The 127064-nt window shown below is 53.2% G+C and overlaps 3 protein-coding genes, 1 long non-coding RNA gene and 1 other non-coding gene across 13 annotated transcripts; 2 read left to right on the plus strand and 3 right to left on the minus strand.

Annotated features, from left to right (window-relative positions):
• Positions 1 to 18699: 18699 nt before the first annotated feature.
• MRPL14 (mitochondrial ribosomal protein L14) lies at positions 18700 to 56971 on the minus strand. 5 transcript variants are annotated; one of them, XR_008956199.1, is made up of 7 exons: positions 56864 to 56971; positions 46055 to 46133; positions 40840 to 43890; positions 25666 to 25785; positions 23645 to 23724; positions 19837 to 19955; positions 18700 to 19026 (listed from the first exon to the last, which is right to left on the minus strand). XR_008956199.1 is itself a non-coding variant. In XM_026507354.4 (4 exons), exons 3-4 carry the CDS (start codon positions 46123 to 46125, stop codon positions 43524 to 43526), a joined length of 438 nt encoding a protein of 145 aa, XP_026363139.1. In that variant the 5' UTR covers positions 46126 to 46133; positions 48113 to 48196; positions 56864 to 56944; the 3' UTR covers positions 42089 to 43523. The 5 variants fall into 5 exon arrangements, 1 of the variants encoding a protein (XP_026363139.1); XR_008956198.1 differs by lacking the exon at positions 25666 to 25785; XR_008956197.1 differs by lacking the exon at positions 25666 to 25785 and having other exon boundaries at positions 19837 to 20047.
• A 36-nt stretch (positions 56972 to 57007) lies between these two features.
• Positions 57008 to 80061, plus strand: TMEM63B (transmembrane protein 63B). Of its 4 annotated transcripts, XM_026507350.4 has the most exons (25): positions 57083 to 57207; positions 62227 to 62299; positions 62795 to 62977; positions 63262 to 63341; positions 63611 to 63652; positions 64622 to 64712; positions 66147 to 66184; positions 67100 to 67242; positions 67348 to 67399; positions 67846 to 67954; positions 68540 to 68610; positions 71522 to 71602; positions 72088 to 72211; positions 72824 to 72957; positions 73073 to 73210; positions 73329 to 73482; positions 74461 to 74567; positions 74814 to 74900; positions 75108 to 75173; positions 76380 to 76542; positions 77100 to 77205; positions 78190 to 78357; positions 78623 to 78738; positions 78920 to 79000; positions 79270 to 80061. In XM_026507350.4, the coding sequence occupies exons 3-25, from the start codon at positions 62819 to 62821 to the stop codon at positions 79459 to 79461; spliced, it is 2502 nt and encodes an 833-aa protein (XP_026363135.1). In that variant the 5' UTR covers positions 57083 to 57207; positions 62227 to 62299; positions 62795 to 62818; the 3' UTR covers positions 79462 to 80061. The 4 variants fall into 4 exon arrangements, with proteins under 4 accessions (XP_044243125.1, XP_026363137.1, XP_026363135.1 ...); XM_026507352.4 differs by lacking the exon at positions 62227 to 62299 and having other exon boundaries at positions 57069 to 57207; XM_048219661.2 differs by lacking the exon at positions 63611 to 63652.
• Positions 80062 to 91397: 11336 nt separating this feature from the next.
• On the plus strand, positions 91398 to 103228 carry CAPN11 (calpain 11). Its single transcript, XM_026507349.3, has 21 exons — positions 91398 to 91625; positions 91965 to 92034; positions 93876 to 93994; positions 94780 to 94913; positions 95099 to 95267; positions 97615 to 97698; positions 97796 to 97881; positions 98171 to 98245; positions 98412 to 98572; positions 98705 to 98877; positions 100160 to 100171; positions 100491 to 100702; positions 100998 to 101037; positions 101136 to 101204; positions 101293 to 101344; positions 101488 to 101552; positions 101813 to 101881; positions 102297 to 102375; positions 102475 to 102591; positions 103042 to 103100; positions 103202 to 103228. The coding sequence occupies exons 1-21, from the start codon at positions 91398 to 91400 to the stop codon at positions 103226 to 103228; spliced, it is 2100 nt and encodes a 699-aa protein (XP_026363134.2).
• Positions 103229 to 105156: 1928 nt separating this feature from the next.
• Positions 105157 to 120026, minus strand: LOC123001473 (uncharacterized). 2 transcript variants are annotated; one of them, XR_008956227.1, is made up of 6 exons: positions 119558 to 120026; positions 113015 to 113114; positions 109889 to 109993; positions 107337 to 107454; positions 106957 to 107077; positions 105157 to 105829 (listed from the first exon to the last, which is right to left on the minus strand). It is a non-coding gene; the product is annotated as an uncharacterized LOC123001473 (long non-coding RNA). The 2 variants fall into 2 exon arrangements; XR_007190160.2 differs by lacking the exon at positions 119558 to 120026 and having other exon boundaries at positions 113015 to 113566.
• A 3801-nt stretch (positions 120027 to 123827) lies between these two features.
• Positions 123828 to 123931, minus strand: LOC113261380 (U6 spliceosomal RNA). The gene has a single exon (XR_003318364.1). It is a non-coding gene; the product is annotated as a U6 spliceosomal RNA (small nuclear RNA).
• Positions 123932 to 127064: the final 3133 nt, after the last annotated feature.

Here is a 127064-nt window from a genome sequence, read left to right on the forward strand (position 1 = left end):
ACTCCAGCCTCACATGTCTGCCGAGTGCAGAGGACATGGGCTGCAAGCTCCACATGCTCTCCTGCACACATGCGCGGTCCCAGCACCCACAGGAGAGGAAAGAAGGGGCCTGGAGTCAGCAGGTGCCCCTTCTTTTCCTACCCCTGGCTCTCGTGCCACCTCTCAATCAAGCACTGCTGTCATGGGGATGGGGGTTCAGTTCACCCTTGAGTCACCATGACTCAGTCTCCCGCCTGGAGCCTTCACACTCAGGTTTCGTGGGCTTTACACAGGGATGGTGAGCAGGCTTGGAGTCAACAGGAAGGAGGGGGCAGAGCCAGACAGGCGCTTCTGACACCCCCCACCCAATCTTTCCTAGGGAAGGAAATCTCCAGGAGAATAGAGGATGGGGCTAGGGAGGGAAAATAACACACCAAGGAGGGAAGAAGTAAGGAGAACATGGCATTTTCCCATCAAGCGGGGGTTCCCTGAGGACAGGGCTGTGTCTCCCCTCAGACTGGGGCTCCCTGAGGGCAGGGCTGTGTCTCCCCTCAGACTGGGGCTCCCTGAGGACAGGGCTGTGTCTCCCCTCAGACTGGGGCTCCCTGAGGGCAGGGCTGTGTCTCCCCTCAGACTGGGGCTCCCTGAGGGCAGGGCTGTGTCTCCCCTCAGACTGGGGCTCCCTGAGGGCAGGGCTGTGTCTCCCCTCAGACTGGGGCTCCCTCAGGCAGGGCTGTGTTTCCCCCTCAGACTGGGGCTCCCTGAGGGCGGGGCTGTGTCTCCCCTCAGACTGGGGTTCCCTGAGGACAGGGCTGTGTCTCCCCTCAGACTGGGGCTCCCTGAGGACAGGGCTGTGTCTCCCCTCAGACTGGGGCTCCCTGAGGGCGGGGCTGTGTCTCCCCTCGGACCGGGGCTCCCTGAGGGCGGGGCTGTGTCTCCCCTCAGACTGGGCTGTGTCTCCCCTCAGACTGGGGCTCCCTGAGGACAGGGCTGTGTCTCCCCTCAGACTGGGGCTCCCTGAGGACAGGGCTGTGTCTCCCCTCAGACTGGGGCTCCCTGAGGACAGGGCTGTGTCTCCCCTCAGACTGGGGCTCCCTGAGGACAGGGCTGTGTCTCCCCTCAGACTGGGCTGTGTCTCCCCTCAGACTGGGGTCCCTGAGGGCAGGGCTGTGTTGCCCCCTCAGCTGTGGTTTCCCTGAAGACAGAGGCTTATCTTTCCCATCCAACTGGATCTGAAGCGGATGCCCTTAGCTTTAGAGCGGGTGATTCATCCTCCATCTCTATCATTTGGGCTTTCCAGACTGGTTGGGGTAGAGGGGATCAGCTTCTCAGCAAACCCCCAATCTGAAGGAGGACAATTATACTCACTGATGGGGACTCCCTCAGTGAGCAACCTGCTCCCAGTTTACCCACTCACCCCTCTGAGCGGTCCCTCCTGCCGTCTAGCCCTAGTATCTCATGCTGAATGATCTGCTGGGTAGGGTGACCCCACCGGATGTGAGTGCAGGGCCCAGCTGAAAGAGCGGGCAGTCCCAGCATCATCATCTCACATCTCGCTGTCCTCAGCCGCAGGGGCGCATGTCCAGTTCCCCCTAGATCCAAAGCTAAGCATGGGGAGGCGCAGAGAAGCCTGGGCGTCTGTGGCCCGGAAAGGCCAGGCTAGGCAGGCTTCTACTTCCGTGAGTCCAAATCAGCACAGGAAGTGGGTCCCAACCCTATTAGTCAGCCCTTTTCCAACATGCTGGCCCCTGGATTAGAGAAGAGGAGAGGCCTCCTACCCCAGTGGGTCACTGCGAGAGGGCAGCCCCATCCTAGAGGGGATACATTCGGTAGTAAAGGAAGAAGGAAACAGGGTGGACGGGCCCAAAATCCATCCCCGTACCCTTAGGCACCTTTCCATACCAGTAGCAAGGCTCTCCCCAGTCTTTGACCCCGCTGCTCTCTGCCTCCTTCTGACCTCCTGAACCTCTTTCAGGGAAATGAACCACAAGGCTATACAGTGCTGGAGTTGGCATGGCCCAGAGGAAGCAATGGCTTCTGGCCTTCCTTGTTCCACTGACAACCCCACCTCCAGGCTGGTGGGATCAGAGAGTCTGTGTCTCCCCACCCAGCATTGAGAATTGGACATCACCATGGCTGAGAGTGCCCTGAGATACCAACCGCACTGTATGGACGCGCTGGGACTGTCGAAGACCCAGGCAGATCCAGCCCTGGGGTGAGCAGGCCAGGCTTGCGGTCAGCACCCGCTGTGCCTGAGTTAGGGCGGCCCCTCTTCCAGGCGGGCTGTGAGCTCCTTGAGGTCAGGGACTACTCTCCAGCTTCCTGAAAGGAGCTTGCTGAATGCGGGCTGGCCGGGGGTAGGGGTGGGGGACTCAGGCAGGAAGCCTCCAACCTCAGTGTCACGGCCCCTCATTGGTTTCTCCTGCCCTCGGGCTAGAGAACACACAGAAGCTCGTCAGATTCTCCAGATTCTCTCCCCTTTCCCTTCATTTTACACTGCCCTCTCAACCTGACCAGGCCGGCTGCAAGGCCTTCTTATCTCTAGGCCCCTCTTTGGCCACAAGCTCCCCTTCTCGGTTCCTGGCAGCCCCAGATTCCCGGTGCCTGGAGAGGGAGGGTCCAGAGTATACAGGCAGACCTGCCAGAATGGGCCATCTCTGAAGTTCCAGAGCCTGATGCAGGAGTCCTCTCCCCCAAGCCGGCAGGAGGGCCAGAAGAAGCCCACATGCCATCCTCCGCCTCTGGGCCCCAGCCAGTTGGCTGTGCTAGGTCCAGCTTCGCCAGGGCCCCCTCCTCTCTCACCCACTCCCCTAGGATCATCCCTCTTTCAAGGCCAGGTCTCGCTCCACCCAGATGTCTGAGCACAGTCTTGTCCCCAAGAAACCCATGCCCTGCCCTGCCAGTTTCTGCTCATCCTGCCCTCTTTCCCTCCTCTCCCCCTACGAGCCATCCCCCTCCGGGCCACTGGGCTCACCACACTCTCTGCAGAGCCCTGACCCACGTGGGGAGCCAGCCATGCCCCACCCTGCAGCCAACGGAAGGGCCTCAGCCGAGACAGGAGGAAAGGGGCAACGGCCCAGCAGGCCTCTGCGTCTTCCACCCAACCCACTCTCCTATCTGTACCTATCGTGGGCCTATGCCTTCTCTCAAGGCAGCAAGTTCATTAGCTCTACTTCCCATCGTGTGGGCGAGGCTATGGTCTCTCTCTTATCGAATGCCAAGACTCGCTACAACCCAGACTCTACAGCAGAAAGGGTTGTCACCAAGCCCAGCCCTCAAACTCACACTGTAATCTGTAGGGAGGCTCTCACAGAACCTTCTGGCTTTAATCGCTATCCCTACTTTACACACCTTTTTTGGTCGGGTAGCTTTCTTTCCTTTCCTTTTTTTTTTTTTTTTTAACATTTTTTCAATTGCGGTAAAACACACAGAATATAAAACCCACCACCTTAAGCATGTTTAAGTGCACAGTTCAGCGGCATGAAGTGATTCACACTGTTGTGCAATCATTACCGCCATCCTTCTCCAGAAGTCTTTTTATCTTCCCCAACCGAAACTCTACCCACTAAACTTCTCATTCTTCCTGCCCCCCCTGCCCCCAAGAGCCCCTGCAACCACCATTCTACTTTCTGTTTCTGTGATTTTAGTACCTCATTAAAGTGGAGTCATACAGTATTTGTCCTTTTGCGGCTGGCTGATTTCACTTAGCATTACGTCCTCAAGGTTTGCTCACATGGCAGCAGGGGTCAGAACTGCCTTCCTTTTTAAGGCCGAGTAATATTCCATTGTGTGTTACAGACGACATTTCGTGTCTCCATTTGGGTAGCTTGTTTATTACCTACTTTTTTTTTAGAAAATCAAGGCAATATACTCTCAGGAGAAAATGTCTGAAGAGTTCAGAAGCAGAAAAAAATGAAAAGTCAAAGTTCACCTCAATCGGCTCCGAGTGAATCCCTGAAATTTTTGAAACAGAGGGCAGATAGACTTATATCCCTTGTTTACACAAATAGTGACATTCTCCTCTCCAGTACTTCTCAGCCTTGAGGAGGCATCCAAATCCCCTCGAGATCATGGTAAACTGGACTGCAGGGCCCCAGCCCCAGGGTTCCTGACCCAGTTCTTCTGAGGTCACCCAAGATTTGGGGTCTCTAACAGTCTTTGCAGGATGCTGATGCAGCCCAAGGGGGTACCCTTTGCTGACTAACACCATCTAAGCAAGGTCCTGCCACTTGCTTTTACACTTAGCAAATACCGACACTTAAATCTGGACCTCACTCTTTATTTTTTTTTTTAAAAGACTTTATTTTTAAGTAATCTCTACACCCAATGTAGGGGCTCGCATTTACAGCCCTGAGATCAAGAGTCGCATGCTCTACTAACTGAGCCAGACCGGCCCCCCTGCACCTCATTTTAACCACTGCCTATCACTCTGGTGTTTGAATGCCCCGTAACAGTGCCTTACTGATGGGCTTGACATTGCCTCCAGTTTTCCAGATCTGGAAATAATATTGCAATGAACACCGTTGTACATATACTTGGAACACTTGTGACTTTTGTGACAGCGTATCTGATAAATCCCTAGCTATGGAACCCCTAAGCCAATGGTTTGTGAATGAATTCTTCTCGTGTGTATGGCTAACCCCCTTTGCAAGTGCTATTGCCTTCCCACCAGTTTGTAGGATAGCTGTGTCCACGGTCACACTGGGAAAAAGAGAATCTCACTGTTTCTTAATTTTGATTTTTTGTATTTTGACAGAGGGTGGACACTTTCACCTGGTTCTTGGCTATTAGTCTTCCCTTTTCTGTTCATGTGCTTTGCCCATTTTTCTATTTGCTTTTCTTAGCCTTATTGACTGTATGAACTCATCTGTCATATATATTGAAAACATTTTTTCTGGTTTATTTGCCTTTGACTTTAAGATATTATATTTTTATGGAGCCATTTCTTTAAGTCTTTCCCTTTGCAACTCCTATATTTTGTGTCATACCTTCCTCAATCCAAAAATATATTTTTTAAAAAGTTGTGTTGAATATTGTCTTCTAGTAATTTTACGATTTCCTTTTTACATTTAAATATTTGGTCCATCTGGGACTTATTTCAGAATAATGAATAAAGTAGAGAACTGTGCTTTTTTTCCTAAACAGCTAGCCAGTTGTCCAAATGGATTATAATTCATCTTTTTTTTCTCTGATCTAAAATGTTCCTTTATCATATATTCAATTTCCACTTGTTCACGGGTGTGCGTCTGGACTCTATTCTGTTCCTTTGATCTGGCTGTCTGTTCTCGTGCCAGTACCCAACTGTTTTATTACTGGAGCTTTATACAACATTTTAGTAACACTAGTCGCCCCTTATAATGTCTCTTTTTCAGAATTTTCCAAGCTCTTTTTGCATGTTTACTTTTCCAGATGAATTTTAATATAATTTGTCGAGTTCAAAAGATCGTGTTGTTTTTCTCATCTTCTAACAGATGTGATTTTCTGATTTCTCAGCCCAGAGCAGAATAGAAACAAGTTAAGAATGAGGTGGGGTGATCGTCTGCAGGCAGACAAAGTGATGGGAGTGGAAGTGACAGCTAATAGGAAGAGAGCTGATGAAGTGACGAAGAATTCTAAAAAGCAGACACAAGAACTATGAAAAGTAGCCATCATGGAAAGGGCCTTTAGTGTGAGGCCAAACAAGACCTTGGATTTTCACTGTATTACAATCAGGATAGTGATGGACACTTGTAACCACAACTTTGAGTCATAAAGACTCACATGTTCTGTACCCTCTGATTAAGAAGGCAGGAAAGTGTGTAATACCCACTAGTGAGTTCCATCCAAAATATCTTTTTAAGGTCTCAGATATTAATGTTTGGAAAACTCATGTGAAATGGTTCATTCTTGGATGATGACAGAAGTATGACATATTACTGGTTCCGCTATAGTTTGCTGAAAACCCACCTCTAAATTCCAAGGAGCTGCCAGCTCTGGGATTTGAATTCACTCCATCCATGGAAATGCAGCTGAGGGAAATGTCCCCAGCCTTTCAGCCAGTTTGCACACAATAATAAGAAGAAGATTTAGCTCTCACTGAGCATGTCTCCAACACGTGAGGCACGTTAGATGCAGACTACGTTTTAATACTCAACTACCCCACTAAATGAATGCTGGATTCCCATTCAATGGGAAGCTGTGGCTCACGGAGATCAAACTTGGGCAAGTTCAAGTTAACATGTGTGACAAAGAACCCTCAGCCACCTTCATCCCCACATGCCACTAACCAGTCCCCTTCTACTCATTCCCACCACAGCGACAGGAGGTCCAAAACGGAACCAATCCTATTCAACACCCCTTCACAGGACCTTGCACCTGCCTGGCCCAAAGCCTGCACAGCCTGGAGAGGCCTCATCCCATGCCTCTGAGTGGCAGGGAGGGTGGAGTAAGGATACTAGGCAAGGAAAGGGCAGCTTCCAGGCTACCCACTTACCAGCCCCTTGAGATCAGGGGCTCAGGAAGTGGGGAGGGTGCCCCTGGGACTCAGCAGACACTTCCAAGATGAGCACTGCCTGCCACAGCCTGGCATGGCCTCCCTGCACTCACAGGTGATGTCAGGACACACACTCTGTGTTCACCATACCACACCTTTGCCAAGCAGTGTGGGCTGAGCACAGTCCCATCCTGGACACCCCAGGGAGTGGGAGTTGTGCAGGTGACATACAGTGGGAGGAAGTGACAGGGAAAGGCACACCCTTGGGAGTTCCCCATCTCAGAAAAATAGAGGTCAAGGCATTCATTTGTTTTTCCTTGACAGCCGTTTTTGAAGGCCCTCTAGAGGCCTTAAGGGCCTGCCCTGGATTCAGGTACAGAGAAGTGGGAGGGTGAGGGCCTCCAGGCTGAAAGGTACTGGGGCAAAGGTGGGACTACAGGCTCATGAATCTAGTCCCCAAGGAACCAGAGTTTTCAGCCCTTTAGCACCACCCCTCCACCCCCAGCCCAGGACCCAGCCGACTGTAGAGCAGTGACCCAGAGGATGAGGATGGGCAGCAAATCGAGTCATTCCAGCACCCAGTCATCATGAAGCGCCTACTACGCGCAAAGGACCGTACTATTGGGGTGGAAGATGAAAAGGGGCCTGGGTAAAGATGGGGTTCCCTGGACTGGGGACCGAGCGCCCTCGGAGGGCCTGGAGCGGCGGGGGGGTGGAGCGGCGGGGGGGGGCCCCACCCCCGAGCATCCCTAACCTCTGCGCGCAGAGGAGCCGCGCGCTCCGGAGCTTGGCGCGCGCGCGCTCAGGACCGGCGCCGCACGCGCACGCGCGCTCGCAGCCGCTCCCCCGCCCGCGCGGCTCCGGCCCCCGCGCGCGCGCGCACTTGAGGCCTCCCTTGTGCGTCTCCTCCATTCGCTACGTGCAGAATGGTCCGTCGGCAGCAGCTGCAGCGCCGGGTGGGAGGGGGAGGAGGAGGGGAGGGGGAGGCGGCGCCCAGGTCTGGAGGAGGGGCCGCGGCGGGCCGGGTTGGGGAGAGCTGGGGGAGACGGGCTTGAGGGGAGCCCGGGTGGGCGCAACGCTCCCCACTTGATCTCCCTACTTCGTCATCGCTCGCTCCTGCTAGACCATTACGGCCATCTCCCTGCTCCGTGCCCGGGTGTCCTGGAACCTAGCCGACCGGGTTTTTCTCCGTGTTGTCCCTTCCCCAAACCCCAGACCCAAGAAAGAATAGCTCCCGGTGTCCTGGCTCCCTTTTTCCCTTCCCAGTCACATTCCCAGGCTTTTGTGTGAGATGACCCAACAGCAAGCCCGTCCCCCCTCCACCTTTCCTGGGGTGGGGTACCTAAAATATACTGTAGCCCCACTCCCCTTCCCCTCTCTGTTATGTCCCTGGAAGAAGTGGAATGTTCAGGATGGACACAGAGCCTATTTCCCAGCATTTCCAAAAGGGGAACGCCAGCACCTCACCATGCACACTCGGACAGGATAGAAGAAAGGTCTGATGGCCCAGAAGAGCCGGCTGCTGCCCAGGGCCCTAGGGCCACATCCTCAGGAATTGAGTGCCCGGAGGGCCCCTCCTAGACTGACATGAATTCACCCCTATTACCAGTCTGTGCCCTATACACCTGTTGTAAAGACCTCCCCAGAAATGTAATGGTGAGAGGACACCAAGGGGTGGACCTTACATCCCTGGAGGGACTCAAACTGACCAGCTCCCCATCCTGCCAGGAATCCAGATGTGGCCCTGATATCCACAGCAGCCCTTCCCACGGGATGCGACAACAGCTATTTTCTGCAGCCCCTCCCACCCCTTCTCCCAGGGTGAGGGAAGGAAAGCCAACGATCTCCAGTGCCCCTTCCCCATTAAGGCTGCTGGGAGGGGGTGGCTCCCTCATCCTTGCCTTCCTGCCCAAGACCACCTGGGTTCATCTCCAAGGCAGCCACTGGGTTCAACCTGTAGTCTAACCTCTAGCACTCTGCCGACAGGTTAAGTCTAGATCCCAGGGAGGAAGGCATCCTGGGTCAGTTTCATTTTACACAAACCAAGCCTGGACTTTGCACAGTGCCTGGATCCAGGGAAGCAGATTGTCTGTTCCTTCCCTGGTGCCTCTGTCTTTGGGGGGCGCCCTCTGCTGGCCACTGAGAAGTACAGAAAAGAACAGAGTCCTGCAGATCCCCTCACGGAGGTTCTGGAGAAGGGAACAAGAGTCACAGAAACAACTGAAAACCAGGAGCCAGTTGAGAGTGGCACACTGGCCACAAAGAAGGGAGGCATGCTGGAGCCTTGCTGGAGTTGTCCTCAGTAGACAAAGGAGGGGAAGTCAAGCTGGTAGAGGGGCTGCTCAGGACACACCAGGGGCAGACTTTTCTGTGTGTGGAGCCCTGCCCCTGCCCTGGATGGCTCACACATCCACTCACTCTGATGGCCGCAGTGCCCTGCCAGGGTTGGGAGAGGCGAAGCCAGAAAGAAGTCTGCAATTGACAAATGTCTCCACCCCACCCCCTTTCCCTATACAAGGATGGCCCAAGTCCACATCCGTGGCATGGTGGGGCTCAAGGTGGCGTAGGGGCCTGAGTCACAGCCTGGTGTGGTACTGCCTGTCTCGGGAAAGGCCAGCTCCCCAAGAGGTGAGACCCAGGTCAACAACCCATCTCTCTGCCTCTGGCTGCCAGGCATCCTCCTCATCACGTCTCACACGTGGGGCAAGGGGAAGGGGGTTGTCAGGGCTGTGTCAGGGTGGTGCAGACCATGTTAGTGCTAGGGCCTGTGTTTCTGGGCCACAAAGAGGCAGGAGGAAAAGACTAAGGTGTGTTCTCACTGCTGTAAGCCAGAGGAGCTGGGGCTAGAGGGAGGAGAGACCGGATGGACCCCTGGGCATCTGGAGTCTCTCCAGGTGTGTTGGGTGAGGGAGGCAACAGGTGCCACCAAGAACTGGCAGCTCCTAGAACCTGCCCCTGAAGTTGCTTTTTCTGAGGAAGGTTACCCCAGGGCCTTGGCATCTGCGCAGGCCCAGTTCTTCCCTCCAAAGGCGGCCCCTGCTTCCAACCTTCACAGGGCCTACGTGCCCAGACCCCTAGGAAGGCAGAGGACCTGGCTGCCTGGACCACTCCCAAAAAGTAAATGGCTCTGTGGGCTTCCCCCTCCCTTCCCTTCCCCTGCTCCTCTCACTGATTCACTGCTTCCACCTTAATGGCCAGGCCCCCTTCCAGAACCAGCCAGGGTGAGGAGGACTCCCAGGGGCGGGGATTGAAGCCTGGGAGGGAACAGAGAGCATGGCGCTTTAATTGGAGGTAATTAGTTAATTTACTCTGAAAGCAGTGGGGGAGGGGAGGGGTCTGTGGCCTAATAGGGCTCAAACTCTCAAACTCTGCTGAATCCCTTTCTGAATAGAGCTGACCACCCACCCAGGAGACCCACTCTTTGGCCCCAGGTCCGAGCAAGGCCCAGAGCAGACCTAAGTTGGCACTGCAGAAAAAAGCAGGTGCCCTGGGGTGGTGGGAACAGGCCTTTTGAGGTGAGGCAGGTGGGAACAGACATGAGGACAAGGGGGTTCTGGAAATGGAACTGGTTCCTCTCCTCTCCCCTATACTTCTATCCCTCCCAAGGTCATTGCCCTCCCAAGTTAGGGGTGCACCCCCCTCCTGTGGCCAGCGACTTCCCAGGGCCGCCCACCCTAAGGGCAACAAGGCCGGAAGGCTAACTTCACTGTCTCCTGCTTCAGGAATCCATTCCAATAACCAACCAGAAGAAGGGGCGCCAGAGAGAGTCCCCCCCGCGCCGGGCCCCAGGGGGCGTGTCGCCGGCGGGCCGGCGGCGTGGCGGGGACTCTGGCCGACAGCCTCCCGCGCCCCGTCTGAAGCAGCTGACCCGCTGGTGGCGGGCCAGGTCGCGGCGGGGCCGGGAGGCAGCAACGTGCGGCGCGGCATGTCGCGGCCGCAGCGGCAGGGAAATGTGGGGGCGGGCCGGCGCGCCGCCACCCCCACCCCACGCAGGCCCATTCATAAAACCCGCAGGCACTGCCCGGGCCTGGCAGCCTCCTCTCCTAATTGCAAACTCATTAAGGAGTTTGCATCTCATTTGCATCGAAATCATTTCCTGGGCCCTAAGCAGAGAAACTCCCCCTTCCTTCAGCCCCCTCTGCCCTGCTCTACCCATCCAGTCTGGGAGAGGGGAAGGGGCCTATCTCTGCCCTGAGCCCCCTCCCTTGCCTCATTACCACCCCCCCTCCTCCTGTTGGCAGAGCACCCACCTAGCTGGGAGTCCTGCCTCTGCCCTAGGTGAGCCCGCCCTGCACCAGTGGGTCCAAACGAGGGGAGGTACCCGCCAAGTCATTTGCCCCCCGGCTTGGCCATGCCCAGGGAAGGGAGGAGGCGGATGGCGGGCAGCCGCAGTAGCTGGTTGTACCTGGCAGGAGTACGGTTGGTAGGTGAGGCTGTTCGTGCCCAGCCTCACGTACGTGCCCCCACCCCCACACCCCTTACCCCACAGAACAAGCACCCAGTGACTGCAGAAGCAGTCACCCAGCCACTGCTCACAAAGGCACCCACACCAGGCTAGCCATAATGGCTGCCCCCCTGGCAGCCGCCCTCAGGGGCAGACAGATGCCTTCACAGGCCATTTGGTCCTTCTCCAGCACCAGGGTTGGAGGGAAGGGGCTTCTCTTAAGACTTCTCTGAGTAAGGGGGCCTTATAGAGGGGCTCCCTTCTGTACCCCAAATGCAGCCTCTTGCCTCACTTCTCCTACAACCCATATTCACGGGGGTCCCCAAGTGTTGGGCTCTACATGGGGATTTGCCCAGGCAAGGGGGACGCAGGGGCCTCCAACCCGGAAGGGGCAGTGGAGGATGAAGCCCGAGAGAGGGCAGCCCCTAAGTGCCTCCCCAGATGGGCTCTCTCCTTCCTGTCCCAAGTGGGTATAGTAGGTGGAATGTTCCCCAACCTCGGGGGGGGGGGGGGGCTTAAACTGTTGGAAATGGAACAGAACCACCTAAAGTACATGAAATCAGAGACTACTTGGGACACGTTGTCCTGGCTCTCTATGCCCTGGGACAGTGTGAAAAGCCATACAAAATTTTCAGCGTCAGGATTTAAAATAAAAACCTGCTTCTTGCCTGGATTATCTGGATCCCTCCCCAGACATGGCTTCCTGTCTGCCCACACTCCCACCTGCTGTCCCTGAAGCTTCTCCCATCCATTGCTAGGGCATGAAGGGGTGGGCAAGGATGTTCTGGAACACTGACCACATATTCATACTGAGTGGGGTTGGGCCAACTCTACCCTCTCATCTCCTGGAACAGTTAGGTCTAAAGTGCTGTGTGTGTATGAGGACAGAGGTACAGGAGAAAAATAATAGGACATCTGTTTTTTTAAATCTCAACTTTTCATTTAGTGTGAGTGTGGTTTATAAGGTAAACAATATAAAAATGTGCTTATATTACTAGTGCATACTCCATAATTTTTTTAATTGTTAGGAGGCATGATCAAAAACTCTTTGGAGACCACTGGTCTAGGCTGCAGGTGGGGCAGCTGCAGGTGGGGGATGACTTGTCTTGTCTCTCTTAGTATCCGTCCTGGAAGTGGTCAGTATGGAGCCCAGCAGGGGGCAGGAGGCAACAACAGGGTATTGAATGAACAAAGTGTGCCCCTAGAGTTGACAGGTAGGAAAACTGAAAGAGGGGCGCCTAGGTGGCTCGGTCGGTTAAGTGTCCGACTCTTGGTTTCAGCTCATGATTTCAAGTTTGTGGGATCGAGCCCCGTGTCGGGCTCCACGCTCAGCATGGAGTCTGCTTCAGATTCTCTCTCCCTCTCTGCCCCTCCCCCCAGCTCACACTTGGTCTCTCTCGCTGTCTCTAAAATAGATAATAAAATCTTTTAAAAAGAAAAAGCAAACTGAAATACTCTGGGTGGAGAGTTTGCTGAGAGAAGCACATGGGCAGATGGAGAGTACGTCTAGTTGCTGCTTTGTCTGCAGCCCAAGCATGCCCAGCACCCAGAATGAATCCAAATCCCGCTTCCAGACACCCCAGTGAGCATGGCTCCTTCCTCTGCCTGCTGGCAGCATAGCCTGTCTGAGCTCCTTACTGGCTCCTGATGAAGAGCCAAGACATCAAGGCCACCTGCCACATCCTCTCCCAACCCGATGGGAAGCCTGCTGCAGGGTTCCTATCCTAGAACTCTCTGCAAGTTAACCTGGTGTAGGAGAAAGAATTTAGGCTCCAGACAGGCCTCAAACCTTGTCCAGCTGGGTGACCTTGGGCCCAACACATAGTATGAGCCTCGGTTTCCTTATCTGTAACATGGGACTAATAATCATACTAACTATAAGGGATGCTGTGAATATCGAATGGCCAACTGTGTATGGGGTCTGCACATAGTAGGTGTTCGGTAAAATTCTTACTCTGTGTGCAGCAGGTGCCCCATGAAAAACCTGTTGAATTGGGATTTGCTGTCAGCATGGGAAGGAGAATTCTGAAGGCAGACAAATGAGCCTTTACACAACACCTTTCTGTAGAAATTAACAGCCGTCCCACCATCCCGGGCCCTCTCCAAGCTCACCCACTCCCTGGGGGGAAGGGGGGTGTCCTCCTCCTGATCTCCACCCAGCTCCTCTTTCTCTTCTGCGCTGCCTTCACTTCAAGCATGAGCTGAGGGTGACACCTGGCGGCCATTCCTATAGCTGCAGGCCCCAATCCGGCGACACCCTCCAAGAGGAAAAGCGTGAGGTCTGGTGGGTGAGGGAGCCATTCTTTCCAGCACTTTCCCTCCACCTCACACCTCCCTTTCAGGGCCCAGGGAACCTCCAGACAGCCACTCCCCACTCCACCTGAGAGACCTCTGACACTTGGACCTTCCTGATGGGCGGGATGATCAAGGAGGCCTCTGCCCAGACCCTGCCCTGGTTGTGGGCAGAAGGCAGAAGGATGACAGTTCCTCTTGGCTCAAGGGCTGCTGGGGCCTTACAGGCACCATCTCATTCAATTCTTATCGCCTAGGGCCTCTGACCGCAGCAGAGAAAGCAGGCACAGCAAAGTTAAGCAACTCGCTCAGGGTCACACAGCTCCTAAGAACCTAAATGATGAAATGAATGGGACAGCCAGTAAGCCTCCAGGTGACAGGGGAGGCCAAGAGGAAGTGGCTTCCCAGAGAGTTAGAAACGCCAAGTTCCAACCCAGCCTTGCCCAACAAGTGGAGTGACCTCCCTCAAGGGCCTTCTCAAACTGGCTCTACAAGAGAATCACCTGGGGAGAATTTTTTAAATATCAATGCTTGCCCCAGCCCTGGCTGATGAAATCAATGTTAGGAGGAGTGGGGCTGAAGTGTGGGCATTTTAAAAAATCTTTCTAGGTGATTCTAGATGGAGCCAGGGCTGCGAATGGGGCGTCTGGGACTTTCCCATCTTCAGACTTCTCTGCTTTCCAGAGGTCAGCTCCCCAGGCCTATACCCACCCTCCCCGCCCTGTCCTGAGGGCTCTCCAGAGAAACCACGCCTTCCTTCCCCAGCATTCTCAGAACATCTTAACTTGTCCACCCGGCCCCCCAGGACAAGCCGCGGACTCACCCTCTGAGGCCCCCAGGGAGAAGACTGGCCATCAGCTCTTCCCAGAGGGGGCCCACCAGGCTTGAGCCTCCTGCATCTCTGACCCCAGGCCTCCCCTCTGTGGTGGGGGCAGTGAAGGCCACTGGGAGCTTAACCCCAACAGGATGAAGGCGCCATAATTAGGGTCAGGCGGTTGGCTCAGCCGGCGGAAATCCCCAGCTTAGTAGGGATAGGGGGGCTTCAGCCTGGGAGGGGTGTCAGGGCAGAAGTGAGGGGGCAGGGGAGCCCAGGCACGTGGAGACCCCAGGACCTAGCCCCTAGCCACCTCCTGGGAGGGCCCACTAGAAGCTCAACCCAGTTCACCCCCACCCTGGGTCACTGACCCCCCAGGGAGGGAGAAAAAGGCTGACCAGCCCCCTAACCCCAGATGCCCCGCTGCTCCTTCAGGCTGGCGTGTGCCGGGATCAACCCCAAACCCAGCGTTTGGTGGGGGTAGGAGGGTACCTGTGGGAAAGAGTGTTCCCAGGGCAACACCGGCTTCTCTCTGACCCATAATCCTCAGGCCCTGAGTGCAGGATCACTTTCCTCTGTGGAATGTAACACTGAGGGGACAAAATGTGGTAGAAGGATAGGGAGGCGGAGGGGGCAGATGCCAGAGAATGAACTTTGCTGGGGGTACTTCCCAGCCCCCAAACTTCCTGGCCCTCCAGGAGGTGGCAGTTACAAAGAGAAGTCTCCCCCACCCCCAGCTCACTCCAGGACACAAGGTCTTCGGCTGGGCCTGCCGGGTCGTTCCCAACAGACTCCCACCCAGAGTCCCAGGGGGCCTGGGTGACCACCTCTGCTAACCATGCATTTGCAGGAGAGGAAATGGGGTCTAAGAGATTAGAACGGGCCAAGTCACATGGCGTCAGAACCACACCTACAAGCTCCAGCTTCCCAAGAGACTACCCAAGTGAGTGGGCAAGAACTGAAGCCTGCCCGCACCCTCTGCCCCCACAGCTGGGCACCCCTCCCCCCTGCCCGCCAGGGTCCTGGGCTGGGCATGGCTGGGCAAGCAGGGGGCAGGTACATACCAGTCCACAAGCCAGTGATGGCTGGGACCAGGGGCCAGCCCACCGGCTCCCACATTGAGATTCAAAACGGATTGCTCCAGGAAGCCTTCCAGGCTGCCCCACAAAGGGCTGGCTGTGCCAACACACCACCCAGCTCTGACCTCGCAAAGGATGTCCTCCCATCTCCTGTCTCCCCCCGGCCCATCAGAGGACCTACATATGCCTCTGTTCTGCTAGCTGCAGGCTCCCCCAAGAGCCCCTGAGAGCAGGAGTGTGTGGGCACAAGGTCCTGTGTGCAGCCCGGCACCAGCCACCGGGAGGCTCGGGAGCAAGGGTCTCTTAGAAAGGGGGCAAACTCAGCTCCAGTCACAGTACCTGGAAAGGACCTGAGTGGAAAGTCACCTCCAAGGTCATCTGGTCCGGCCGGTCATGACCTTGCAGGCGTGGGGTAGCCTCTGTCTCAACACCTGTGGACATGGAGGTCCCTTCATGTATTCCTTCACTCATTCCTTCACCCGCTGCTCCTCATCCGACCGCCTTGCATGGCTCCGAGGCCAAGAGGCAACCCAAACCATTCTCAAGCATCTGGGCTAAGGCCTTAACAAAGAGTTGGGGGGTGGGTGCCGATCACCCTTCCCGGGCCTAGCACAGTGCTAAGTGGAAGAAAAAGATCCCGACCAGGAACATCACCGCACGTTTATGTTGCGTGGTGGCACTTACGCACCACGGACACACCCCACTGTTCATTGCGGACTCCAAGCTACCGTCCCGGTGGTGTTGGCCCTGCTCATTTGCGGCAGCCGAGGCCCAGGGGCGGAATGGCTATGCAGCTGGGAGATGGGCGGCTTCGGGACACAGCCGGGGTAGCCGTGCTTCCAGCCCGCTTCGCGCCCCCACTCCTAGCCCGCCACCAGCTGGGGTTCAAATGTGGGAGACAGGCTTTGCCCAGGGGAGAAGAAAATGTGATTTAGGCTCCTAGCTATAAAAATAATAGTGCAGATGAGTCAGAGGCCTGCTGGGCCCCAGACACTCTGCCGCATTTGTTAGATGCAGGGGAGTCAAGTGTTGGACCCAGAACTCCCACCACCCCTCCTTTGGGGCCAGGTCTGCAGCAGGAGTGAGCACAGCTAGCATGTACGCATATGCCCGCGCGCGCGCGCGCACACACACACACACACACACACACTCTCCCACCCCAGGTGGCGTGAGTCCCTGCACGTCCTAGGAGACGGGGTGTCCCAGCCCATTCACTCCCCTCTGATAATCCGGCAGCTTCCAGCAGAACAAGCACGTACCTTCAAGCTGGCCACCTCGGGCATGTGCCAGGCCGGCTGCCAGGGCCCTGATCTCCAGCCCTGCTGGGCCCTAGAGCGTGACCTCTTCCATGGCTCAGCCTGTTCAACCTCAGGAAAGCGAGTGACCCCGAGGGATGTGAGGCCCAGAGGCCCCACGCAAGCCCATCCTCGGGGCCAGCATGTGCTACAGGGCTGGAGCCCAATGAGGAGCCTCAGGGATCCCTGAGGCTCAGTGCAGGCACCCAGCTCCCAGGGGCACTCCAGGGAGATACAGAGTAACAGAGACAGGCCCCGAAGGGCTAAAGAGGCTCGAGCACGAAAGCGACAGAGGGTGAGGGACGGCAGAGGGGAAAGTAGGGGTGAACCTGGGAAAGGCGGAGGTGTCTGTGTGAGATCAAGGTTTGGAAGCAAGGAGAAGTATAGAGAGGGCTTGGCCAGGGAATGCTAACAGGGCAGCTGGAGTTTAGGAAAGGGTGGACCCATGGGGGCGGAGGCAGAGGAAATGGACTCTAGAGCAGGCACATGGCTGGGATGGAATCCTTGTCCTGCCGCTTATAAGCTGGGTGACCTTGGGCAGGTGGCTTACTGTCTCTGAGCCCCTGGGTATAATAGTACCCACCTCACAGACTTGTGAGAAGTAAAGGAAGTGAAACACCGAGCCTAGAGCCTAACACACGGGACCTGCGCAACTCACAGGAGCTGTTGCAAGGGAAATCCCAAAGGCTCTGAGAACAAACCCTGTAAAGAAGTCAAGTCTGCCCTGGGTCTGGTAGAAAGGGGGATTACAGAGCAGAGAGGCTGGGGAGGTCCTGGGGCCATGGACCCAGGGCAGACTCCCCTCAATGCCCTTGTCCCTTGAAGGGTACAGGGGGTGAAGAAGAGGGTAAGACAGCCACTGCTGGCATGTGGCATCATTCTGGGCATTCTGAAGGGTCCTGGGAGAGTTCTGTCCCCCCCAGGCCCTCCTCATTCACATGAGGGGGCCTAGGTCCAGAGAGGAAAAGGAACTTGCCCAAGGTCTCTCTGAGAAGGCAGATCTGCTAACCCCCAAGCCAGCCTCCTTTCCCTTGTGAGTCACCCTGGCCCCTGTTCAGAAGAAGCCAGGGGCAAAGACCCCTCAACTCCATGAAAGGGAAAGACCTCGAAATCATATTCCCTGGAAACAAAGATGAAAAGCTCCACTGTTATTCCCACTTGGGGCTTTAACTGAGACCCTGCTGAGGCCTGGAGAATGTTCATGCGTCCTCCAAAGCCCAGACCAAAGGCACCGCCTCTGGGAAGCCCTCCCTGACCAGCTATGGCAGCAGTTCAAGTTGTGTTCCGGAGTGCCCTCTCTCTGAGGCTTCCACCAAGCCACCTCTGTGGTCAGTGGGTATGATTTTTCCCTCCACTGAGCTGAAGTTTTTGAGGCCAGGAGCAGGGTTGGAGGGCCAAGGGCCGACATCATGATCCAACCTGGTGCTGGTAAGTGTGAATGAAGGAACCAGTTGGACCCAGACCTGTCAGGGGCAAGGGCACCCGAGAAGTAGGGACAGGGCTCTGGGGCAGCTGCTGTCCTGTTCTGGCCAGTCACTCCCTCCCCCGTGCCCTAGCCCCGTGCTAAGAGCAAGTTCCTGGTGCAGGATGTACCCTGTCCCGGATGCCTGGCATTTACCAAAAGGGCAGAAGACAGTGAGAAGGGCCTCACCTGTGCCATCCACTCAGAAAGGAGCCGGGCGGCCGGCAGGAGGGAGAGGAGTTAGGTTTCAAAGTGCCTGAAGATGACAGTGATGGCGGATGCTGGCCATGTCAGAACCTGCAAAGGATTAATATCTAGAGCAGAGGATACGGGGAGCACCTGCAGAGCAACAAGAGGACTGCAACCCTACCCCAAAATGGGCAAGAGACATGAACGGGCAGTGAAAGGAGACAAGACCCCAAAAGCAAACACACATGAGAAACGGTGCTGAAAAACACCAGACATCACTTACCTCCAATGGATGGGCAAAAATGAGAGGGCTGGATAAAGCCCAGCACGGGGGGGGGGGGGGGGGGACAAAGGGACACCGGAGCCCTTCGCACAGGCGGGTGTAGGCTAGGTGGCACACTGTGGACTCGGGTTGGCCATGCTTTGTCAAATGAAACACAAGGTGTCCTGTGACCCAGGAGCACCACTCATGACGGCATCCCGGGAGTGTCAGCCAGGTCCCTGCGGGCCAGGCAGGGGGGGCCCGCAGCTCGTTCCCACGAGGGGGGGTGGGCAGAAAATAGTGAGGCTGCACATCATGGGAAATGGAACAGCAGTTTGGAGCACCAAGGCTAGATTTTTAAAACAGCACTGAGTGAAGATTATAACACAATGAACACAATGACATTCACCACAGTTAAAAAAAAAATTTTTTTTTTCAAAATGGCAGTGCCCATTTGCAGGAATCATACAAATGGAAAGAGCCACATCCAATACTATGAGGGGAGGAAAGGGTGTTTACACGAGACAGGCCAGTGATGCCCACTAACTACAGGTGAGGGCCACAAGGGGCGACGGTCCCAAAGTCCTGGACACGGGCCGCAGGGGGACCCAGGTGCCCATGCAGGCGGGTCAGAGCCGGGCTGCCCGCAGAGCTTGCCCCCGCCTTCCGCTGGCAGAGGAGGGTCTGGGCCAAAGTCAATCCACTCCGGGCCCATCCAGCTTGGGCATCTTTCGCACCCTGGAAATGGAAGCAGAAGGAACCTCAAACCCAGGGCAACGGGGCTCCCCTGAGCTGGATACAAGGAGGAAACGAGAAGCGAGTCCTCGCCTTCACAAAAGTCTCTATAATTAAGGGATTTTTGTCCTTTTCTTGAAGGAGAGTCTTTATCTTTAGATGCACATTCAGAAAAATCTGTAAAACGATATGCAGCCCGAGGTGTGCTTCAAAATCCTCTCAGGCCGGGGGCAGGGGAGAGTGGGTAGGGGGTTGAGGAAACCAGACTGGCCATGAACTGAGAGCCGCTGAGTCTGGGGACGGGTGCACGGTAGCTCATTACGCTAATTCTCTACTGCGTATGTTTTCAAGTTTCTCTACTAGATAGAAACTTAAAAAAGGAGAAGGTTGCCAATAAGACAGTCTATCATTTGAGGGGACAAGTTCCTGACCTCAGACAGCCCCCAGTCTGATAGGGGGAGACACAGCCCCCTGCCCTCTGAGTGGCCAAGGCCTTCCTGCATCTTCTCAGCCTGCCTGTCTGGCCAGGGGCCACGTGTAGGACAGAGGCATGGTCCTGGCACCAAGAGCGGAGCCCCGGGATCTGGCCTTCGTCACTGAGGCCCGAGGGTCAGGCACTGGTGCCACATCTAAGCAGACTCAGTTCTGTTTCTGGCTCTACCTGCTTGTGGCCTAGGTTCCTCACCTTAACGGCACATGCCTGGAACAGAGGAAATGCCCCGTGAGTCCAGTTATTGTGGGGGGCGGGGAGAGGTCTCTGCTGGCCCAGCCCCTCCCTGACCACGTCTTTCTGTTCTTACTGTGGTCACTCACCTCTTGCGGCCTCTGCTCCATGCCTGTATGATGAGGACCAGAATCACCGGTGAGTTTGAGGATCAAATGAGGCAGTGTTTCATAAATGCTCATTCTGCCACCAGGACCAGGGGAAGGAGCTGGCGAAGATCACACAGTCAGGTAGTGGCAGAGCTGGCTTATCCACAGACGTATGACGCTGGGCCGGCTGCTCCCTCGCTCACTATGAGGCCTATAGGTTGATAGACAGAGTGCCCTTGCCCAGAGTTAGGGTGGTGTCCCTGGGACCATCCCCTTCAGCCCTCAGTCCCATTGCTAGGGCCTTTGACCCCAAATCCCCAGGACCCTGCATGGGTGAGATGCAAGCCAGAGAGGGGAGGGCTAGGGAAAGAGGGAGACAGAAGCCTTTCTCCTCCTGCCCCCACCCCAACCATCCCCAGGAACACAGAGGGTTCCAGGGACGTCTGTCTAGGAGAGCATGTCCAGATTCAGGGGCTCTATCAGGGCCTTCTGGGTGATCAGGAGTCATAGCCAGGCCTGGACAGTCCTCTTGTGACAGTAGTAATAGCAGCCAACGCTTGTATAGTTCCTGCTGTGTGCAAGGCAGAGTTCTGCCTGCCTGCCTTATATATATAATCTCAACTCATTCTCCCAACAATCCTAAGAGGCCAGTGTGATTACTGTCCCCACTTTACAGATGGGAAAACTGAGGCATCAAGGGATTAAGTAACTTTTCCCAAGTCCCTCAGCTTATAAACAGCAGAGCTAGGATCTGATCCCAGGCAATCTGCCTTGAGTCTGTGCTCTTAACCACCCCAGTACATGCCCCGAGAGCAACAGCCTGGCTTCTCCTGAGATGGTACTTCTGCCTTCCCAAGGGTCTGGTGGTTATCGACGGAAGGGGGCGGGGGTCCTCTATGACAAAGCAGCTCAGGCCAATGGCTACATCTCCTTCCCCCATGAGAGCCTGAGGCACCCGCTCCCGGGAGCTCAGATGGTGTGGAGACCAGGCAAGGCTGCAGCCGGTACCCCGTTTATACCACCACCCATGGGATGGGGTCTTCACCTAGGGCAAGCCTGTGCTGCTGTGGGGCAGGACCTCCACTGGTCTCTTGCTCTGAAAAGCACAGTGGAAGGTAAGTGAGCAGGGAGTGACTGTATCAGAGAGCTGGGCTTGAATCTACTTGTTTTTTCTTCTTACTTAAAATCAATCATAGTGGGACAGCTGGGTGGCTCAGTCGGTGAAGCGTCTGGCTTCGGCTCAGGTCATGATCCCAGAGTCCCAGTATCGAGCCCTACGTCTGACTCCCTGCTTGGTGGAGAGCCTGCTTCTCCCTCTGCCCCTCACCTCTCACCCGCTCGTTGCTCTCTCTCTCTCTCTTGCTTTCTCTCTCAAATAAATAAATAAAATCTTTTTAAAAAACATCAGTCACAGAAAGGTAACCAAGATCAGTAACAAATGGCTTGTGAAGCACCCTCGCCACCAGTCACAGCGCAGCCCAGCAGAAGCTTTGTCCTCTACTGAACGGGAGCAGCTGGCGCACCCCTCCCCCTCCCCCTGAAGCTTGGCCCCCTACAAAGAGATGACACACAGTGCAGTGGTCCTCCAGGAGCAAGGGCCTTCTGGGGCCGACACATGGGACTCCGGGTGAGTGCTGCCACTTCCGAGCTGTGCAATGCCAGATCATGTATTAGTTAACCTCTGGGCCTCAGTTTCCTCACCTGTAAAGTGGTGGTGATAATACCATCCCCGCACAGAGGGTTACAGGGTTTTGGTTTTTTTTAAGATTTTACTCATTTAGAGAGAGAGCAAGCAGGGGGAGGGGCAAAGGGAGAGGGAGAGAGAATCCCAAGCAGACTCTGCACTGAGCATGGAGCCTGACTCGGGGGCTCAATCTCATGACCCTGAGATCATGACCTGAGCTGAAATCAAGAGTCGGATGCTTAACCGACTGAGCCACCCAGGCGCCCCAGAAGGGTTTTGATGAAGTAAGGTACGTAAAGCCGTCAGCCTGGTGCCCGGCACACAGTAGGTGTGCAACATTGGCCATTAGCATTATGACTGCTATCAGGACCAGCCCCGACCAAGCTGTGAGCTCCTTGGAGGAAGGAACCACATCTTGTTTATCAGTGTCTATCTCAGCATTTTGCACAGGACTTGGTACACAGTAGGTGCTCCAGGTTTTAGGTCAAGTTCCCCAGAAGTGGATCCTGAGATGGGGATTCCCAGCTCAGTGGTTTCCTAAGGCAGTGCTCCCAGCAGACACTGAAGAGGGACTGGGGGAAGCAGGGTGGGCCAACGAGGGTGCAGAGGCTGGCTTCTGCCTGTCTCACAGGGGACTCTGGGGTTCTCCCCATGCCAGGCAAGGGAGCTGAGCCCTCTCTCACCTGCACCCCAATTGTTGGTTAAGGGCGTCTTTGGGGGTGCAAACTTCCAGGCACTTCCAGTATGGTCCAATAGCTGAGTGCAGTGTGTAGAGAGAGAGCCCACAGAAGGGAAAGCACACAGAGGCCAGGGAGGGTGCGCAGACATGGAAAAAGGGCCTCGGGGGATCTGCTACACTCCAGAAATATCTTCTTGGTTGACTGGAAACCAGTCGCAGCCCAGCCTCTGAAGGCTCACAGATCCCTGAGGAGTGCAGTGTGGTGGAGGCAGAGAGGCGCGGACTGCCGGGCAGAGGGCGACAGCTTTAACTGACCCTGCAGAGTCCCAGCTGGTCTGAGCCAGGAGGGTCCCCCGAGAGGCAGCCTCTCCCCTACCTGAGCAAGGGTGGGACTGGGGCTGCCTGACACGGTCTTGAGAGTCCCTGCTGCATGTCTGGCACGGGTGCTAAGCTCTCTGCATGAGTCACCCATTTCACCCTTACAACAACCCGAGATGGCATCCCAATTTAGGCACGAGGAAACTGAGGCATGCAGGGGGCAAGGGGCCTGCTGGAGCCCCCCCCAAAGAGTTAAGGGCAAAGATGATTCATGCCATTAGTCGTTAGGAAAACGCGATCAAAAACCACAATGAGATCCCATTTCACACCCACTAGGATGGCTATAAAAAGGAAAATAACCAGTGTTGGCAAGGAGGTGGGGAAATTGGAACCCTCACACGCTGCTGCCGAGAGCAGAGAACGATGCAGCTGTTGTGGAAACAGTCTGGCGGTCCCTCAGTAAGTTAAACATAGACTCGCCATATGACCCCAGCAACGCCGCTCCTCGTATGTACCCAAAGAATCAAGAACAGGTGTCCAGACGAAACCTGCACGACAACGTCAGAGCAGCACAATTCACAACCGCTAAAAGGTGCAAGCCACCTAAATGTCCGTCAACTGAGACGAAGAAACGAAACGTGGTATATCCATACGACAGAATACTATTCGGCCATAAACAGGAACGACGCACCGGTGCGTGCGGCCAGGCAGATGCACCTTGCAAACACCACGCTGCGTCAAAGAAGCCGCTCACAGAGGGCCGGCCGCGTGCTGTGGATGCCACTTGCGTGAAATGTGCACGACACGCAAATTCATGGACACAGAGAGCAAATGGGCGGTCGCCAGGGGTTGGGGGAGGAGGAATGGGGAGGTTTAAGTTTAAAAAAAAAAAAGGGATTTAAGGGCAGGGCCTGGCCCGATCAGTAGTCAGTAGTTGACCCTTCCCTCCACGGGCCTGGGGGTGGCCCGCACTGAGTTAGCCACAGGGTTTCGGGACAGAAAGAACAAATAAAACACACGTCTATCGGATGCTATGCTGACAAATTTGGGACTCGAGTTGATGTTAAACATTCCTGTGCCTTGACCCATTGGAGAAATAAAAGCTCCGGCCTTGAGTTCAGACCGACCTGGATATATATGCCGGCTCCACCACTGGCCCTGTGATCTTGGACGTCCACCGTGCCTTTCTGGGCCTCAGTTTTCTCATCTGGAAAATGGAGATAAGCAGAAGCAGCTCTCAGGGCGCCTGAGTGGCTCAGTTAGTGGGGCCTCCCACTCTTGGTTTCGGCTCAGGTCACGATCTCAGGGTTGTGGGATCGAGCCCCGCATCGGGCTCTGCGCTGAGCGTGGAGTCTGCTTGGGATTCTCTCTCCCTCTGCCGCCTGCCCCCGCTCTCTTGTTCTCTCTCTAAAATAAATAAGTACATCTTTAAAAAAAATGACAATACATTTTTTAAAAGCAGCAGCAGCTCTCCGTGTTGCTGGGAGAAGTCAGTGAGTTCGCACGTGAGGAAAAGCCCCAAGCACAGTGCCTGACACACAGTGAGAGCTCAGCAAAGGCTGCCCCTCTTCCCCCCTCTCCTTTCTCACCCACACAGGCCCTTATGTGGATCCCGACCAGGTTTCACCTGGACAAACACCTTCCCAGAGGTCGCGCGTGCGCACACACACACACACACACACACACGCACACACACACGGCCACACTTGTCCAGGGTTTGTTTGCTCCCTGGCAAACCTGCCCAAGGGATATTTGCAAATACCAAATAGGAAACTAGTTAATTCACAGAAAGTGGATATAGGGAAATAAAGTATTCCCTGAGTGATATAGGGAAGTAAAGAATTTCTGGATTCATCCAAGAAATATTTGGGATGGGGGAGCACTGTCTTTTCCCTCCAAACACACCACTTGGGCAGCTCCCTGCTTCCAGAACATTTTCCTATACACACACAGACATCCAAACACCTGAGCCAACAATTCCGAAGAGCTGGCTCCTAACTGTGGTTTCACCTGTCTACAGAGTCGTCATCCCACAGTCGGGATCCCAGCGTCCTGGGATTGGGTCCCACATCGTGCTTCCTGCTCAGCAGGGAGCCTACTTCTCCCTCTCCTGCTCCCTCTGCCGCTCCCCTTGGCTGTGCTTTTGGGCTGTCTGTCAAATAAGTAAATAAAAATCTTTAAAAATAAAAAAAATAATAATAATTTTAAAAACCTTTCCAGAGAAAGATTATTCTTTCTTTGTATTAAAATTTACATTTTTTTAAAGACGATTTTGTTTATTTATTTGAGGGGGGGAGGAGCAGAGGGAGAGGGACAAGCAGACTCCGTGCTGAGCACAGAGCCCAATAAGGGCTCGATCCCACAACTCTGAGATCACAAGCCAGACGCTTAACCGACTGGGCCACCCAGACGCCCCAATGTTCATTTTCAGGATGTAGTAATAAGAAATTAATTTTTTAAATTATCCTATGTCCTTATTTGATAAAATAAGATGCCGGCAACCTTTACATCAGTTCCCAAAAATGACTTTTTGAAATTTTGTTGGTAAATCCTCAAACCTGAGGAGCACAGCCCTGCCTGACCTGCCCCTCAAGTGTCCCTCTTGTGGCAGAGGGTGAATCCTGCCTCACTTGCTCAGTGGGTGGGGGGACGGCGGGGCCCCTGGGGTCCATCCCTCCCAGGGGGGCTCTCCCCAGCCCCTGGTCCCCACAGCAGCAGACTGATGCCAGGCTGACTGACACATCCTCACCGGCCAGCCTCTGCTTCCCAAGAGACTGCCCCCTGCATCCTGGCACCGGCGGCCTGTCCTCCAGCAGGGAAGGGGCTGACATGGAGCCATAGCACCTCCCATTTACCAGACCCCTAGTTCGGCTTACGAAGGGACAAGCCACGTTCAGGGACCAATTTTCTTGTGAACCAAATGAGGCTTCATTAGACTATGTGGACCCCACTCATGCTCAGCGATTCACGGCCCACGTTCTTCTAGCTGGGAGGGGCCCAGGGTCATCACTGGGACCTCCTGGCCCTCTCCAAGTCTCTCCGGTTAGACCAGACCATTCTAGGTCACTGTCCTCCCACCTGGAGTGACCCTGAGGGCATAGTCAAGGCCTCTGATGCTGCAGCCAGGAGTGTACCCCAAACTCCTCACCGAAAATCCTGGTTTTGGCTTGGAAGCAAAGTAAGAGGCCTGGCTGGGAAGCACTCCTACTCTGGAAGGTGCCAGGCTCAGCCTGGCGGGCACTAAGAGCCATCAGGAGACTGCGAGAAGCTGTGAAGAGAAAAGAAGGGAGAAGAACAAGGATGGGCAGACAGACAGCAAATGCGGACTAAGGGCCCACTCTGGGCCAGGCATGGTGCTCTGTGCTAAGAATACAATCGTGACAGAGACATACTCCCTGCCCTGAGGGGCTCCCCGATGAGCAAGTGGAAGAGGGGAGGCCAGGGCTAACGTACTAAGTCTGGTCATCTTCCATAATCCCGGGGACAAAAGCTTCAGCCTCGAGAGCTCAAGAGCTGACAACCAAGTCAAAAAGTAGGGAAATTCTAAATTGGGGTAAGCCCTGGAAGAAAATACATAGAAGGTGGGACAAAGCAGAGTGGAGCCAGTGATTTAGGGGATGGTGGCAGAGGGCCTCTCTGAGGAGGTGACACTGGAAATGAGGTGGAGGAGAAGGAAGAGCACTCCCGGTAGAGAACAGCAGGTACGGAGGCTAGGAGGCAAGAAAGGACTTAGTATGTTCAAGAATGAAGAGTGGGGTGCTGGGGGGCGCCTGCACGGCTGGGGCACAGTGAGCTACAGGACAGGGGCCGGAGACAGGTCAGACAAGGCCTTGCAGACTGGGGTGAGGAATCTGGGTTGTGTAATGAGAGCTTCACCCGCATTCAGCAGATAAGAAAACTAAGGCTCAGAGAGGTAAACGACCTTGCCCACGGTCACACAGCTAGTGAGCGGCCAAGCGAGATTCCTCTACCAGTCTGTTGTCAGAACCCACACTTCTTTCTTCTACCCGCTGAACAAGTCACTGGGCTGGCTGTTCCAAAAATGCAGTAGCTGGAAAGGGATTAATGACAGCTGATTTAATGACAAGGGCGGGAGGGTGGCCATTTCACCAGGGAAGTCTTTGCAGAGGTGTGAACAACTGAACTGGGCCTTTAAGGATGAGGAGGGCTTTACCCCGCAGAGGAGTGGGGAGAAGGAGTATTCAAAACAGCTTGAGCGGAGGCTGGAGACTGGGAGCACACGGTCCGTTTGGGGGATGAGAAGCAATGCATTTCCAGAGCGGGGAAGACAAGTGTGAGGAGGCAGGTTGGGCCAGATTATGAGGGACTTGAGTGCTTATCGAGGATGTCAGAATTGACTCACAAGCCATGAGAAGCCAAGGAAGGTTCTTGAACAGGCGAAGCTGTTCTGTGCTTTAGGAAGAGAACTCGGGTGCAGAGGCAGGAGAGGCTGGGGATGGGGAAAGGGAGAGCTAACATAATGGAGGGGACAGAGTATGATGGAGAAGAGAGGAAGAAGAAGGAAGGGAGTGGGGAGTCGCGAATTACAGAGGGAGGTCGAGCAGGGTAGAGTCCCTCAAACCGCAGAGATCACTGGCCCTGCTGGTAACCACCCCTCCCCCTACTTCCCTGATCACACATGACCTCCACAACCTGTCTGGTGGGTATTTAGGGAGAGCAGAGGAGCTTCACAGTAGATAACGTGGGATTTTTGCAGGATCTCACCCCAGGACCTACCCTGATTCACTCCCACACAGCCCCACCCCACCTGGCCTGGGTCCATGGTCCATTGCTGCCAACGGCCCCAGGCCCTGCTGCCAGTGACCCTATCCACCCAGAGCTTTCTGTCCATGCCCACAGACCCCAGGCCCATCTTCTTCCCTCTTTGCTTTCATGATGACCCCGCCAGATGATTCCTGCCACGACTGAGGTAGGCATGAGGGGATTTAGCGTCTGGGCCCCAGCCTCTGCCCCTGCCTGCCTCAGTGGTTGGCGAAAGGCAAAGCCTGTCTGAAGCTTCCCCACCCCTGCATCAGTTCAGATCCCCCCCACACACCCCTGGACCTGCCCACAGCAAATCTCAGCCAGCCTGTCCCTGCCCCTCTCCTGAGGGGCCCTGCCAGGAAACATCCTCCCACACCCCCCTCGACCCCCACCTCCCAGCCCCCACCCCCTGCCGGGCTGTCCTGGGAAATGTTCGCAGCACAGGCTCTGGGATCAGAGAGCCGAGAGTCCTCGTGCCCACTAGATGTCGTGATGTGCACAGAAATGTCGGTTTGACCAGCAGGGCCTCCCTCCTCACCTGCCCAGGCGACTGAATTCACCACACACCCTTTGTCTTTATCTGGTTTTTATTCCCACTCCTCGTCCCCACCTGCAGCCAACCATTTGTATGTGTTCTTGCAAAACGAGTGCATGTATTTTTTAAAATTAGTGCTCAGTACGCCATGTATTTCTTACTTTGTTCTCTCAGCACCATGTTTTTAAAACCCATCCCTGTTGCTAGTCCCTGGTGGTTACCATTTATTCCTCCGCGCCCCCCCGCCCCGGCTCTCAGGGTGCTGGACATCCGGGTTCCCTCCAACTCCTCCCCCCCTCAACAATCCTGCCGGGAGCGTCCTTGCACAGGACCCCTTGGCCCCGCCTGAAGATTCAGGGAATGGAACTGCCAGGTCACAGGGTTGACCTGATTTGATGACCAGCCAGCTCTCAACTCACCCATTCGTGGAGGCTTCCTGGGAAGAGACTCCAGGCCTCCACGTCCAGGGCTGCCAGGCCTGGGAACTGCCCAGCTCCCTGTGGGATATGAGCCCAGTCCTTTTTCTGGGCATTCAACACACATTTTTCCACACATGCAGAAAGAAGTCATATTGTCGAGGGCTTTTATTTTATTTTACGTAAATGATGTGTGTGTGTCTATCACTCTTCAACATGCTTGTCCCCACCCAACAATATGTCTTGGAGAGCCACATCTCTTTACACGTACGCCATCCTTTCCTGGAACCATTGTGTCCGGATGGGCTTTACTGATCAAATCAGCCCCTCTCGGTGGCCGTTCAAATTTTTCCCAGGTTTCATGATTAAAAACGGTGCACTATGGCAGGAGGCCTGTACGGGGCAAGGACTCCACCTCTTCTTGTCGGTCACACTGCTCACAAACACACCTGATGGGAGTTCTCAACCTGGGAGCCACTGGGGGCCTTGAACCCCTGAAATCATACCCCAATTTATCCACGCGAGCCTCTGTATGTGTGGACTATTCTGGGGAGAGGGGCCATAACTCTCACAGGTTTTCTGGTTTTCAGAGGGCCTCCTAAAAGCTAAGAAGCACCAACCTGTGTGACCTTGTGTGCCTTTACCAAATACCATATTATGTGCTCCAAAGGGCAAGGTGGGCAGCGTAAAGCCTCCTCCCTCCCAGAAAACCGACAAGGATTCCATCTACTGCTGAGATGACCTTTGCAGCCTGACCTAGCCGAGATCCTGGCTCCACCCCTCGCCGTGGGCACCTCATGAACACGAGCCTCGGTCTCCACTTTACAAAGCGCGATCATACCTGCCTCATAGGGTTGCCGTGAAAAGAATGAGGACCCCGATGCCAAGCGGTAGGCACTGCTCTGTGTCCCTGCCCTTGGCCTCCTTCCTTCTGGCCAAGATCCTCAGTCAACCAGGACCCTCTCAAGGGCAGGGGCCAAGGCTCAACCAGAGCCTGCAACCCTCTTGGGCTCGGAGCCTAAATCTGCTGTGGACAAATGAGAAACACCGTAAACAGCGTCCCCGCCCCGCCTCTGTGGGCCCCACCAGAGCAACGCCCCAGGACAGACCCTGCTCCTGAAGACGTTCTGCTCAGGGGCAGCTCTGACCAAAGCAGCAGTGTACGTGCGTGCCTGGGAGTGTGAGTTCGTGTGTATGAACATGGATGTGTGCGTGTATTAGTGTGTTCGCAAGTGCTGGAGAGGCAGAGACCGAAGTGGGGCCAGGGTTTCCTGAGAGACAGGAGCCCCAGCCCCTTCCCTTGAGGAGTTTCCAGGCTGATGGAACAAATATGCAGTCACCCTGTGTGCCAGACACTGCTTCTGTCCTCGAGGAACTCACAGGGGACAAAAGCAAGACAGGTGCGTTCAAGCAATGTTTCCAGGTGGCAGCACTGTCCCCACCCCCTGGAGTCAAGACCCAGAGTGGAAGAGGGTGGAGTCAACTCTGTCCTGGGGCCACAAACCCACTGGGAGAGAGGGGGCCCTGCGGACCCTGACCCAGGATGTCCGTGGCCACCTTCTTCCCCCACCCCTCCCACCGGCCACATGGCCACTGAGCCCTGCTGGGCAGACCCCTCTAGTGCATAAGCAGGAAACCACAGGGGCCCAGTGCCCTAGCACACTGACAACTCTTTCTCCATCCTCAGCCGTCTCCCTCCTTCTGGGCAGCTGATCCCTACCTTTCCCACCCCCCACCCCCAGGGACAGCCTCCCCCTCCCAAGGCCTTCAGGAGTGAACCCTGCAAGGTCCTGCCCACCCGCACCTATACACAAACTGACCTCCCCCAGAGCCCAGCCTGCCACCAGGTTCAGGGCCCAGGTGCCCTTCGCTGCCTTTCTTCCAGCTCCCCTGCTTTCCCCTCTGTTGTAGCCTCCACCTCCAGCAGCCAGCTGCAGAGGCCAAGCACCCCAGCTCCACCAGCTCCTGGCCCTGGGACCTGAGACAGTTACTCTACCAAATCAGATCTTCAGTCCCTACCTCGGCGGCATGGGGCACAGCCCAGGAAGACTGCCAGAACCCTTACCTCCTAAGGCTTTGGGAAGACAAGATAGTGTCAGCACGCCCAACGCTTGGAAGAGGGCTGGCAGGCAGGGAGTGTTCACTAAATGTGATCTAATTGCCTTAAGCCCTAGGCAACACCCACCCGTCCCAAAGGCCACAAAGGCACTATCCAGCGATCATTAGGTGCCCAGGAATGCAGTCTCCCCACACGGGCTGCCACCAACAGCTGCTTACTTGCCCCATCACATCCTCGTCCGGCCTAAGTCAGAGGGATGGACCCCCCAAATCCACCCCTCCTGGTGCCCGAGCCCACCTCTGCCGAGGGCCCTGGCTCTCCATCAGGCAGCTATGCTCTACTTTTCTCCCGGGGGCCCTTCCTCCAGCTTGGCTGTCACCGGAGGGCCTTCAGGGTGAAAGGTAGACCGTGCAACGATGCGTCTTCTCGTGCTGATGATATTGACTTCCTGGTACTTATTGGGTAGCAAAAGTTCCAAAATAATAGAAGTAAAGCCAGCGATCACCCAAGTGGTAAGAAAAGCTTGTGGTGCACACACCAACAAGCTTGCAAAGCAGCATTCAGCACTCAAACCAACACATGGAATGAGGTTCAGGTAGACGGCTTTAAAGCAGTTTACGACGCTGAGGAAGCAGTGACTGTTCTGCACAGTGACCGGTTATGATACCAGAGTTTTCTTAAATGACAGGGAATTAGTCAGTGTTACCTCATATCACCCTTGGGAAAAGTTTCAGTTTTGCTTGTGATTTCCAGAGGCATAAGCAAGATACAACCCAGGTCAAGTTAGTCGTGCAAAATAAGCTAAATTAAGCTTGGCTTGTATGACTAAACTGGTTTTGTCTGCTCAGGGAATTTTCAAGGCTGGCCTCCGTCTGTTGGTGATTTTTACATATGCTGGCATCTTCTTACCAAAGACCCCTTCCCAGCAAGGAGAACCCACCAGTGTACAAACTGCCCAGACCTCTCCCAGCCGTTTACAGCATTCCTCGTGCTGCCCTCTCTCGGTCCTCTATTGCCAGACTTCTTGAAGCAGTCCTCCACACTCCTTGTGACCATCCGCTTGCCCTCATCTGTCTTAGCCCCACTGCGGGCTGCCTCCTCCCCCACTCTCCGCCAGTGACATCCAGGTGGTCATGCCACCCATCCCTCTGCAGACCTCACTTCTAAGTGCCCCTGTCCCATGGGATCGGGGTGACCACTTCCTCCTCACACTGCACCTCTGTGCCTCCAGGACTCCACTCCCCGGCCCTCCTCCCTCCCTCCCATTTCTTCTTGATCTCCTGCCCAGCCACCTCTGCACCAGAACTCTCCAGGACTGTGTCCTGGCTGCCGGCTCCTCTCCCCCTCCTCTCTCGCTGGGTGACCACGTGCATCCTGATGACTCTGTAACCTTCCACACTCTGTTCTCTCCCCGACCTTGTGTTTAGTGTCCCCCAAACACTTGCAACTCGACAACCAGAAAAGAGCTCCCTTCCTCCTCTCCTCTCCTCGGGTCCCACCAGCCCCCCCAAGCTGCACCCTCACCTCCTTCCACTTCCAAATGTTCACCGGATCCTGCCCATTCCACCTTTGGGGCAGTTCCACAGTTGGGTGGCCCAGCAACTTTAAGACTGAAGGTTCAGGATCATGCATGTACTTTATTTCAGGAAAGTAGCTCAGAGGGCAGCTAGCAAGCCCCATGCCCCCAGTCACAGGCAGTCAGACCTGGCCCCAGCCGTATCAGGGATGCTGCAGGCATCTTCCCCTCCCTGCCTTGGCCCAGGCCACCGCCAGTCACCCCCTGAGCTGGCCACACTCCCCTCCGCAGGCATAGCCTGCAGCCTGCCCCATGCTCGGCTCCTCCCCTCCCCGCCCACTCTCCTTCACTGTTTCCCACCACACGATTCCTCTAAAGGCAAAGCTCAGCCCTTGATAACCTATCCCCATACAGTCTGGTTGTGCTATCTTGCGTTTCTGGACCCCTGCCCTATCTCCCAACATGACTCCTCTATGCCCAACTGTCTCAAACTGCTAAGTACCGATTTCCCCCGTCCTGACCGCTACCCTTCACCCCTGCCTTGCCCTACCCTCGTGCTTTTACCAACTCTTGAACTTACTGATCTCCCTGTCCTCTGCACAACAGCCTGGCCCATTTGACAAAAGCAATCTGGGATGAAGAGCCTCGGGGTATTTAAAGCCAGGGGGTGAAAAAGTGAGGTACAGCCCCGCTGGCCTCTAGGGCCCCCACACGGTTGGCAGTTCGTGGTCCACCCCACTCAGTGTCACATCTCTGCCTTTGGCTGGGATGAAAGGCACTCCCACTTTAGAATGTCACTTGACTGACTAATCTTCCGGCTTCAAGGAATCTCCTCGGGAAGTCTTTTTGGGTTTCCCAGGCTAATGGTTACTGAGGCAGACACTTCCTGACACCTTCCCATCAAATGAACCGACCCCGTCACCTCCCAGGAGCTTCTCCAGGGCAGGGACCGTTCGCCGTCTGGGTTCACATGGTCCATGTTGGTATCCAGTAGGGTCCTAGTAGGTCACAGGTGGGCCACTCCATCAAGATCATTTGAAGAGGGTTTAACAAAGGTGTGGGCAGGGGTGCCTGGGTGGCTCAGTTGGTTAAGTGTCTGCCTTCAGCTCAGGTTATATCCCAGGGTCCTGGGATCGAGTCCAGCATTGGGCTTCCTGCTCAGTGGGGAGCCTGCTTCTCCCTCTGCCTGCTGCTCCCCCTGCTTGTGCTCCCTCTCTCTGGCTCTATCTCAAATAAATAAATAAAATCTTAAAAAAAAAAAAAAAAGGTGTAGGAAGCACAAGGGGCTCCACAGTGCCCCTGGGGCACGGCTCTTGGAAGGAGTGTGGCAGAGCTGCTACGAGACACACGGGACTGAGGAATGCGGCCAGCCCTGCAGGGGCAGGGGACAGCAACAAGTACCCTGTACCCTCTCTTTCCTCCTGTCCTGTGAGCTCTTGCTGGGGCCTCCTCCTGGCCAAACCCAACTGGAAGTCAGAGGGCATGGGAGCCCCCAGTGCTGTCCGTACAGGTTAGCCTCTGGGACAGTACTAGGCAGAAAGGGGCAAGAGGGACTCTGACAGGCAAATTAAGATGTCTGGCCCAGGGGTCAATAAATGTCAGTGGATCAGAACTTAACTGATGAGCTGTCTGAGCAGGGCTCCATAGGATGACTGACTGCGTCTCCAGAAGAAAAGGACATTCCAGGCCATACATGTGCAAAGGCACAGGCGTGGGCTCACCCGGCTTCCCTGGGCATAAAGGTAGCAGGTGAGTGGAAGGGGTTGGGGAAACAAAGTACAGGTCTCCACGCTGACGGGACCTGGTGAGCAGAGCTGTTTAGCTGGCCTACACAGGACTTCCTTGGCCTGGCTTTTCCAGGTGGGAATGGGTTAGGAGAGGCAGAGGCAGCCTTTTTCATGGGGGCAGGGAAAGACCTGCATTCTTCATTTGATAAACCATTCAGCAAAGACTGAGAATCCAGTGCTGGGTGCTGAGAGCTGCACTGCGACCCAGGAGCAGGCACAAGCCCCAGTCAGTTCGGTCCAGAGAGCAAGGGGAGGCCCACTTCCTCGGCTGGAGCTGAAGCTCAAGTTGCAAGGGACAGGAAACAGGGCTGACAAATAAGGCAGGGAGCAGGCCTCCAGCGGGAAGTGCTGCCCTTGGCTGGCTGGAAGGAACCGACCTCAGAGAAAACTGGAAGCAACCACAGGTCTCCGCAGTGGCCACCCAACCGATGCTTCCAGGAGACTTTAACAGCTGAGGGAGGGCACGTTACCAAAAAAGATTTCCACCACAGGTCAGTGCACGGAAGGAGCAGGAGCTGTGAGGTGAGAGAGACCTGACTTCAAATCCCAGCCTGGCACCTGCCTGGGTTAGCTCACTCACGTAGCCGGCACAACGGTCACAGTGTCATCACAAGGACTGCTTGTGTAAGAATGTGTAAAGTGCCCGGCACAAACCTGGCACAAAATCAGCCTTCAGACCCCAGGCTGAAAGAGATGTCATGTCTACACGGACAGCTGCGTCTGGTGGGCAGCTGGACTGTCACAGTGACTCGGCAGCAGACAGCGTGCTGGCACTGTGTTGGGCCTTGAGCTGGGGCCACTCCACTGTAGGAAAGTGGGCAGCACTCCATGAAAACTAAGAATGCACAGGGAAAGCAAGGCAAACCCAAAGAGACTCCAAGGTTATAAGAGTTGTCAGGTAAGAAGGCTGCAAGCGCCATCACTAGGACGGTCGTGGAGAGTGGGGGCAGGGGCAGAAGCCAAAGCTCTGAGAAAAGTGACTAGCCTCCATGACCAACCCATGAGCAATGGCTGAGCCCAACCTACAGCCTTGCCCGCAACCCCAGCCCACAACTCTCATGCGATCTGGGACCCTCCACCCACACTCTGCAAGCCCTGTGCCTAGTCCTCTGATGGCCTTGATTCTGTTGGTCTATTTCTCAACCCTTTGGGAAGCTGCAGCCCTTCTAAATTCCCCATTACCTGCTGCTCTACCTTTAAGGGCTCAAGCCAGGGCAAAATGGCAGATAAACAGCAGTCAATACAGTTTCATGGATTTCAGTGTTAGAGGGTTTCACTCCTCTAATTCAACACCATTATTTAGGGACCAATGGTTGACTGTGACTCCCAGATGTCCTCTGTCCCCTTACACACAACTAGTCTCACCCCAGGGTTTCCTAGCCTTGGTACTGTCGACACTCGGGGCTGATGTTCTTTGTTGCGGAGGCTGTCCTGTACATCGTGGCGTGTCTAGTACTGGCCCTGGTCTCTACCCACTAATGCCACCCCCAGTCGTGGCAATCACCAATGCCCCCAGATACTGGCAAATGTCCCCAGTTGAGCACCACTGCTTTATCTCTTGCACAGCTTTCTTTTCTCCTAAACATGGTGAAGATTTAGAAATTCAACTGTAGTAAGAAGTGTGTTTATTCAGTATCTTTCCGGGTGGGGACAGTAGAGGAATCAAAATGGAGGAAGGTGGAAAAGCTTTGTCAACAAGAAGCAACCAACAGCCTTGGCACTGAATGCTGAAGCCAGCTATGGTGGCACATTGTCACTCTGTCACATGCAACTCTTCCTCTTTCGTTTCTACTCTCCTTCTGTCCCCTGCCCGAGCCTGAGGACTGCTGACTGCTTCCAAGGACATCATTTGAACCCGATGAACTTGCAGCAAGGTTTGAGCGGTTTACCTTTGTCTCACTCCTTCCGTCCATCCCATATTCACCCAGCCTGAAGGGATGGCTGCCCTCTGAGCCCCTCTACAAACAACTGCCCCACAAGCCACCTTGTAACTCTCTTTTATATTGTTGCCTGAACATTTGAAGGTACTAAAATTTTCATACAGATGAAACCAAGTTTAGGAGGGGGAATATTTTATCATTTGGAAAAGCAAGCAAGCAAGTTCCAGTAAAGGGCTCCTTTCTCACACCAGCTATCCTGGCAAGAGCTATCAAAGGTACGGCCAAAAGCCACACTCGTCATGGGTTCTCTCCAAGAAGGCATATACTGACACTTCGGACATGAACGTGAACTCTGGTTTCACTGGTGAAGTCTAGACTCAGCATGGGCAGACGTCCTATGAGCAGGAAACACTGGGCATCTGACCTCTGTGGGTGAAGTCCGAGGGTAAGAATCTGCACAGAGGTGTGCAACCCTGTCCAGTACCAGTCCTTGGAAATCCTCTGTAAATGTCTTAATTTTGCCCACTCCTATACATCTAAACACAGACTCCTAAATTAAGAATCCAAATTTTGGGGCGCCTGGGTGGCTCTGTCGGCTAAGCGTCCGACTCTTGATTTCAGCTCAGGTCATGATCTCGGGGTTCTGGGATCGAGTCCCACATCAGGCTCCACGCTCAGTGCCAAGTTTGCTTGAGATTCTCTCTCTGCCCCTTCCATACCACTCGTTCTCCCTCCCTCTCTCTCAATAAATAAATAAAATCTTAAAATTAAAAAAAGAGAGAGAGAATCCAAACTTTAACCTCTGAGCTGTCAATATGTTTTGTGTACCTACCGAGCACCAGGGAGACTAGAGAACGGGCGGACACTCCTGAGCGCACGGGGCCTGCCCAATTACAAAGTGGTGTGACAAGGCCCCAGCTAAGGGCGTACAAAGCACAGCAGAGGCCCCACAGAGCATAGAGAGAACACGGGACCCAACCCCACCGCACGCTCAGCTGTACCGTCTGTGAAATAAAGACATCAACCTGGCCTACACCCAGAGCTGTCCCCAAGGCTGGAGTCCCAGAACTCAAGGCTGGAAGACACCTTAGCAGTAGGCATGAGGTGAGACCACAAAGGGGAGAGCACTCTGCAAAGTGAAAGTGCTCCGAAGAGGCAGAGGTTTGCCAGTGGTGGGGTCCACAACCCAGGCGGACCGCCAGGAGGAAGCGCCCTGCTGCTCCGAGGAAGGAAGAGAAGGCAGCGAGGTGGGCTCTGAAGCCCAGGGACCCAGTGAGGGCTGCAGGGTCCAGAGGGGAGGCTTCAGCCCACAGCAACACAAGCACCCTCCCTCCTCCCCAACCAGCCCCAGGGCCACCCCACTGCCACCCGGCCCAGCCCAGTCAGAGGATTCTCCCAGCTCTTCACGGCAATGCTGCTTTCTGCCCCGACAAGCTGGGTAGGTATGGCCCCTTCCTAAGTGGTTTTCAGAAAATTCATGATATTTCTAAGCTCAGTGGCAAAAGGAAGTGCTCAGTGATGCTGAGGTGCACTGAAAAGAACTGAACTGGGAACCAGAAAATCTGAGTTCTCATCCTGAATCTGCTTCTTTCATCTATGAAATTTGGGGAGCTCCTCAGCCCCCGTGTCCACATGGTCATAGTGAAGGTGCAAACCGTACCAGTTTTGTTTTGAAATAAACTCAAGCCACAGGTGGGTTATATCTGACATGCCCCGTGAGAAAGGCACCCCATGCTCCCAGCCATATGTCACAAAAGGGAAAACTCGAAGTACACATCAAATGAACAGCAGTTACTTATTAGGAAGCACAAAGTTCTCCTTTCCTTTAAACACTTCCCACGACCTTTTTTTTTTAATATTTTATTTTTATTTATTTGACACAGAGAGAGCACAAGCAAGGGGAGCAGGGAGAGGGAGAAGCAGGCTCCCTGAGCAGGGAGCCCGATGTGGGGCTCAACTGGGATCACGACCTGAGTCGAAGACAGATGCTTAACGACTGAGCCACCCAGGCGCTCCCCCCAAACTTAAATAGAAGTAATTTATTAATTCAACACTTACTGCATATCTACTACGTGCCAGATGTTAGAACAGAGTTAAAAACACTACTGCCATGTTCCTGAAGGAAGGAAAGAATACAAACCAAGCCCAGGCCATGGGGACGGGGGAGGGGCAGTGAGAAAGGCCCACCCAGAAGCTGGAGGGTGGGCAGCAGCGAGTGGACTAAACAGCTCTGGCTTCTGCTGTCTGAACTGTCCAGTTCCCATCAGCCAGCGCAGAGCCACAGGTGCAGGGGCCCAGGCTGGGCACTGACCAGTGGGAGCACGTTTCCAACACAGGTTTGATCATCAGAATTAAAAAAAAGAAAAGAAAAGAAAAGAAGGCAATTATGCCTTTTTATTTCTTTTATCCCTATTATTTTGAAAATGTCAAACCTAAAAAAAATTAAAAGAGGGGCGCCTGGGTGGCTGTCGGTTAAGCATCTGCTTTCACCTCAGGTCATTATCTTGGGGTCCTGGGATCGAGCCCTGTGTACAGGCTCTCTGCTCACCAGGGAGCCTGCTTCTTCCTCTCCCTCTCCATCTGTGCTCTCTCACTCTCTCTCAAATACATAAGATCTTTAAAAAAAGAGAAGAATAGTATGATTGCCATATACTCATTTAGATCTATCAATTGATAATTTTTTGCAAATATCAAGACACTTCACTCCTAAGCACTTTGGCATCAGGCTTTTTAAAAACATAAACACATGATCTTATAAATAAAAGCAGTCAGACTAAAATTAACTTTTATGTTGGAAAAAAGGGAGAAAAACACGTATACATAGACCATCTCTACAAGAAGTTACCTACCAAAAAGCAACTTAATTAAGTACAAAGGGAAGCCTGTGGGACAGGACATCGGCGGCAAATTCTGAGGGCTGTGTAACTAATTCTCAATTGTTCACATATTTTGGGGACAAGCCTGGAGACACAAAATCCACAGGCAACCCTAAAACCTCCTTTCAAGCAAGGGTTTCATTCTCCTTCAGCAGTAAACCTTTAACCAGAGCTGGCAGCAAACCAGGGCACTACAGTAGTTAAGCACGGGGCCAGCGAGGTATGGCAAGGGTACTGGGTTAGCCTGTGGGTATGGGCTGGCACAGGCCTGGAGCAGCCTCTCTGAAAAGGGCCAGCATGTGGGAGAGGTCTCTGTCTCTCCTCTTCCTGTGCTGGCGCCGGGCTTCAGGAGTGGCTACCAGTCAACGGGGAGCCCAGAGCAGGAGTGGGAACCAGGGAGGATGGCTCTGATTCCACACTGGATCATCAGTCCTGATTGACCAAGAGTTGCTTCTCTTGACAGGTAAACATTTGCCCTAAAATCAATTGCCAGTCAAGGTTTCATAATATTCAAGGGTATCTCGATTGTTCAAGAGCTCTTGTGAAATTCCCAAAATGTTTAAGGTCGCTTTCATTTAAAAAAAAAAAAAAAAGCCTGTGGTCTGTCTCATGAGACAGCCTGCCATAGTATCAAGCAAATGACAATAGGCATCGCTGTTCCTGAATCGGCTGGAAGCCACTGCTTTTAAAAAATCATGAAGACAAAAAAAAAAAAAATCCTAAAGACATTGGCTTGATGTTGAAAACTGAGAAGCAAACTCATGACCACTGTGAACCTGGGAAGTCCAAATAATTTGGAACATGACTGACATTAGGGCAAATGCTTTGGCACACGTCCAAAATGCTGAGGGGAACTGAACTGTGATCTCTACCCATCCTCCAGGTGGCAGAGAATAAAACAGAGTCCCAAAATTTTTTGTTAAAGACTGAATAACAGAATCAGAGGAGAGGAAGAGGTACAGCTGCCAGGACAGATTTGAATTTCAGCTAATCATCTGATTCCAGTATCATGCAATTTTCATCAAACCCGAGAATTCTCAGCAGCTGAGAAAGAACATGAGAGAGCATGAGAAGAGGCCAAGGAAGGCAATGAGGGGACGGAGCAGGGAAGCCAAGGAGGCCACGCCCAGGTGAGGCCAGAGCCCTGGGCCCCAGAGGAGGTGCACCCTGGGAACTGCCTCCCCTGCTGAGGGAGGGGCTCCTCCCCTCCCCTTGGACACAGGAGTCAGGCCTCAGATGAATTCTGCCTCCCGATGGACTCTCTCTCACTGCCCGCCCTTGCTAAAGCCAGGCTGGGCTCGAGTCTCAGGAGGGACCTGCCTGTCACCCAGGAAGAGGCCACCCAGCCACAGGGGCTTGGCTGTTTTCCAGGAGTGTTGGTGATGACAGGATGATCTCTGTACATTCTTTGGCCAGGTCCCCACCTGCAGCCAAGGGCAAGCCCTTCAAAGTGGCTGGGGCAAGGGCTGCAGCCAGAAACATGCCTGGACTACTCCAGAGGCCCCCCCCACTGGCTGGGTCCCCTGAATACCCAGCCCCGTGCAACTCCCGAGGCTGTGCTTGCCCAACACGAGGCAGCAGCACAGGCCCAACAGGCGCCCGGGCCTCCCAGCCACAGCCATGGACCTACAGCCCCTTCTACCACATTTCTGCGACGGTGCCACAGCAGAGGGAGTAAAACTATGGGTAGAGCCAGACACCGCAGGAGACAGCGCGATGAAGCCTATGAACCAAGAGACACAAGGCTCTCTGACCTGTCAGGGGCAGCTTCTTAAGGGTGTGGAAGGGAAAAAAAAAACAAAAGCCAGCTTAGACTCATAGGGAAACATAATCTGTGATTATAAATATTTCATGAGCAAAGAAAGTGGTACTGGTTGAGACACTGGGGTGGGGAGGGTGGACAGCAAATTAGATCCCAGTTTGCAAAGTGATAGGGCAGTTGGAAAAGCAGCAAGGCTGAGGCTATTCTGGGCTGTGTACTGGGAAGGCCTGCGTCACAGACTGAGAGCAGGCTCCGGCCACTCGGCTTTGCGGAAACCACAGCCTTCCAGTGGTCAGCAGAGAACACCTTGGGAGGGGTGTTTAAGCCCATGGAAGACCAGAGGAGGGGACAGCAAGGACAGTCATTTGAATGGACAGTCATTTGAATGACTCGGGTAAGCCTCAGAGTCAGCAGGTGCCTAGAAGAATTCGGCAGAGCGGCAGGACCCCGCACCCTCGTGAAAGGATCCACATGCTGTCTGCTGACTAAGGGCACAGGAAGGAGTGAGCCTGACCCCAGAAGGCAAGTGACCTGCAATGCAAGGGGGCAGCTCAGGAAAGAGCAAAGGCCCAGCCCCTGAGCAGGTGGTGCCTGGCTGGGAATCAGAATTCTGCCTTCCTTTCCAGAACAAGGATCTCTTCCCCCTGAACCTTTGAGAAGCACCCTGGAAAGCAGAGAGGTGAGGAGCTTGCTGAGTACCAGCTGCCGCAGCTGGAGAGACACTCACCACGGACAAAGCAGATCTGGTCTAGGTAGGAGTCCTCCTCCTCCTCCTCCTCGGCCACGGTCAGCCACTGCAGCAGAGCGGGCCAACCACAGACTCCAGCAGCCCTTCCGGAGGGCCGGAGGGAAAGGGACGTTAGCTCCTAAAGCACCCAGGTTCCCTTGAATCAAGCTTAGTCAGAGGAACCTGGGGCGAGGGAGAGGTGCCTGCCAACCGGGAAGACAGAAACCACTAGTCCTCGCTTCCTTGCAGTTAGGACTTGGCAGGCAACAGGCTGCGGGGTATACCCACTGACTTCAGGAAACTCAAATTCTCCTCTAGATCACAGCTAGACAATCAATTCACGGTGGAGAGGACTCATCAACCCCAAAAGTAAGACCCCATAATGTTGTGAGAAGACCCCTCAGTTGTAAGTCCCAGGATCTGACTTCAAGAACAGCTTTACCACCTATTAGTTTTAAGACCCTGTGAAATTACGTTACCTCGGAAACTCAGCATCCTCATCTAAAACACGGACCAGTGCCTGTCAAACCTAAGGCCTAGGAGGGACCCAAGAAGAGACAGACACATAAATACTTTCCAAACAGATACTAAGTGCCGCTCCAACTGAAGAGATCATTTACATCCAGCCACCTACTTGATACCTCTTGGCACCCCATCCAGAGGCCCCCAATGCTCCCTCCCCCACCCAGACCTCTCCTAGGGCCCCGGCCCCTCGATGCTTGGCAGGACCAACCATCCAGGCACAGAAGCCAGAAACCGGGGACCCATTCCTGCCCTTCCCCACCGTCTAAATGCACCGCCAAGCCCAGTGAACTGAGCCTCCTAAGGGCTTCTACTCCCCTCCGTCACCACCATCGCCACCCAACTCGTTGTCATCTTCACAGGGTCTGCCGCAAAGCCTATGCTACCCATTCTGGCCTCCCTTAGCCTCTGTCCACAGAGCAAATCTAAGCAGATCTCCTCTACCACCACCCCACCCCACATGCTCAATAGCGCACAACAGTATGCCGATGCCCTCAGGACAAGGAAAGCTGCCTGGGGCTGACAAGACCCTGCCCAGCCTGGCCCTGCCCCTCTCCTCCCCTCATCCTGCACCACGCTCCAGCTCACTCTCCCTGCTCCAACCATACTGGCTTTTTCAAGTCCCTGGTACGTATCCCATTCACTGCTGCCACAGGGTTTTTGCACATGCTCTTTCCTCTGCCTGGAGTATTTTTCCCTCCTCTCTTGCCTAACTAATGCCTATCCGTTTATTTTTGCTAAGGTATAAAGTACATAGTGTGCACTCGTGTGTGCAGCTCAATAATGCTTTCCAGATGTGTCCACTCCCATAACTCCCGCCCAGATCTAGACTGAGAACGTCTCCAACGCCCTTACGTTTCCCCTCTGCCCCTTTCCGGTCTGCACTCCTCCCCAGCCCCAGGTAACCAGTATGCTTCTATCACTTCTATCCACTCCTCAGAAAGCAGCTGATGAGACCCTTTCTCGGGCAAGCGGCCTCCAATCCCGCAGACAGAAGCCTAAACCCGCGATCCCAGGCACTCTCCCACCTGAGGCTCCGCATCCGAGCACTTAGGCGATCTGTGTCGATTCTCCCTGGGAACACTGCAAGCTCCGTGAGGGCAAGGACCTCATCTACTCGCACTCTCCGCTGTTCTTCGGGGCTGGCGCATGCAGGGTAATAACAACAGAAATTAGCCAGTACCTCCTGAGTGCTTATTATTGCCAGGCACTTCGAGGTAACTACCTCACGGAATTCTCCCACCATTCCTACCAAGTAGGTGCCATTACATCTACATCCCCATTTTACAGAGGAGGAAACTGAGGGACAGAGAAGTTAAAAAACTTGCCCCAAGTCAGGAAGCGGTAAGTGGTGGTCAGGATTCACACGCAGGCAGTCTGGCTACAGAGCCTGTGCTCTTGATCATTATGCTACCCTGCCGCTCGGAGGCCGCGGGAACAGACAAGGAGTGTGTGCCCAGGATATTACGAATGAGTAAATGAATGGATTTATAGAAGAGATGAGGAGAGCTCATTCAAGGAACTGAGGGAGCCCCCAAGTCTCCCCCAGATCAACAAATAAATGGACTCACCTGCACAGGCCCAAGATCAGGTCATCTGCCAAAGAGACAGGCTCACCCGTCTCCCCAGCCGTCACGGGAAGAAGCTCGCTGCTCCTGAACACACGGGAGTGTCCTGGGCCCTGGCTGAGGGTTCTAGTGAAGCCTGAAGGCAATGTTCCACTAGACGAAACAAGTCCCTCTGCCCTTACTCATGCTAACCTGTGACCTTCCTAACCATTTAATATCTCGGGCCACCTGACACAGAAAGAGGATACTTTGAATGGCAAAACAATTAACATAAAAAACAAAAAAGCTTGCCTGGTTAGAAAGTGACTGAGTCCAACTGTACGCCTGTGAATTAGCATTTGGTCTGTACCTCCATTTTCCAGAGCTTGATAATCCCGGATGAGCTCATAGGCTATCTCATGCCATCTGTGTGACCAGACAAAGGTAGGTCACCTTTTAACTGCTTCAGTGACATTTACCTCATGACCACATCCCAAAAAGCTCAGGAGGAAACATACAGGAAGAGGTTTATTATTTCACAGGACACTGTTCCCCGCCATGGGGCCGCAAGCTCCCTCCCATGAGTCCCAGGGCAGCCGGCGGCCTGAGCCCTGCTCACACAAAGCTCTGAGCAATGGCCAACACCTTGGAAAATTCGCCTTCCCTCTGGCGTAGGCTGGTGGGGATGGGTATCTTAATTCGGGTCCCCACAGGGTTCCCATTGTCCTCGATGAGGACCACATTGTTGGAGTCAAACCTGGGGGTCATCCGGGGACCGGGCATGCGATGCCCCACAATGAGTGCCTTTTTCTTCTGTCCCTTGATGGCCAGCAGTACCCGGTCGCCCACCTTGCCCACCCCATTCTTGGTATAGACGTGGATGCAACAAGGAGGCCGATGGTATGGGGTATTCCCCAGGGCGCTGTTGTCCACCACACGGACCCGCGTCATCTTCTGAATTGCACCGAGGCTCCCAGTGGTGCTGGGGAAAGAGAAAAAAAGTCTGAGGTCTGTATTCTCCTGGTCAGGGTGCAGACGCCTCTGAGGGCAAGGCCTGGGAGAGATCACACGATAGCAACAACACGCTGAACTGAGCAAAACCCAGGGCCCTGACCGAAAGTCAGGTGCCCAAGACAGCTTCCTCACAGTCAAAAGCTTCTGCTGGTGGGTCAACATCTCACTTTGGAGGGGTTTTAAAGAGAACCCAATTTTCTGTTACAACGAACTCCATGGTAGCTTAACTGAAAGCCTTTGGTATCCAAAAGAACTCTGAGGATTAAGGGACTATTTTACAGTCCAGGCCTCACCCATTGCCTAGCCTGTAAAACCTGCTCCCCCAGAATGATTCCAAGATTTCCCATCTATGTGTCGCTGGGAACCAGATGATATGTGTGAGTAGGTTTGCTAAGGGAGTCCCCTGACATAACAGAAACCAGAAAGAAGTCAAGGTAACGATCTTGTGTTTCAGTGCATTTTTCCCCACTAGATTGTAATTTTTTTTAAGAGTACCTATTAAAGGCAGATAAGCTATTATTAAGCAGTCTGATAACAACAGGATTTTTTTTTTTTTAATGTAAAGTCCTGGGCCTTTTTTTTTTTTTTTTTTTTTTTAAGATCTTATTTATTTACTTAAGAGAGACAGTGAGAGAGAGAGAGAAAGCACAAGCAGGGGGAGCGGCAGAGGGAGAAGCAAGCTCCCCACTGAGCAGGGAGCCCAATGAGGGGCTTGATCCCAGGACCCCAGGATCATTACTTGAGCCGAAGGCAGACGCTTAATTGACTGAGCCACCCAGGCGCCCAACAGTGGGATTTCTATTTTCCTGATGCCAGCACCTTAAGTGCTATTCTCCAGGGTAACCCTAGGCTCTCCCTTCGCATTCTGCATGCCTACACTGGGGCAATTTTATTGATTCCCTTTGCTTCCAACTAGTAAATTCCATCTCCAGCCTCACTTCTCTCCTGTATTCTAGTCCTGTATTTCCACTCTAAGCTCCCCACAACATGAGCCACTGATACACTAGGTCCCACACGGACCTCATCATCTTCCCTTGCAAACCTCCCCATGCTGCTGCATTTCTTATTTAGATAATGGCCTCTCCAGCTCCCAAGCCATAAATCTCTCTCCATCAACTGCCTTGGCTGCCAAGTCCTACTGATACCACCTGTGAAGCCCCTCTGTCCTCTCCCTCCACCCCCGCCCACACTTCCTCAGTTCGGCAGCTTTCTCTCTTACACCAAGACTGTTACAATAGTGTGCGAACTGGTTCCGTATGCCTCAAGTTGCCAGCCAAGAGCTCTCTTTTAGAACATAAAAGTGAGACCACTCCCCTTAGAACTGTTCAGTGGTCCCCCACTGTCTACGCTGTCAATAACCTGGCCCCCACTTACCTACTATCTGAGGGCCACAATCTCTTACCACTGATCAGAGTGGTCTGTGCCCTCCAGACACGCCACACCTCTCGGCCCTCCCCAGAGGCCTGGACGGGGCCTGCTCCCACTTCCCTTCTGGGAAGGCCGCCTCTGCTCTCCCTTCCTCCTCCTCCATTAGCAGCTCCTGTCTCAAGCCATCCAAAGCACCGTAAAAACCTCTATTATTATACTGGTCACATTTCCTCGGAGTTATTTGTTTCCAAGTTTGCTCCTGTGGCCAACTGTGAAGACTCTTTCAGGACAGGAAGCAATTCTTATTCATCTATGACCAACCCTAGGCGCAGTGCTCAGTAACCGCCAGGGAGTGACAATAACGCACCCCGTGCTCTGTGTCCTGGCTTAGCATCTAAAAAGAGGGGAGGCTGTCACACTTTTATCATGCATGAGTTTTGGTTATATGCATGTAACATTTTGAAAAGAGATTCTGTTTTTAAAAGAGAAGGTTTTCATGCACGGGAGGGAATGATGGGGTTGAGAGACGCTGGAGTCACTGCAAGAATCCAGCAAGGACTGAGCTTCTTCCTCTACTGCAGGCCACTTCCTACCCCACCGCCAACAGCAAGGTCACGTCCTTACCAATCCTCTTATCCAACCTGACCAAAGCATTCAGCTTTCCCACATGCCAAGCCCACCTCCCTTTCTAGTCACCCAACAACACCCAGCCCTGATGAGAGGCTTACTCAGACACAGCTTCAAGAACCGAATGGGAAAGTTACCTGAAACGGCGCTGGCTGAGCGCTCTCCTTGCATGGGCGAAGGGGCCCCAGAGCCCAGCACAGAAAGCCATGGCAAATCCTGCAGAAAAAGAGGGGAAAGGGTTTACTTCTAAGTCAGTGCCCTTACTCAGAGCCAGCCTGCCGGGGACTTGTGTGGGAGATGGTACTTCTAGCATAAGATCATTAGTCACTAAATATAAATCTTAGTGGTTAAAAGATACGCAGATGATTAGATGGAACTCCAGCGACAGTTCTGCTGATTCATATTCTAACTGGGGTCAGAGAGCCGGCACGGCCCGCAGCCGCTCTTGCTATAATACAACAGCACGGAGGCTGCCTTCCTGGTGACATCACTTCCACAGGCAGGAAGCAAGCAGGAGTCCTCCAGTACACACCCGACCAGGGACCCCTCCCCAAGTCCTCCACAGAGGAAAGCCTGCACGCTGGTGCTGCTGGTGACGCTTGGGAGCCTCCTGAGACCAGAGCTTTCACTCCCTGCAGGTAGACTACCTGAGCAACTGCCACATTGTCACCACGTCACCTTTCCCCAAATAAAGGAGCCAGAACACCTGGGCAGCTCAGGGCTAGCCAAGTAGGGCCAAAGGATGCTCCTGCCAAGTCACCGACCAACGCCTCTACTTGGGTCAGTCTCCCAAACAACAGTATTACACAGAAAACCTACCTGCCCACACTACAGCCGAGAGCGGAATTTGGGAGAGCAAGCTGGAGGTAGAAGAAAACACACTGACCCAACGCCAGGGCCTCCAACTTGCAGAACCCCAACCCTGCGGCTCCCTAGCACCAACAAATATGGCAACCCCAGCGGCCTACAACACCCGGGCATCAGTTAGGGGCATGTCGAAGAAAACCCCACAGCCAGCTGGCAATTCCAGGGGCAAGACACGCCTGTCCTATCCAAATGTTTGGCTGCAGAGGGCCTCATGGAGAAATCTGCTGAGAAAGACCTCTACCCCTGCAGTATTTACACACAGCCTTCCCTCACGTAAGTTCAAAGCACCTCAGATAAGATTTTATTTAATAAGAGTGGGAGGGGGAGCCATTATTTACTTCCAAAGAAATATCCAGACACACCAAAAATGCTTATTAAAAACAATTTAGACTCAAATCATAAGCTTAGTCTCCAGCCTTTTCCTTAAGACAACCCAGGAAGCAGTGGCCAAAAATAATCAGAAAATTAAATGAAAAGAAGGCAGCGACCTTATAGAACTATTAACATCTGACACACCGAATCAAAGACTATCAGATGAGGCCAGCTTTACCTTTCTAGCCAAAGCCAGGTGACCCTGGACAAAGAACTCTGAGCTTCGGTTTCCCCATCTGCAACGTCTACTCCCAGCTGCTCATGGGATAGGCCGAGCGAAGCACAGAGCACAGTGCCCGGTACTCAGTACCTACTGGCTGTCTCTGTCACCATCGTTGTCGCCCATCCCATCACACCTCCTCTCACAGATGAGGAAACGGAGAGACAGAGAGACGGCTAGCCACGTGCAGACCCAGAACCAGAACTGGGCCTGGCCTTGGCCCAAGGGTCTTCCCCCACACCCTACAGCTTCACCCGCCATACAAAGCTCACGTCTCACAGGGGAGCTGAGGGTGAGAAGCAGCTTTAAGGGTCATCTGGTCTGCTTCTGTTTTCTTTATGAAAATTTAGCCCTATAGTTAACACATCAGGCACTAGACTAAGTACTTTACGTTACCACCTCATTTAAGCCTCCCAAAAACCTCTATGAAACAGGCATTAGTATTAGCCTCATTTTACACATGAAGAGTAATTCTCTAACTGGCGAGGTTAGGGAATTCGCCCACGGTCACACAGCCAAGAGTGACAAAGTTGAAATTTGTTCCCCAGGAATTGGCTTCCTGAACCCATGCTTTTACTCAACAGTTAACATGGCTTAACTTTAAATATTAATATTTTTCCAACTGTGAAATCATCCTTGTTCCATCACTGATAATCACAGACACATTTTTCTCATGCCCAACTTAATGCTTGCTGAATCAACTGAAACGTATAAACACCAGGTGAAAATTACTCACTTTAATCCAATTTAAGTTTTGAGGACAATGTGTAGTGTAGGTGGCAGAAGAGCTCCACACTCTGAGCAATAACTGAAGATTGGCCTTAAGGGGAGAAGAAAAAAAAAAAGGTCTCTGAAAAGCAGTCGGTCTGGTCCAGGCTGCAGTGACCTCCGATCTCAGCCAAGCTTTCCCATCTGACGCTGGCGGGGCCCTTGTTCTCATTCCCTGGGAGAAAAGAGGCTCCTCAGCGCCTCCACAGAACCCTCAAGATTAGCCCAGCACCACCCACCCACATTCCCTCTCCTGAGAACTGCAACACCCTGCCTCTCCACACTGCACCTCTTCCTCAGTAACACTTACGTTAGCCAAGGACTGCCGAAGTGCTGGGGGCTTCCCAGAACTTTCCCGACTTGGTACAACAAACCCACGATTCAAGGCACCTCTCTCAAATCTGCTGGGCAGCCTGGGCACAAACCCAAACCCAGACCTCCTCTCCGTGCCTTGTTCACAAGCCACCCCCACAACCTATGCCCGTCTCTGCCCGGCTAAACCTGACCCAGCGCCAAATGCGTCTTCCCCAGGAAGCCTTGTGTAAAACTGCAGCATCACCTGCTACCCCTCCTGCACACTGAGGACATCTGGGGAGTCCGCGCTGGGGGAGCTCTCACAGCTCCAACGTTCACCATCCAAACTCAGTCAACTGCATACATTTGGATACTTTTTTTCAGAAAAGGCTGAAAACCCTTAACATTCTAGTTCTTTTTTTTTTCTTTTAATTATTTATTCATTTGACAGAGACAGCCAGCGAGAGAGGGAACACAAGCAGGGGGAGTGGGAGAGGAAGAAGCAGGCTCCCAGCGGAGGAGCCTGATGTGGGGCTCGATCCCAGGACCCTGGAATCACGCCCTGAGCCAAAGGCAGATGCTTAACAACTGAGCCACCCAGGCGCCCCCATTCTAGTTCTTGCTACTCACTCTCCAAAACTCAGGAGCCAGAGGTCTTGGTAACATGCCATCTGAACTCAGACCGGAATTCAGAGATCATAGAGACTCAGATCATGAGGATTATGTGTACTGCCATCAGGCACAGGAGTAATACATTCACATCTCCAGGAGGTACTTCCATTTTCACAAGACAAGGTCCAATCCAGACTTTCCACTAGCTCTTTAGCGGATCTGATAGTGATCTCCACACCCAAAGGACTTGAGACATCAAATGGACAGCAGTGAGCATTCCCATGAACACAAAAGCACCAAATATATTCACTTACTATATGCATATCCCTTATTTCTTTAAATAAATAAATAATCAATCTGTGGTCCCCTCCACTCCCACCCCAGCAGGTCTTGAGAGAGTAGGAATGCAAAAAATATTTGCGGAATAAAATAAATGAGGTAGCCAACAGAAAAACAGATTCCCCTCACCCATGGCTCTACACAGACGGAGAGCCAGACCGCGTAGAGCTCTTATGCGTGCATGAGGAAGCAGGGCATCACAGGCACACATGCTTTAGGAGAACCATGATGCCAGTCCTGGGGGATTAGCCCTTGCCATGCTTACAAGCCCCTGGAATCATCTCCTGGGCCTGGTGCCGACAATGCCCACTGTGGAAAAGCACCTCATCCCACCACTAAATAACTGGTTTGGAGCAGGCCAGAGTAGTGGAAGCAGCAATTTACTTCAAAGCAACTCCAATCGACCTTGATGCTATTTCCCAGCACAAATCCATCAGCAGACGCAGGCCCTGATTCACTCTAGGGCAGTCTAGATATAATGCTGTTTCACAAGCAGTGTCATTCTGAGTCTCCTGTTTGCCCAGGAAGCTAACCCCAATGGTATTTCCTCCTCCACAGCACTCTCACTCAGAGGCCAGGTATTCTGTAAACTCCAGTGCCAGCGATGGCTTTTCATGCCACTTCCTGGTCAGCACCAAGTACTGCCCTCCAGGTTTAGGATATGAATCACAGGGGCGCCTGGGTAGCGCAGTCGTTAAGCGTCTGCCTTCGGCTCAGGGTGTGATCCCGGCATTCCGGGATCGAGCCCCACATCAGGCTCTTCCGCTATGAGCCTGCTTCTTCCTCTCCCACTCCCCCTGCTTGTGTTCCCTCTCTCGCTGGCTGTCTCTCTGTCACATAAATAAATAAAATCTTTAAAAAAAAAAAAAAAAAGGATATGAATCACAACCTCTCCGGACAGGGGGAAGGGGAAGCAAGAGAAGGAAGGAGGGAGGAGGGAATGAAAGAGAGAAATCACTGAATACAATCCAAGAATTGTGCTCATTTTCCATCCTGGTTTAGCTTTAAGATCTCCCTTCTGTTTTGAAGGCCAGGGAGGGCCGTAAGCGTCAGGGACACACAGGTGAGTCTTTTACTTGACATCACCTTATAGGTCCCACTGGAAATACACTCGGTGAGGGCAGGGACCAGGCCTGCACTGCTCAGCGCTGCACACTCAGAGGGTTCAGTGCAATGCACATGAATCGAGTTTACTAAGTATCTGTTAAATGAAAACAATTCAATCTGCAATTACAATTCATGCTTCAGTTCGAGAGAGGCTCCATGCTGGGGGGTTGGTGGTCTTTCTTGTGTCCTTCACTCAGGCTCCTAGTGACTTGGGGAAGCCTCTTAGACACAGGGAACTCGTGTTTAATGAATTTTAATAAACAGAGACTGAGCTGGAAAAGCAGACAGAGTCTATACCGCTGGCGCTTTGTAGAAAGCAGGAATGTACCACTACTTGAGCAAGAGTCAGCCAAATGGTATACTTAGTATCACTGTTTCCACCTAAACAATTTCCATCTTTAAGTGCCTGATGTGTTATGTACATTTAAAGGCCTCTCGAGGCACCTGGGTGGCTCAGTCCACTTCTCCCTCTGCCTCTCCCCGTGGCTTGTGCTCTCTCTCCCTCATTCTGTCTCTCTCTCAAATATATAAATAAATAAAATCTTTAAAAAAAATTAAAAATAGGGACGCCTGAGTGGCTCAGTTGTTAAGCATCTGCCTTCAGCTCAGGTCGTGATCCCAGGGTCCTGCGATCGTCAGGCTCCCCGCTCCATGGGGAGCCTGCTTCTCCCTCTCCCATCTCTCCTGCTTGTGTTCCCTCTCTTGCTGTCTCTCTCTGTCAAATAAATATTTAAAATATAAAAAATAAAGGCCTTGCAAGGGGATGGGCTCCAAAGAAACAAACAAAAAAAAAAATCAAAAGTTCAGCACAATCACAAAGGCATGTTCAAAGGACGTTGTCAGTAACTGAAAAGAGATGCCATACAAATGCAGGGCCCAGTCACAAAACGGAAAAACACCTAGGGTAAGGATAGAAGTGTCCTTCTTAATTAAAGCAGAGAAAAGCAGAAACCTACCAGCTTCCAGGATTCAAAAAAGGCACTCCCCAACCCTCTGCCCTATCATGCAGACATAGCCCCTCCCATCTCCTGCAGGTATTGCCCCAATCTTTCTGTACCAATAAGTACTCTTATTGGTTGCTTAAAAACTCATTACTGTTTTATTGTACAATTAGTCTCTTTTAGGAAGTTTTGTGGGTTTTTAACCTCACACAAGTAGAACACGTTACAATTCTCAGAGTACTCTCATAGATCGTTTTGTTGGATGACTCCCTACTTTTTCTTTTTTTTTTTAAGATTTCATTTTTAAGTAATCTCTCCACCCAACGTGGGGCTCAAACTCACAACTCGGAGATCAAGAGTTGCATGCTCTACTGACTGAGCCAACCAGGCACCTCCGATGATTCCCTCGTGAGCACCCAACGGAAACCTATAGACAAATAACAAAGAACAACAGTCTGCAAGGGGTTGAATCTGCTAAGGGTTTTGAATAATTCTGGGGGCTCAATAAAGTACCATTTTGCAGATGAAGAAATGAAGTCCAAAATGCTAAGCAACTTGTTGACTGTCCAAGGTCAGAACTCTGTTTCTATTGCACCTACACAGATAACATGGCTGCTTTAACCACTAATAAACTTCACAGAAACACTCATGCCATGCAGAGCGTAAGCACTCCTTCTCCTCTGTCGAATCTTTTAAAACTCAGGAATTAAAAAGCTGTCTTTTTTTTTTAATTAAATTTTACTTAGTTAACAGTGCAATATAGGTTTCTGGAGTTGAATTCAGTGACTCATCATTTACATACAACACCCAGTGCTCATCACCAGTGCCGTCTTGAATACCCATCTAGCCAATCCCCCACCCACCTAAAAAGCTTTTAAAAAAAATTTTATTTATTTTAGATTTTTAGAGAGAGAGTGTGCATGCGCGAGTGAGGGGAAGGGGAAGAGGGAGAGAATCTCAAGCAGGTCCCCCCTCCCCCGCTGAGCAAGGGGCCCCATATAGGGTTAGATTCCAGGACCCCAAGATCTCGTGCCCTAGAGCCAAAACCAAGAGTCCGACGCTTAACTGACTGAGCCATCCAGGTGACCCTGTCTTTTCAACAAATATCTGTACGACACCCAGCCCAGCCTAGGACCAAAGCTGAAGCTGATCTGATTCACCTGCCAAGGTGTCAGTTTTCACAGCATCACTGTCAATAAGCAAAGCACTGGGTGTTATACGCAACTAATGAATCATCGAACTTTACATCGGAAACCGGGGATGTACTGTATGGTGACTAACATAATATAATAAAAAAATCATTAAAAAAAAAAATAAGCAAAGCATCCCTCCACGGCACAGCGGGCTCTTTCTACCAAGTCCACCAGTGAGGACCCCATTTCTCAATTTGATTCACAAAGATAAATGTTTCCAGGGTTCTTGTCCCATGCTTGTTTGTTTATTTACCTTATGCTCCACTTGGTTACAAAAGTATTTAAAATAGTGGTTCCTTAATATACACGTCAATTCTCAATTATTCAAATTGGCTTTTCAACGTGTGGATTTTATCTATCCTGGCTTTGCTCCCCCTCCATCCCTACCTCACAGGTGTGCAAACAGCTACAGTCCCAGAAATAAGTCTGTAACAATCTTGATATGGTCAAACTCAGAAAAACTGTACAAGGCAAAGTTAACTTCCACTTAATCACGTACACATTTCCTTCCCATTAGCACCTCTACTGGGCCACTGGCAAGGAGCCAGGTTTATGGAGCTGTCAGTTGGGCATGCGGGCAATAGAGAACGAAAATCCTAAGGGAGCCCCTGGACTCAAAGACAGGATGCTGCTGACATTCTCTGGGACCTCAGTAACTCTCTGTGAAGCAGGGGTCCAAGGGAAGAGCAAAGAGGCATGCAAATGAAAATGCTTTGGCTTCCCTCATGAAAGGGGCTGTCTTCCAGTGGGGAATCCCTCTCTGAACTAACCAGTAGGTACCAGGTCTGCAGCATAAGCAGTTTCCCAGATGTTGACCGGGGAGAAAAGCCTGACTCACTGATTCTCAGGGCAGCACCATGGGTGTGTCTTTAAAGATCCCTCAATCTTGAGGCACCTGGGTGGCTCAGTCAGTTAAGCATCTGTTTTTGACTCAGGTCATGATCCTGGAGTCCCAGGATCCAGCTCCCCTCTAACCCCCATGCATCCGAATCCAGCTCCCTACTCAGCGGGGAGCCTGCTTCTCCCTCCCCCTCTGCCCCTCCCCCCTGCTTGTGCTCTCTCACTCACTCTCTCTCAAATAAATAAATAAAATCTTTAAAAATAAATAAATAGGGGTGCCTGGGTAGCGCAGTTGTTAAAGTGTCTGCCTTTGGCTCAGGGCATGATCCTGCTCCTCCGCTGGGAGCCTGCTTCTTCCTCTCCCACTCCCCCTGCTGTGTTCCCTCTCGCTGGCTGTCTCTCTGTCACATAAATAAATAAAATCTTTAAAATTTTTTTTAAAAATAAATAAATAAAAATAAAGATCCCTCTTCTCTCATCTATGGAACATAAGAACTAGGAAGATCGGTAGGGGAAGAAAGGGATAAAGAAAGAGGGGGTAATCAGAAGGGGGAATGAAACATGAGAGACTATGGACTATGAGAAACAAACTGAGGGCCTCAGAGGGGAGGGGGGCGGAGGAATGGGATAGACCAGTGATGGGTAGTAAGGAGGGCACGTATTGCATGGTGCACTGGGTGTTATACACAACTAATGAATCATCGAGCTTTACATCGGAAACCGGGGATGTACTGTATGGTGACTAACATAATATAATAAAAAATCATTAATTAAATAATAATAAAAAATAAAAAAATAAAAAATAAATAAAGATCCCTCACTCCTAAAAGTGTTTTTCACAGGTTAAAGTAGACATGGAGAAGTGCTTCTTCCCTTTTCTAAAGACACAAATGATTTTTAGAAAGCTTTTGACAGGGGGACTTTCCCACTGAGTTGTGCTTCACTAATACATAAGCCACCTGCTGCCTTTTCAAACAAGAACGTATACTGTCTGACCCAGAGCAACACTGCTGGACTCTGAATCAGTCCTTTCGTACAAACCTGCTGTCATTGCTAACACACATGTACGATCGCACCAGGGTGAGCTACAACCCAAAACCAGCAGCCTCTAAAATAAAAGCTAACTTGTAACTTGATTTTTGAGACCATCAAAAAGAGACCTTTGGAGGCCCCAAGTCCCCCCAGAGCCATAAGAACTATCCAAGTAACAAAAACAATAGGAAAATCCATGTTATGTGGGTCCCCCAACACAAAAATGGGACAAGATAGGCTTAAAAGAACTCTTACATCGTCTAAGATTCTAAATGTTGAGGCGAGTCTAAATAATCACGTTCAGTGCCCAACAGAGTGCCACCTGAAAAATGGACTCCATCCCAAAGATTTTACCCCTGATATTCAGGAGCCATAATAAAATATTTTGGCCACTGTTTCTTCATGGATTTCACAGTGCGTTTGATTCAATTATCATTTCAGGCTTTTTGAAAAGTTCCCTCTTCTTTCTGTCTGTTAATATGTGGTAATCTTAATCAGGCACAGGCAGAAATAGACCAGGAATCCCCCACATGTTCAGATTAAAAAATAGTAATACATAAGAAATACCATGTAGTGATCCTCAGAGATCCACTTCCATTATAAATGCTTTTGGCAATGGATCACACCAGCTTTACAACCACAAAATCAACACAATATGGGAAAAGTTCCATAAGATATATACATCCAAGAAGCTCTACGGGTTGAATGGACAATTCCATCTAAGAAAAATAAAAGCAAAAAAACGGGGCGGAACGCTGTTCATCTCAACTGCTTGCTCCTACCCAAAACAACTCTCAGAATCCAAATCTACATCGACTCTTCCCACCAGGGAGTCTACCAAAGACAATTTCACCCCATCCTCCTTTCTAACCTTTCTAAGTAAGCCACCCACTTCCTACTCCAACAAAGTGCTTGTTCTTCAATTCCATGTATTTCCACGAGTGAAGAGTAAACTGTCTTTCTTCTTGGGCAGTACCTCCCCTAAAAAAGAAGAGACACACTCCATTCTTTACTGTATGTTCCCAGTGTGCTGAGTCCTTGTATACAATTTTAAATGACTGAACGCTCAGATTGAGGAAGGCAAACAGGAGGACACGGAAGACCAATGCATCTCGAAGTTTTCTGTGACACACAAAAACACACACAGTATAACACCTAACACATTCATATACATATGTATTCCTGAAGTAAGCATCAAGAAACAATACTTGGTTTACTAAGTACAATGCACTCTGGTATCTTTTTTTTTTTTTTTTAATGATGGCCATGATCCACTAACCTGGATGCCAGCTAACCAATGGGACTCAGCTTGAATAGTTCAGTCTGAACTGCAATAAATCAAACCTCACAGCTGCATTCCACAATAAACCTTTCTCCGCCTTCTACTAATGAACCTTTTAAAAAGTCAGCCGACAGCAGAGACAATGACCAATCACAAGAACCAGACACAACCTGGTAGGCAGGGCCCTTCCTCTGTCCAGCAGCCAGGGTTTAAGTAGCTTCCAATCTCCCAGCTTTTCCCAAGTCACCCAAGGGTACTGCATCCATATGCCCTTTTGTTACCCTGTTTATAAATTCAGTCCATTCAATCTCTTAGGATGACAAAGCTCATTTATTGCCCACTATGGAAAGCAATACTTCCTTTTTGTCCCCAGGCTAACTCCCTTCAAACCTGAATGAAGAGAGCCTTCCAGGAACCCAAAATTCAATCAACAGGTTGGTACTCTGCGTGCCTTTGTGATCTATTTGTGTGGGTGCTATACAGGAGTATGTATGCACACACATGCCTGTCCCTCTCTTTCCCTCTCTTCATCTTTCCTGTCTTAGTCCCTGGCTGATGCAGCCTCTGATGAAATGAGAAACCTGGGAACCCCCTGGAGCCGGTGGGAGCCACGCATTGGCATGACAGTAAAAGCCGTGGACTCACTCTCCACACCACAGAAGCGCCTGGCAAACGAGTCACAAAGTCATCTGAAGACCCAGGCGGAGAAAAGGAAGGGAAGACGAGAGAAGTAGACAAACCCCAGGAGCCGCGGCAGGGTGACCGGCTGAAGCCACCTCGCAAAGGCTTGACCGCAGCCCACCCCTCCCCAGGCCGGCCTCACATCCCTGGAAAGGCACGTGAGCGCAGGCGGGGGTCGCGGGATGCAGAGATGAACGGGGCCCCCGCCGCCCTTGGGGACTGGGAGGGGAGGGTCGGGGACGGGGCAGCCCCTCTGCCCTCAAGGGGCCCACTAACCTCCCACTCCAGCCTCTCCCCTACCCACCCCGGGGAGTGCGCCTCCCCTAATGCAGGGAAGGAAGAGAGCGGAGAAAAAGTTAGGAGCCTGACGCCCTTTCCCCCCAGCCATCCTGCCATACCGCTCTCGCCGCCCGGGAATATCCCGCCGCGGGCCTCTCTGGCTCAGCGCCGCCTTCTCCCCCCACGCGGCCTCTCCACTGCGCCTGCGCGCCCGACCCAGCCAGGCGAGCGGCTATCTGAGCGTGCGCGCGCGCCTTGCGTGTCCTGGCGTGGGGGGTGGGATCTGCGAGGCCCCGCCCCCTCCTCATCCCCCTCCCTCCTCCCGTTCCCCCTCCCCCAGACACTGCCGCGGCCGCCGCAGGAGCCCGGAGCTCGAGCCGCCCAGTGACTCCCCCTCCCCCTCCCCCAGCCCCGCCCCGCCCCAACCCGGGGCTCCGAGCCGGAGCCGAGTCTGCGCCTGGGGGTGAGTACGCGACCCTTCCCCAGCCCCTTCTCTTTTCTTTGAGGATCCTACCACCACCCAAAGAAAACCCCGGACTCAGCTGCGTGTCCCCTCCCTTCAACCTCCTGCGGGACCCAGAGGTGCCCGGGCCCGCGGGACCCAGTGGTGCCACGCGCTGCCCCCAACCCCGCACCATCCTGAGCTAAATGCGAGTCCTCCGAATCTTGCCGAGGGTCCAGATGTGCACCGCCGTCTGTCCCCACCCCTGGGGAGATACCGAGGGGTGGGACCCCCGCCCCCGGTCCCCTAGCGCCACACTTCTCCCACCTGCCCGGTCCAGGTGCGCATCCCCCGCGCGCCCCTCCAGGGTTCCAGCTGCGCCCCCATCAGCCCGCCGCCGCTGTGGGGAGCCTGCCGCCCCCGCCCCCGAGTTTTAGATTCCAGGGTCGCCAAGTCCAGTGCCCTCGGTCTCTTTTATCTTTTCTCCTGTTTCCGGGGCTGAGTACCCCAGAAGCCGACCCGAGGCAGGGGTTCGGGCTCGGACAAGGACAGGGTTCGCGGGTGCTGGCATGAGGCCGGCCGCTGCCCCCGGCCCGTCTGGGGACTGGTCGCGGGCTGGGGAGGCGACTGGCCCCGGGAGCGTGTCCTCTCCTTGCGCCCCACACAGTGCAGTTCATTCATGAGCCGCCCGGGCCTGCGTTGTAGGGTGCGGTGGGGAGAGGATTCAGACACGGAACCAGGAGTGGGGCAAAGGCCCTGTTGGGGGGAGGGGGCGCGCTTTGTCCCTCCTGGCCTTCTTGACCGTCTAAGGAGGACAGTCCCAAAGATTTGGTGCCTTGTTCTTCAGAAGAGAAGGTCGCTTGGGAAGTGGAGAGGAGAGGTCAGAGGGGCCGACTGCCCTTGGGGCTCTGTGCTGCCACCTGCCTGGGTCCCCTGGGGGGAGGTCTGGCTGCTCAGCACTCCACTTCTCTGGGGGGCAGGAGAGTCCCAGCTTCTCTACCCAACACCACTATCTAGCCTAGGCTTTCCCTGGGTCTGCCCAGGAAGAATGAAGCTGTGCCCAACCCCTCTTGCTGGACCCTCAGTCTTGCCTCCCAGGGCATGTGAGGAGAGGAGTGGGAGTGTCTCTCAGGCTTCCAGCCCTGGTGTGCTGGCAGCATGACTGTCCTCCAGGGCACCAGAGGGTCCAGGCCCTGGCTTGCTCTGGGTGGCACATGTTGGGGCCTGCTGTTGGCTCACCCAACTCAGTCTCGGCCTACGGGTAGGTGGGTGGGTGGGGATGTGGCAAGGCAGAAGGCTGGTGGTGGGTAGCTAAAGGTAGCTAGGGTGGCTGACCCCCTTTTGGACATCCTACAAGTTCTCTCCAATTATAACAGTGTCTTAGAGACCTCAGTTCAAATTCCAGCTCTACCATTCTTTAGCTGTGTGACCTTGACAAGTTACTTACCCTGTCTGAACCTTAGTTTGAATTTGAAAGTGTGTTTACTACCACCTCCTCACATGATTTATCATGGGGATCAACTAGATAACACGGGTAAAGAGCCTGGCACCCTGCCTGGTTGTTGATAAATGACAGGTTCTCTTCTCTGAACTTCTGACCCATCCCGGCATAGCATCACCCTCCCGTACCCCCACCTTTCCAGCCTGCTACAAATGGATTGGGTATGTTTGAAGAGTTTGGGAACGCTCCCTGCCACTTAGTGGCAGAGTCCCAAATGCCATATAAGACCTTGGGTCTAAACAAGAAGCCCATCCTGACTGAGGGGCTTTTTCATTAAAGTTTGTTTTCCTTTGTTTTTATTTTTACCAGTTTCCGCCACCAAACCAACCCTTTTACGCCACACTTTATTAATAACAGTGGCTAATTTTTTTTAGAATCCATCATGTGCCTTGAATTGTATTAAGATGTTTACATAAGTCCTCTTGTTTAGTTCTCAAAACAACCACACAACTGAAGTATAATTCCCATTTTCAGATGAAGAAACTGAGGCCCAGGGTGGTGAAGTAAACTTGCCCAGATCAGTAGCCAGATCTGTCTCATCCTAGAGCCTGAGCTGTTAATCCCCAGGCTCTGTCACCTGTCCTCCACACCTCTCTCACCTGAAATCACAAACCCAGGGTCTGAGTGGAGGGTCTCACTACAGGCAAGAAGGAGGGCAAACAGAAATAGGATGTGGCATTTCTCCAGAGCTGTAGCAGGCAGCCCCCAGCCCCCAATGCCCAGGCCCCCAATGGAAGTGGCTCCGCTGTCGGCCAGGGCAGCAAAATGCAGCGGTCAAGAGCATACACTTGAGCCAGCCTACCTGGGTCTGTGTCGGTCTGTATCTGGATCTGTGACAGACTGGCTGTGTGACGTTGGGCAAGTTCTGTACCCTCTCTGGACCTCAGTGTCTTCTCAGGGTCCTGAGGGCCAGTCAATGAGTTAACATGTGTAAAGCGCTTAGAATGGTGCCTGGCACAAATTCAGAGTAAAATAAATATTTGATAATTGCATTCTTTTCCTACTGCTTTTATCCTCACTCGTGGATACTTTTTTGCTGGTCCCTGTGAAGTTGGGAGGGGTGAGGCCAGGATGTTAATACCTCTTTGCTACAGTTTGGAAGACTGAGGCCCAGGTTACATAGTTGCAGAGCAGGCCTCCATCATCTTCTCCCTTCAGACCCCACCGCCTTCCTATGAGCCCAGGCCCTAAATGAAATCTTCCCAAGTAACTCTGGAAGAAAAAAAAACTTTTAACTTATAACTCCCCCACCACACACACACTTCTTAATGGTGAAATAACAACCTTTAGATAGCTGGAAATAAAATCCACCACCTTGTGCACGCCGCCAGCTAAAGCCTCAGTGTCAGACTAGAGAAATTCCAGGATACAGCTGGCTGAGTGGATGAACTGCCCCCCCAACACCTCCCCCCAAAATACTCTGCCTCAGTCTCTTCCCTCCAACCAGCTGCTCTCACTGAAAGCTTTGAGCAGCTGCCCTAGGTGAAGTTCAGCCTGAAGAGCCACCAGTCCTGGCTCCACCCTTTCCCTGCCCTGTGACCTCTTGTTGAGTTGCTTCTCCTCCCCTGTAAAGTGGGGACAGTGGTCTGATCCAGCAAGTGTGCCCCGCCTTCCTCGGGTTTGGTGGGGGTAGGGGGCACGTAAGATCAATGCATTTGTGGAGGGGAGAGTGCTTTGTGACTGTCAAGAGGGAGGCAGCAGATGGACATGCTAATTTCAGTTACTAAGCATCTACCTGCAACTTCACCCACCCTATGGGGTCCTGTTAATGTAAAAGCTCCCAGAATGTTCCACCTTCCTTCGGTTTGGAGAGGCCTGGGGGAGGGGGTTGCTCCAGGGGTTTGTACCCCTTATGTTCTGGCCTGGTGGACCCTTGGTTTTAGGGTGAGAGACAAGCTGTCTTGACTGCTGGAGTGCACTGGAGTTGGGAGTTAAGGGGGGAGACGCTACTGCAGAGGGCCCCAAGACCCAAGCTGCCTCTCCCTGCCTTTAACCCTTTAACCCTGGTGCCCTAGGGTTCTATGCACCTTATGTTTACATACCCAGGCTCCCCAGACACACCCACACCCACACCTCAACTTAGAGACCAGTCACCTACCACCCTCCCACACACACACAGACACATCAGCACACGTCTACCACCTGAACATACGCATGCCCACAGTGCTCTGGTGCTTCTAGCCCAAGAACATTTAGTGAGCATGTACAAAGCTTCCATGTTGTGCAGAGTCCTGTTCTAGGCACATCAGAAAAGCATGGTGCCCTGAACTGTGTTCTAGCTTTAGAAAGAGGTTGACCTAGGTTTGAACCCCATCGTTTTATTAGCAGTGTGACTTAGGGAAAGTTACTGAACCTCTTGGAGCCCCTGTGTCCTTATCTTAAAACGGCAATAATATCCAACTCAGGATTGTCAAGGATTTAAATGAAATCGTGTATGTATTATTCTTGAAACAGTGGGAACTTGATAAATGGCGCCTTTTGAAATTACTAAATTAATGGGGTTTTCGGTTTTTTGGTTTGGGGTTTTTTTAAGGCAACTTGGGCTGGAAGGAAAGAGGGAGGCATAACACACCAGGCAGTTACTACCTTAGCTTTTCAGAGACTCCCTGGGACCAAGTGAAACATATAAACAACCACAACTTCCCCCTCCATCTGAGAGCTGGTGCCTCTTGCCCTGTAATTGAAGTGTTAGGAAGAGGCTGGGGAAAATGAGGGATCAGTGGGCAGGAGAAGCCCTCTGAGTCCCCCCAGGGGGCTGGAGGATGCTTGCTCCCAGAGTTATTGTCACCGATTCTAGGTTTGTTGTTCTCTCTCTTTGTCTGGTTTCCTCTCTTCCCTGGGGACCCCCCCCCCAAGGCAGAGTTTCAGTGTTGTCAGCAGAAGGGGCCCCCAGGGGCCCCCCAGTAGGACGCGGGTGGGGCAGCAGTGCCTCGGCCGCACTTCTCCACCCTAGAAGCCTCCCCAGAGCCCTGCTAGGCTTCGTCCCCAGGCACTCCCAGAACCCAGGTATCCGGGCTGGCTGCCCCTTCCCTCCTCCTCCTCCGCCCCATCCACCCAGACCACAGAAGGCTGGACAGCCCCACAGCAGGAGTGGGGATCGGCGGGGATCAGGGCTGGAGGGTAGTACCCTCCAGCAGGGGCTTTGGGCAGGCTAAGAGTCCCCCGCCCACTCTCTCTCTTCCTTTGCCAATGGAAAATCTCGCTGGAGGGCACGGCATTCCCAGCCTGCCCTACTCCGGAGGCAGGAGCAGGGCACTCTGGGAGTTGTAGTCCTCACACCACTCAGGTGACCCATGTGCTGAGATCACTGGAGAGGTGAGGAAGCTGGAGGGAAGGGGGGTGTAGCTGCTTCCAAAGCAGGGGGAACGGAATGAGAGTAACCAGGAGTGACTGGGACCAGGCAGATAACACAAACCCAGAAGTCCTACTTTTTAACTGACTTCCCACTCTGACCCCATCCTCAGGTCCCTACTCTAAGCACAGAGGGCCAGGGCCAGCTCTGAAGCTGAACATCTTTTTTTTTTTTTTTCTTTTTTAAGCCAGTTGTATTGAGAAAGTGCTTAACAGAGTTGAAAACTCCAAGCAGATGAAACCATGCCATTTTTCTAAGAGGTAGGAAGAGAAGATCGGGATGAGCCGGCTGGCTCCTGTCCCATCCTCCCCTGGCCTCCAGCCCCCACCTGTTAGCCTTGAGTCCTCAGGCCTAAGACCTCCCCATCTTCCCTCAGACTCAGTTTCCAGAGACAAAGACAGAGAGAGAGAGGGAGAGAAAGAGAAAGCAAGCATGTGTGTGTGTGCGCATGTGTGCGTATGTGGTGGGAGGCAGACATTAGAGACTCACAACTTCCAGCTTAGAAAAACCAGTCTCCCCAGTCCAGATCTGGGCCAAGTTCCCCAGACCCAGGGTGGGGTCGCAGCCTTACAGCCAGTGAAGGTAAATCCATGTGACTCAACCCTCGCCTCCCCGGGCCCTTATCTCTGGAAGCCAGCGCTTCCACCCACCCAGGCTGCCGGAGGATCTGCCGTCACTCCCTCTCCCCATGCTCAGGCCCGGAGCCAGGAGGGGATTGGGGACAAGCCCAGCTGACCACTGTGCTCTCTGCCCAGGAGGACCATGCGGCAATAGCAGCCATGCTGCCCTTCCTTCTGGCCACTTTGGGCACCACGGCCCTCAACAACAGCAACCCCAAGGACTACTGCTACAGTGCCCGAATCCGCAGCACCGTCCTGCAGGGCCTGCCCTTTGGGGGTGTCCCCACCGTGCTGGCTCTTGACTTCATGTGCTTCCTTGTGAGTGCCCACACACCACCCCCCACACACACACTTGTCATCCACACCCTATCCGTAGCTAGCTAACACCTGCCATCCTAGCCACTCCTCCACCTGGCTCTGAGTCCCCCGGCTTAACCGCAGCAGGGGTCTGCATCACCCAGCCTGGGCCTAGCCTCTGACTGTTCACCCAAGCCACGTTATCCCTTTCTAAGACAAGATCCCGGCCCCTCTGCCCCTGCCCCCTTGGCTAGTCCAGTAGGTGGACAGTCTGTCTACCTGCCAACCGTTCCCTCTGCCCTCAGGCACTGCTGTTCTTGTTCTCCATCCTCCGGAAGGTGGCTTGGGACTATGGGCGGCTGGCCTTGGTGACAGATGCAGACAGGTAAGGCTTTGGGACTCTCCCTTACGTGTATACACACGCACACGCACACACACACACACACACACACACACACACACACACACACTCACTCCTTGGGGATAAGAAAGAGCCAGCCCTCTCTCATCCCCCTTTGTTGGGGAGATGAAGAGGGACCAGTCCCAGAGCGGACATGGGGGACATGTGGGCATGGGCCTCTGTCCTTTGCCAGTCCCCCAGGACCTCCCCCTCCCCCCCCACCCCTGTTAACCCTGTCTGTTCTCTGTCCCCAGGCGTCGGCGGCAGCAGGAGAGGGAGCGAGTGGAACAGGAATAGTATGTGGGGCACCTGCCCCCTCATCCCCACTAAACCAGCTTTCTCTTTTCTTCTCTCATGCTTCTCTTCTCTTCCTGCCAAGTTACTGGTTTCTCTTTGCAGTTTTCTCCTCTGTAGGCTCATGTTTCGGATTAACGCAGGCGGTGTGCTTTGCAGAGCAGGGGGCTCCCCAGCTTGTCTCTGCCTCACTCCCCCATCCCCCCCCTCTGGCTTTCAGCCTGGGAGAAGCCCCTCCCCATGTGCCCTGCTCTGTTGGTGGCTGGGCTAGAGTGGCCATCCTTCCGGAAACTTAAGAATATACTCACCTGTTGGTCACAGAGACAAGATTGGGTGTCACCAGTGGCTTGCCATCCCCTAACAACTAGTTCTTCATATTTCAGGGTTCCCTGCTCACCCCTTCTGGAGGCCTGGGAGGGGGGCTTCCCATGGAGCCCCAAATCTGGCCTTTGGGGGTCACATCATTGTCTCTGTCTATAGGACTGGCGTTGGAGTTGCGGGAGCTGCTGGGGTCAGGGAAAGGGGAGGGGAGGGGCCCACCTGGGGGACATCCCCCAGCCCCCCGATACCCCCAGCCCTTCTGGGGCTCTCCTAGTCCGTCCTTTCCTTCAGCTCCCCATTGCCCTGTGCATGATATTGGCTCTCTCGCCCCATCCCGTCCCCTGCTGGTCTGCTCCAGAACTGCAGGGCCTGCTCACGTTCTTACTCTGGCCTCCAGGGGGTAATGATGAAGACACCCTCCTCCCTTCACTCAGTGCCCCTGCACGGGTGCCCCCCAGGCCTCCCGAAGGAAAGAGGTGGATTTAAGGGAGGCAGGAAGAAGACAGTCATTCATCCCAGCTTCAGCCTCTGCGCTTTCTGTGCCTCGTCTAGCCCCTGGAGCGCTGGAGTGGGAGCCCCCCCACTTCAACCCTGCTCCCCAGGAGCTCAGACTCACCGGGCTCTCTGATCTCTCACCTCTCCACCCCCAGTGTGGCCTCAGCTATGCACGGGGACAGTCATGACCGGTATGAGCGTCTCACGTCTGTCTCCAGCTCCGTCGACTTTGACCAAAGAGACAATGTGAGTGCCCTCCCCCAGACCCGTTAGCCACACGTGCTCCTCCTCCAGGGCAGGGGGCTCAGCAGCCTTAGCCTCCAGTGGTGCAGGGCAAGGACCTATGGAATGTGACTTTCTCCTCAGCAAGGGCAACGCTTGTCTCAGAGCCGCAGGCAAACCACCCAGACTTGGAACTCCTGGCTCTGTATTCCATGCTAACCTCCGAGCCAGCACCAGCCTAACCGCACGAATCCCAAACGCTGTGCCTGTCTCCACCGATGAATCCCACGGCCCCCTTCTTCCTTAGACAGGGCTTTAGAAGTAACAACAGGCCTTTCTGGCCCATCGAGCAAAACACAGAATTTGTTGTGATTGCTCAGAGATTGCAGGCTGGTGGCCCTCGGCTGGCTGGGGCCAGTTGTGGATTGGAGCTGAGTGGCAGAGGGCCCGCTAGACAAGGCATGTACCTGGAGATTCACAGCAGTCCCCAGACTCCCATTCACGTCAGGCCTGGCACTCCGGTGTTACCCACCTGGCCCCTGTCGTTCTGCCAGGGTGGGGGTCCTGGACAGAACTCTGATCTTTAGGCCTGGGATGGCCCTGGTCAGTCCAGCTTGGGCTGGGGTCCCGGGGGACAGCAGCTCTTATAGCAGCCATGGTAGAAGGAGCCAGTCAGCTTCCTGAGTCGGACTCATACTGGTAAGTGGCAAAGCAAAGGTATCGCCCCTGCCCACCCAGAGGTGTCCAGATGGTCCCCAGACTCAGGTGATGTGGTAACTGGTAGCAGTCCTTCATCTTAGCTGGGAGGCACCTCTCTCCCCAGTCCTGGGTTAAGCCTGGCCCTTCTACTAGAAGGAAGGTGGGGGAGGGTTCTCTCTGCGAAGCCCTCCCCCAGAGGTCCCCACCCTGCTGTCAGTGGGGTGGGTCTCTGTCTGAAGGCAGGCCTGGGGGCTTGAGGGTCGAAGAATGCAGCTCACAGGGACCCAGGGTCCGGTCCCTCTGGGGTGCGCTGGAAGAAAGGTGGCGGGAACTCGGGCAGCTTGGCCTGCCCCTCTGCTGTTGGCAGCCATGTTGCAAACTCTTGTTAGCTATAGGTCTGGAGGTCCCTACTGCCCTTCCTAGAACGCTGAATCCCACCCATCCCCACCCTGACCCACACAGCTTCAGGCCTTCCTCTGGTTGCGCTGCCCCGTTGGCTCTTTGCTGGGATCTGCAGCTCTGGGCGCGAGTACCCGCAGATAGCCCAGTTTCCCCTTAGTCCTCCTCTCCTTTGAGGACTGGCACCTTCCCTCTCCCCCTCTGGGATGCACTACTGTCTTTGGGGGGTTCTGGAAGTTGTGCCAAGGTGGGCCACAGCCTGGAGTTGATCATGAGAATGGGGTGGGTGGGATTCACGGGGGAAGGGAGGTTCGGGTTGGTGGGGTGGGGACTCCAGCTGATAGCCCTCTGTCCCCCCAGGGTTTCTGTTCCTGGCTGACAGCCATCTTCAGGATAAAGTAAGTGAACAGTCTTCAGACTCTAAGGAAAGAGAGAAACAGAGAAACTTCCGAACCTGTCACTTCCCTACAGAATCCAGAGGCCAGCCGCTTTGAGGGCCTTAGCGCTCCCAGCCAGCCCCGCACCCTCCTCTCTACTCCAGGAGGCCAGGCCCTGGGGTCCCGGCCTCTGTTGTCTCCTGCGCTGGCCTCACCTTACCCCACAGTCTCCCGTGTGCCCCCCTGCCTAGTGGGCCCGCTCTGCCCGCAGCTCTCCGAGCCCCTGCCAGCCCACAAAGGCAGAGGCTGGAGCCCCCCCACCTCAGAGCCTCCGTGCAGCCAGCGGGTGGGGGCAGCAGGCAGGCTGGGAGCAGCCAGCCAGCAACAGGCAGGAGCCAGTATCCAGCAAGCAGAAGTCAGGAGATCGAGCCAGAGTGCAGCAGGCAGGCAGTGAGCGCTGAGAGAGGCAGGAGGCCCGGACAGGTCAGCACCACCACTGCCCACGCCCCGGCCCCCAGGGCCCCTCCCCAGGCGCACCACTTACGTGCTTCTCCAGCAGCCATTAGGCACCACTGCGTCCCCAACCTGGGTCCTCCCTCCCACTTCTACCTCTTCCATCAACCTGCTTCTCTCCTCCTCACCTTCCCTTTCCATATCCCTTCTGCTTGACCTTTCTCACCCTTTTTTCCTCTCTCTGCAGCGCCTCTGTTCCCACCTCTCTCTGTCCTCTTCTCCTTTCCCTCCCTTTCCCTTTCCCTTTGTCATCCCTCCCTTTCCAGAAAATAGGGGGCCCAAAGACCCCACTCCGCCCCCATAGTGCTGCCAGACCAGCAGGGGCTAGGGTGGACCTGGGGCGGGGGCAGGCGAGGCGGGCAAGCCGTGGCCCCTCAGCTGCCCCAGTCCCCACCTGTCCCCTCTGCTGCCCCACGCCTGCAGGGACGATGAGATCCGGGACAAATGTGGGGGCGATGCTGTGCACTACCTGTCCTTCCAGCGGCACATCATCGGGCTACTGGTCGTTGTGGGCGTCCTCTCTGTGGGCATCGTGCTGCCTGTCAACTTCTCAGGGGACCTGCTGGGTCAGTGAGGGCCAGGATGGGTGGGGCCGGGAGGGGAGAAGAGGGGGCAGCAAGACACGTGCCCTGACCCCTGCGTCGTCTTCACCCTCTTCCTGTCTCCCCCAGAGAACAATGCCTACAGCTTCGGGAGAACCACCATTGCCAACCTGAAATCAGGGTAAGGTGGGGAAGCCGGTCAGTGAGGTCGGTGTGTGCCAGAGTCTAGCCGTAACAGGGAGGGCTGTAGGGGAGCACTGGGGAGAGGTGGCCGAGGCTGCAGAGGAGGCTCTGGGGCCCTGAGGACTTGGGCTGGAGACAGAGGAGGTGGATCCCTGGGGACGACCAGATCAAGAAGCAGCTGTGTGACCGCAGGTCAGGGAATGGTGGTAGCCAGCAATTGGGGGGCGGGGGGAGGCAGGAAGAGAGGACCTCTTGGGGACGTTTCAGCTGCAGTGGAATCCTCTTGGGGCCTGGACGGTGTGGAGTGTGGGGCCTGCCCTGTGAGGGGTCAGTGCCAGAAGACCCGTGGCCGGAGAGGGGCCCGGTCCCAGGGGCTGAAGTCACAGCGGGAGGCTGGGGGTGTCTGAGTGCGCTCCTGTCCCGCGGCCCCTCTGCCCCGCCCAGGAACAACTTGCTGTGGCTGCACACGTCCTTCGCCTTCCTGTACCTGCTGCTGACCGTCTACAGCATGCGGAGACACACCTCCAAGATGCGCTACAAGGAGGACGACCTGGTGAGCGGCGCAGAGCCCTGGCCTCCCCCGCCCCCAGCCTCCTCCCTTCCCTCCGGGCCTCGCCTCAGCCCTAAGGGGTGTCCGCGCCAGGGTGGGGCCCCTGGGTTCCGATCCTGGCCCAGCAGCTCCAGAGCCCCTATCCTGCACGCTAAGTTACCTCCCCCAGCCTCCACTTCCTCATCTGTAACATGGGGCAACAGAACCTTCCTGAGGTCGGCGGGGAAGCACCCCCGCTGTGCCTGGCCCTCAGGGAACAGCCGTGGTGATGCTGTGGTAGTGACGTGTCCTGTCTGCATCCACCACCAGCCCAGCACCAAACGCCCCCGGCCAGCCACTGTGTCCTTACGGCCTGAGGGTCAGAGAGTTGTCCCCCCTTTCCTCCCCCTCAGTGACTCCCTTGGGAGCAAGGGGCCAGATGGCTCTTGCATTAAGCTCGCTGCCTGATTTTGGTCAGATGCACTCTTCCTGCTTTCCCTGGCCCATCCCTAAGGCCTCCTCCCACCCGTTCAGCTCCCTGTTCCCCACACCCTCCTGGCATTCTCGAGCCTCGTTCTCTGGAAGGCAGACCCGCTTCTCTCTCCCCAGGTGAAGCGGACTCTCTTCATCAATGGAATCTCCAAATACGCAGAATCAGAAAAGATCAAGAAGCATTTTGAGTGAGTGGCCACTCCTACCCCCAACCCCAGGTCCTGTGGGCCCTTCTCTGCCATTCAGCCCCTCAGACTTCTCACCCCTCCCTCTGAGGGGGTGGAAGTGAGACTTCTCATGCCCACCCCGCTGACGAGGGGGTGGAGGTGAGACCACCGGAGAATGACGTGAGTCCAGGGCATTCCAGCACTTGGGCTGGGTGAGAGGCCCCCCGCAAGAACAGGGAAAATACAAGAAATACTTGAAAAGTGAGAGAAGTGTGGTCCTGTCCCCTCCCCCCCACCCCACCCCACCTCCCCTCCCGGCTTGAACTGGGTCATGGGTTGTTGACTCAGGGTCCGTGGGCCCTTTGAGGTGTGTGGCTTCAAACGTTTATGTGACATTCCGGGGTTTGTGTGCAGACTGGCAGGGAGGGGCTCCCTGGCTTTCAGTGGCTCCTGAGGGACCGCGGGCTCGCGTGTTTGCTGAGCGCATTTCAGCCCTGGAGTTCTGTCTCGCGGGGAGGGGAACACACACCTCCAGGGGTGCCCGGTGGCCGGGACGGTGTGTGTGCAGGATTAGGGATCCTGTCATACGTTCATCTGTACACTCAGCAGACTTTCTCGGATGATATTAGGCCCAAGTGACCGCGGTGGGCCTTGGGAGAGATGAGTGAAAGATCAGTGAGCTCTCGGGGGGTCCCGTGGTGGAGGTGAGCGTTAGGAGTGGGCGCAGGGTCCCGTCGGAGTGTGATCTGAGGTCGGTCTGTGGCCAGAATTAGCAGTTGGCCAGTGGCCCTGATCGGGGACCTTGGTGGTCAGGATCCGGACTTCGTGAGGTCTAGACTCACCGTCCGTTGGCCTGGATCAGAAGTCAGTCGTTGTTCCGGATCGGAACAGGATCGGGAGGCAGCGTCTGGTCAGGGTCAGGCTGCAGACCCCTTGTTGCGGGCAGATGAGTGGTTTGCGACCAGCAGTAGCGGGTGGGTACTCAGTCACTCAACAGACGTTTCTTGTCACCTTCTACACCCAAGCATGAACAAGTTAGAAACCGGCCCTGCCCTCACAGAAGTTACAGGTCAAAATTAGATCATCCTCGGTCACTAGGAGAGCGACTGGGGATCCTATCTAGAGTCCAAGCTGTGATCGGCATTAGGGCGCAGTCTGGGTCAGGATTAAGGGCAGTGTGTGCTCAGAATTAGGTGACATCTTAATATTACCGTCCTGTTGGAATCAGCCGTCAGCTTGGACTGGTAAGCCTTTAATAACAAATATTCGTGAGTGCCTGCTGCGTGCCTGCGCTGGAATAGGAGCTGGGGTTTCGGCAGTAAACAACAACAAAAAAAGGAGCCTCTGCCCTCATCTGCTCCCGTTCTGGTGGGCGAGGCAGATAATAAACAAATGAACCAGTAATAGACACCACGTAGAGCAGGGTAGGTGCCAAGAAGAAAACCAAAGCAGGGAACGGAACAGAATGAAGGAGTCAGGAAGGGGTGCTGTTTCCAGCGGGGGGACTCGGACAGGGCCCTGCCTGCAGCGAGGAAGTGAACCCCGCGAACCAAGCATCCACTCAGCACACATTTGTCCTACACCTACTGTGTGCTTCATACCAGACCTGATGTGTGTCTGTGGGGAGCTCATGGTTCAGGTTGTCTGTTTCCGGGGTCAGCTTGTGGTTTTGTTTAGGAAGTGGGCTGTGAAATTAGTGGTCAGCCTGTAAGCAAGAGTGGGGGAGACTGTGATCCCAACTGGGGTTTGGGGGATCTAGGGAGCGAGCATCAAGGAACAACCGTCCCGTTGATCCGTTCGTTCAGCACGTGTTGATCGAGCACCTACTGTGTCGACGCTGTCGGCCCAGGCCTGATGTGCGGTGAGGAGTAGGGTTTGTGAGCCAGGTCCGGGGTCTGTCTGGAGGAGGGGCTACCCCAGCAGAACCAGGGAACTTCCCGTGTGTAAAATCAGAGAGCCTGCCTGGTGGGGATTAGGGGTGAGAGATTAGTCGGGTGAGAATGAGGGCTCAGCCTGCCACAGGCCTGAAGGCCCTTCCAAGGAAGGGCCCTAAAATAGTTGCAGCAACACGGTGTCGGGGAAAGGTCTGCAGCGCGTTTCAAGGACCCCATCCCAGATTTAAGTCTCCAAATTCTCGTGGATTTGCAGCGTCCGTCTTGTTACTTTAGAACCAGATCCTGTGCACCTTTAACACCTGGTGGTTCTTCATTAAAACGTTTTTTTAAAAGATGGAGCTCAGTCTAGATTAGGGAGCAGGGGCAGTGTGTGATGAGAAGTAAGAAGGAACTGCTGCGCCCCTCGAGTCCCCCCAGGTACCAGGACTGAGAGTCACAGAAGGTCTCTCTCTGCTCAGTTTCAAGGCAAGGTTAGGGTCAATCCCGGGTCAGGGTTAGAAAGTCAGTCGTGGGTCTAGTTATGGGTGAGTTTGGATCCGAGTAAACGGTCAGTTTCAGGTTAGGGTTCAGGATCCATCTCCGGTCAGTCTTGGGGCGGGAATTGTTCTGTAGACTGGGCTGTGGGTTGGCTGGGGTCAGTTCATGGTCAAGGCGAAGTGTTGAACTATAACCAGGTATTCTGGAAACAGGGTTAAGAGAACAGCCCATGAGTAGAAACAGTTTCTCTCCACTGAAGGTTCAAAGCTCTGGACACGAATCAGGGGGCAGCCGTGGCCTCCCCCACGCCACGCAGATGTACTCTCACACCCGGGCTCGTCAGCGTGCCCAGGGCCCCCGAGCCTTCGTGCTTCCTCCAGCTCCACACATGAACACGGGAGGACTTGCAAAGATTTATTCTTATGGAACTCCCATTTTTGTAGACCAGACAGGGCGCTTGAACTGGGGGGGGTGTGTCTTAAAGGTGATGGGGTCATGGCTGCAAGGTGGGGGCAGGTGGGCGGGGTCCCCACAGAAGGTGATGGCGGACTGTGTTTCAGGGAGGCCTATCCCAACTGCACGGTTCTTGAAGCTCGCCCATGTTACAACGTGGCTCGCCTTATGTTCCTCGACGCAGAGAGGTAACGGTGGGGGGGCCAGGTATGACACCGGAGGGGCCCCTGCCTATTGTGGAGGGCATCTTGGCTGCCACACGGGAGCCTGGCTCCCCTTCCAGGTGTTTCCCAGGGCATTTGCTTTTAATTCAACCCCTGGAGTGCCTGTCAGTCCAGCTCTGGAAAGAGCAAGGCCTGGAGGTCAGAGCTCGTTGGGAGAGGAAAGGGGTCCACCATCCCCACCGTATCTGAGGACATACCCTTCTTCAGCTGCAATATAAGAAACTTAGGCCAAACCATAGGAAGAATTCCTGGCCCTCCAGGGATGGGCAGGAAGACCCTTGAATGGGGCCATATCTGAAGCATGCATTCTAAGCAGATCCGAGAGTAAGCTCGCCCCTGTCCTTAGGGAGTGGACTTAAATAACCCCTGAGCTGAGCTCCCTACCCACCCTCCCAGCCATTCCTGGCCCCAGCTGGGCCGGCGGGTGACCGGGCACCTGGGTCTCACAGGAAGAAGGCCGAGCGGGGGAAGCTGTACTTCACAAACCTCCAGAGCAAGGAGAACGTCCCCACCATGATCAACCCCAAGCCTTGCGGCCACCTCTGCTGCTGCGTGGTACGAGGCTGTGAGCAGGTACGAGGTGACGCCAGGCCCCCAGAGCTCCTGCTGGGTATGGGGGAGAGCTGGACAGATCCCGGGAAGATTGGTAGAGATGGACACATTTTAGGCCCAGGTCCCATGACCCCAGGAGCACGCACACAAATGGGCCTTGCACGTAACCAGCCAAAGGTAGACAGACTCCCAGAGCAGGCCAGGCCATGCAGGGATGGGGGTGGGGGCGGCTGGGACCGGGAGCCGGGTGCAGCCCCACCTTCAGGTCCCCTCCTGTTCCTACAGTCATCGAAGCCCCAGCTCCACTCTTGGGTTCGTCCCCATCCCTACAGTGACCAAGTTTGCAAACCCCAGGTCAGAAGAGGTCAGCCAAGAGAACAGCATCGTGCTGTATTTACTAGCTCTGTGGCTTTTAGCGAGTTTCTTGACTGCTCTGTGTCTCCATTTCCTCTCTAAGATGAGGCTAATGGTACCTACCTCGGGATTGTCCTGAGGATTACATGAGTTAACCCTTAGAAAGCCTACCGCGGCACTCGGTCTGTAGTGAGCCCTGGGTCGGTGCTGCCAGCTGTGCTGGGGAGCAGCCCGGCTCTCTGACCAGAACCCCCCACCTCGCTCACTCGCCCTCGGCAGGTGGAGGCCATCGAGTACTACACGAAGCTGGAGCAGAAGCTGAAGGAGGACTACAAGCGGGAGAAGGAGAAGGTGAACGAGAAGCCTCTTGGCATGGCCTTTGTCACCTTCCACAACGAGACCATCACCGCCATGTGAGCCCCTGCCCTGCCTGCCCATCCCCGTCCTTGTCCCCCGGGGACTGGTGGGGGTTCCTGGGTCCCCACGCTCACAGCCAGCCGTTGGCAATAACCAGTGCCCATCCCCCAGCATCCTGAAGGACTTCAATGTGTGTAAGTGCCAGGGCTGCACCTGCCGCGGGGAGCCACGGGCCTCGTCTTGCAGCGAGTCCCTGCACATCTCCAACTGGACCGTGTCTTACGCCCCTGACCCCCAGAACATCTACTGGTGAGCACAGCGGGGCGGCCGCGGCAGGTTTCGTGGGGCCTGCTGGCTCCGGCAGGGACAGGGGAGGAGAGGGAGGTCCAAGGTGTCCCCAGAACGACCCTCTCGCCTGCCTTCCCAGGGAGCACCTCTCCATCCGAGGCTTCATCTGGTGGCTTCGCTGCCTGGTCATCAATGTCGTCCTCTTCATTCTCCTCTTCTTCCTCACCACCCCGGCCATCATCATCACCACTATGGACAAGTTCAACGTCACCAAGCCCGTGGAGTACCTCAATGTGAGGCCCAGGCCCCACCCCACCCCGTCCATGCTGGGTCGCGAGACACAGATACGAGGCCTCGAATCCCTCTTCAGGGGGAAACCAGAATGCCCTCCGGCCCGATCTAGCTACGGTTCTGCTCCCAGCCCAGCCCCACCAACAGCTCCCCCACGACTGGGGGTTGCAGAGCCTTCTGGGAATGTCCCTTGGGCTCCCTGCCACCTTCCCCCTAGTGACATCACCCTTGGGTTTGCACACACCTAGAGAGACACCAGGGAAGACGGTGAGCCCAGGGCCGGTTTTAACTGACCGTGGGACCTCGGACAAGCCCCCTTCTCCTCATGCCCCTACCTCCCCGACAGAAGAACAGAGGTTCGGACTACAGCCTTGGCTTCTAAACTTAGATTCGGATGCCTTTATCTAAAGGACTCTTACGTGAACCCCAGTGTGGCAAAGCAAGGCTGCTCAGATGGCCATAGAGTCAGGGTCACTTCCACCAGCTCTTCCCTCGCCCCGCCTGCCACACACACAGCACACCTCCTCAGAGCCTCAAAGTCCGAAGTCAGACAGTTTGAAAATTCCCGAGTGATAAGAGCAAAATAACACTAGACCCAGTCGGCCTGGGTTCACATCCCCACCCCGCCACTCGACTAGCTGGGTAACCTGCTGAATCTCTTTTTGCCTTAGTTCGCTCATCTGTAAAATGGGCTAATAGCATTGTTGGGAGGCTCCCTACACGTAAAGCCCATGATCAATGCCTGGCCCTCAGGAGGTCCTCAGGAATGCTAACCATGAGCGTCACTCACCCTGCAGTGGCGCTCATGAGCCCGGCCCCCACCCGCCCCCGGCCCTGCACATGTTCTGGACTTCTGCCACGGGGCCCCGAGAGCCATGGGGCCTGGGGCTCCACGGGGGGAGGGGGCAGGTAAGCAAAGCAAGCTAGACTGGGGCCCACTGGACGGCCCCGCCTGACACGTCCCCTGTGCCCCACTGCAGAACCCCATCATCACTCAGTTCTTCCCCACCCTCCTGCTGTGGTGCTTTTCGGCCCTGCTCCCCACCATCGTCTACTACTCAGCCTTCTTCGAAGCGCACTGGACACGGTGAGACGCTCACACGCCCCACGCTCTGGCCCTCCTAGGCGTATGGCCGTCCCTGCCGGGCAGCCCTTTCCCCTTCAGCCTCCCTGCCCCGGGCGGTCCCAGCGCTGCCAGGGAACGGAGGCTGGCCAGCCTCCTCACGCTGGGAGGCCCCCATCCCAGAGGAGCTTCCTGGGATAGCGTACTGGCTAGGGGAGCAGGCCTGGGGGCTGGCTCATCTGACCTCTGCCCCTGTGCCCCCTGGCCCAGCTCCGGGGAGAACAGGACCACCATGCACAAGTGCTACACCTTCCTCATCTTCATGGTGCTGCTCCTGCCCTCACTGGGACTGAGCAGGTGGGTTGCAGAGGATGGGGTGGGAGCTGGGATGGGGGTGGGGGGCAGGGGGGGCAAGGGGAGCAGCTTAGGCTCCCACTTCCCTTACAGAGCTGGGGGACGCATGTCTGGGGGGCCTCCCCAGAGGCTCATGGCCTAGACTCTGCCTCCCCTGGTGTTCTGGGCCATTCCAGCCCCACACCACACCTCTCCACTCCTCCTCTCCAGCCTGGACCTCTTCTTCCGCTGGCTCTTTGACAAGAAATTCTTGGCTGAGGCAGCTATTCGGTTTGAGTGAGTGACCTGGGCCCCCAGGGAAAGAGACCAGAGGGCGGGGGTGGCTATGCCTGAGACACACGGCCCGGGGGGGGGGGGGCTTACATGGCGCAGGAGGGTCATTCTAAAGATCATACCACAGTGCTCGGCTGTAGACATGGGAGATGTCCCTGGGGTGTGCGTTGGGGCTCATTCTCTGGGAACCTGTGTAGAGGTCACCTTCAAGGTGTATTTGGGGCTTTGGGACCCACACTGGGGGATTTCTGTGACAGTCTGTAGAGCTTGTATTCTGGGACTAACTCTAGGAGTCAAGTTGCCCTCCGGTTTGGAGAAGCGTCTGTAGTAGGATCTTGGTCATGCTTTGGGAGTGACTTGGGGGTACCCCTGAAGGTCCGTGGAGCCCACACTTTTAAGTATCTGTGGAAGTCTCGGGCTCACAACTCTGGAGTATTTATGGAGAACTCGGGACCCACACTTGGGGCATTTATGGGGCACAAGTCATGGGAACACCTCTGCAGTTTCAGGCTCTTATCCAGAGGTGTGACTGTGGGGTTCCTTATGGGGTACCTTTTCTGGGAAGCCCTATGAGGCTGTTTGGGGTTGGGGGGATGGCGGGCCATGTACCATGGCCATATATATGGGCACAAGGACTAGGGATCTTGCTCTAAGCCATCTGTAAAGATCTTGGGCTCACACTTGGCGTGTCACAGGCATTGACAAAGGTTCTTGGGCTCCCCACCCTGAAGATCTTGGAGGAAGGGTCTGTGGAGCTTGCGTTCTCACACTCTGGGGGTACACTGTGGCTTAATTTAAGGTCTAAGGGGGTACTAACTGGGTATTCCTAGGGCTCACACTCTTAGGGGTCTTTTAGGGCCTCACGAGGTTGGTCTGTGGGGATCTCAGGCAGTCATGCCCTGAACATCTGGTGGCCTTAGGGGTTTGGAGCCCTCTCCATGAGTCTTTATAGGGGCGCCTCTAGGCTCACACTGTCAGGTCGCATCCACGCACACGGAGGGTGTTGGAGGTGTCTGCGACACTCTGCCATCCTCCCCTGGGGTTCCCACTCTGGGGGCCCGGGGGCCCGGGTGCTTGCGCGCTGAGCGGGGTTGTGCGCACGAAGGCAGGCGCGTCGGGGCGGCGGTGTGGCGTGCTGGTCTGCGGGCGGTGGGCAGGCGGCCGCTGGGTCGCCCAGGGGTGCAGCGCTGCAGCACTGGGTGCCCGCAGGTGCGTGTTCCTGCCTGACAACGGCGCTTTCTTCGTGAACTACGTCATTGCCTCCGCCTTTATCGGCAACGCCATGGACCTGCTGCGCATCCCGGGCCTGCTCATGTACATGATCCGGCTCTGCCTGGCGCGCTCTGCGGCCGAGAGGCGCAACGTGAAGCGGGTACGGCCGCCTGGGGCCGCCGCGGCCTGCGCAGCGCCCGCTGGTGGGCCCAACCGGAAACAGCGGCAGCCTTGCTAGGGTGTGGGGGCACAGGGGTGCTGGAACTTGGGGGACCTAGTTCCGTGGCCCTGGGCTATCCCCTTCCTATCTGGAGCCTCAGTTTTCCCGTATGTGCGGCGATCGATCAACTGTGCCAGTCCTGACAGTCTAGTGTTCTGATGGGAGTTGGGGGAGGTCCGGGTCCCTAGATCTAGGGTCTCTGTGCCCTAACCCCACACGAGGGCTCTGGGCATCCCTCCCCCCAGGCCTCCCCACCTGCCAGCCCCTGATCTCTCAAAGCCCCCGCCCCCCCAGCCCACGGCCCGTCCCTGTACCCACCCTGACCTCCATCTCAGCCACAGCCCCTCTTTCCATCTGCTTTGCCCTGCCCCACCCTGGATTTTGGTTCCTTTTCCCCATGGCTTGGTCCCTGGCCCCTGCTCCGTCCCCCCTGCCCCGCGCCCTTCCAGCCTGCCCCTCCCCTCCCTGAGCCGCCCTCCTGCCCATCTCCCCCCCAGCATCAGGCCTACGAGTTCCAGTTTGGCGCAGCCTACGCCTGGATGATGTGCGTCTTCACGGTGGTCATGACCTACAGTATCACCTGCCCCATCATCGTGCCCTTCGGTAGGCACCGCCGCGCCGGGACCTGGGCCCTGCTCGGGGGGACCCAGGACCTCACCCTCCTCACTGTAGTAAGGCAGGCCGCCCTGAGTGGACAGGGCCCCGGCTGGGAGACCGGCCCCTCGGGCCTCCCGCCCGGTCCCTGCCTCAGTCTGGGGCCTGGCCTGGGGGGGAGGAGGGGGAAAACCATCTCAGCTCAGGCTGGCCCCAGCTGGTGTGCCGGGCCCCTGGGCAAAGTCACCCCGACATGGCCCCACTCATCCACACCAAGTGCCTTCGCTCGGCTGATGCACTCGGACACACCTCACATGTCCACAGCGGGGTGCGCGCACGTGCGCGCGCACACGCACACGCACACTCCTGCACAGGGTCCGCCGGGACACTTGGAAACAGGCCACAAGCTCAGGAAAGACCTTTGGATTCCGGGGTGGGGTTAGGCTCTTGCCACTGACAGAGCTACCCCGCCGTGGCTGAGCCGTGCCCCCTGGACAATCCCTCTTCCTTCTGAAATTTAGCAAAGTTTCTCTGCAACGGTCACCCTACTAGTTACCTCCGCTTTCCCCCTCCTAACATCCTAACCCCTTAACCACCCTCCCCAGTTCCTGAAGGCTCCAAACTCCCAAACTAACCTCCCTGTCCTTTTAAAAGCCCCCATTCCCTCAGCCCCCAGGAGAACAGAACTTACCGCCAAATTTATACTCATCGGTGTAGGGACAGGGTGGGAAAAAACACCAAGGGTTTCAGGAAGCAGCTCACCGACCCGGAGGAACGGATTTCTGATAGTGGGATTTTCAGTGAGGGGCCACGGAACGAGGCGGGGAAAGCTGAGGAAGCCGACGTTGTGCGATTCTGCGATGGGCCTGGGGCTGGGGCAGGAGCAGGGAGCCCAGGCCGTCGGCCATCTTGGAAGGCCTAGGACCAGCCGTGCCGGACGCACCGAGGTCCGGTGTCACCGGCCCGAGGTCAGGCCCACGTGGCTCTCCCCAGGGCTCATGTACATGCTGCTGAAACACCTGGTAGACAGGTACAACCTCTACTACGCCTACCTGCCGGCCAAGCTGGACAAGAAGATCCACTCGGGGGCTGTGAACCAGGTGGTGGCCGCTCCCATCCTCTGCCTCTTCTGGCTGCTGTTCTTCTCCACCATGCGCACGGGTGAGGGCCGGCCCCGCGCGCACCTCAGGGAGTGGCAGGGGTGGGCGGGGGAGGGCCTCCCTGCAGGGTTGAGGCAGAGCGAGGCGCGGGAGGGTCCGTGGAGGCCAAGGGCCACGGGCAAGGCGTCTGGGAGAAGCCAGGTCAGGCCACAGCATGGAGGAATGCAGGGCTGCCTTCAGAAGGTAGCCAAAGTGGGGTGGTGGGCCCCCGGGAGGGGGCACCCAGAGGAGAGGCAGCAGCCCCATCCTTTGCCCCCCGCCACCAGGGTTCCTAGCCCCCACGTCCATGTTCACATTCGTGGTCCTGGTCATCACCATCGTCATCTGTCTCTGCCACGTCTGCTTCGGACACTTCAAATACCTCAGTGCCCACAACTACAAGGTGTGGGGCGAGGGGGGCAGGGGATGGCTGAGGGCAGAAGCTCAACGGGGTGCAGGGGAGCAGGGGGATGGGTGGGAGCTGATGGCAGGGGCAGCAAGGGTGTCAAGAAGGTGTGGGGTCTTGATGGCGGCTGAGGGCAAGGACATCTTCCCACTCCCCGACTCATTCTGGGTCCCTCAAGATTGAGCACACGGAGACAGATGCCGTGGACCCCAGAAGCAATGGACGGCCCCCCACTGCTGCTGCTGTCCCCAAATCTGCGGTGAGTGCCCTGATTCATGGCCAGGGATAGAGAGGAGCCTCTGACTGATGCTCCGTCCAAAGCCAGGGGTCCCATTAGTCCTCCTGAAAGTGAGGCCCATTCCCGCCCCCAGGGGCAGGGAGAGATCTGGCTTCACTGAGGGGAGTGCCCACCTCTCCCTGGGGGGAGGCTCACTGTCCCACACCCTGGAGACCCTGAGATCCCCCCATCAGCCCCTCGCCATGAGGAGCAGCTGCCCCCCCTCACCCTCTATTCCTTTCCCCCTTCAGAAATACATCGCTCAGGTGCTGCAGGACTCCGAGGTGGACGGGGACGGGGATGGGGGTCCTGGGAGCTCGGGGGATGAGCCCCCGTTGTCCTCGTCCCAAGATGAGGAGCTGCTGATGCCGCCTGATGGCCTCACGGACACAGACTTCCAGTCTTACGAGGACAGCCTCATAGAGAATGAGATTCACCAGTAAGGGGAGGGAGGGGCCCTGGAGGCCACGCCCTGCCCCACCCCACCCGCCCCCCACGGACACTAAAAGAAACGCTAATAATTTATTAGATCTAAAGCCCCTTCCTCCCCCATCCCCTGCTTTCATTAAGGTATTTAAACCTGGCTATCTCACCACTCTCCCCCACCAAGGAGGGAGGGAGGAAACCCCCAACCTCAGTGAGGAGAGCCCCGAGCCGGACCCGGGGCAAAGAGGGGTGCGGACAGGGTTCCCCCAGGTCAGTGCCCCCCACACTAGTAGTGTGGTCAGGAAAGGGTTATTGAGAGCCGAGAGGGGTACCTGGTGCCATGGCTGGAGACCTGGGGGAGGCCACAGGCAGATCAGGGGCTGCCCCCCCCCCAGTTCTTTCCTCCCCCTAAGGCCCCCTGGGATCTGGCACTCCAGGGAAGTGGAGCCTCCAGCCCCTGTGGGTTGCATGAGGGGGAGGGGCTGCAGAGTGGGAGGAAGAGTCAGGCCCCCAGCCAGGGAGGTGACCTAGGGGTGGGGGGTGGGCATGGCTGACACTGGAAAATGGGTTTTTGCACTGTTTTTTTTTTTTCCTTTAAAATAAAAATGAAAAGAAAAGCTCTGAGGTGGGTGTCTGATTTGTGCTGCTGCCCTGGGCACATGGGCTGGGGACCGAGTGCCCTGCTGTATATCTGGAGGACCTGTTCGGTGCCCGGGCAAGAGACTTCCAGTATGGGACCTCAGTTTCTCCAGGGAGAGGAGAGAATGGGCCCAGGACACTTCAGGGGAGTCTCAGGCAGGAGGGGCCTGCAGCTCCCTCTGGCATCAGTCAGCTCTCAGCTCCGTCTCCACCCCCTGCCCTGAGGAAATTGTGGGACCGGCAGTCTGAGGGATGGGGACACACACCCGCTTTCTGAATCCCCAAAAGCCACACAAATGGGATAAAGATTCAGGGAGAAAGCCTGGACAAACCACAGGCTCTCCACTGGTCCAGGAAGAAGTCATTCTGGAGGAGGACAATCTCAGGGGGGCTCCTTCTAGAAGACTCAGCAGGTGGTTCTGGAGGAGAGACAAGAAAACGGGGCCACAGCAGTCCACCAGATAACACCGTTTGTTGTCATTGTTGCTACAACTTCTTAAGCAGTTGTTATATGGCTGGAATTATGCTAAGTGACTGTGTTATGTGTTTGAAGGCATTTACTCCTCAGCTTGCTCTAGGGTCAGGCTTGGATTTACTGTGAGGATTACATGAGATAAGATATGCAAGTGCCCACTTGGCCCAGTGCCTGGCCGGTGGAAAACGCCCATCAAATGTGAACTATAATCAGTGCTGTGATCGTTACTGGTACATACAAGACTGGTGTGGTTTTCCTCTTATGGGGGCTCAGGGAGGCTACGGGGTTTGTTCAAGTTTACCAGCCTGGAAGGAGTCTTGGAAAAGCCCTTCTGAGCATCTCAGTGAGCCAGGCCCCCCACCCGTCTGTCCCTTCCCCCTCAGGAGTGCCTGAGGCTCCAAAAAGCCTCCTGCCAGACAAGTCTCCTGCCCAGCCAGATCTAACCCAACCCCAGACCCAACCGTAATCCATCTTTTGTAAGAAATTTCCTGTGGCCACTCTAGCCACCCCCTACCAGAGGTCCTCCCAGCCACGAGGTCACACGCAGTGTATCCAGCATGTACAATGGGTCTCCTGAGAGCCAAGAACTCCAGTCCTGGCTCTGTCACTACGGCGCTGTGCAGCCCGGGGAAGGCCACCTCTCCTCTCTGCACCTATCTGCTCATCCATAAAACCAAGGACTATGACCAGGTGGCCCAAAAGGCCCCGAAGCATCCTGCCCACCCATTAACCGCCACCCATCAGCAGGACCCAGAGAAGAAAGTGAGTCAAGGAACTCCCAGAGGAAAAAAGAGGAGAGACCCCGGGATGGGGGGAAGGGCAGGAGGGGGAAAGAGGAAAAAACAGGTCTCACGAAGGCTTGCAGACAGCCAACCAGAAATGACCAACAGCAGGGACAGCAAACACGGCACAAAGCCTGTCGAAGATCGCCCAGGCACTGGCAAGGGGCGGGAGGCACGCGGTGTGTGGGGTTCACCCAACCCCAGGCTTCAGAGAGATGCCCCCTGCGTGACACACGAGGCTTGGAGGGCCCGTGTTCCCTGGCGGCCAGCTGTGAGCAGCTTGGTCCAGGCCTCAGCCTTCGCATGTACAACAGTTCCACAGTCTTTTTTTTTTTTTAAGATTTTATTTATTCATTTGAGACAGAGAGAGAGAGCCCGACCGGAGGGAGGGGCAGAGGGAGAGGGAGAAGCAGACTCCCTGCTGAGCTGGGAGCCCGATGACAATGACGACAATGACGACTACACAAGGCTTGATCCCAGGATCCCCAGGCCTGAGAGATCGTGACCCGAGCCAGAGGCAGACGCTTAACCATCTGAGTCACCTAGGCGCCCCACGACAGATCCACGGTCTTGAGAAATGTGGACCTCCAGGTGGAGTCCCCAAATTCTCAGGGCTGCGAAACAGAGTGCCAGCCGGTGGGTGGGCAGAACCCAGCTGTGAATTTGGAGCAGGGGAGCACACACAGCAGGCCCCGGAGGCTGCAAACAGCAGTCCGGCCCTTGATCCTTCCATGAAACCCTCCTGAGTGCCTCCTGTGCTCCAGGGCCTGAGCTGGGGGGGCTGGGAGCACAGCAGCAAGGCTGATCCTAGGTCCTCATGGCCCAGTGGGTAAGCCAGAGACAGATCTGAACACTCACTAGGTCCAGCACCCTTCTTACCACCCTCTATGAGTGGACTGAATCCTCAGATTTCGAGATGAGGAAGCTGGGGCCCTCAGGGGTGATGTCCCTTGCTCCTACTCACACAACTTGGATGCAGGGGTGCTAGGACAAGGATGAAAAAAATCTTAGGATGGTACGGAAGCCCCAAATCAAGACATCTTGCCCATTCAAACTTCTGACGGTTCAGCCAGGAAAAGTGACATCCAAAGAGGAGGAATGACAAGACCCCACAATTATTAAGGCCAAAATGGTCAGTGTGGTACCAAACCCCTTCCCCAGGCTCATTGGATTAAATTAGAAACATTCCATCACCTGCTCTGAGGCTGGGAATGGGGGGTGGGCAGTGAGGGGACCCTTCATCAGGTCAGATGGAAAAGTCCGGAAGGCCAAGTAAGGCTGGGGAACTGGGTTAAGAGGCGGCGAACAGACGGGGAGGGGTGGGGACGCAGGTAAGGACCAACTGACATCATCTGCAGAGGCTGTAGGGGCTGGGCACCTAGGGTCAGCCTCTGAAGGTCCCACGGGCTCTGATCAGTTCTTTGGACCATAAGCCGAGGAAGGAAGAAACCAGATGCGTTTTGGATCGTTTGAGAATGATCAATGGTATTGATTGAGAGTGGGGCCCAGAGGGGGTGCTTTAAGCAGCCAAGAGAGGTTTTGAACCAAGCACCTTGGTTTCTGAAGGCCCCTCTGCATCCCCAAAACCTGTTTTTCTGTACAGGTGGGCAGACACACCCCCACTTTGCGTGGCAAGCCCCATGTCTGAACAGCGTGGCCTGAACAGACCTCAGTCTGGACTCCTGAATTCCTCACCTGCCTTGCACGCCTCCCTCCCTCTTCCTCAGAGCAGGTCTCCCCTAATCCCACCTTAAGGGTCTTCTCCCCTAACCCCCCTCATGAAGCACAAAAGCAGGCTCAAGTGTTTCCAGATGTGAAACTTCAGATAACGCCCCAAGAGCAGACAGAGCCCCGGTGCTGGGGCAAGCACAGCCCCAAGGTGGGAGGCTGTAATAGGGGAGGACGCCCACAAGCAGGGGGAGCGGCAGGCAGAGGGAGAGGGAGAAGCAGGCTCCCCACTAAGCAGGGAGCCCGATGCGGGACTCAATCCCAGGACCCGGGGATCATGACCCGAGCCGAAGGCAGATGCTTGAAGACCGAGCCACCCAGGCGCCCCAGACGCACATTCCCTGAACCAGGACTGAGCATCCGCGCTCCACACTGAGTGCTGGAAACAACCTCGAGGTGTAACAGTGGAATCGTGGAAGGAGGAAGGAGGCCACAGGGAGCCCCAAAGGCCATTTCTCTTCCTCCCTTTATAGCTGGGGCCAGTAGAAGATAATGGACAAGATAAAGTACCAAAATAGGATTTTGGTTCAAATCCCAGCTCAGCCACTTACCACCTGGGTGATATTGGGCCAGTTGTATCCTAACTCCTGAACAGGAAAACTGTTGTCCTCACACACAAAATAGACACCAAATGAGGCAAAGGGGGCCTTTCCCACACCAACCAGTTCTGCGGCTCTCCAGGCACCAGCCGGACATGCTACGATTCCAGTCAGTTCTGACACTGTCTATCTGGGGTCAGCGTCAGATCCCACAAGGGCTGCGTCCCACAAGACTGCCCCCACTGCAGACCCCCCTCATGAGTCCCAGGCTGTCACCCGTGCTTCCGACTGACTGGCTGTGAATCAGGGCTCTCACGACCCTCCCCACCCCCCACCCCCGTCAGGTTTTGCAATGTGCTACGACGGCTCACAGAACTCAGGGAAACACTTGCATCTAACAGTTTCTCGGAAAGGGATATGTTAAAAGGATGAATAGCCAGATGAGGAAGGACATAGGGTGAGATCAGAAGGGTCTCAAGCACAGACGCTTCTGTCCCTGTGGAGTTGGGGTGCACCACCTTGCCAGCACGTAAACATGTTCACCGGCCCAGAAGCTGTCTAGACCCCACATTTAGGGATGTTTATGGAGACTTCCTCGTAGGGGCATGATTGTTTATTAACTCAACCTCCAGCCCCTCTCCCCCTCCTGGAGAATGAGGAGTGGGGCTACAAGGTCTAGGCTTTTAATCATGGCTTGGTCTTTCTGGCCACCAGCGCCCATCCTGAGGCTATCCAGGAGTCCTCGAGGAATGACCTCGTTAGAACAAAAGACGCGGTTATCACTCACAAAATTCCAAGGGTTTAGGAGCTCTGTGTCAGGAGCCAGGAGCAGAGACCGAGAATATATTTCTTACTGTGTCGCCTCTGGCCCTCCCCTTTCTCCTCTATAACATGAGGATAATGATACCATGTCCTTGAGCTGTTTTAAGGATTAAACAAGCAGAATGTTCTTAGCCCAGTGTTTGGCACATACTAAGAACTTAATTAACTGTAATTAATGTTCTTACAGATGAGGAAGTTGAGACCCAGAAAGGAGGTTGGGGAGGACTTGTCCAAAGTCGGCTTGGGACAAGACTCTGTGATTCCATTCAGTGGCCAATGCTCCACCAGGCTGAGCAGAAGGTCACCGGAATGACCTTGATGGTCCCTGTCCTCAATGGCCATACCCTATACTATAGGGCAGGTTTCTCAGGTCAAAGAGTTTAGCTAGTTCCCAGACCCTCACTTTTCCCTGGATAGACATGAGAGCCAGGCCAGTGACCTAACCATGCCAAGGCAAGCGTTATGGGTTGAACTGTGTCCCTCTCAAAAGATATGTTGACTCCTAATCCCCAGTATCTCCGCATGTCACCTTATTTGGAAATGCGGTCACTGGAGAAGTAAATAGTGAAGATAAGTCATGCTAGAGTAGAGCGGGTCCCTAGTCCAACACAACTGGCTTCTGTATGAGAAGAAGAGAGACACAGAGAACGCCAAGGGAAGACACAGAGCCACACAGGGAGAGTGCCATGTCAGTGGGAAGGTGGCTTTTGGAAACGAAGAGGCTTTCAGGATAAAAGGATCAAGTTGGGGTGTCGGGACAATCCCTTCCCAGAAGCCTTGGGCTGAAGGAGGGGGACTCAGACTTGTCCCGATTGGACAGTACTTGAGGACAACCAGGCTGGTAGAGGTGTCCCCGGGTAGGGGTGCTGGGACTCCTGTCCCCACAGGGAGATGGCCCTTGGGCTGGCAGGTGGGGACCAGGCAGATCAAAAGGGGCCAGGTTACTGACCGTGCCAGCCTGCAGGGGGCAATGGCAAGGAAGACAGGAGAGGAAGGCTGCTAGTAAAATGTGCCACTGCCCCAGGACTCCCACTGCAATTGGAGAGTTCTGGGTGGGGGCTGGGGGTTCTCCTCCCCCTCCCCCCAGAACCTTCAACTGTCAAGCACCATACTAGCCGCCAACATGCTGCACTCTCCAGGTAGGCGCTGATGGGGCTTGTACCACTCCCACACCTCTGCGGACTAGGGCCTCCCCCCAGGGAAGGGGTTTGTGCCCCCCGGAGGATGACTCCTCCATCGGACTGGATGCTCCCTAGGAGCAGATGGGCCTCTTCCTCAGACAGCCCGCTGATGGCCGGACCCACAGCAGCCCTTCCTCCTGTCTCCACTGACAGTTGGAGTCAGGGAGAGGAGGGGGACCAGTTACCCCACAATCACAGCTGCCTGGGAGAAGGGCGTGTGTGAGGGAAGCCCCAGCAGCCACTAGAGAAATAAAACTCAGGGAACAGAGAGAACCTCTCCCCAGCCCAGAAAAACAGGCTTCTTGGTCCAAAAAAGACCAGAACCTAAGAGGGCCACAGGAACAGGAGTCTGGAGGCAGGCCTGGGGACCTGACCTCAGGGCCTAAGGGAGACAGCCCTGGGGAGAGAGGCGCTGGCAGAGTTGAGCTGTTCTGTGGGGTGGGGACTAAGTGGTGGGGACAGCCAGTCCCAGCCAGCAGAAGGGCTCAGGCCTGCCCCTCACCCAGCCTGGCATCTGCTAGAAGGGGCACCCCAGATCCTGCCTTCACCATCTGCCTGGGCCCTGGGAGTGTAGGCCTCGCTCTAAGAGAACACCAAACCCAGTCCTCACTCTTCAGAAGTGCCCTGAGGAGTCTAGACAACGTCTTTGTTTCCTGCCAGCTTTGAACACTCATCTGTCCACAAACCTGCAGGCCTCTGTCTGCTGGGGAAGCTGCAGCCCCCTCCCTCAGGGACGACTCCCCACCTGCGGGGGAGACATAATACACACTTGGGACAGAGAGCTTCCTAGCCACTCATGGCCATCTGTCTGTCCTTCCCACAGCCAGCCTTGTCTGTCTCAGTTTGCCCACACCCCTAGCCCACCTGACAGGGCTCGGCTCTGTCACCCTCTCTGGAGACATTTTTGGTGATGACTCTGGTGGGGTGTGTGTGTGTGTGTGTGTGTGTGTGTCCCTGCCAGCCCCTGAGAAATGGGTTCAGACCCAGCCCTCCAGAGGAATGAGGAAGCTGAGATTTAACCTCCATAGCCTTGGTCTGCCCTCTGAGGTTCTCCAGTTTTCTTGGACACCAACGCCTCCTGTGGTCCTTCCAGACCCCCGGAAGAGGCCGGCACAGTCACTCCCAGAGGCAGCCAAGTCAGAGGCTCCCTAAGGCGACCCCGTGGTAGAAGGACACAGAGTGGTTTGCCTTACCGCGTGGGTGCCCTTGGGCCCCTCACTTAACCCAGGTCTCTCAACCTGGACACTTGACATTTGGGGCTGGATAACTCTTTGTCACGGGCTGTCCTGAGCACTGTAGGATGTTCCAAGCGGTACCGTTGGCCTCTACCCACCGGGTGCCAGGAGCACCCCCCTGTTCCCCAGTTATGCCAGCCAAAAATGTCTCTAGACATTGCCGAGTGTTAACTGGAGGCACGATCTCCCAGGCTGAGGATCGCTAGCCTTAACACCTCTGGGTGGGCCCTGGGGTGGGCCTAGGTGACATGGGACAGTCATCCCTGCGCTGCTGGAGACACGGGGTAAAGACCAGGTGATGAAACAAGACCAGTTCTGATTCTCATTCCTCCTCGGAGCTGTTCTGCAGCCTGCCTTTCTGGACCTTCTCACTTGAAGGGGGCTCCAAGGTTTGTCCTCCATAGGCCTCCCTCCAAGTCTTTCTCCTGCTCTTTGAGCAAAGAAATAAGCTACTGCCCCGCCACACTGCTTTATTCATTCTCCCCTGGCCTGAGAGAGTGGGAAGGAGCTCCTCTACTATTTCTAAGAGAAAGCCAGAGGGCTTGGGTGGGAAGAAAGAGGGTGGGGGAAGGGAAAGGAAGGGGGAAGAAGGCCCAGATTCCAGCTGCATACACCCTCTTCCCTGCCCCTGCCCCTGACTCTTCCAGAACCAGGAATTTCTGGTGCACCCCACCCTCAGGGGGCCCTCAGGAAAAAGGGGGCAGTCACTACCCCCCAAGAACTTCCCAATTATCCCACTGGATCTGGGTGGCCTCTCTCCCCGGCCCCTCCTCCCTGCCTCTGTGGCCCATGAAGCTGAATGTGAGGAGGGATAGCCTGGGGAGGGTCCTCTCAGAGCTCCCTCAGGAGAGGGTTCGCTTTTTTTTTCTTTAAAGATGTTATTTATTTGTTTGAGAGAGAGAGCGAAAGAGCTGGGACTGGGGAGGAGCAGAGGGAGAGGGAGCGGCAGGCTCTCCACTGAGCAGGGAACCCAATGCCGCGGGGCTCGATCCCAGAACCCTGAGATCTTGACCTGAGCCAAAGGCAGACGCTTCACCGATTGAGCCACCCAGGTCCCCTGAGTGTTCACTTCTGACTCCTCAGTGCCCAGCACAGAATAAATGCTCCACAAAAGTGGCTGAGATGAGTTACAGTTTGCTCTAAGGAGCTCACACCGACCAGCGCCTGGGTGGCTCAGTTGGTTAAGCGTCTGCCTTTAGCTCAGGACATGATCCCAGGGTCCTGGGATCGAGCCCCGTGTTGGTCTCCCTGCTCCAGTGGGGAGCCTGCTTCTCCCTCTGCCTGCCATTTCCCCTGCTTGTGTGTGCTCTCTCTGTCAAATAAATTAATAAAAATCTTTAAAGGAAAAAAAAAAGGAACTCACACCGAGACAGACACGCAGATGATCTCAACATGTTGCATTGCAAGGAGGAGGGCTGCTCTGTGATCCCAGCAGGAACTCAATAAATGCTAGTTCCCCAGCCGGGTCAGTGAGGGGAAAGGCAGCCCACATTTTCCGAGCACCTACTGAACGCCAGCTCATGTCTGTTGCATCATTTCATCCGAAACACCCTTCGAAGGTAGAATATAGCAGCCTCTTTATACAGATGGGGAAATTAAGGCTCAGAGACATAAAGCAACTTGCCCGTGGTCACACAGCCACCCACTCTGGTTCAGTGGAGCCCAGGGCACCAGCTCTGCTAAAGAGGAAAACAGCAGTTTTCCCGACCCCTTTTCCAACACCTTATCCAGCCTCAGTCCTTCCCGCCCCCCCCCCCCCCCCCCCCCCCCCGGCCCAGGGGAAGTAACGTAACAAAGAGCCCCTAGAAGCTGTAGTAAAATGGAGATGGACCACTTTCCAGCACGGCCCCTGCCCTGCACCGTGGCTCCCTCCTCGCAAGGCCCCAGTGATGGGTAGGAGCTCAGACCAGCCTGCCTAGGTTTGCCCCTGCCTGACGGCTGCCCTGCAGGCAGAAGTTCCGCGTCTCTGGGCGTCGTTTCTTCCTCTGAAGCAGGGGGACAGAACAAGAAACCCTAGCCACTGGGGTTGTTGTCGTGAGGCTTCCCAGAGTTACTGCAAGGAAAGCACTTAGAACCACGCCAGGCTTGCAGTCCTCAAACACCATCAACTAGTATTTTGATAGCTGCTCTGGCAGTGCTGGTCCCTTCCACGGCTGGGGGAGGCTCCTAATATCGTCTCATCCCAAACCGTGGGCTCCGTGGAAGAAGCAAAGGACAGGACTCCGAGTCTGTCCAGCGAACTCACTCTAATCCTGATGGCCAGTTTTCTCTGAGAGCCAGGAGTCTTCAGGCCCCAGGGACCCCAAGGGGACAGCAGAGAAGACTTTACGCGGTGGCCAGGGCCTTTGCTCACGGTCCGCACCAACACTCTGGCTTCCCTGGGCTGAGTGAGCTCCGTTTGGTCCCCAGACCAGCCATGGCCTATGGGCAGTGTTGGGTTGGAGTCTGCTGGGCACACCATTCACCAGCATGGGGGGGGGGGGGCTCTCCCTAATGGAACGGAGGGTCCCCGGGATGAGCCACATGCCCATCTATCGCTTCACAGGGAGAAACTAACATGCATGACCCTCCTCCCTTCTAGGGGTGCCGGGGCCACAGCATTCAAAACATCTATTGAGCACCTACTAAGCGCTCAATGCGGCAGCAAACAAAACAGACAAAAATCCCTGCCCTCATAAGTTTTCATTCTAGTGAGGGAGATAACGAATAAAGAATACAGGGAGCTTTCATTCCAGGGAGGGAGACAAATAAATAAATAATAATAAATATACGTCTGGTCCCCAGTGTATAGTCTGTTGGGGATCCGAGTGGGACAGGGGGTTGGGGGGCAGGGCAGGAGAGAGAAAACATAGATTTGCAAACACAGATGAAAAATCACCACCATGCAATGCAAGGCTTCCATTCATTCATTCATTCATTCATTCATTCATCCACTGAAAATATTTCTGAGCCCCTCCTGGGGCCTGGTGCTATGTGAGACAGAGGGAACCCAGTGGTGGACAGAGAAGCCCCCACCTCCAGCCTTGAGAGCTCACAGACAAGCCAGCTTAGAGCTGGCAGGCAGCAATGGGTGTCCCCAAAAGGAAAGTGCTGGACATGAGGGGCGGCCCCAAACTCTGGCGGGCACATTAGGGGAGGGCTTCACCAAGGTAGTGGCACTGGGCAGGGCCTGGAAGGCTGAGCAGGACTTCCCCCAGTGGACAAGGTGTGTGTATGCGAGCAGGAAGGGTTCCAGGCAGAGGAAGCGAGGCAGGAGCCGTCCAGTGCAGCTGAGAATCGGCTGCCCGTGTTCGAAGGTGCTGGTCCTCTCGGTAGCAGCCTGGTTTGGGTTTGTCAGGCTAACAAGGGGAGACGACAGGGGCATTCCTGGACCTAGGGAAGTCCCAAGGAGACACCGCTGTGGGGCAGGAGAAAGGGTTTGCTTGGTTGGGTTAGTGGCAAGAGTCAAGGGGCATCAGAGAAATTTCGCCACAAACGGCCCGTGATCCCCTTAGATGATGAGGATGGAAAAATTATGCTATTCCATGGGACTTCCCCTGAGGAGAGGCACCTACCTCCGGAGGGACTGTCAGGGAAAGTTCACGGGCCTTGTCTGGGGTCTGCAGTCAGACTCCGTCCCATGCTCAGCCCTCACCTGTGCCAGGCTCCTGCTTCCTCTTCCAGTAATTGCCAATATTGCATGGATCTTTCCGGAGGCTGGTGTGCCTGGCACAGAGCAGGCACTCCATGCTGTTAGCTTTGCTACTTTAACTCTTCTCCTTGTCTGCCAACTCGAGGGAGGACGAATCACTGAGACCCCCTGCTCTTGCCTCTGTGGAACTCAGCCCTCTGTGGGCTCAACCTGGGTCCCACCCCTAGAGAGCCTAGAACCCTCCTGTGCCTCCCTATAGCTGCCCCTCTTTTTCCCCACTCTGGATTCCTCCCACACCACAATCAGAGCCGAAATCAAGAGGCAGACACTTAACTGACTGAGGCCCCCAGGCGCCCCAGCCCTTCATTTCTTTTTGAATGATACTCTTGCATGAATGATATTCCATTTACGTATGTTTCTCATCTTGCTGATCCATTTATCAGCTGATGGACACTTGGGGTTTATTCCCCCTTTTTGGCTATTGTGAATCATGCAATGAACATGTGTGTACAAGTTTTTATATGGACGTACATTCTCCTTTCTCTTGGGCATATACCGAGAGGTGAAATCGCTGGGTCATAGGGTAATGATTCTTCGTTTAACCGTTTGAGGGATGGCCAGGCTGGTTTTCAAAGGGGCTGTACCCTTTTATATTCCCACCATCAGTGGATGAAGGTTCCAATTTCTCCACATCCTCGCCGACCCTTGTTATTATCAGTCTTTTTGACTGTAGCCATCCTGGTGGGTGCAAAGTGGGGGGTCACTGTCGCGGATCTGTGCTTGCCTGGTGACTAAGGGCGTTGAGCATTTTTGTGTATCTTCTTCAGAAAAAGAGTATCTATCCAGATCCCTTGTCCATGTTTCTAATTGGGTTATCTGTCTTTCCTTTGTGAAGCAGAGACCGTTTTCGCGGATCAGGGAATGGCGGCTTCCGTAAGCCTGAACCGCCTCAAAGCCAAAGGCGTAGGCCAACACCACAACGCCCAGAACTACAATAACCAGAACTATGAGGACCTGCTGGCAGCCTGTCTGAGGAGGGGAGAACTGTTCGAGGACTCCTTTTTCCCTGCCGAGCCCAGTTCGCTGGGCTTCAAGGATCTGGGCCCCGGCTCCAAAAGTGTGCAGAACATCTCTTGGCAACGGCCCAGTGTGGGTACTGGGAGGGGAGGTGTGGACTCCTTCTGGGAGTGGGAGGGCTGTTTGTAATGATGCCCCCATCACTTTGAAATCTCCAGTCCCCCGACCCCCTCTTCTGACCCTGGATCAGGGCTGGGGACCGTTCTGGCCATGCTTAAGCCAAACCTCTCCGAGACCCCTGGGAAAGCCACTCACTGACCTCTGCTATCACATTCTAAAACCCTGCCCAGCGGGTCCTGTGACCTTCCCCGCCCCTGCCTTGGAGGTGGACATCATTCCCCAGGAATGGTGAGAGGGAGGTGGGGAGGGGGATGTCCTGGGCCCCCTAAAATCTTTATTCCTTCACTGCAGCAGATCACAAGCAATCCTCACTTCATTGTGAACGGGATCAGTCCAACAGACATCTGTCAAGGCGTGCTAGGTGAGTGTGGGGCAAGGAAGCCGGTGTGGAAGGAGGGGGTGAATCGAGGAAGAAGGCTGGGGTAGGGGGAATGCCAGGGTGCCTTTTGAGGCTGGGGAGCTGGGACCCATAGGTTCAGATGATCCCTCCTCTTTCCCTGCCCCTCCCCTTCTGAGGAGAGGTAGTGAGACTGTCAGGTATGTTCTCCCTGCTCCCCGCCCCCCAAGTGCTATCTGGGAATGGGAACAAGCCGGGTGGTCTATTAGTTACCCATTGCTACACAATCCATTGCCCCCAAGACTTAGTGATTTAAGACAATGACAAACATCGATCATCTCAGTTTCCATGGGTCAATAATTCATAAGAAGCAGAGCAGGTTGGGTCTGGCTCAGAGTCTCTCGTGAGGCTGCCGTCAAGACATCAGGCGGAGCTGTGTTCCTCCGAAGGATCAGCTTCCAAGATGGCGCGCGCACGGGTCAGGAGACCTCAGTTCCCCGCCGCCAAGGCTTCCCCGTAGGACCTCCTGAGTGTCCACACAACCTGCTAGCTGGCTCCCCCAGACAGAATGATCCAAGAGAGAGAGCAAAGAGGAAACCGTCATGCCTTCTATTGCCTCCTCTCAGGGGAACACGCATGGTCACCTCCACCGCATTCCATTTGTTCAAAGCAAGCACAAAATCTGGCCCACACTCAAGGGGAAGGAATTAGGCTTCACCTCCCGAGGGGAGGCTTGTCCAAGAGCTTGTGGATGTATTTTTAAGCCACTGCAGGTGCCAGAACTTCCTCAGTCTGACGTGTCAAATAAAGGAGCGCTCTGTTCCTCGGCCTGCTCTCCCACGGCTCCTATGACAGCCCCAAGGGATAGCTTCCTCCCTAAGGAAGGGCTCCTCCAAACCCTCATTGCATCTTCAGGGATAAGACCAGGGTGGGCTTCCTCTGGGGCTGAGTTCTGTTGTATCTGGGGCAGAGGAAAGGGCAGGCTGTGGGCAGGGTGGAAGCCAAGGAGACCTCAGGCCCCGTGTCCCCCGCTGTGGCTCACAGGGCTGCGAAAGGAGAACCGGCTTCTTCCTGTGTAGGTGTCCCTTTGGCAATGGAGGATTGGATTGTCCCTAACCTTCTCTTCCCACCCTCCGCCCCCCTGCCAAGGGTACCCCAGGCAGCCAGGAGGCCGTTGGTAATCACAGATGCTTTCCCCCTGCCCTCGGCCTCAGCCTGGCCTAGAGCCCTCACTCAGGGTACCACCCTGCCCACGGCGCCACCCGGCGAGCTCTGAGATGCCCAGGAGGGAAACTGCAACGGACGACTTTAGCCTAGGGAGACTGCCCCTAGGCCCCATCAACGCCTAGCCCCAGGGACCGAGCTGGGGGTACAGACTAAGCCCCTGGGGTCTCCGGGATTATGTGGGTGACATCAGGGAGGGGTGTCTTGATTGCTACACCAATGTCGTCATAGAGTAGAAGTAGAAGACAGGGGACAGGGGGGAAGGTGACCTGGATGGGAGGAAACTGGCTCTCTCCACAAAGCAGATCTCCAAAGCAGATCTCAGGGTAAGGAGCAAGACAAAGGCCTCATACCCCTCCCATATCCAGAAACCAAAGCATTTGGCTCTAATCTGTGAACCTCTTACCTAGTAGAGAAGGTAAAGAGGCTCACCGCCCCCCCCCCCCAGAGCACGTTCCTTCAGCCCTGTTTCTCCCTGCTAGATTCCTTCCTGAACTGTCCTTAGTGGGGGGGCCACAGGAGGCGCATCTCTGTGGGGGAGGGGCCACAGAGCCCCATCCCGCTCCTTTAGGGCTTGGAGTCTGGGACCCGCACTCACATATAGGAGGGCTCGAGAGGCAACACCCTTCCTGTCTTTCCAGGGGATTGCTGGCTGCTGGCTGCCATCGGCTCCCTTACCACATGCCCCAAACTGCTGTACCGGGTGGTACCCAGGGGGCAGAGCTTCCGGAAAAACTATGCCGGCATCTTCCATTTTCAGGTGAAGGATGATTTGAAAGCTGGAATTTTTTGGTGGTGTGTGTGAGAGAGAGAGAGAGAGAAAGAGGGGAGGGAGGAAGAAGAAGAATTTTATGTGCTTTGAAGTTACCTTTTTTCTTTTCTTTTTGAAAAATGACATTTATTAGGGTGGGCTTTTGTCTAATTATCAGAGAAATATCTGCTGACTAAAGAAATCATGTAAACTAATTTTTTTAAGCTCAAAAAGAAAAGAATTGTTATCAATTTGTGGCTCTCCTGCTTCTCTCTCTCTGTCTCTTTCTCTTGGTAGAAATGTGTGGATGTGTATGACGTTGGGAGTCAACAGTCAGTAAGGGTCACATAATTTTTGTAATCTGCTCTTTAAGTTTAGTGACATGTGGACAAATTCTCCACATCACAAAAATATTTCTGAGAATCACAAGAGTTTTTTAAAACCTCAGAAATCCTAAAGCCCAGCCAAGGTCAAAATGTTGGTTGTTGTCTCTCTGGAGGCCCTGGCAGGAACTGGAGTTGAGGCTGGGGGCAAGGTTCAGGCTTTTCATTGCCTTTCACACAGGCCTCCGCCATTCTGGGGAGTGGGCTCTCTGCCACTGGCGTGTCACTGGTCCTGGCCACCAGGAGGTGCTCGTGTAACACAGTTCTTAGACAAGGAGTGTGTGCGCGTGGGTGGCGGGGAGTGGGGGGGTGTGGGGGGGTGCGTGGGAGGGAGGGATGCACGTGTTTGGAGGAAGGCCTGGGGCAGACAGATGCCCTAAGCCCCACTGAGCCCCACCTTGCTGCCCACAGATCTGGCAGTTTGGGCAGTGGGTGGACGTGGTGGTGGACGACCGGCTGCCCACAAGGAATGGCAAGCTGGTGTTCGTGCATTCCGCTGAGCGCACTGAGTTCTGGAGCGCCCTGCTGGAGAAGGCCTATGCCAAGTGAGTGCCCCAAGCTGGCCTTGCCTCCAAGCCTGCCCTGACAGCTGGCAGCTAGGGGGGCAGCTGGAATCAGGGGAAAAGGCAGAGGGAGGTCAGGGCATCCCTTCCTTCCCTCCCCGCACCCTCCCATGTCCAAGCTGACCTCTCTATCCCGGAGCACAAAAGTGCCCTCTCTGTGCCCACAGGCTGAATGGGTCCTATGAAGCACTGTCGGGGGGCAACACCGTGGAGGGCCTTGAGGACTTCACGGGGGGTGTGACCTATAGCCTCCAACTCCAGAAGCCCCCTCGGAACCTGCTGAGGATCCTTAGGAAGGCCGTTGAGCGATCCTCCCTCATGGGCTGCTCCATCGAAGTAAGCCATACTTGGTCCTGCCTCGGGGCCTTTGCACCTGCTGTTGTTTTCACCTACGAGGTTCTTGACTAGCTCCTTCTCATTCACATTTCAGTTCAAATGCCTCTTCCTTAGGTTTCTATTCTCTGCCTCCCAATCTAAATCAGTTGCTCCTAACCTCATTTGCTCTCTATTTCGTTTTTATTCTCCCTTCGACATTTATGGTGCTCTGTAATGGTCTGACTTATCAACGTTGTTACTCACAGCCTGTCTTCTCCCGGCTGTTTCACAGTCCATGAGGGCAGTGACTTGTCTTATTCAGTGCTGGATCCCGGGACTTAGGGTGCTGCTTGGCATGCCATAGACGCCCGGCAAATATTTATTCGAATAAATAAATGAACCCGGAGTGCAACCATGTGACCCTGCGGTTGCAGTCTTGGGCTTTTATCCCAGAGAAATGAAGACTTACGTCCACACAAAAGCCCGCACACAAATGTTCACAGTGGCTTTATTCATGGTAGCCAGAAACAGAACAGTCCTTCAATGAGTGAATCATTACGCTGTGGTGCACCTACGTCATTGGACATGACTCAGCAATGAAAGGAAATGGACCACTGATACATGCAACTACTTGGATGAATCCCAAGGGAATTATGCTGAATGCAAAGAGCCAAGAGAGCTCCATACCGTATGATTCCATTTCCCTGACAGTCTTGAAATGACAACACTTTTTTAAGATTTTATTTTATTTTGTATTATTATATATATATTTTTTAGAGACAGAGAGAGAGAGTGCGTGCAAGTGGGGGCTGGGGGTGGGGGTGGAGGGGCAGAGAGAGAGAGGGAGAGAGAGAATCCTAAGCTGACTCCACACTCATCACAGAGCCCGACTCAGGCTCGATCTCACAACCCGGGGATCATGACCTGAGCCGAGGTCAAGAGTCAGACGCTTAACATACTGAGCCACCTAGGCGCCCCTTTTAAGATTTTATTTTTAAGTAATCTCTGCACCCAACGTGGGGTTCAAACTCACAACCCCGAGATCAAAACTGGCACGCTCCACCAACTGAGCCAGGCAGGTGCCCCGAAATGACAAAATTTTTAAAAATGGAGAGCAGGGGCCCCTGGGTGGCTCCATCAGTTGAGTGTCTTACTCTTGATTTCAGCTCAGGTCAAGATCTCAGATCCTGAGATCTGCCGGCCTCAGCTCCATGCTCAGCGGGGGTGGGGGTCTACTTGAAGATTCTCTCCCTCTGCCCCTCTCCCCCTCCCACTTATGCATGAGCTCTCTCTCTCTGAAGTGAATAAAGAAAATCTTCCAAAAAGTAAAATAAAAATAAAATAAAAGTGGAGAACAGATTAGCAGCTGTGAGAGGTCAGGGAAGAGGGGAGTGAGAAGAAGCAGGCATGGTTATAAGAGGGCAGCACAGGGGCTCCTGGGTGGCTCAGTCGTTAAGCGTCTGCCTTCAGCTCAGGGCGTGATCCCAGGGTCCTGGGATTGAGCCCCACATCGGGCTCTTCCACTGGGAGCCTGCTTCTCCCTCTCCCACTCCCCCTGCTTGTGTTCCCTCTCTCGCTGGCTGTCTCTCTGTGTCAAATAAATAAATAAATAAAATCTTAAAAAAAAAAAAAAGAGGGCAGCACAGGGCAGGGCTGCGGTGCTGGGACTGCTCTGCGGTGGGACCTTGGTGGGGGTGCAGAGAACTGCACACGTGGTACAACTGCACAGAACATACACACAGGCCTCCTGGCAGACGTGGGGACATTTGGAGAAGCCTGACGGATTCCATCAACATCAGCGTCCTACTCTGAATACTGCACTACAGTTTTGCAAGATGTTACCACTGGGGGAAACTGGATACGGATGCGTAGGATCTCTCTGGATTTCTTCTTTTTTTCTGTAGGCTCCATGCCCAGTGTGGGGCTTCAACTCATGACCCCAAGACCAAGAGTTATCAGCTCCACTGGCCCAGCCAGCCAGGCGCCCCTCCCTGCATTATTTCTTAAAACTGCATGGGAATCTACAATTATTTGCAAATACCAGGTTTAATTTTTAAAAAACCGAACCCCGGGGGCGCCTGGGTTTCTCAGCTGGTTAAGCATCTGCCTTCGGCTCAGGTCACCACCCTGGGGTCCTGGGATTGAGTCCTGCATGGGGCTCCCTGCGCAGCAGAGAGCCTGCTTCTCCCTCTGCCTGCTGCCCCCTCTGCTCCTGCTTGCTCTCTTTCACTCTCTCCCGCTCTGCCTCAAATAAATAAATAAAATCTTAAAAACAAAACAAAACTGACGCCTGACAGTGCTCACACCCCTTCGGGGGCCCCAGTACCCCTGCCCGGATCCTGAATTCCTCTCCTTCTCCGTTCTGCAGGTCACCAGCGACAGTGAGTTGGAGACCTTGACCCACAGGATGCTGGTGAGAGGGCACGCTTACTCCGTGACCGGCCTCCAGGATGTGAGTCTGCCACCCGCACCTCCCCTGAGACACAGGAGAAGGCAGAGAATCCCTCCTGCCTGAGACCCCTGACCTTTGGCCACACCCCTCCCACCAGGTCTGGTATCAAGGCATGACAGAAACCCTGATTCGGGTCCGGAATCCCTGGGGCCGGATCGAGTGGAATGGAGCCTGGAGTGACACGTAAGCGCCCCCCCACCAGCGCTGTCAGGTGAGGGGCAGAGTGCCCAGCACCACCACCCCCCCCCCCCGCCCCAGCGAGGCATTGCCACTGGCCTGCAGGGCCAGCTCCTCCCCACAGTTAGATTCTCCATCTAACTCAGGACCCCCACAGGCTCCTCCCCACAGTTAGATTCTCCATCTAACTCAGGACCCCCACAGGCAGGCATTCAGGGGTGAGGGAATCCCTTGGGGAGGAGCCAAATGCCTCCTGAGCCCTACCCTCTCCCTCCACTGCCTGTCTCTGCTCCAGCGCCAGGGAGTGGGACGAGGTGGCCCCGGACATCCAGAAGCAGCTCCTGCTCAGGAGGGAGGACGGGGAGTTCTGGTCAGTACAGCTCGGGGCGGGCTTCCTCCTGCCCCCGTGCCCGTCCCTTCATTTCCTCTGCTGCGCTCCCGCCTGTGCCTTTGATGGAGAGGCTTTGGGGGGGGGGGGCTATGGGTGTGGGGATGCTGCAGGCTCCAGCCATCAACCCCCCCCCCCTGCCCCGCAGGATGTCCTACGAAGACTTCCTGGACAACTTCACGCTGCTGGAGATCTGCAACCTGACGCCCGACGCCCTCTCTGGGGACTACAAGAGCTGCTGGCACACCACGTTCTACGAGGGCACCTGGCGGCGCGGCAGCACTGCGGGGGGCTGCAGGAACCACCTCGGTGCGTGAGGGCGCTCCGCGTCCGCCATGCGCGACGTCAGGGCCAGCAGATTCCACCTGGCCCTGCCGAGGGGCTGGGAAGCCCGTCCACCCCGGGGCAGGGCAGAGCCATGCCGAACTGCTTCCTCCACAGACACATTCTGGAGCAATCCCCAGTTTAGGATCTCTCTCCCCGAGGAGGACGACGACGACCCGGAGGACGACCAAGCCGTCTGCACCTGCCTGGTGGCCCTGATGCAAAAGAACTGGAGACAGGCGCGGCCCCAAGGAGCCCAGCTGCAGACCATTGGCTTTGTCCTCTACACGGTGGGCACTCCGGCAGGTCCCCCAGCCAGGCTTGCTCCCTCTCCTGGCCTCACCCCTGCAACAGCCTTCCAAAAGCCTTAGGGATAGGATCGCCTTCCCGGAAGAGGAAGGAGATGGAGCGCCAGGGAGGTGAGGTTACTTGCCCAAGTTCACACCCCCAAGGCTCAGAAACAGAGCCTGTGTCCTGATTCCCAGGCCCTCTGAGACTTCCCCACACTGTCCCCGAGTCTCCCCGTAGATACCCCACACAAGAGCGTTGACTCCAGCAGCCAAGAGAAATCCCTGACAATATTTCCAAAATCATGCTTTGCAAAATCCTGTAAATGACCATTTGTTCAAAGAGTTATGGAGCCCCTACTGTGCACCAGGCCCCAGTCCAGTCTCCAGTGGGTCAGTAGTGAACAGACATAGACACAAGTCTTGCCCTCCTTCTAGGCTGTGAGCCTACGAGGTTAACAGACACCAGACGTGCCTCAAGATATCTCCAAGGTTAGACGTGGTCCTTCGGGAAAGGTTATATTCTCTACTCCCCACCCCAAGCTCTACAGGGCATCAGCATGTTAAAGGCTCTGGTCATCCCGACAGAAGAACAGCCTGTTTATCTTGGTCTAACCCACCTTTTTACAGAACTATGTTACGGAACTATGTTCAATGCTCCATTTCGGTAATCACCTATTAACTTTCTGCAGGATATGAGTGTTCAAGTTAAGGAAACTAGGGGCGCCTGACTGGCTCAGCCGTTAAGCGTCTACCTTCGGCTCAGGTCATGATCCCAGGGTCCTGGGATCGAGCCCCGCATCGGGCTCCCTGCTTGGCGGGGAGTCTGCTTCTCCCTCTCCTACTCCCCCTGCTTGTGTCCCCTCTCTTGCTGTCTCTCTGTCAAATAAATAAATAAAATCTTTAAAAAAAAAAAAAGTTCAGGAAAATAATCTCCTAGATTTCCATCCCATTTGCTTTTTAGCAGAGTGAAGTTGGGCACGTGACCTCCCTCTTGGGATTCGGTTCCTGTCCTTAACCTGTAGTGGTAGAAATCTCCTCCCAACGGCAAAACTTTGTATGAACTATACTTTGCTCTTCCAAACTTAGGGACTATCAATATTAACGCTAGGACTTTTAGCTACCCCAGCCCATGCCACACCCCACCACCAGTGTCCCAGTGCCCTTAACACCCCCAACACACACACACATACACACACACAGACACACACACTACCTGGCTTCTACGGGCCTGAGCCCCTTCATCATCCTGGGGCTCTGACCTCCCTCTCTCTTCTCTTCCTAGGTCCCAAAGGAGGTACAGAAGACGCGGGGCTCGATTCTGGGCTGGTGCAGCCCCACCTCTGGCTGCACGTGGATGGGCAAGGGGTGGAATTCAGCGAAGGGCTCTCAGGGCCACTGGGGGCCACTGGGTTAGGGTTGCAGTGCCCTGGGGCCCTGGGTGGGAGTTGGGGCAGGAGATCATGCTGGGGTTCCCTGCCAGTTGGGTGGTGTCCAGGACTGGTCAGTTTGTGGTGATACCTCCCACAAGCCTGGCCGAGCCAGGCTTCACTTTCGGGGTCCCCCCTCCTTACCCTCCCACGCCCGCCCTGTACCCACCTCCAAGGCACGTATAGTTTCAGAACATCCAGGATGTTCGCTTGAAGAAGGACTTCTTCATAAAGTATCAGGACCACGGCTTCTCGGAGATCTTCATGAACTCCCGGGAGGTAAGCAGCCATCTCCGGCTGCCTCCGGGGGAGTATGTCATCATCCCCTCCACCTTTGAGCCGCACAAGGATGCTGACTTCCTGCTTCGGGTCTTCACAGAGAAGCACAGCGAGTCCTGGTGAGGAGCCACCCTCGCTGCTCCAAGGCCACCTGCCCCAGAGCTGTAGGATGTCACGCCTAGGGAGCAGTCATCTGGGCCTCCCCAGCTCTCTCCCTAGTTTAAGTCAGGGAAACTGAGGCACAAGGAGGGGGAGTCCCAGTTGGGAGCGAAGCAGAATCAGAGCCCAGATCCTCACGGAGTCTGTTCCGCATTGCTTCAGATGCATGACATGGTCTCCTCACAACCACCCCACTAAAAATCCCTGTCTCCCTGATCCCGGATAACCCCCAAGACTTCCTTCACTTTTGCTCAGGGAACTGGACGAAGTCAACTATGCTGAGCTACTCCAAGAGGTGAGGGGAAGCTGTGGGGTGGGGGGAACAGAGGAAGCATCTGCGGAGTGTGAAGGAACTTTCTCGACTGGGTCCTTTTCCCACTCCTCTCTCTGCAGGAGAAGTTCTCTGAGAAGGACATAGATCAGGACTTCATAAATTTGTTTGAGATAGTGGCGGGAGGCAAGGTGAGAGGCTGAGGGCTGGGTGCCCAAAGGAGGTGGCCCGGGTGAAGGTGCCGGAGCAGGGGCTTACGGTCCCCCGTCCTAGGACAAGGAGATAGGCCTGTATGAGCTACAGAAGCTACTCAACAGGGTGGTCTCCAAACGTGAGTCTTCCAACCCTCCCCGCACCCCTCCCCCCGCCCCTCACCACCTTTCCCCTACACCTTGTGCCTCCCCTCAACCACTCCCTCCCTCCCCCACAATGCCCCGCGCACTCCTCTCTTCCCGCCGCTTCCCTCCCTCCCAGTCAGAAACTTCAGGACCAACGGCTTCGGCCTAGACGTGTGCCGCTGTATGATCAACCTCATGGATGTATCTTCTTGCCCAGCGCTCTCCCACCCCTGACCCCCACCCCGAGACTGGCCCCCACGGGCGGCCACCTCTCTGGCCAGCCGCGCCCTCCTTCCTGCTGGGGATTGGGCTCTGAGGTAGCAAAAGATGCCCGGTCTGGCGGTTACCATGGTGACCACACAGGAACCTCTCACGGCCCCCCACTCGGTGAGCCCCTCTGCTTCCCTGTCCCCAAGATGCCCTCTTCACTCCCTCCTCTGGCATCCTTGACCACCCCGCAGAAAGACGGCTCTGGCAAGCTGGGGCTCCCCGAGTTCCAGATCCTGTGGAAAAAAATCAAGAAATGGACGGTAAAATACAATCGAAGGGCAGTTTCTGGTGGGCAGAGAGGGAGGTCCCCAAGAGTGACGGGGATTAGCACGGATGATGCTAGAACCGGAGCCCCGACTAGCCACGCGCAGGACGGGATCTGTGGAGCCGCGGGAATATCCACCTGCCACGTGTTGAACGAGCCGAGGTCCAGGCATCGGCCAGCTTGTGGGTACATGCAGACGGCCCTGCGAGCGGGGCCTTCGGATCACAGACTCGGTTTCCAACCCACTCCCCTTGCCAGACGTCTCCCGCGGTCACTAGAGGACAGGAACCTTGGGCACGCGGGGAAAGGGCCGGGGAAGGCAGCCCCTGTAGGTTAACTGCACTGACGCATTCATGATTTCAACCACCGCGCTCTGCACACGGCCCTGCGCCATCTGTCCGTCCCTTCAGGACATCTTCCGAGAGTGTGACGAGGACCACTCGGGCAGCTTGAACTCCTATGAGATGCGCTTGGCGATCGAGAAAGCGGGTTAGCAGGGGGCCAGGAGAGGGCTTGGGGGCAGGGAGGGAGGACGCAAAGCGGAGGCCAGAGGGCTGGACCCCCCCTCCGCACCCCTCTCTCGCCCAGGCATCAGGCTGAATAACAAGGTGACCCAGGTGCTGGTGGCCAGATACGCAAACGACGACATGATCGTGGACTTTGACAGCTTCATCAGCTGCTTCCTGAGGCTGAAGGCCATGTTCAGTGAGTCAGTCATCTGCCCACTCCCCACCTTGGGCCGTGGACCGGGGTCGCCTCGCAGACACCCGCAGGAGGGGCGCTGCTCCCAAACCACGGATGATCCGGGTTCCAATCCCAGCTCCGCCGCTTGCTGGCTCTGTTGCCTTGAGCAACTCATTTCTCTCTCTGTGCCTCTGTCCTCTGTCCTCATCTATAAAATGTGGGCAACGGTAGTATTGCCCTCCTGGGCTGGAGTCCAGAACACAGGAGTTCGCGTATGACGACCCTCAGTATATGGCTCATAGCAAGGCCACGCGGTGTTATCCTGAATTCCTTCCTGGGCCGAGGGCTAGCTGGGAAGCAGCCAGGGACAGCTTCTAACGCCCTTTCCGACATCCTGCCTCTTTGGGAGTGGGTCTTGCAGACCAGAGACTCCGCTCCCAAACCCCTCCCTTTGCCTCCTCTCCAAAACAGCGTACTTTCTATCCATGGACCCCAAGAATACTGGCTATATTCGCCTGAATCTGAACCAGGTACATGGAAGGGGCCTTCTGGCACCCCCACTCGTGGCTCCCCCAGCCATCCTGCCCTCCCCCGCTCCCATCCTTGGAACCTGCTTCTTTTCTCCCCACAGTGGCTGCAGACAACCATGTGGGGTTAGGGGAGCCCCGGGAGCCTGGCTCCCACCGCCACCGCCACCACCACCACTGTGCGGTCTCTGGCCCCAAAGCAGGGGCCTCTTTGCTGCTCTGCAGTCTCTGCTGATGGACTGGGCTCCGGCTAGTGGCACCCGGGCCCCGGATGCCGAGCTTACTCCAGCGCTGGACCCCCGCCCCATTGCCCACCCTCCCAGCCCAACGTGCGTCTTTTTCCCCAGCCAGCTTCTGGTGTCTGGATTCCCCCGTCTCTCTCTCTGAGTATATTTGACCGAGATTAAGTGTCACTTCCCCAATGGCTCTGGAGGCTCTCCCCACTTTCCTGCTCACACCCGCCGTCTGACTACCCCTCCTGGCACGGCCCCTCTCTTCTCTGCCTCACTTGGGGGCGTTATTATAATAAACAGTCCGAGCCACTGGCTCCCGTGTCTGCGTGTTTCTCCGCCAAGAAAATTCCGGCGGGGGTGGAAATCACTTCCCCAGCACCAAAGAGGGGTCCAGGTAGCTCTCAATTAGGGTGTCCCCCTATTTCCAGGGAGGGATGTGTGACTGTCACAAAAACTAGAGGGCGCTGTTGACATTTCTGTGCAGTACCAGGGATGCTAATAAAGGCACAGCGGTCCCTCCCGGTGACCGTGCCGAGCATGGTACCAAGGAGCGCATGGGGGAGACAGCACTGGGCAGAGTTAGGGGCCCATAGGGCCCTAGCCTTCTCTCTTCTCCCCTGCGGTCTCCAAAGATGGCGGTGCAGGCGTCTCAAAGGTCAAAAATCCAGCACCCACACGAGCTGGCAGATCACAGAAAGGGACCGACCTTGCTGGATGGGAGGCCGGGAGGGTTGAGGGCTGTGGCAACAGGTAAGTGAGTTCCTGCCTGAAAGGTGTTCTGGTTCAAATCATTTTTATCGTTAGAGACTTGGCTGCCTGCCAAACTGCTGCCCCCACAGGAGGGATCAAGGGACCCTTGGTTCCCCCAGTTCTGGACCTTGGAGTCTCTACCCCAGGTCCCCCCTCCCCCAGCCCACAGCCTCTCGCTACAGTGAGAAGCCCAGACCACCTGCAGCAGCCCCTCAACTGCACATCGCCTATCCTTCCAGATCTTTCCATGGCTTCCCTTCTGGTCTCTCTGGCCTGGACACCCTGCCCTGTGCGTGCAAACTTTCTAGCTTCTTGGACAGAGACAGCCTCCACATCCCCTTAGCTTAGGGACCTGTTGACCTTAAATGCACCTAGATCCTTCCTGTGTCTGGGTGCACTTTTGTCCTCTAGGAGAGGGGGGGGTGGGGCTGGCTTCCAGTCTCTCCTGCCACAGTGCTCCGAGGCTTCCTTCCATTTGCAGGACACCCACCCACCCCTCTTATGCTTAGCTGGGGGCTGGATTCCAATCACCCCCCCTTCCATTCCAGTGACTGATTCTCTGCACCAGCCCTGCCCCCTGCCTCCTTTGGGGCCTCAAAGACAAACCCAGTCAGCCACCCCCTCCCTCTCCTGCTGCTCCCACTGCCTCCCAGAAATCATCTCCACCGGCCACCTCCCTCTTCCTTCCTCTGCCCTCTACAAATCCTGTCTGAGAGGTCACACTCTCTTGAGGAGCCTCTTAAACACTGCTTCCTCTGCCCCCCTTCTGCCACCGTTTCTCCACAGAGCTGCTCTCTAAGGAGCAAAGAAAGCTTCCCCCAGGGGGCAAGGCAAGAATCATCTGGGGAGGCCCGGAAACCAGCAGGTCCCTTGAACTTTTGAGAGGTCCTGGGCAGTCCCACTTGGTTCTGGGAAGCCCAGCAAAATGCTGACCCCACCTCTTGTTCCCTACCCCAGGGCAAGATGCTGCCAACTTCTGTCTGCCTGGTTTGGGGGAGGTTATCTTACCTCTCTGACAGTCTCCTTCTTCTCACCCGTGGACTGGCAATGTTAAAGAATAAAACCTCTACTGAGTATTTTAAAAAATCAAATTGGCTTTATTGAACAGTTCCTGAATCAGGCAGCATCCCACCCAGCACACAGAAAAAAGCTTTGTGCAACTGCAGAAAAAGAAAGATCTGTAAAGGCAGAGGGGAGGGGAAGGGGAGGGTATTATCAAAAGAGGGTACTGCCTTAGGTAAGGTCTCCCTCCTAAGGGCCCAGGAGGGGTCTATCTGTAAATTTCCTAGCGCTGCCCAGGGCCTCCAGGTTGACTGGTTAGAAGTCACATTCCTGGGGGGATTGAAAGGACAATCAGGTTAGGTATTAAGTCTTGGTTTGCCAATGTGGGGCCTTAACATAAGTGACTCCATGTGGAGCCTGTGGTTTTCTTTTTAGCAATATCTCCCTTTTGATTAGATTCTAAGCTTCACTGAGACAGGTGACCAAAATGTAGGCATTCTCCGACCACGGTTGGTCACAGGTCACAACTTCAGCTTCACAATGGTTTTTAAGTCATCTCTACACCCAACATGGGGCTTGAACGCACAACCCAGACATCAAGAGTTGCATGTTACCAAAAAAAGTTGCACGCTCCACCAACTGAGTCGACCAGGTGTCCCAAAGTTCCTACTATTTAAGTCAGTTGTCCTCTTCACTCCTTTTCTGACAGTCCAGTCTTCGGGGGATCCCATGCTCGGTGGTCAGCAGCTGCAAACAAGCATTTAGAGCTTTTGAGAGAGTACAATGCACCAGCAAAATTACGGTGATTATTATGAACAGCATAATCCCTGATGACTGGGGTGCACTTCAGAACCATCATCTCTAAGACCCAAACCAATCAGAACCTAGTAAGACAAACCTAGACCCTGCAGAAGGGATCACCGTATCAAGCCCACGGGCTTGCTCAGTGATCGCATGCCATTGAGTTTCACCCTCCCCAGAAGGGTTAATCCAGGTACAGCAAGTGGTGTTGGAAACAACACAGACATCTCTTTGCTCGGCTGAAAGATAATCAGAGGCTACCCTATTATTAAAAACAACTTTGGCTGGAGAGTTGGAGAGATCTTTGTTGGTCAGGTATTGTCTCAGTGACAGATTCTGTGGATATCTTTAAGAGTTAAGGAGAGGTTTCTGATCATATTCTCTTTTTTTAAGATTTTATTTATTTATTTAAGAGGGAGAGTAAGCGGGGGGGCACCTGCGTGGCTCAGTCGTTAAGCGTCTGCCTTCGGCTCAGGTCATGATCCCAGTGTTCTGGGATCGAGCCCCGCATCGCCCCGCATCGGGCTCCCTGCTCAGCGGGAAGCCTGCTTCTCCCTCTCCCACTCCCCCTGCTTGTGCTCCCTCTCTCGCTGCCTCTCTCTCCGTCAAATAAATAAATAAAATCTTAAAAAAAGTGAGAGAGCACAAGAGCACGAGCAGGGGGAGGGGCAGAGAGAGAGGGAGATACAGTCTCCCCTGCTGAGTGCACAGCCCAACACCGAGCTCCATCTCAGGACCCGAGATCATGACCTCAGCGGAAGTCAGAAGCTTAACCGACTGAGCCACCCAGGCGCTCCTGATTTATATTTCCTCCTAACCAGGGAAGTGTGGCTCTGCCAAAGGAAGCAAATCCTGAGCTGTGAATGCCTCCTAGTAGGTCTTTTCTAACTCAAAGATGTAAATCCAGGGGACTCAACCAATGAGCTGCCTGATTTCACTTGTAAAAAGTTGGGGGCACAGTGAGATACCCTAAGAGACATTGCCTGGCTGTGTCGCAGCCATCTGAACATTCATTGGCCCAAGGAGAGCGATAACCACCAAAGACAAAGGACAAGCCCGGTCAGGGCACAAACCTAGGTCCACTAAGGTGCTGCTGTGAACGGACACACAGGCGCTTTGGATGACAAATCCAGCAGTCTGAAAGGCCAAGGTTAGCTCCCTCCGCAATGGCCTGAGACACACCGATGACCAGTGCTAGAGTGAGAACAAGAAAGGTTTCCTTTTCAGTTAATGTGCGAGGTCTCGATCGGCATCTTGGAGGAAGCAGTCTACCTCGATGTGGGCTGCTTCTCTTCCTGGTCACTTGGGCGGGCGGTCCCCAGCTCTGCGTAGGACCGGACCTCAGGTGGAGCCTTTCCCAGCTCCAAGACGTTTGGCTGCCATCTGGAGGACCTGCCCCAGGTCCTGCCCTAGGTCCCTTCCAAGGACTTTCAAGAGCGGTCTTTGTTCTTACCAGTTCAGACGTATCTGTATTGGAGTGTACTTGTCAGATTCCTTTCCATGAATTCCTCTGAAGATAAAGCCCGTTTGCAGGAAGCTTTTGTAGAAGTCTCTGAGTACAGCAGTAACTACTGATAAATGAGAAAAGACTTGAAAATGACCTGGGTAAATATCTGAGGAGAGTTCATTATAATGTAATTGACAAAGAAATTTGGTTATTTTTTGTGACATACATTTTAAGATAGTAATTAGAATTACAAGCACTTACATTATACTAGGACACGTCAGATTTCCAGGAATTTTACGTAATTTCTGGACATGTATATAGACATCTTCTTATTTGATAATGTTCCCCATGTAATTTAATACATCAAATAAACCTAATTAGTTTAATATCTCCCTTTTTAAAAGGAGAGAGAACAAATTCTTTGACGTGTTCTGGGAAACTTCTGAAATAACCCAAAGTTAGGGCAAGGTCAAAAAGACTATTTAGGATTCAATTTGGGGGAAGTTCATAAAAAGTATCAAGAAGGTTTTAAAGCACTTGATAGAGCCATAGGGCACTTTCACAACACTCGGTTGTCTATTTAATCAAAGTGACAGGACTTTGCAGGAAATACAGAAAGTTAAATGGTTATAAAAAACTTTGGCTCTTTTAACATTAAAAAGATTCAGGTTTTTTCTTTTTTTGTAATCGAAGACCCAATAAAGGCAAACAGAACATTTGTGTTTCTAGGCAGATTACATTAAAGGTAAAGAAAAACCTTTATTTACAATGTCTTATTAACAGCAGATCAGTAATCTAAAAAAAAAAAAAGGGAGAAAGAAGGAAAGGGCAGATCAATAATTTAGAAAGCTATCCTTTTTTTTTTTTAAGTTTTTGTGGGTTGGTTTGTTTGTTTTTAGTAATCTCTAAACCCAATGTGGGGCTCAAACCCATGCCCTGAGATCTTGAACTCACAACCCCGAGATCAAGAATCACAGGCTCTTGGGGCGCCTGGGTGGCACAGCGGTTAAGCGTCTGCCTTCGGCTCAGGGCGTGATCCCGGCGTTGTGGGATCGAGCCCCACATCAGGCTCCTCTGCTGTGAGCCTGCTTCTTCCTCTCCCACTCCCCCTGCTTGTGTTCCCTCTCTCACTGGCTGTCTCTGTCTCTGTCGAATAAATAAATAAAAAATCTTTAAAAAAAAAAAAAAAAAAAGAATCACAGGCTCTTTCCACTGAATCCACCAGATGCCCTGAGAAAACTTTTGACAGAAAAACCAACTTCTAATTTTGTAGCTGTGTACTTTTGATATTAAAACTCATTTTTATTTTATTTTTTATTATTTTAAGAGAAAGAGACAGAGCGTGTACGGGGTGGGGGGGGGAGGGAGAGGGAGAAAGAATCTTAAGCAGGCTCCATGCTCAACGTGGAGCTGGAGGCGGAGTTCGATCTCACAACGCGGAGATCATAACCTGAGCCGAAATCAAGAGTCAGACGCTCAACTGACTGAACCACCCAGGCGCCCCTAAAACTCATTTTTAAGTAAGTTCATTTTAACCTTAGCCAGCTTGATCGCACGTTAAAATTCCTTCTCAAAAATTCTTTTTCCACAAATCTACAACTTTCTTTTTCTTTCTGTTTTACATGCAGATTTTGTCCTATATTTTCCCTTTTTAAATACCCTCATTTTGGCACAAAATTACTATAATTTCCATCTACAAAAATGCATTTCCATTCCTCATAACTTCTTTTACTGAAAGCACACATCTTGCTTTTCTTGCAAACAGAGATGCTCCTTATTATTTCTAGTAGCTATAGTCACATGAATTGATTAGAATTCTTAACCCTTAGGAACCGTAATTAAAAGTAAATGATTGAGAACTGTCCTTTACATTAACATGCTCTGAATTGTTGGGGACTTGGGTGGCTCAGTTGGGTAAGCATTTGCCTTCGGCTCAGGTCATGATCCTAGGGTTCTGGGATTGAGTCCCGAGTTGGGCTCTTTGCTCGGTGGGGAGCCTGTTTCCCCCTCTGCCTGCTGTTCCCCCTGCTTGTGTGCTCTTTCTCTCTCACAAATACATAAGTAAAATCCTTTTTAAAAATACTGTGAATTTTCAGATTTATAAATACTTAGTATGATTTCTAGAAACATGCTTTTTAAAAAAAGTTTCTTAAGATGTATTCATTTATGTTAGAGAGAGAGAGAGCAGGGGGGAGGGCAGAGAGAGTCCCAGGCAGACTCCGTGCTGAGCATAGAACCCATGGCAGGGCTCCATCCTACAGCCCCAAGATCATGACCTGAGCCCAAACCAAGAGTCAGATGCTTGACTGACTGTGCGACCCAGATGACCCTAGAAGCATGTTTTTTTTAATAGAGAATTTCTCAACATGGCATAACACGTGTTTACTAATAGATGCAATTATCTTCAGTTCCTCTGTAAAAGGAAGCAAAAAGAGGATAAGCCTCTGTTCAATAATTAACATTTCAGTATTTTATCTTATTTGGAAGTGATCTAGATATACTATGAATTTAACTTAATGCATCACTTCACTTAGCAAAACTTAAAAATTTCAGGTTACCAAAAAGACCCGAGGAAGGGGTGCCTGGCTGGCTCAGTCAGCAGAGCACGTGACTCTTGTTCTCAGGTTCGTGAGTTCCAGCCCCATGTTGGGTGTGGAGCCTACCTAAAAACAAGACAAAGAAGATGTTTAAAAGATTTGAGGAAACTTTTTTTTTTTTTAATTTAAGTAATCTCTACTCCCAGTGTGGGGCTCGAACTCACGACCCTGAGATCAAAAGTCACATGCTTTTCCGACCGAGCCAGCCTGGCGCCCCATGAGGAAACTATTTTAAAAGTTTATCTAAAAAATTGTTATCTTACTTACATCTATCCAATTTATTACTTCTTAACAATTATGTTTAGATTACCCACAAAAACTTCATGAAACGTTAGATAAAATCAAACATTGTCCCAAGCTATTCTTGTTGACAAATCTTGTAACAGAGACAACGTGACCTTACTTGATTAGTAAACCGGGTAGGATAAAAGTATTATATTTAATGCTAATAACTTTAAAGATGTGTCTATTTTAATTAAACCAACAACCTTACCTAGCCTTAGGTTAGATTGCATGAACCTGAAAAGCATTTTTGTTAGTTTCTACTATATTTCTGAGATTTAGAAATATTTAATTTATAAGTGCTTCTTTTTAACCCAGTTAAATAGAAGTCTTTACAAATTAATTCTAGCAACAACATCCAGAGGTAGAAAAGGTCACCCATGTACAATAAACATATAAATAGAGACCTTATAGTTATGGTTTTAAATTTTTTAAATTTTTGATGTGGGTATGACATGCAAAGCCCTAGTTTATAAAAGAAGAGTTGGATCCAAATTGTTTTTCTGGCAGATGGAACACGTTAAGGTCGCCTGCTCAGATGGCTAAAGATTCTTCTACCAATATTTGTAAAGAAAACACGTGACTTTTCATTCGTCTAAGTTTCAAATGGCCTTCTTCCCTTTTGTTCTACTTCTGGAAAGAATTACCTTGGGTGAAATAGGCAAAGGGAATTAAGATTTACAGACTTCCAGTTATAAATTTTAAAAAGAGGGGGGAAAGAAAAAGAATGACCTCCGTGAGGTTTCTACTTCTACTATTTTTATTCAAAGTCCCAGGGAGAGAATTCAAATCCCTCCAAGAAGGACTTTGGTTTTTTCAAAGTCAATAATTTACAAGCCACTTGAGATAAATAGGGGAGGTTTGGGCGTTTGTAAAGAAAGGTGAACTTTGAATTGCCTCTAGAGCCACACGTCGTTTTGTTAAGATTTGTAAGATAAGGACAGTCGCCTTTACTCCCTCTTGTGAAGAATTGGATCGTAGCCTGGGTGTGAAGGACTGACACAGTCATCCACCTATGTTGGAAGCTTTGTTTGTTTCCGGGTACATTTAGCTGAGAGAAAACCCCCTTGAGCCAGCCTCCATCAGTCTTTCCAGGATCCCGCCTATAGGTTCTGAGGGTTTTTTTGTGTTCGTTTGTTTTTTTTAATTCAATTAATAAACATATGGGGTATTATTAGTTTCAGAGGTAGAGTTTAGTGATTCATCGACTTCAGGTGACGCCCAGTCTGAGCGGGGTTTGAAGAGGAAAGAGTCTAACTCTGATATTTACGAGGATTTGGCAAGGTTTGGTTTTGTTTTGCTTTTTAGATTTCCCTTGGCTGTCTAAGAGAATAATGTAGCAGTTTACCAGAAAATCCCTGAGTCCCATCAGCTCTGGGAGGGGCTCACGGGGCGGTGGAGGTGGGGGGGCTTTGAAGGTAGATATCGGGCTCTCTGTAAGGTCATTAACTTGGTGGACTTTTGTCTACGGTCATGTAAAGACAGTTCAGATAGAGGGTAACTAGAATGAGGACTGGAGTAAAGGATAGAGGGAGGCAGTAAGAATTATGACAGTCTTCCAGTCGCTTGTGTGACTTCTGGGTCTTTTTAGTTTTTTATCAGCTTTTTTGCAACGAAACTTTCAATAAAGCTATTTTTGCAATTGCGAAGCCTTTGTTTTTATGTGCACTTCTCATAGGATCTGTCTGTTTGGAATGTTCTGCATAATGGCCACTGTAATTCTAGGTTGTAATTCCCCTGAGGGCTGGTAGCCATTTGGTAAGGCCCGAGACGCAAATGAAGTTGAGCCCACACTGCTGTCCAGCCATATCCAAACGGTAAATGGGGTGTAACTCACATTTCCTTCTGGCCTTATTTTGGGGGCCCCCACCTGACAGTTACAAAGCCAAGTTCTTCAAGACACAAATCACACTTAGTAAGATTCTGCCATTTTCATAGATATTTATAGCTTCTGGAATGGCAGTTCTTAGACATAAAATAAGCAGATGGGCTAGAAGGTGGTACCCTTGACTCTCTAGAAATTAAGGATCCCACCTTCATTATTTATTTACTTATTTTTATTGTGTTGTTTTGTTTTGTTTTCAGTTTAGCCTTTGGGTTTCTCGAAGCCAGACGAGTACCTGAGAGAGATACACTGTGGAGTTGGTGTTTCACACTGTGTCACCTCATTGCACAAAAACTGTGTGTTGATCTAAGCCATCCTGTGACCAACTTGTCCTAACACAGGGATCTTCGGGTCAGGTGGCACGTGCTCTAACAACTCTGAAGTGCTCACCCCATGCCCACCAATTTCTGTGGCTTGCTGGCCTCCAAGATCCCCATTAGCAATTAGCCTTTACCTCAGGAGCACATTAACAGAAACCAAGAGAAACCAAGGAAACAGACTTTGGACACCAGCTGTACCCAAAGAATTAGGGACTGGGAAGAGGACTGAACAAGCAGGCCTCAAACAATGGGAATCCAGATTGATTCCAAACAAATGGACAATGGCTTCCACCAGCAGCTTCCAACATGGAGTCTGAGGACAGAACTAAGGGCTGGGGTTTAGATGTCACTGCAAACCAGCCCACAGCAAGGCCCTCACACCACCAGCAACTCCACAGGCAGACACGGGGACCTCAGATTGGACCTGGGGCAAGAAGTTCCAAACAACCAGGCACCTGAAGACTGAACCAAGGGCAAGGGCCTCAGGTTTCAGATGGAACCATGTGCCAAATCAAGCTGACCCGATAAGCCCTGGACTGGAAACCAGTTAGATCTGGAGCTCATCGCAAAGAGAGCCCAGCTCCCAGCTGAGAGACTTACCCACAGCCCTCGGAAACGGTGAGAAAGACAGTGAACTCAAAAAGGTGTTCGCAGCACCATGCCTATCAGCAGTCTTCTTCAATCTGCAACGCCACCAAATCTGTTAAACAACAAAAATTCAACTCCAGCAATTAAAATGATCAAATTGGCTTTATTGAACAATTCATGAATCGGGCAGCATCCCACCTAGCAAACAGAAAAAAGCTCCGTCCAGCTATAGAAAATGAAAGGTTTGCAAAGGCAGAGAGGAAGCAGGAAAAGGAAATAATTAGCAGAGTGTATTGTTTTAGGCAAGGGAAACGGAATGGGTCTATCTGTAAATTTCCTAGTGCTGCCCAGGAAATTCTAGTTTGACTGCTTAAAGGTCACATTCCTGGGAGGGGTCGAAACTGCAGTTGGGTTAGGTATGGAGTCTAGGATTGCTGATGTGGGGTCTTAACCTAAGTGACTCCATTTTGGGCCTGTGGTTTTCTTTTTAACAAGGATGACAGTAGCTCTCTCAGGGGGTGTCATGCGGACAACTGAGACAAAAGTGTGCTCAGTGCTTGGCACGCAGTTAGCACTCCCCGGGCGGTAAACTCCTCCTCATCACACTTAGATTCCAAGTGGCCGCATGTGCAGTTTGTGTGCGGAACAACTAAGGGAATGTCATTCACCAGATTGTGATGTGCACCCTCCCCAAACCCAGAGTTCTACCACATGGCAGGTGCCAAGTATTCAAGAAGTGAGATGAATTAGCCTACGTTTGATGAGTATATCTAATACACATACGTCCAATACGTGTGCAAGCATGCATACGTCACACCCTCCACATCCGCAATCTAAACAGAAGTGCCCGCAGCCACAGCCAGGCCTGGCTGCTCCGTCTTCCTGCCTGCCAAAGCTGCATCACCACTCACCTTTTCTTCAGCCCCTTCAGACTCCATCCCAGCTGGACTTCATCCGCCTCCTCCCTCATCCCAACGTCCTGGAATGCCATTCCATCTTTGTCCTCGCTGTCTCTCGAGGACCTGTAAGCACACTTTCTGCTCTTCTCTTCTGGTCTTCCGTGTGGGTAGCTTCCTCTGTTCAGAGCACGGGGTGGTAGGGTCCTGCTGGGGAAGCCCTCGCTCCTGCTGCCTCCAACCCACACAGCGCATGCCGGGTGGTCTTGATTGAGGTTGTGTGGCAATCTAAACTCCACATCTTGATGACTAAGTGCCGTTCTCCATAGCTGCTGCCCCTGGTTCTTTCGGAACCCCCTCCCCGGCCTCCCATTTTTCTGCAAAAACGAGGCCACATCAGAGGAAACACCCTCTCAGCCCGACTTCTCCAGTCTCTCAGAATATCATCGGAGTTTTGTCCTCTAGTTTCTCTTTCTTTCTTTTCTTTCTTTCTTTCTTTCTTTCTTTCTTTCTTTCTTTCTTTCTTTCAAGATTATATTTATTTATTTGACAGAGAGAGAGGCAGCGAGAGAGGGAACACAAGCAGGGGGAGTGGGAGAGGGAGAAGCAGGCTTCCCACTGAGCAGGTCCAGGGCTCGATCCCAGAATGCTGGGATCAAGACCTGAGCCGAAGGCAGACGCTTAACGACTGAGCCACTCAAGCGCCCCTGTCCTCTGGTTTCTGAGAAAGTGGGGTCTCAAGTGTCCCAGAAATCTTGCCATGTGCAACGACATGGATGGACTTTGAGGGCATTATGCTAAGTGAAATAAGTCAGACGAAGACAGACAAACACTGTATGATCTCACTTAAATGTAGAATCTAAGAAAAAAAAAACACCAATAACAATACAAAAAAGCAAAAAAAACCTACCTTAGAGATATAAAGAATAGATTGGTGGTTATCAGAGGTGGGGATGGGGGGTGAGCAAAAGGGGTGAAGGGAGTCTAAGAGGTACAAACTCCCAGTTATAAGATAAATGTCATGAGGATATAATGTACGGCATCACGACTATAGTTGATGATACTGTTTCATAGGTTTGAAAGTTGCTAGGAGAATAGTTCTCTTTTTTTTTTTTTTAAGATTTTTTAAGGGATGCCTGGGTAACTCAGTCGGTTAAGTGTCTGCCTTCAGCTTGGGTCATGATCACAGGGTCCCAGGGTCAGTTCCCACATCGGGCTCCTTTCTCAGTGGGGAGCCTGCTTCTGCCTCTGCCTGCTGCTCCCCCTGCTTGTGCTCTTTCTCTCTGACAAATAAATAAATAAATAAAATCTTAAAAAAAAAAAAGATTTTATTCTTAAGTAATCTCTACACCCAACATGGGGCTTGAACTCACAACCCCAAGATCAAGAGTCTCATGGTCCACAGACTGAGACAGCCAGGTGCCCTGCAAGGAGAACAGTTTTTGTTTTTGTTTTTGTTTTTCAGGCTCCACACCCATGACCCTAAGATCATGACCTCAGCCAGACGCTTAACTGACTGTGCCCCCCAGGTGCCCCCCCATCTTAACCACTTGTAAGTACAGTATAGTGACATTACATACATTCACAGTGTGGTGAAACCATCACTACCATTATTTATGAACGATTCTGCTATGAATCCTTGTATGCAAGCTTTGGTGTGAATGTACATTTTCTATTTTCTCAGTAGATTTGTATACATCCTTTTAGAGTTTCTCTATGTAAATACAAACAAACATTCTTATTTCTCCACCCTCTTTGCACAAAGGTAGCATTTTATACTCATCAGTCTGCACTCTCCTTTTTTCACTTAAACAATCTATGTCTTTGGGATATTACAGATAAGCCAGGGAAGAGACTAAATAATCCTATATGGTCATAAATTAGACTTGGGGATAACAGTATGAATTCCTGTTTAGCTTAATATAGGTACAGATGATTACATACAATATATTTATAGATATATGTGTATGCAAGGGTCAGTATATATATATATATATATATATATATATATATATATATATATATATATATATATATATATATATATGCATTTCCTTACTTTGTAAACTGAGAGGGCCCAAAGCAATGACACTCCGGCAGCAATGAACACACCAAGTGCTCAGTACTTGGTTTATAATACCACGCTCCAATAAATAGAATTGGGGCTTGTTGGAGAAACGTCTGATTCTAGGGCTGCTGCAGGAAAGGTACAAGATAAGCCCCGAGCATCCTGTGCCAGAAAGTAAGGAAATGCTCAAAAATAAGAACAAAAACAAAAAACACAATGATGAAAGTATGTCAAAGGTGGAGCATAATTCCCCACATCTTAAGTGGGTTGCATCTAGTGACTTCCTTCCAAAGAGGACAGTATGGGGGTGCCTGACTGGCTCAGTCCGTAGAGTATGTGATGCTCGATCTTGGTCATGAGTTTGAGCCCCACGTTGGGTATAGAGATGACTTAAAAATAAAATCTTTAGGGGCGCCTGGGTGGCGCACTCGTTAAGCGTCTGCCTTCAGCTCAGGTCATGATCCCAGGGTCCTGGGATCGAGTCCCACATTGGGCTCCTCCACTGGGAGCCTGCTTCTTCCTCTCCAACTCCCCCTGCTTGTGTTCCCTCTCTCGCTGGCTGTCTCTCTGTCACATAAATAAATAAAATCTTAAAATAAAATAAAATAAAATAAAATAAAATAAAATAAAATAAAATAAAATAAAATAAAATATAAAATAAAATAAAATCTTTAGGGGAGCCTGAGTGGCTCAGTCAGTTAAGCATCTACTCTTGATTTCGGCTCAGGTCATGATCTCAGGGTCATGAGATTGATTCCCACATCAGGCTCCACTTTGGGCATGAAGCCTGCTTGGGATTCCCTCTCTCCCTCTCCCTCAGCCCCTCTCCCACTGCCACGCTTTATCTCTCTCTCTCTCAAATAAATAAGCAAATGAAACCTTTTTTTTAAAGATTTTATTTATTTATTTGAGATACAGAAAGACACAGCAATTGAAAGAGCAGGACAGGAGGGCAGAAGGAGAGGGAGAAGCAGGCTCCCCGGTGAGCAGGGAGCCTGTGTGGAGCTCCATCCCAGGACCCCAGAGATTAGGACCCGAGTTGAAGGCAGACGACTAACTGACTGAGCCACACAGATGCCCCTAAGTAAAATCTTTTTTAAAAATAGGGCAGTATGAAAAGTGGGAGAGGGGCACCTGGGTAGCGCAGTCGTTAAAGCGTCTGCCTTCGGCTCAGGGCGTGATCCCGGCGTTCTGGGATCAAGTCCCACATCGGGCTCCTCTGCTATGGGCCTGCTTCTTCCTCTCCCACTCCCCCTGCTTGTGTTCCCTCTCTCGCTGGCTCTCTCTCTGTCACATAAATTTAAAAAATCTTTAAAAAAAAATAAAAAGAAAAGTGGGAGAAAAGAGTAACTTTACGGTAAAGAAACATGACAAACCCCACTTCAGGCAGCTGGTCAAGGTCAACATCAACAGTAATAAGTCATGTTGTTAGAACGTACCTTTGATGTGATGTGATGACAGCGGCATTTTACCTCGTTGGTTTCCTTCCCCAATACCCAAAAACTCCAGTCTGATATGAGAAACCATCAGACAATCTCACCTGTGGGACATTTTACAAAACACCTGCCCAGTATTCCTCAGAACAATCAAGGTCATCAAAAACAAGGAAAATCTGAGAAACGGTCACAGCCAAGGTGAGCCTAAGGAAAACAGACAGCCAAGCGTGATGTGGTATCTTGGATGGGATCCTGGCACAGAAAAGGGACATTCGGTAAAAACTAAGGAAATCTGAACAAAGTATGGGCTTTAGGGGCACCTGGGTGGCTCAGTCGTTAAGCGCCTGCCTTCAGCTCAGGTCATGATCCCAGGGTCCTGGGATCCAGCCCTGCACAGGGCTCGCCACTCAGTGGGGAGCCTGCTTCTCCTTCTCCCACTCCCTTTCCCACTCTCCCTGCTTGTGTTCCCTCTCTTGTTGTCTCTCTCTCTGTGTCAAATAAATAAATAAATAAAATCCTAAAAAAAAGAGAAAAAAACGAAGACATTCTTCTTCAAAAAACAACAACATCGACTGCAAAGTATGGGTTTTAGTCAATACTAATATATCAATATTGGCCCTTAATTGTAATAAATATACTGTACTAAGGTAAGATGTTACTTATAGGGGATGTTGGGTGTGGGGGATACAGAAATTCTCTGTACTACCCCCACAATTTTTCTGTAAGTCTAAATTTATTCTAAAATAGTTAATTGTTTTAAGTAATTAAAACATACATTGGAGATATTTTTCTACTGGTGTACAGAGAGCTTCTTTAGGATTTTTTTTTTAAATTTTATTTATTTATTTATTTATTTGAGAGAGAGAGTATGAGGAGGAGCAGAGGAGAGGGAGAGGGAGAGAATCCCAAGCTGACTCTGCACTGAGTGAAGACCCAGATGCAGGACTCGATCCCACCACCCTGAAATCATGACCTGAGCCAAAACCAAGAGTTGGATGCTTAACTAACTGAGCCACCCAAGTGCCCCTTCTTTATGGATTTTTTTATAGCTGCATAGGATTTCTCCTCATTGACGTACCAGCTCTCTGCTGAGGGCTGTTCCCAATCTTTGACTCTTACAGCCCTCTACAATGAATGACACTACAAACATGTCATTTTATGTGAAGCAGCTATTTCTGTAGGATAAATATCTAAAAGCGGAATATATTTTTATAAGATTTTTGTTTATTTATTTGAGAGAGAGAGCACACGTGAGCCGGCACAAGCTGGGGGGAGGGGCAAAGGGAGAGGGAGAAGCAAGCTCCCCACTGAGCAGGGAGCCGGACTCGGGGCTCGATCCCAGGACCCTGAGATCATGACCTGAGCTGAAGGCAGACGCTTAACCGACTGAGCCACTAAAAGTGGAATATTGAGTTAGAGTATATACATCAGTAATTCAGTATATACTGAATGGCTCCGTACAGGGGGAGTTTTTAGTGCCACCAGCAATATAAGAGTGTACGTATTTCCCCACAGCCTTGGTCCACGCGGTCTGTGGTCGAACTTTTGCATATTTCTAATCTGATAGAAGAAAAATGGCTTCTCGGTGTCCTTGTACTTTGCATTTCTCCTATTGCAAGCGAAACTGAGCAAACACTCAGGTTTTGCTTGAATGTCCTTTCATTTTCTGTGAGCGGTCTCTGTACATTCTTCGTCCATTTTTATACTTGGTTTCCGTGGTTTTCCTTATAAAATTCTAGGAGCTCTTTCTATTTTAGGAAGATTTGCCTTTGCCTGCCACAGGGGCTGCAAACATTCCTCTTTGCGTGTCTTTTGTCTTTCTGCGGGGTTTTTAATGTCTGCCCCTGGGACCCCACCCCTCCCACCCCTCCAGCCCCACGGCTTTCCTCAGGCCACACCTGGCCCCTCAGAGCCACATCCCAAAGCCCATTTAGTTCCTCTTTCTTCCTGGTGACATCTGGCTCTACACTGAAGACTCCTCTTGTGCGTAAATCACTTTTACTGGGTCCTTTGTCTGGCTTCCGGGATCACACATTCTCATTAGAACGTGGAAAACAGAGAAAAGCAGACAGAAGAAAACCAACATTCACCTGTGACTCCACCTCCCAGGATAACCACTTCCTGCTTCTCAAGGCCTACGTGTGTATTTACTTACCAAAGAAGCTTCTAGAATCTACCGGCCCTTTGGGAACTGCTTATCAGCGCACTTTCACAGCTCTCAGATTTCTGCTGGTACGTATTTGGTCTCCACAGGTGGGTAAACTGGTAGGAACTACCCCTCCTGCCCATCCCCAGGGCAGCGACCTTCTCTCTCCTGGACAACCCCCACCCCAATTTCTCCTGCCCTGCCCAAGCTTAACCGCTGCCCGCCTGCCTGCCAGAGACTCTCCGGCTCATGGGTCTTCAGAAGCACCTTCCCCCTGTTGGAAACTTGGGCTCATCAGCCCATCCCCAGAAAGATCCCGCTTTCCAGTCAGAAGGGCCCAGACGCGCCCAGGCATTGTTTCCAGCCCACGCCCTGCAAGCTCCAAACGTTTCCTGGAGTCACCCCACTGTTTATCTCTCTCTGCTCAAGCTTTTGCTCACCTGGGCTCTGCTCCCCCCCTTCTCTCCTGCAGGTCTCCCACGACGGTTTGTCACACACACTCTGCCCATCCTCTGCCCCCAGAGCACCCACCCCCTCGGCCTTTTCCTTGGGATCCCTCTCTGAAGCCCCATCCCCCCCGCCCCCCCACACCCTACCCCACCCCTGCCACTCCTTCTCCAGGCCTCAACTCGAAGGTCTGTCAGGCCTGAAGGAGGCCGCCTCTGAGAAGTTCCACACACACCCCAGCCCCAGGTCCCGTGCTGGCCGGGTGCCGTGGACTGCTAAGGTGCCAGGAGCTTTCCCTGGCAGAACAATCATCTCTCCCTATTGTAATTTCCTGTTTACTCCTCTGTCTCCCCTACTGATACGCCAGGGGCAGGGCTGTCTTTCACTGACGTGTTTCAAGTGCAGGCACAGGAACACGAACTATGTTTGTTGACTAAGGAAAGACTGGGTTTCCCAGCTAACGTGATCACTCCCCATTTTAGCCTTCAAAGCTTCCCACCGAGGGGGCCTCCTGTAGGGCCAAGCTGGTCCCCCGTTGGAACTGGAACCCTCCTAGGTCTGATGTCCAAACTCCTCTCCCTCTGCTGTCTTCCTACCACCCTTTACCAGCTCTTACAGAGGTCTTCTCTGAACCTTAGTTTTGTCATCTGTCTAGAGAAGAGAACACTAAGGGGAAAATTGTAAGGACCACATGAATCATATACTTTGTAAATGGCGATGTGATAAATGAAGATGAGATGTGGCTACATTATAAAAACGGCGCTACTGTTCACAGGGCAAGTTTTCCATGCCAGGCACCGTTCTGATATCTCACTGATTATTGATGCCTTTTCATCCTAAATCAGCTCCATTCCAAAGAAAGGTAAACTGAGGCACAGACCACTTAATAATTCATTTGCCTAAGATTCCACATTGGGGGTAGAAGAACTGGGATTTGAACTCAGGCAGAGCCTAATTGCTTAACTACCACCACCACGTCTCTATTAAATAATATGTAATACAGTAGTATTATTTGGTCAGAGAACTGCCCTCTTTGAATAAAACACCCAATCACTCAACCACCCTCTCCTGGGATGATTCTCACTCGAATGGTAATTCTGTAGGTAGATTTTTGTGTAGATATCTATTTATCTATCCCAAGAATGGAAACAGGTTTAAAATGCAGAAAAGAGGGGCGCCTGGGTGGCGCAGTCGTTAAGTGTCTGCCTTCGGCTCAGGCCGTGATCCCGGCGTTCCGGGATCGAGCCCCACATCAGGCTCCTCCACTATGAGCCTGCTTCTTCCTCTCCCACTCCCCCTGCTTGTGTTCCCTCTCTCGCTGGCTGTCTCTCTCTCTGTCAAATAATAAATAAAATCTTTAAAAAATAATAATAAAATAAAATAAAATGCAGAAAAGAACCGTGCCCGTATTTTTGGTTCCTTGGCATTTGCGTCATCAGCGTCAAATAGAATAAATACCCATCAGCTGAACTACACGGAGTCTAAGCATCTGCTTTGCCATAACTGGCATGGAGTTACCTTCAGCGGTACGGAAGATGTGTAGTCCCCAAACCCACCCCTGCGGGTCTTCCAAGCACCTTTAGGCTGAGTTTCTGGTCCCTTCCCTCATATTTGCAGAATTTCCTCACCTAGAGAGAGATGGGGGCAAGGGAAAGGAGGGAAGAGACCCTCCTGAGTGGGGGCTCTCCCCTCGGATTCACAAAGGGCAGGAGAAGAGAGATAAAGGTTTGGTGGCCACTGAGTCCTTCTGGGTCTGTGACTCAGGGCACACACTGTGCTCCCCTGGATTGCCATGGGGGTGGCATGGCAAGATCACCTCCACATAGGTTCCCCTAGTCTCCCCCTTCTTTGCCTGTCCTACTGCCACTCCCCGATGCCAACTTTATGCTTGGCACAAAGCACCAACTCCTGCCCGTGGGGGCCACAGAAGGGAGGGAGGGCAGAAAAGGGACCGTTTCTGGACCCAAGGAGAAACCGAGTGTAGAAAGGAGGATGCCCCCACCCCGCCCTGTGAAGAACAGCCAGAAGCAAGAGGGCTGCCTCCTGGTACCATGTTCCCTAACTGCCAGCCCACACTGCCTTTCCTTCTGGGGATCCAGAAATTTGTGGGAGGCAGGGAGGGAAGGAGAGAGAAAAAGGTGAAGAGAGTTAGGGAGATCCAGAGCAAGAGCATAAGAGGTCAGAGAGGCCAACACAGGCGCACCTTAGAGATACACAGTTTCAGCTCCAGACCACTACAGCAAAACACATCTGGCAATAAAGTGAGGCCCGTGAATTTTTTGGCTTCCCAGTGCGTGGAGAAGTTCTGTTTGCCTTATAGTCTAGCCTTGTGAGTGTGCAATCGCGTTATGTCTAAAAACCACTGTGCATATCTTCATTAAAAACTACCTTTTTAAAGATTTTATGTATTTATTTGAGAGAGTGAGCGAGCGAGAGAGAGGGAATGAGCAAAGGAGGGGGAGCCACAGAGGGAGAGGGAGAAACAAAGTCTCTGCTGAGCAGGGAGCCCGATGAGGGCACGATCCCAGGACCCCGGGATCATGACCTGAGCCGAAGGCAGCTACTTAACCGACTGAGCCACCCAGGCACCCCTAGAAACTACTTTATTGCCAAAAAATGCTAAGCATCATCTGAGCTTTCAGTGAGTCGTAATCTTTTTGCTGGTGGAGGGTCCTGCCTCGATGGTGATGGCTGCTGACTGATCCGGGTGCTGGTGGCTAAGGGTTGGGGTGGCTGTGGCAGTTTCTTTTCTTTTAAAGATTTTATTTAGGGGCGCCTGGGTGGCTCAGTTGTTAAGTGTCTGCCTTCGGCTCAGGGCGCCATCCCAGAGTCCTGGGATCAAGCCCCGCATAGAGCCCCGCATCGGGCTCCCTGCTCCGCAGGGAGCCTGCTTCTTCCTCTCCCACTCCCCCTGCTTGTGTTCCCTCTCTCGCTGGCTGTCTCTCTCTCTGTCAAATAAATAAATAAAATCCAAAAAAATAAAGATTTTAATTATTTATTTGAGAGAGAGAGAGCGGGAGCAGGGGGGGGCAGAGGGAGAAGCAGACTCCTCGCTGAGCGAAGAGCCCCACGCGGGGCTCAAACCCACGATCTCAAAATCAGACACTTAACCCACGGAGCCTCCCAGGCGCCCCTGAGGCAGTTTCTTAAAAGAAGACAACAGTGAAGTTTGCCGCATTGAGTGACTCTTCCTTTCACGATGATTTCTCTATGGCGCGTGATGCTGTGATAGCATTTTACCCACAGCAGAACTTTTCTAAATTGGAATCCGTCCTCTCACATCCTGTCTCTGCTTTCTCAGCTATGTTTATGAAATAGTCTAAATGCTTTGTCGTCATTTCCACAATCTGCACAGCCTCTTCACCAGGAGCAGTTTCCATCTCAAGAAACCACTGTCTGTGCTCATCTCTAAGAAGCAACTCCCCATTTGTTCAAGTTCCATCCTGAGACGGCAGCAAGTCCTTCAGGCTCCACTCGTGATGCTAGTTCTCTTGCTATTTCCACCCCACCTGCAGTTACTTGCTCCCTTGAAATCTTGAACCCCTCAAAGTCCTCCATGAGGGTTGGAATCAAATTCTTCCAAACTCCTATTGATGTTGATTTTTTTTTTAAGATTTTATTTATTTATTTGAGAGAGAGAACATGAGAGAGAAAGAGAGAGAGCGCGTGAGCACAAGTTGGTGGGAAGGGCAGAGGGGGAGGGAGAAGCAGACTCCCCACTGGGCAGGGAGCCCAATGCAGGGCTCGATCCCAGCACCCTGGGATCATGACCTGAGCTGAAGGCAGACGCCTAACCAACTGAGCCGCCCAGGCGCTCCTGCTTTTTTTTTTTTTTTTTTTTTTTTCCTTCATGAATTTGCATGTCCTCCTTGCTCAGGGGCCATGCTAATCTCTGAATCATTCCAGTTTTAGTATATGTGCTATTGAAACAAGCACCTATTTATGTTGATATCTTGACCTCTTCCCATGAATCACAAATGTTCTTAATGGCATCTAGAATAGCCAATCCAGGGGGCACCTGGCTGGCTCAGTTGGTAGAGCATATGATCTCAGGATTGTGAGTTCAAGCCCCATGTTGGGTATAGAGATTACTTAAGCAAATTAAAAAAAAAAAGGAAGAATGGTGAATGCTTACCAGAGATTTTCAACTTAGTCTTCCCAGACCCATCAGAGGAATCACAATCCATGGCAGCCATAGCCTTGTGAAATGTATTTCTTAAATACTAAGACCTGAAATTAAGGTGACCCCTCGATCCAGGGGCTGCAGAGTGGATGCCGTGTTAGCAAGCATGAAGACATTAACCCTGTCCATCTCTATCAGAGCTCCTGGGTGACCAGGTGCTTGGCAATGAGTAGTCCTATTTTGAAAGGAATCTTTTTTCCTGAGCAGTAGGTCTCAACAGTGGGGTTAAAATATTCAAAATAGGGCAGCTGGGTGGCTCAGTCGGTGAAGCATCTGCCTCCAGCTCAGGTCATGACCCCAGGGTCCTGGAATCAAGTCCCGTATTGGGCTCCTTGCTCAGTGGGGAGTCTACTTCTCCCTCTGCCTGCCACTCCCACTGCTCGTGCTTTCCCTCTCTCTCTCTCTTTCTCCCTGTCAAATGAATAAATAAAATCTTTTAAAAAATAAAAAAATAAAATAAAATACTCAAAATATTCAAAATATTAACTGTGTTTTAAACTGATGTGCTGTCATCCAGGCTTTGTTCCATTGAGAGAGCAGAGCCAGCAGAATTCTGAAGAGTCATAGAATTTTCAGAATAGTAAATAAGCATTGGCTTCGCCTTGAAGTAAGCAGCCCTTAACAAGGGAGTCAACCTATCCTTTGGAGCTTTGAAGCCAGGCACGGGCTTCACCTCTGTAGTTATGAAAGTCCTGGATGGCATCTTCTTCCAGTAAAAGGATATTTGGTTTACATTGAAAATTCCTTGGGGCGCCTGGGTGGCTCAGTCGGTTGGGGGTCCAGCTCTTGGTTTCTGCTCAGGTTGTGATCTCGGGGTTGTGGGATTGAGCCCATGTCAGGTTCCACACTTGGTACGGAGTCTGCTTGGGATTCTCTCTCTCCCTCTCCCTCTGCCCCTCCCACTCCTATTCTCTCAGATAAATTAATAAATAAAACCTTTTAAAAAAAGTATTTCAGAGGTACCTGAGTGGCTCAGTTGGCTGGGTGTCTGCCTTTGGCTCAGGTCATGATCCCAGGGTCCTGGGATCGAGCCCCACATATGGCTCTCTGCTCAGTGGGGAGTCTACTTCTCCCTCTCCCTCTGCCTGCTGCTCCCCTTGCTTGTGCTCTCTCTCTCTATCAAATAAGTAAATAAAACCAAAAAAAAAAAGTATGTATGATTGATACTAAATCTTTTTCAGTTATGTGAATTGCAAAAGTCTTCCCCAGTCTGTGAGGAACTGCCTTCTCACTTTGTTTTATTATCTTTTGTTAGTCAAAAGTTTTTGAATTAGGGGCGCCTGGGTGGCACAGCGGTTAAGCGTCTGCCTTCGGCTCAGGGCGTGATCCCAGCGTTATGGGATCGAGCCCCACATCAGGCTCCTCCGCTGGGAGCCTGCTTCTTCCTCTCCCACTCCCCCTGCTTGTGTTCCCTCTCTCGCTGGCTGTCTCTATCTCTGTCGAAGGAATAAATAAAATATTTTAAAAAAAAAGTTTTTGAGTTAGTATTGAAGCTGGGTGATTGACACATGGGGGTTTGTTATACTATTATCTCTACTTTTGTGTAATTTTGGAAATGGCCATTAAAAAAAAGCTTATAAAAATCTATAAAACAGGGACGCCTGGGTGGCGCAGTCGTTAAGCGTCTGCCTTCAGCTCAGGGCGTGATCCCGGCGTTATGGGATCGAGCCCCGCATCAGGCTCCTCCGCTATGAGCCTGCTTCTTCCTCTCCCACTCCCCTGCTTGTGTTCCCTCTCTCGCTGGCTGTCTCTATCTCTGTCGAATAAATAAATAAAATCTTAAAAAAAAAAAATCGATAAAACAAGTAATCCTCTACCCCAAATTCCTAAAGATCAGCTCTTACATTATGTAGTTTCACTTTCAGATCTCTAATGCCACCAGAATATATTTGTTTGTTTATTTTTAAAGATTTTATTTTTGAGTAACCTCCACACCCCATGTGGGGTTTGAACTCACCACCCCGAGATCAAGAGTTACATGCCCAACCAACTGAGCCAGCCGGGCACCCCATACATTTATAGTTGGTACCCCAGAGGGTCAGAGTTTACCTTCCCTCTTGTGGATGGCCTACCATCCCAGCCCCATTTCTGACCCTATACTCTGACCTGTCCCTCCTCTTCTGACCAGAAACTCCCCCCTCTTCCCTACATATCCTTGCGTCTGTTTCTAAATTCTCCATTCTGAAAAAATAAAATAAAATAAAATAAAATAAAATAAAATAAAATAAAAAATAAATTCTCTATTCTTTTTACATTTTGCCACACTGTTGTAATTCTCATATTATCAGATTGGCCACACTTGGTATTATCTCTTCTTTTTCTTCTCAGATTGACTTGGCTGGGGCGCCTCGGTGGCTCAGTTGGTTAAGCGTGTGCCTTCTGCTTGGGTCCTGGGATCAAGCCCCACATGGGGCTGCCTGCTGAGCAGGGAGCCTGTTTCTCCCTCTGCCTGCCACTCCCCCTGCTTGTGTGTGCGTGTGCACTCTCTCTCTCTGTCAAATAAATAAATAAAATCTTAAAAAAAAGGAAAAAAAGATTGACTTGGCTATTCTTGGTCCTTTTTTCTTCCACATACATTTTTTTTAAGATTGTACTTATTTATTTATTTGACAGAGAGAGAGAGAACAAGCAGGGGGAGAGGCAGGCAGAGGGAGAAAGAGAAGCAGGCTCCCCACTGAGCAAGGAGCCCAATGTGGAGCTTGATCCCAGGACCCCAAGATCATAACCTGAGCTGAAGGCAGACGCTTAACCGACTGAGCCACGCAGGCGCCCCAACTTCCGTACACATTTTGTGATCAGCTTACTCAATTCCAGAAAGGGAAGAAATCAACACTGTTGGGATCTTAGTTGGAATCACACCGAATTTCCAGATGAATTTGGGGGAGA

The sequence above is a fragment of the Ursus arctos genome, unplaced genomic scaffold (genome assembly GCF_023065955.2).
Source record: "Ursus arctos isolate Adak ecotype North America unplaced genomic scaffold, UrsArc2.0 scaffold_29, whole genome shotgun sequence".
Taxonomy (NCBI): domain Eukaryota; kingdom Metazoa; phylum Chordata; class Mammalia; order Carnivora; family Ursidae; genus Ursus; species Ursus arctos.

Excerpts from the sequence above, each read along its gene's own strand:
- MRPL14 (XM_026507354.4), bottom strand. The coding sequence starts at position 46,125 with ATGGCTTTCTGTGCTGGGCTCTGGGGCCCCTTCGCCCATGCAAGGAGA. Across the intron at positions 43,891-46,054 it reads CTCAGCCAGCGCCGTTTCAG|CACCACTGGGAGCCTCGGTG; the intron begins GTAACTTTCCCA and ends CTCTTTCCCCAG.
- TMEM63B (XM_026507352.4), top strand. The coding sequence starts at position 62,819 with ATGCTGCCCTTCCTTCTGGCCACTTTGGGCACCACGGCCCTCAACAAC. Across the intron at positions 63,653-64,621 it reads GAGCGAGTGGAACAGGAATA|TGTGGCCTCAGCTATGCACG; the intron begins GTATGTGGGGCA and ends CTCCACCCCCAG. Across the intron at positions 67,955-68,539 it reads GCTACAAGGAGGACGACCTG|GTGAAGCGGACTCTCTTCAT; the intron begins GTGAGCGGCGCA and ends CTCTCTCCCCAG.
- CAPN11 (XM_026507349.3), top strand. The coding sequence starts at position 91,398 with ATGGCGGCTTCCGTAAGCCTGAACCGCCTCAAAGCCAAAGGCGTAGGC. Across the intron at positions 91,626-91,964 it reads TCTCTTGGCAACGGCCCAGT|CAGATCACAAGCAATCCTCA; the intron begins GTGGGTACTGGG and ends CCTTCACTGCAG. Across the intron at positions 100,703-100,997 it reads GAGAAGCACAGCGAGTCCTG|GGAACTGGACGAAGTCAACT; the intron begins GTGAGGAGCCAC and ends ACTTTTGCTCAG.